At 39.2% G+C, this 110,696-nt stretch overlaps 3 protein-coding genes across 4 annotated transcripts; 2 read left to right on the forward strand and 1 right to left on the reverse strand.

Annotated features, from left to right (window-relative positions):
* The first annotated feature begins 6,339 nt into the window (after window positions 1-6,339).
* On the forward strand, window positions 6,340-19,361 carry nelfb (negative elongation factor complex member B). Of its 2 annotated transcripts, XR_009241181.1 has the most exons (14): window positions 6,340-6,600; window positions 6,909-7,069; window positions 7,158-7,257; window positions 8,885-9,115; window positions 9,216-9,401; window positions 9,923-10,035; window positions 10,121-10,223; window positions 10,382-10,477; window positions 12,355-12,497; window positions 14,346-14,452; window positions 14,884-15,025; window positions 16,891-16,999; window positions 18,931-19,212; window positions 19,274-19,361. XR_009241181.1 is itself a non-coding variant. In XM_058636993.1 (13 exons), exons 1-13 carry the CDS (start codon window positions 6,499-6,501, stop codon window positions 19,096-19,098), a joined length of 1,761 nt encoding a protein of 586 aa, XP_058492976.1. In that variant the 5' UTR covers window positions 6,340-6,498; the 3' UTR covers window positions 19,099-19,240. The 2 variants fall into 2 exon arrangements, 1 of the variants encoding a protein (XP_058492976.1); XM_058636993.1 differs by lacking the exon at window positions 19,274-19,361 and having other exon boundaries at window positions 18,931-19,240.
* A 4,560-nt stretch (window positions 19,362-23,921) lies between these two features.
* arrdc1a (arrestin domain containing 1a) lies at window positions 23,922-38,431 on the forward strand. Its single transcript, XM_058636975.1, has 8 exons — window positions 23,922-24,112; window positions 28,982-29,092; window positions 29,427-29,477; window positions 32,426-32,580; window positions 33,710-33,892; window positions 33,979-34,155; window positions 35,809-36,325; window positions 37,429-38,431. The coding sequence occupies exons 1-8, from the start codon at window positions 23,995-23,997 to the stop codon at window positions 37,464-37,466; spliced, it is 1,350 nt and encodes a 449-aa protein (XP_058492958.1). The 5' UTR covers window positions 23,922-23,994; the 3' UTR covers window positions 37,467-38,431.
* Window positions 38,432-39,590: 1,159 nt separating this feature from the next.
* LOC131463752 (protein Niban 2-like) lies at window positions 39,591-93,653 on the reverse strand. The gene is made up of 14 exons (XM_058635752.1): window positions 93,410-93,653; window positions 79,470-79,600; window positions 78,201-78,329; window positions 77,999-78,104; window positions 75,280-75,447; window positions 72,504-72,619; window positions 68,377-68,481; window positions 66,501-66,663; window positions 58,235-58,422; window positions 47,782-47,937; window positions 47,264-47,377; window positions 45,361-45,468; window positions 44,317-44,428; window positions 39,591-41,062 (listed from the first exon to the last, which is right to left on the reverse strand). Exons 1-14 carry the CDS (start codon window positions 93,462-93,464, stop codon window positions 40,275-40,277), a joined length of 2,439 nt encoding a protein of 812 aa, XP_058491735.1. The 5' UTR covers window positions 93,465-93,653; the 3' UTR covers window positions 39,591-40,274.
* Between the last annotated feature and the right edge of the window lie 17,043 nt (window positions 93,654-110,696).

The raw sequence follows: 110,696 nt of genomic DNA on the forward strand, positions 1-110,696 counted from the left end.
GGTGGGGCACATATTGATGATGTGATTTGTTTCTACATCTACTACATCAGTTTAATCTATGAGAGGACATGCCATTTGTATTTGGACTTGTTCATAGTATGAGGCAAAAAAGATTGTTGCACATTCTCACAGTACATCTGCCCTTTTAATCCCTCTTTATTTCAGTGTCTTACTACACCCTGAAGAAGGCGCAAGCTGATATATTTCTGTGTATATTTTAATTTCTTTAGCCCTATGAATTTAATTTAAGGCCTTCCTGAGTGCCTGGACCTGGATTATTTTACCACAACATTTTTGTCTTCCTCCCTTTTTCGAATTTTTACCCTCAATGAGCACCAGAGTTTTAAGGGATACAGTTGCTGCCTTGATTTTATTATTTTTTGTTTGTTTTTAACCGACAAAATTTGTTTTATTACGTTAGCAATTAATCTGATACACAAACACGATGCAGATTAATTATGTCAGCAATTAATCTGCATCGTGTTTGTGAATCACCAAAGCAAACATATATAATGCCAAACAAAAAGAGTTTGGTTTGATAAAAATGCCAAGCAAAGGAGTTTCAAACTAAGTGATAAAGTGCTGATGTTGTGCCATAGTATTGATTCAGTACTGCAGGCACACTATAGTGGCCCCTATGTCATTTAACAAAAAGTGAATGACTGTGGCTACATAGTTGACACTCACAATCGTAAGTAGTGACATAGTTTATGTCATATTAACACAGTGAACCCTTATTTAGAAGAGTGGTCAGTTCATCTGTCTCCTGTCAATGATGAATGGCCATGCAGAAACTGTCCAGTGCTGAAGTCATTAATGAGGCTCAGGTTGATGTGACGCTGTCCAGTGCTGAACCTGCTGGAACAGAGACCCCTTCAACGTTATTTAAGGAGGATGTTTCTGGTCCTTCCAGCGCTGTTATTCAGATTTAAAGTTCTTGTTCAACACTCCACAGTCCTGTGCTGCGCTTGCGTCACTGACAACTAGACGGGTATAAACATCGGTTGTTAAAATCGGCCCAGGTTTACTCATCAGATCGATGCCGATGTGTTAAAAAATTACAAACATCGGCCGATACCGATATTAATGCCGATATATCGTGCATCCCTACTCACAACCTAACTGATATTAGTGTTGGGAAGACTCTTTTTACTGACTCTGAACTTTTACTCTCGGACAGTAAATTGAATGAATCTTTTTTTGAGTCATTTCGTTCATTTTTACAGCGGGTGGCGCTGTAGCCCTCGTGTGGGCGTTGTAATAACACTGAAGGCAACATGGTTTGATTGACCTGACAAAGTACAATAAACAAAATGCCACAAGCAATTCAAACTATATGAAAACCTAGGAAAGCAAATACACACCACAATAAAGTGACTTGTGTCCTGTATCCTCCCTGCCATTGTTGTTTAACAGCAAGACGGTGACTAGGTAGCTGTCACGTGACAAATGAGGACCTGAGGACGGACGCACAGTTGAGTGAGTCGTGAACTAATCATTTCTGTTTCCTGTTCTGCTGACTGAGCTTATGCAGCTGCCTGTAATGTGGCGAAGGAAGTTACTGCATGTAAATGAACGAATCACTCACTGAGACGACTCATTACTCCTGAGTATACAAAAGATTAGTTCACAAACGACACATCACTAAATCAAGGAAGCTAACAAAACAAAGGTTTAAGTATTGACAGGAAAGTAAAAGGGGTTTAAACATCATACCAAAGAGGCTTATCAATGAATTTGAAAGCCAGTTCAAACAACTCTCCTGGAGGGAGATCCACAGATTGGAATGATGGTGCTTCTAAGAGTTTAATGACCATGATAGATTAAAAATTAAAAGTGAATTCAGTAAAAATATCACTCACTCCAGAAAAAAGCTAAACTTGCCCTGGCTTAATGAACAAGTATGGGCCTTAATGAAGCAGAGGGATTATGCATTAAAAACTGCAGTTAAATCGGGTTTAGCCCATGATAGGAGAACTTTCCAACAACTACGTAATAAAGTTGTAAGGGAATTGAGAAAGCAATATCATCAATGATTCCAAAGGTCACAGCAGAAGAATTTGGAAAAACATTAACAGGGCCTTAAAAAAGGATAATAATAATAGAGGTAAAGGGTTTGAACTACAAGCGCAGGGGACCTTAACTCAGGATATAGTTAAGATCTCTTTAATACTTATTTTATTGATCGTGTTCAAGACTTGGCAAAAGCTTTGGTCCTAGAGAGAAGAGCATTACAGACACCAAATGATAATCTTCCACTTTTTAACATCTCTGAGGTGACAGAACCATCTAGTTAAAACCAGAAGACAGTTTAAGAACACTAAGGCTAAAGATACGTTTGATTATGACAGGGCCTTTGTGAGGAAGTATAAAAACATCATCTCTACTCCAATTACACATCTGGTTAATCTGTCGATTAAACATAGTTTTTTTGCTATTGCCTGGAAGTCAGCAGTGATAACTCCAGTTTTAAAAGCTGCTGATATAACTGACATTACTAACTACAGACCCATCAGTATACTTCCTATATTCTCCAAAGTAACTGAAAGGATTGTGTGTGACCAGTTGATAGCCCACTTAAGTCAAGGCCATTTCCCACTGCATTCTATGCAATTTCGATTCAGGAAAAATCATTCAACAGAGACAGCAAACTGCTATTTTATTGAACAAATTAAATCCAGCCTTGATAATTGAGGTGTTGTTGGTGCCTTGATTTAAAAAAAGCTTTTGACACTGTAAATCATAATGTTCTGTTGTCTAAGTTGTCCAAGTTTAACTTTTCATCTAAAGCTCTAACATGGATGGAATCTTATTTAGATTCAAGAAAGCAGCGGAATTAATGATACATGCTGTTCTTTTGCTAATAGCACCATTGGAGTCCCACAGGGATCAATTTCAGGACCAATTTTATTTAGCTTGACCTGCCTCTGATTTGCCCAGAAGTGCAGATACAAATGTATGCTGACGACAGGTATCTACACACATGCTAAGGATAGAGATCAGGCTGCATCAAAACTCAATGCAGTATACTACATAAAGTATCAGACTGGCTAATTAGCAGCTGTCTGACTCTCAATGTCAGGAAAAACAGTTGGCATGTATTTCTCCAACAAAAGAAATGCACAGCAACAACCTGATATTTTTGTCAAAGGAGAGGGGATTAAAATTGTTGACAACTTCAAATACCTGGGCATAATCATTGACTCTAATTCAACTTTTAAAAAGCATATTAAAATGATAACCAGAAATGTTAGAGCTAGTTTAATTAATTTTAGACATATTATTCATCAATTACCTATGCATGCTGCTAAATTGTTTATGCATTCAATGATCTTCTCACATCTGTTATATTGCGCTACAAGCTACACCCTTTACAGGCTGTGAAAGTTCTTGATCAAAAACCAAGACACTACCATCACTGAACCATTATAAAAAAGCATAACCTGTTGACCTTAAACAGTTTTCTGTTCTTTGATAGCATGTGCTTGATGTACAAATTGATTCATGACCAGGGCATCCAGGGCCTCAATGTGAGGTGATTGTTGCACCAAATTTAGGAAGACCTCTTTTCCAAGCAACTGGAAAATGGAACTCAATCCCACTCCATATTAGAGACTGTGCAACTTTTAACAGTTTTAAACTTTCTCTGAAGACATAACTGAAAGAGAGTCAACTGTATATAGTATATAGAACATCAAATGTATTCTGTGTTTTGTATGATGTTTTTTTTTCTGTAATGTTGTTGTTGCTGTTTTCTTGTTACTGATATTGTCTGTTTAGTATGTCTTTTACTGTCCTTTATCTCCCTGCCACAGATGCAAAATTTGCTATTCAGCTAACTCTCAAATATACTAATAAATTAAACTAAACAACCCTGTTTTAGCTGATTTTTGTAGCAATTATAACTTAGATCCATTGCACCTTCAATAACCAAACATCAAACAGTATTCCTGGTTCAACCCAAATAATACAGCAAAATCCTGAAATGATTTCTGGTTGATATCCTTTTCTATGTTGCAGTTTGTCTCAGATTGCTGTATGTCAGCAGCCCCTCACACTGGGTTTTTAAGTTGTGTTGTTTAAAACACAACTTACCCGCAAAAACACAGGGTACTGGAAATTTAATTCAAGCTTACTAAGGTGTCTAAATGTTTGATGAATCTATAACATCATATGTTTCTAAATGGGAATTCTTAAAGTTGCTGACTACACGACCATCTTTATGAAACAGCTGACTGAGGTCCAAAGCCTCTGGTCTGAACCTTAATTGGATTAAGTGCAAGTTAATGCCAATTCATCAATGTAATTTTACTGTGGCGTATAATATTGCCATTTAATCTACTGTCAAATACTTGGGCATAATATCTCTAAGGGCTCTTTTGAAATAGATAATAAAAATGTGTGGAAGACTATAGGCCAGACCTGGGCATGATACTGACCACATGTAATGTAGTGTTGAGCGCAGTGTTTTTTTTGATTGACAGGTAAGTGGCAGGTTCGACTCAGAATTCCATGGGAGATGTGCTTGATTCCTCCCAGTTCCATGGCGAATTTTTGTGAAATTAAAATCCCTCACAAAACAATACCCCATAGTTACAGAAATTCAATTACCCAAGTTTTTTCCAAGGATACTAACCATTCATTACAATCTAAATATTTGAAATTTCTCTTAAATTCCAAAGCCAAAGAAGTTCGCTTTAAAATTTCAAATGGGATATAGCTATCCAGTGATTTGTTACAATTGCGATTTGGTTTTAAAACCAATAAATGTGCAATTTGTGAGGATACTGCAAACTTCATCTGTTTTTCCAATGTATGTTCTCTGATGCTCTATGCATTGATGTACATGACTGGCTCCACACAAAGATTCAACTTAAACCGTTCTCTCATCAAGACATGGTCTTGTTACGAACAATAACTAAGTAACTAACAACATTCTCATCCTTGGAAAATTCTATATACACAAATGCAAATTTATGAAAATGATTCCCAGGTTGTTGTGCTGTGTGTTTCACAATGATTTATTTCATTCAAAAAGCCCTTACCTCATGAAAAACAAAAATGCACTGTGTAATTTGTTAATTAATTAATTAATTAATTAACAAAATCAATTTGTCTTGCTTGTTGTTCTATGCCATCAATGCACCTGATCCCTTCTGGATCCTTTGTTAAGATGCCATGAATGTCTGTACATGACAATGTATTCCAATAATAATAACAATAATAATAATAATAATAACAACACTAGTATGATTATTATTATTATTATTATGATTATTATTAATAATCATAATAATAATCATAATAATAACAATAATAATAATAATTTGCATCCCAAAGGAACAGGAAATATGTCACTTGACCGTTCACTGGCTGTAAACGAGTGAAAACTGAACTGGACAAAAAGGCTTTTAAATTTTCTGCCCCGTCTACCTGGAACGATGTGCAGAAGGACTAGAAATTGACAAATCTCTTGGCTCTGGGGGAATTCAAGACAATCATAAAAAAATAAGCTCAATTGGTTCTTGTGATTGCACTGTATCCTGTAGTGTGTGATTGTATTTTACTTGTGTCTTGTGTGTTTGGTGTAACCATTCTGTGTACTGCTGTCTTGGCCAGGTCACTCTTGGAAAATCTCAATGAGATTTTTACCTGGTTAAATAAAGGAAAAATAATAAATGCAGATTACACACTGAACTCATTTCATTACGTCATGTGATTCCTAGTGACGGATTGGTTGTAGCTTCTAGAAAAAGAAAATATTGGTCTAGAAATACTTTTTAAAAAAAATCAATAAGCAGACTCCAGTGAAAATCCTTTCCTTCCGTCACATTCCTTCCTGATTTTTTAATTGTGTTCAAGAAAAGGTTAGAATATTCTACCCAATAAGATGAGCTGTACACATTTTGAAAGAATACACTTACCTTATTTACAGTCATTGATTCCATAAGTCATTCGGGGGTTTCCATAAGGTTACATTAAGACATAGTGTTGTTACCAGGAGTGTGAGAGATGTAATGCTGCCCTTCACAGTTTGAAAATCTGTTTAAAGATAAATTATCTTTGGATAAATTCTTCAGCACAGTAGCTCAAAGCCTTCTACCGCAGACCAACGTCATTGTAAAAGCGTTTATGTCGCTTCATATAGACCAGTTGAATAAAGAAATGTCAATAATGGCTGCTGATTAAATATTGGAGGAATGTTTCTTCACTTAATTCGTATTTTTGAAGAATATTGCGTAGATTGAACAACCATTTTTGCCCTGCAGAGGGGAGCATTAGTCTGCCGACGAGGAAATACGGAACTCCTTTCGTGGCTGCTATTGTTTCCGACGGACTGTTTACAAAGTAGCAACACCGGAAGTTTGTTTTGACAGTGAAAAGTGTAATGTGTTGCTATGTGTTGTAGCTAGCTACTGTTTATTACTAACACATCCATACATTAGAAATACCTCTTCATTCTTAAGTGCTCACATTGATGATTAAACCGACACGACAATGTTCGCGGGGCTACCTGAGCTCGGAATATCTAACGGAGAAGATCTTAAAGAAACTCTCACCAACTGCACTGAGCCTCTGAAAGCCATTGACCAGTTTCAGGTAACGCTACATAGAACATTACACGATAGCTGCTAGTCAAAAAGGTTAGTATTTTTAAGCACACTGTCTATCTCTTCAAGACAAGCAGGTTTGCGACAGTTGGTGCCGTTAGCCGCCCGCCTCTGCTGTGTGTTCTGTGTCATTTTAGCGTTGTTGTATCAAAAACTAAGGGAATGTTTTGTGTTCTTTTGACGTATACACATTTACCACAGTCTGTTAATAATAGTGGTGATATTGTGGAGATTATGAAGTGATGCTTGGTGGACTTTAAACCAAGTGTGTATTAAATGATCTTAATCTGACTGCAGATGGAAAATGGCATCCTGCTGCCTACGCTTCAGTCGGCGCTTCCATTCCTAGACCTCCACGGAACACCCCGTCTTGAGTTCCATCAGTCTGTCTTTGACGAGCTTCGAGAAAAGCTGATGGAGCGAGTTGCCCTCATTGCAGAGGGCAAAGAGGAGGACAGGTGTGACATTATTTGTTTTTGGCTTTGAGTTATGTCCCTTGTAAGAACCAAGTTGAATATTATTGTGTTTGTTTCAATCTAATTTCAGATATGGGAAGCTTGAAGAGCTGCTGGAGAAGAGTTTTCCTCTTGTCAAAATGCCATCCATCCAGCCAGTGGTAATGCAGGTGTTGAAGCATCTTCCAAAGGCAAGTGTTCTTTCCTTTCATACCCACAGTAGCTTGTTGTTCTGAAACCAGGGTTGTTTCTCGCCTGGAACGGTTCTAATGGGCTTGTATAAACACAGAAATCCCACACCGTTCCGGCGCAAATCATCGTAGCCTAGTTGCTTGCTCAAATTGGAAATGTTCATATAATAAACACTGGTACAGTACTGTGAAAAAGTATTTTGCCTCCTTCCTGATTTCTTATTTTTCTTCATGTTTGTCACACATGGATTATCATCCAAATTTAAATATTACACAAAGATAACCCAAGTAAAAACAAAATGCAGTTTTTAAGTGATGATTTTATTTATTAAGTGAAAATAAACTCCAAACCTACATGGCCCTATGTGAAAAAGTAAACCTAACAACTGGTTGCGCCACCGTTAGCAGCAGCAACAACTCAGTTAAGTGTTTGCGATAACTGCCAATGAGTCTTTCACATCGCTGTGGAGGAATTCCAGCCCACTTGTCTTTGCAGAATTCTTTTAATTCAGCCGTATTGGAGGCATCTCAATTGGGCATCTCAATTGGATAAAAGTCCGGACTTTGCCTAGGCCACTCCAAAACCTTCTCCTTATTATTATTTTTTTAAGCCATTCAGAGGTGGACTTGCTGGTGTGTTTTGGATCATTGTCCTGCTGCAGAACCCAAGTGTGCTTCAGCTTAAGGTCACAAACTGATGGGCGCACATTGTCCTTCAGGATTTTTGTTAGAAAGCTGAATTCATAGTTCCATCAATCACAGCAAGTCATCCAACACTGGAGACATGGAGCTGCCAGGAGGGAAGTAAAGAGGAAGAACACAGAAGGTTCACGGATGTTGTGAAGGAAGACATGAGGACAGTTGGTGTAACAGAAAAGCACACAGATGAAGGCAGATGATCCCCTGTGGCAAAAATGTAAATCCTCTTTTCTCGTCTTGATGACTCAAAGCTGCTTTACACTACAGTGTGGTGACCTCTTAACTGAAAGAAGTAAATCTAAAGTGATCATAATCCCTGATCCCTGAACATACCTTAAAATAATACCTCAAATCATGACTTCTCATGTGCACTGGATGAGCTTGCAGATGTAAACAGGAAGCAGATTTTCATGTCTTCCGTTGTTTGCTTTGTTTCAGAAAATACTACTTAGGAGAAACAATGAAAATATTTCTCAGATGTGTAACGAAAATCTAGTAGTGTGGATGTTTTAGGGGCCATTCACTTCTTATACATGTGCTAATACATTATTTAAAATGGAGAAACATCTGTTCTCTGTCCACTCTAAAATATTCTTTAAACCTCCATTATCCAGATTATGTTTCTGCACATCATAAACTCCAGGGGAGAGGCATCTGAAACATACATGTATAGATTTGTGATATATAAATAAAGTAATAAAGTATTTATATACAATTATTCTTTTTCTGAGATGGGTGTGATACAAACATTTTATGAATCACACATGAATGTTGTCACACAATGATGTCTGCGTCCAGATCGGCTGTATTACATTTTTATAAATGAGAGCAAATGCAGATCATATTATTTAATCACACCTCGCAATTGTCATTTCCAAAGACTTTTGAAGAACTTTTCATAATATTTAGCACATTCTCCCTCATGCAGGTGCCAGAGAAGAAACTGAAAATGGTCATGGCTGACAAGGAGCTATACAAAGTGTGTGCTGTAGAGGTGAAAAGGCAGATCTGGCAGGACAACCAAGCTCTCTTTGGAGATGAAGTCTCCCCCCTCCTAAAGCAGTACATTGTGGAAAAGGAAGCAGCTCTGTTCAGCAGTGACCTCTCTATCCTTCACAATTTCTTCAGCCCTTCACCCAAAACACGGCGCCAAGGCGAGGTATATGGCCCCATCTTTTTTCTTTTTTTTTTTCAAGAAGCATCAGCCAAAGTGATTGATTCCCATTGTGCTGTAATCAACTGTTCTGTGTGCACTGTAGGTGGTCCTCAAGCTGACCCAGATGATCGGAAAGAATGTGAAGTTGTATGACATGGTGCTGCAGTTTTTGCGAACATTATTCCTGCGAACACGCAACGTCCATTACTGCACACTGAGAGCAGAGCTGCTGATGTCTCTGCATGAACTGGACATCAGTGAGATCTGTTCTGTGGACCCTTGCCATAAGGTATGAACAGCCCCAAACTCACAAAGGCCCTGTGTTTATAAATGGTGTTTACATGAATAGTAAGTTTCATAATTGGTCCAGTAGATCACCTCGGATGGCAGCCGTGACAGACAGCAATAGCTTCAGTGTAATCTAATGGGGCAATAGCGCCATTCTGAGTTATATGAATAAAAGCTGCTTATTTAAAGTCAAGTTATAATGACTTATTTCTGTATGTTTTTATTATGTTTTTTATTATTCATTATGAACACTTCTTTATTGTGAACTACATACATTCCATATTAAACTGTATCCTGAAATTCTATGAAATATCACAAATATTGTAACTGTGATATCATGATGGAATATCTTGATATACTATAATTCTGAGCACATATAACCTCCAGTGAACAGTTGCGTTTTCTTCAAGCAGTTGGACTTTTTTTCCGTTGACACTCGGTGGCCCCCAGGTCATTTTTTCATTTTGTAACCCCTGTGTTACAGGATTATCTAATTTGTGTTTCTGTTGTGTGCTGCCACAGTTCACTTGGTGTTTGGATGCCTGCATCCGTGAGAAGTTTGTGGATGGCAAACGAGCTAGAGAGCTGCAAGGTTTCCTGGACGGAGTGAAGAAGGGACAAGAGCAAGTCCTCGGGTAACAGGAATGGGAGGGCTTGCATTTTTGAAATGGAGCAGCTGTGTCTATGTTGATTGGTTGAATTAATCTGTATGTGTTCTAGTGACCTGTCCATGATCCTATGTGACCCATTTGCCTGTAACACCCTGGTTCTGAGTATCATGAGGAACCTGCAGGAGCTGCTGAGCCAGGAAGGTTTACCCAGGGTGAGTGCAGTATACTGAGCTCAAGGACACAGACAAGGGTTTCGTAGTGCTAATTGACAGCTAGGAGGTAGTGATGTGTGAGAAATGCTGCCAGCAAAGAGGAGGAAGACTACTAGCAAGCAAGGTAAAATGTGTGTGTGCGTGTGTGTGTTGAACAGGAAAGTTCGGACCTGATGTTGCTGTTGAGGATGCTGTCACTGGGTCAGGGAGCATGGGACATGATTGACAGCCAGGTCTTTAAGGAGCCTCGTTTGGTATGTACCACCACCTCACATACATCTGTACATCACCTCATTCAATCAATACATCTGTGTTTGTCTCAAAGAGGGAGACAGGAATGAAAGTGAGCTTTGCCACAATGCAGCAGCGATGCACCTGCTGTTTTAATAAACCTGCACTGATTTTGTGCATGTTGTCATATATGTATTGATTTTCCTCTAGTGTTGGTCAAGGTTACTCCTGCACTTGCTTATTATTTATTCATTTATTTATTTAGATTAGATAGATTTTTATTCTTGCCACATTTATTTTTATTCTAGTATTGGTCAGGTGGTTCTGTTATTATTTATCATACAGTATATTTTAAGTTTTGTTGAGTGGAGTCTGGAGCCATTTAATCTCACCTATTTTTGCTATGTTTTATAATTTTTGTAATGTCTGCAATAGAGATGTAACGATATGAAAATTTCATATCACGGTTATTGTGACCAAAATTATCACGGTTATCAATACTATCACGGTATTGTTAGATGTGTTCAAAATGTTCCAAAAGTACTGAACACACACACTGAAATCTTTTAACCAAGTTTTATTTAAAAAAAGATATTTTATATTATATGATTATTATTATTATTATCATTATTATTATTATTATCATTAATAATTATCATCTGACTGACTGACACACACACACACACAGGTCCTCACTCTGTGTCGGATAATAATTAAGTAGCAGCGGTCGTACACAGCATAAAAATTAAATAAAAAAAACACAGAAACAAACACATTTTGGTCTGCTACGGTATGTGTCGTCTGCACACTACTCGCTTTCGCGAGACAAACCATGACGTTTCCCACTATTCCGAAATCCCGTTATTGTTGACTTACTCGCTGAAAAGTTGTGTGTGGTGGTCACGGAGATGGCTCATCATATTGGAAGTGGCTTCGCGGAGATTTTTTTTTTGCATTTTCTGCACAAGGATTGATTGTCTTCAATTATTTTACCCTCAACATCCTTTAAAAATACAAAATATGCCCAGACTTCTGATCTTACGGGGGGGGGGGGGGTAATCTCTGGAGCGCAGGTGGCTTCAGCCGTGTTGTCGCTGGACAGACAGTGCAAACTGCGCATGCGCGCCCGCTTGAGCGAGTGCCGTTCAGGTGCTGCTGCTTCTCGATGAGCAGTATCACTGTGAGTTTTTCGGTAATCAGTTGCGGTAATCAATCACGGTTTTAACGATAATTAAAATTTGAAACGGTATGATAACCGTCGGGAATTTTACCGCGGTTTATCGTCATACCGGTAATCGTTACATCCCTAGTCTGCAAGGTATTTGTCAAAGGATGACAAATGTCTTAAAACTTCAAAATCAATCTACTTATGGGTGCATGAAAAGGAACTTGAATTGATTTTCAGATTTAGGACTGAACCACAAATTGTTCCACATTCATAGTAATTCATAGAATTTATGAAATATAAATAATACAGGGTGAGTTACTCCCAGATATGTTGACTGTGTCTGCAACCATTAATTTAAATTAGGCTAGTAAAGCAAAACTGGAATTTAAGGGCAAACTGGAGCATTATTTGACAATAACCACAGACACTAAACAAGCAAACCTTATAGGATGTGGATGGAACCTTTTCTCCACTAAATTGTTCACTGTTGTCTGATGCAACCTCATTTATGAATTTGAGGGAACTGGTCCTGCACAGTCTTTGAAAAGACCTTGAACTTGATGTCAACCAGGTGTGGGAGCCCTGCATTTACCATAAATACAAAGACTGAGTCTGTTTTTTCATTCTGTACAAGTACAAGCCAGATGGTAATCATTGCATGAAATCATAATTTAAGAAAACAGAGATGGTAATTTGGTAAAATTCATTTGGTTTATGTGTACCTGCCTTTAGGATTCCGAGGTGGTCACTCGCTTTCTGCCTGCCATGATGTCAGTGTATGTCGATGATCACATATTTGCCATCGACCAGAAGCTTCCCAGTGAGGAGAAGACCGCACTGTCATACCCTGCTACCCTGCCAGACAACTTCAACAGGTAAAACATGCCTATATGCCTACATATATATATAATATTTAGAGTTTGCAAGAACAAAGAAGTTAAATTAAATTATACAATTTTCATCATTTGTTTGAATTTGAAAAACCAAATCAATAATACAATGTTGCAGATGTGGAATATTCAGGTGTGTAAAACCATTCATAATGAAGAAAAAAAACACAAATAGTCTGTTAAGTCAGCTTCCAGATTTAAAGATATAGTATATTTGTAGCTGGGAAAATTACCACTCCATCCTATGGCCTCTTTTATGGGTAGTTATCATGATGATGCCCTCCGATAGTATTGGAACAGTGAGGCCAATTCCTTTATTTTTGCCACAGACTGAAAACATTTGGGTTTGACATCAAAAGATGAATACGAGACAAAAGATAAACATTACAGCTTTTACCTCCAGGTATTTACATCTGGATCTGATACAAAACTTAGAACGATAGAACCTTTTGTTTGAAGCCACCCATTTTTCATGTGAGCATAAATATTGGAACATGTCACTGATAGGTGTGTTGTGTTGCCCAGGTGTGTCCTATGACATTGTTTATTCAAACAATAAATAGCACTCAATGTCTACGCTCAGTTTCAGATTGGGTAGGATAGGTTATGCATGTGCAGACTCCAGAAGTCGAACCATGAAAACCAGAGAGCTGTCTATGAGTGAAAAACAAGCAATTGTGAATTTGAGAGAAGATGGGAAATCAATCAGAGCCATTGTACAAACATTGGCCATAGCCAGTATAAACATTCGGAACGTCCTGAAGAAGAAAGTTACGTCTGGTGTACTAAGCAACAGATGTCCAACAGTTAGATCGAAGAAAATATCAGCAGTTGATGACAGAAACATTGTGAGAGCTGTAAAGACCCTAAAACAACTGTTTGTGACATCAGCAACAACATCCAGAGGGCAGGAGTGAAGGTATCACGATCTACTGTTCACAAAAGACTTCATGAACAAACATACAGAGGCTACACCAGAAGATGCAAACCACTCATTAGCAAGAAGAATAGGGAGGCCAGGCTGCAATTTGCCAGAGTACAGAGACGAGCCTCAAAAATTCTGGCACAAAGTTTAATGGACAAGTGAGACAAAGATGAAGTTTTACCAAAGTGATGGAAAGGCTAAAGTTTGGAGAAAGAAACGATCTGCTCATGATCCCAATCATACAAGCTCATCTGTGAAACGCGGTGGAGGTCATGTCATGGCTTGGACTTGCATGGCTTTTTCTGGGATGGGCTCATTCATTTTCATTGATGATGTAAGTTGTGCCATGCTGATTGACCCCCACCCAAAAAGACTGAGTGCTGAAATCAAAAGATGCTTTGACAAAGTATTGGTTTATGGGTGTGCACCATAAACGAGTTGTACAGGTTATCGGTCACATTAAAGGTGGAAAAGGTCTGAAATTATTTATCTTGGTCTCATTTCAACATCACAAAAACCTGGCTTTTTAACAGGGGTGTGTAAACTTTTTATATCCACTGTAAATGTATGTTTATTTGTCCCAAACCATTCGGTACAGGACGTTCTGGATAAATACACACGTACACCAAAGAAATTCCCAGTATATGTTCAAAATATGTCGAGCGGTAACCATGCAATGCAGAGGAGAATTTAATCACATATCCCCCAATGACATCACACTATCACCAAGTCTTGCATGTTGTCGTTGAGCCATTAAAGCAACTGACTTCAGCATCAGTTTAACATCTATTGTTAGCACAGACAAGCCTTGAGAATGCAAGTGAGAAGCCAGAGCTTGTGGAGCCACCGATCTCTGTGACTGTGCAACAGTTGCCTCAGCTGTGCTATTGTGTTGCTCTGTTTCTCAGATACCTGCAGGAGAACAGAGTAGCCTGTGAGATGGGTCTGTACTATGTTCTCCACATTGCCAAACTGAGGAACAAGAATGCCTTACAGAGGTTACTGCCTGCCCTGGGTGAGTGTTGCTCCCTCTCTCTGACTTACTGTGTGTGTTAGATAAAACAAATATTTTTGTTAAGTTTGACTTAATTTTATTTATTGGTGCTGCAATGTATTTTTATGTATGAAACTAACTTTACATCCACATCAGTGTAAGCTACCTTTATATAAACTGCATGTGTTACACAGGATGAAGACATTTCTGGCAGAGGTCAAAGCGGCTAAGTACCCCACTGTGCTTAAGTCTTAGGCCACCATTACATTTGTTACGGCAATGCTTTAATAACCTTACACCACAGTATAATTATTTATCAATCCATATACATATATATATATATATATATATATATATATATATATATATTCATTTTATTTTAAGTTTTGCTTCTATGGGTTAAAGTATTTCCTTACTCCATAATATCTCATATCTGTGCTGTTAACCCACAGTGGATACCTACAATGACATGGCCTTCAGTGACATCTTCCTCCACCTGCTAACCGCACACCTCACCCTGCTCTCTGATGAGTTTGGTTCAGAGGAGTTCTGTTCAGTCATCTTCGATGGCTTCCTCCTCACTTCTTTCTCCAGGTGGGTAGATGGTTGCAGATGCTGTTGTATCATTGCTAAAAGCATTGCTAGTTTCACTCATTTTCAGTACAGCCTGATGGCCTCTCCCTCAGGGTGCGATGTACACGGTCTAGCACAGGTGTCCTCTCCAGTCCCAGCGACTCCTTCAGTAGCTGCGCCACATATTCCGTGATACTTTTTCCCTCCTCCCATCTCTCATTAACACCAATTATCCGCAGATTGCATGTTCGGGATCTTGCTTCCAAATTTCTGCTCGGAGATAGCAACCTCCTGTTTCAGCTGGGCCATTTCTTGCTGTAGGGTAGTGGTGACATCAGCTTGGCCGCTCTCCGCCTCCTCCAGGGAGCCCACCCGGGCCTCCAAAGCCTTGACCGTGGTGCCTACTTGCTCTATTGCTTTTTTTAAATTCTTCCCTCAGCTGTTCCCCTTGCTTTCTGATTTCACTGGCATGGGTCTCCGTTTCTCATCAATTTTCAGCAGAAGCTCTGTTTTTAATTTTCGTATTTCATGGAGAATAGCCCCTTCGCCTCTGCTAACTAAGCCCCGCAGCCATGCTACCTGTTGCTCCGCTAGCCTTCTGCATTTTCTTACGTGTATCAGGCATATTAGAGTTACTGCGTGGCAGGCTCGTTTCTGAAAGTGTTGCTGATGTCCAAACTCGGACGAGGTTGTGAGATAAGTGACTGTACACGTCTTCACATGGTGCTGCCTCATCCGGAAGAGTTTATTAAAAACTCTTAATAAAGCTGACTCTGTGCTTTGGACATCATCAGGACATCATGCTCATCCAGAAATGACCTAAACTCAGCATGAACAACTTTCTCCAGGATTTTTGAGATAAAAGGCCAACACACCATGATCAAGTCCAGGTTTCTTAAGCAGGGGTTGCACCACAGCATGTTTTTAAAACTTTGGGGGACAACACCAGAAGACAGATTGCTGTTAATAATGGCCAGAACCGACTGCCCTATACTAGGAAAAACCTCTTTAAGATAGTGAAGCGGGACAGCGTCACAACGAGAACTTGATGGCTTAATCTGGTCAACCACATCTTCTAAAGCCATCAGAGACACAGGCTCGAACAAATAAAACACAGCTGAGCAAGGAACAGGGTCAGAGGGGTCAGATGCAGAGTAGAGATGAGAGCCCTTGCAGTAGCAACCTTATCAATGAAAAAGTACAGGAAGCTATTGCCCATTACCAGGGATTCCTCTCTGCAGACAGGCTGAGGGGGATTAAGAACAGATTCAGTCATTTTCAGTAACACAATTTGCTTTAATAAGGTTTGACAGGTGTTCTATTTTGGCCTCTTTAACAGTACTCTGGTAGCAGCGCCAACAGTCCTTTAGGATTTGGTAAGAGACCTACAGCTTGTCTTACTTACTAGAAATACACTAGATACCTGATCAGGTGACAACTGTATTTCAAGTATGTTATACAGATCATAAACAGCTAAAATAACTAAATTACTGTTTTTAGGGTAGATCTTTTATTTTACTTAACTATACAAAGCACTTTTAATGGTAATTGGTCTGCATTTATATATCGCTTTTCTAATCTTGATGACCACTCAAAGTTGCTTTATACTATATCAGGAGCAACTTGGGGATAACTGTATTGCCCAAGGACATATCAGCATGTAGACTAGCAAAGCTGGGAATCGAAACCTCAACCACTTCCACTTCTCGCTCTCAACTGGCTCTACCACTGATCCACCATTGCTCAGAGAAACAGCCCATGTGCAACCATATATAGAGGCATATCTGGTATATTGGTATTCGGGACATAACCTAAAAATGATTTATTAGCCAAATGACCAAACTCTAACTCATGCTATCCAAACATTTGTTTGCTTCTGTTTCCAGTAAAGAGAACGTCCACAGACATACTCTTCGAATGTTGCTGCACCTGCACCCCAAAGTTCTGCCATCGTTCATGGAAATCTTGATGAAAACCCTTAAAACTCCCAAACAGGTTGGTTTCTTGTTTACATTTAGCTTGTGCTTTGAAAACCACAGGTGATGTATAAGAATAAGAAGTAAGAAGTACTGTCCGATATAGAACATCCCTTATGTGGAATACCTTATCCAGTCACATTACAAAACCCAGGGGTTTTTCATATATATCACACATACAGAATGAGGAAATACAGGAGGTCTGTGATTCCAAATTCTTAGGATTGATTTTAGATTTTAGATGGTCTGTAGATATAAGATAAGATATTTTTGGCTTAATTTTTATCAAATTCTCTTTTCTTAAGTTAGTGTTAGTGTCTTGCCCCAGAATCCCTCTCCTGATTTATTTAAAGATGAGACAATAAGAGAGTAAGTAGGAGCACAGTGAATGGTAACAGTAAAACACTGCATTGTCGCATGTTTAGACAATTAGCTTTTTCTCTAAAAGGCTGTTACTTTAAAGGTTAAATGTTAGCGAAAATGAAATCAGACCTGTTTTTGGTAAACTTGTTCTAATTGTTGTGTGTGTGTGTGTGTGTGTGTGCTGTCTGTCCTGCTCTGATGCATTTCATTGTGTTGAATTTTCAAGTATTTGTATTTTTTATAATGTATTTTACATACAAAGATCAAATTAAATTATTATCAAATTATTTGCTATAAACTGTGCATCACATCAGATGCATGCTCTGTCATTAGTCTATGTTAAATTCCATTGTCCCAATTAAATAAATAAATGAATGAATGAATAAACACATTAATTAATTCATTCATTTATTTATTTATTTATTTAATTGAGACTGGATCTGTGTTGTCTGTGTCACCTTCACACTGGACGTATGCCTATGCTGCTTGAATTTGCAGGTTCTGCTAATGTTTCACAACAATAATAATAATGATAATGGATTCAGAAAGTGTTGTGTTTGTGACATATTCTTGAACTGACATCCTGAACCAGTGGCCTTCAGAAAACGCATCCAATCCAACTTTATTTGTAAAGCACTTTAAAACAACCACAGTAGGGGGGCGCTAGTGAGCCACAATGGAGTAAGACACACTTTTGTGAGCTCCTGCAGAATCTTGACTAATAACATATATTATATGACATCTACGCTCAAAATCATAAACTAAATGTGGTAACTGTGTAATTAACACCACTCTGCGAGGTCAGTTGGTTTCAGAATCAACGTTGATGGCAGCAAAAATACAAATACAAAGTTCGGTTCTGGAGTAAGTACAAGTATGGACACCACAACAATCAAAGCTGACATCCTCTCTTCAATGAGAAAAGATATATCGTCAATTATCAGAGAACTGAAGATTGGCTAACGGAAGACTTTGAATAGCTGAAGAATGAAATGAAAGACGTGAAAACTGAGATAACAACAACAACCCAACCGCTATCTGTACGGAGGTTGAGAATGTGAAAGCTAATGTGAAGGCTGTCGAGGTCGGACTGTCAGCGTGGTCAGATGAAGTTGTATTGGTACAAACTACAGTAAAGGACCTCAAGAAGCAAGTCGAAGATTTAAAAGAAAAGTGTATACATGTATATGGGTGATATAAAGAGAGGGGGCAATGGGCCAACTGCCTGTGTCAGTCAGTGTGTGTGGCACAGCTCTGTCAGAGCTGAGGCAGAGCTCATCGCTGGCTCACCTCACCATTCACCCGTGTATTTGAACAGGAAATGTGTAAATTCAGCTATTTTTACCATAGAAATGTTGAAATCATACAGAAAACGAATTTTGCAGAACAGTCAAGTGGGCAAATTGATTTTCTTTTATCATTGTTAGTATTTTACTTGTCATTGATGATAGAGGAGGCTCTGCCCCCCCCTGACCGCATATCACTAGTATAATAGTGTACATGAGATAAATTATTTGCCACAAACATTGTGATCTGTGAATCATTCCTGTAACTGACACAGTATATCGCTGTATCTGCCAACCACAGTGCAGTGAGCCGCTGAAGGAGCTCTACACCCAGCTGACGGATAAGCTGGAGGCCCAGAAGAAGAGCCCTCCACCACCAGAAGAAGCACCATCCCTGGACCTAGGACTCCACCCAGTGACTGTCCCCACCACCGCCGCCGCCGCCGCCACACCAACCACTCCTCTCTGAGATTGGGATGCAGCACAGGTCTTTACCAGACAGCTCGATATGAAAAGACTGTACGTTTCACATTATTCTTTATTGTTTTTTTTTTATTTGTCATTAATTAGTTTCTTAAGATGTTTGTGGATGTGAGGGGTCATTACATTTGTAAACTTAGTGCTGTTACCTCGTGGTTCAAATATACAGTATTTTCATATGTACCTGGTCTATCAGTATGTTCCATTTTAATTGTCAATGCCAGAAAATGTGTAAATAAATGATTATTAGAAATTCAAAGCAGTGTTTACTGTGACTCGATCAGGGTGTGACATGTCGCTTGTCCTAACCATCTGAGGTTGGTTCAGATGAAATCAATGATATCTTAAGATTTTTTTAACTATTTTCTATCAAGAAAGTTTGTCACTCTGTGAAGCTCTCACTACACGTTACTCCCATCATGCCTCTGGCTGTTCATAATACACTGTTCATAAGTCGGCATTATGGGAGTAACATTACTGCACATGCTCTATGGGCCACATAACCTGGAAATAAACCCAGAAGTCAGAAACTTTACAAATATGAAACTCCATGAATTAAAAAAATAGAATATAAAGATCTATAAAAGCCTACGTACATAGACTGCAGACAGAGGTAGAGTCACGCCCCCTCACAGTCTAGACATGCCTACTCAACACTGATTGGGTCAAAGAAGAGGTCGCGTCTGAAATGTGATGTTTACGTTGACGAAGAAGAAGGATGAAGAGAGAGCAGTCGATAGTTTGAAAACAACACAAAACAACATATGACACAATGACGGAGGAAAGGGTAAGAATGGATAAAGAATTTTGATATTGAACACTGTATGAACAGTCATTATTTGTATTTTTTTTAGCCTTTATTTATGCAGGTTATTGAGACAGGGGGTCTCATTTTCAACCAAGAAACATAACATCAACTACATGTTCTTTATTTCGTTTTTTTATCTCTTTTTCAATCTTTAAATGACTGAGAAGTTGCATTCAGCTTTGCTCATTTGAAAACGTGTTAAGATAAAAGATTTGATGATGAATAAAATATTTCATGTTTAGAAATAAAAGGTTCTGTTGAATCACAGTCAACAGTTTTTTTTCCGTCACTTTAAAACCTGCTGCAAGACACCAACCACAAATATTACTGCAACATGGCGTCCATGGTGACTCCAGTGTCCACTCCAGCGTTCACAGTGACTCCACCGATGAAATCCAGCATCCATTGTGACGAGATGTGTTCTCTCTCAGTCATGTTTATCTGTGTATCCATTTAGGGCAGTGATGTGTTATATAATGATATCTAACCCTCTGGGTGGGCAAATTCTAGAAGAGATCTTTTTATACCTATACATCCCTAGTTTACGGTATGTTTTGATCTCTCAGGCCTACATTTTTTTTGAATGTCTTATTAGTCTGTAGTTTGACATGTTATTAAACTGGACAGAATAATGATTAGAACTATAAAAGTCTACTTGTTCTGTTTTACACCACCATGAGGTTCAATTACTGAGCAAAATCACCCAACAAAGTTTTCTACAAAATAAACAATAAACTAAACTATCCCAGCAAGTTGGTAAAATGAGACTCTGTGAAATATGAAGGATGACTGAGATTTACTGTTAGCAGTTAAATGTATTGTCATAATGTTCGTCATGATACAAATAACATTGCTGTCACCTGTGAACTATTTAGCACTATAATTAGCAAAATACTTTCAACTGCAGACAAAACAGCATCTATTTTGTGCATAGCTCCCCTTTGCATCTCCTCAGCTCAGGGCCTGCTCCATCGATAAAAGTAATGTTGCTCTATGAGAGAATTTTAAATGATGATGATAATTCATCATCAAATGTTTTATCTTAACAATTGCAGAACTGAGGTTTTCAAGTTAGCAAAGCTGTGTGCAACTTCTCAGAGTCATTTAAAGATTAAAAAACAGATACAAACTAAATAGAAATAAATAAAGAGCATGTTATTTATCTTATACGTTTCTTGGTTGAAAATGAGACCCCCTGTCTCAATGTTACAACCTGTATATGAATAAATAAATAAATAAATAAATGAATAAATATATAAGTAAGTAAATAAATAAATAAATAAATAAAAACCAAACAAACCGCTGCGTCTTGCTTGCTGTTACAATCTATGTCGTTACAGCATGCAGACATCACTGGTTAGTAAACCAAATGTAATTGATTAAATGTATACAAATAATGAGTATTCGTACAGTGTTCAATATTAAAATGCGTTTTTTATCCATTCTTACCTTTTCCTCCGTCATTGTGTAAGTATAACACGTTGTTTAGTGATATTTCGTGATGTTTTAAAACTTCTTCGCAGGCGTAAACGTCATCACGTTTCAGACGCAGTCTCTTCTGTGACCCAATCAGAGTTGAGTAGGCGTGTCGTGCAGTGTGAGGGGTGTGTCGTGTAGTGGGGGTGTGTGTCGTCATGGGTCTGCGGATCTGCAGCCTAGACCCTTCTTACAGTTATAGGATGCTTTTTGACTTCATCTGGAAGAAACGTACACATTATATCAGAAAAAGTGTTATTATGAATAATTATGAATCTGGTGGGCTTAACTTTTTGGACTTTAATACACTAAACAATACTTTTAAGATAAATTGGGCCAAGCATTTCCTTAAAAACCCTGTCTCAATTTGGAACTTTATTCCCCACTATATATTCTCTCGCTTTGGTGGTCTGAGCTTTATTTTGAACTGCAATTACAATGTGGACAAACTCCCTGTTAAACTGTCCAATTTTCATAAGCAGGTCCTCTTAGCATGGTCTCTCATTTACAAACACAATTTCTCACCTCACAGGTATCTGATTTGGAATAACAGAGATATTTTATATAAAAACAAGTCACTTTTCTTTGAGAACTGGGTACAGAATCAAATTCTGCTGGTGTGCCAGCTTTTTAATGGAGAGGGGCGGCTTTTGTCTTATAGAGAGTTTCTTTTAACACACAATATTCCAGTTACGCCTCGAGAATTTGCAATCGTATTTGATGCCATTCCATCAGGCACTTTAATGCTTTTCAGAGATACTGGAAGAACTCCTCCTACTACTGTCTCCCTCCCTGCTGTGGCTGAATCACCTGTTGGAAAGATCTGTTTTTCTAGACTTCCCCGAAATAATAAAAACATTCGTGCCTTGTTTCAAAAAGAAATTGTTTCTATTCCAAACATTGTTTTTTACTGGAACAGATTTGTGAACAACATTGATTGGAAAAAAATTTGGTTGATTCCTAACAAATACTTGATAGTAAACAAGGTGAAAGAAGTGTCGTTCAAAATAATTCACAGATATTACCCTGCTAATCATTATATGACAAAATTTAAAAGAGACATAAATACAAACTGTTCCTTTTGTGAAAATCACCCAGAAACTGTTTTACACCTCTTTTGGTATTGTTCACACACCAGATCATTCTGGCAAAACTTCAGCAGATTCGTCATCGACAATATTTATCAAGACTTTATTTTATTATGGGAGAATGTGGTATTTTGCTTTTATAGAACTCAAAATAGAGAGAATGTGTACTTTGTTATAAACCTATTGATTCTGTTGGCAAAATTCCATATCCATAAATGTAAATTCAGTGGTAAAAAACCTAATTTTGTCCCTTTTACCCATGAAGTTGTACATTATATTTCTTTGATTTCTGGCTCTAATAACAAAAAAGCAATTAAGACTGTCAATGTTTGGTCCTCCTTTTCTTTCTCTTTTTAATAACTCATCAGCTACCCTGGCAAAGTTTTATTTCTCCTGTTTTTGCTCTGTTTGTTCACTAATGTAATATGTTTCTTTCTTCACTTTTGTAATGTAACTGTATTTCAATAAAGTTGTAAAAAAAAAAAGACCCTTCTTACAGTTTCAGCCGGGCACACGTTTTCTTAACAGCGCCACCTAACGACTTGGATGACCAGAGACTGCAGTTTCTAACTTTTTTTTGTCATTTCTAGTACAATACAACATATGACAATTTTAACATACAGCTATAACTAAACTAAAAACACGGAAAAAAACAAATAAATATATACAAAAATGAATGTGCATGTAGGCAATCTTTTTTTTTCTTCTTTTTTTTAACAAAGCTTTATTTAACTTTTCCAGCACACATATACAAAATTACCTATTTTATTTTTGATAATAGAGTGACCCTCACTCTATTATCAAAAATAAAATAAAATCTACAAGGCTTTGTTGGGAATAAATAAATACAACAAATCAAGGCATCCTCTCTAAATGAGACTCCTCTACATCCAACACTTCAATCAGCCCACAAATTCCTTCATATTCATCTGCCAATAAACCTCAGGCTTCGAAGTACTTGTTCAACTCATTTTTATGCACATGGGCAATCAGTGTAATAAGAACAATTAGCTCAGTATCAGCTAAAATGTAGATGGAATCATAGGCTATGAAATGTGCAATTACTAGATCTCAACTAGACATTTAAACAGTTGAAGAGAGGAAAGGCACATGTGTTTCTATTATATAATAATGTCTTAAGCAATCCAACAGTTCCCTTAACATTGGGAGTGATGGTGCTGCACTGAGCCTAGGCATTCTATCGATTCTTGTAATTGTAAATGCACAACTGTGGATTTTTTTTTTTTGTTTTTTTTAAGTTGTAACTTTTTCCTACGTGAGGATTTTTTTTTTTTTTTTTATGTCGTAACGTTTTGAATCGTATTCTCACGGTTGTCAATTCGTATTCATGTTGAATAAATCACAACCGAGTATGTGCGCATCTTTTTAACATTTATCTTACCCCATATGTTTCCCCTTTGAGATAACAGTGACGTCAGACGAAGGGGCGGGATCGAGGTTAGTGTTTGTTAGCACAGGTGATGTGATCTTCGGTCCGTGGCTCCAAGGAAACATGGGGAAACTTCAGGAGTTTGAGATTACATTCGACAAAAATAAAGTGGTGTACAGTCCAGGAGAGTCAATAACCGGCGCAGTGACCATCAAAGTGGCTCAGTCACTGCCGTGCAAAGGTAAAAGGCTTTGTTATTCAGCACTTAAACTTCAGTGTTTGCACCAGGTGAGGCGAATGTCGCCGTCGCCAAACAAGGAAGTGATGTATTTAGTCCAGTCTCTGAGATGTTCAAAGTAAATTCCATTTTTGTGTGTTTCTGTAACAAGAAAAAGAAGAAATTCTATGGCTGGGACATTGAGACAGTCATTTCCTCCAGTACTATTTGAAGACAACGTTGCTGGAAGTCTTTAGCACAGAGAAAATGACGTAACTTGGAGGTTATGAGTCCAAGTCCCAGGAATCATGTTTATCCAGCAAGTCACGTAGTTTGTCACTTTTTACAAACAAACAAACAAACACGAACCTTTTCTTGAGTTATGATAAGGCCCTGTCTTCTTTCGAACATATCCTAACTGATCCCATCTCTGGTGTCAGTTCAGGTATGAACACAGACAAAACAGAAGTGTCCTCTCTTTTGTTTTTTAAGAAAATGTGTCCTTGGTTTCAACTTACAAGCAATTTCATATTCGACTCATCTGTTAATTATTTTATATTTTAATAACCACTTGGTAGTTTGAACTATAAAATGTGGGGAATCAATATTTCCCAAACCTCAGAATGGTGACGTTTTGAAATGTGTTACATTTTTGTCAAACTGGTTTACAGTCATGAAGGAGGAAAGAAACTCAAACCAATTAATTCAATATCAAAATAGTTGATGATCAATATAGTTATTGCCATACACACATTTTCACCTCTTTTTAACTACGTAAAAACAAGTGTGACCTTGGTGACTTTTTCTGACTTGATATTGTTTCATAACAAAGAAGAAAAAAAAACTTGCAGCGATTAATTTACACAATATTAACAATGATCACCACTAGAGGTGTGAATCTTTCAGAAAGTCAATATTCGATTGAAAATCAATTTTCATTTTTAAATAATCTTTTATTCAGAATTGATTCCGTTGTGTGCTGTCGTCATTATGGAACTCTTATATTTGGAGAAAGGCAACATAAACACAGGAAAATAATTTAAGCTAAACTTGCACAAGTATCTTGGGCATAACCTGATCAATAATCAACATAGAATATTTGAGGATTTACATTAATAGATTTTTTGAATCATCATCAATCATTTTTTGACACCTTGAATCATCACAAATAAAAAATAACAAAACAGGCATACACATCTGCATGGTCATAAAACATATTATTTTTTGTGTTTATTTAGTGAAGTAGTTCCTCTCAGTTCCTCTCTTTCTAATAATACTATAGATTACATGTAGCATAATTTTATAATGGAAATCAAAAAGGTTTTCACATTTCAACATGTGTCTACTGAAGGCTCTGTGATACTGGAGTCAAAGACAGTGTTGCGTAAATGTATCTGCCCCATTTATCAAAGTCAAACTGTTATTTTCCTTGATCACTGGGTGTGTGTTTGCACTCCTATTAACTATCTGTTAAATATCTTTTTGTCATAAACAATGACCTTGTCAGGACCAGTGGAGCATAGAGACCAAAACCTGGTGCACGTTTCAGAAAGCAGGTTCAACAAACTCTGAGTTAAAACCTTAACTCTAGGTTAACCAACTCTGAGCTGTCAAACTCTGAGTATGTTCACTCTGAGTTAAGCGTGTGCATTAGGAATGAAAAAAGCCATCATCAATGGAGCTCTGATACTACGATTCATCATGGCAACGGGTAAACAAAGAGCACAGCCTCCATTTTAATCCAGTTGAGCAGAAATATTACCACATGCCATTGACCATGACCTTTATGTTCAAAAACATGAAGAGAGGAGTCAATAAATGAACACTATTACATTTTATACAGACTTTAATTTCATTAATAGATGTTGAAATCCTGCAATCCTACCATTATGTTACATTTGATTTGATATTTATTCAGCTGTAGGACAAATGCATGAGAGAGAAACTGAAGATGAGAATATGGATCAAACTGATAAAACATAGTTTACTTATGGACCTATCATTATAAAGTCCAACTGAAGTGTCCAAGTTCAAACTGACTTACTTTTTGACTCCATTTTACATTAAAACATTTTGCTCAACGCTATTTCATGACTATATTTCCATGTGTAAATATAAACGCAGTCACTGAAATGCTGTCAAACATTAAGATTTCGTCTGCAGCCAGATTCAAAAAGTCACTTCTAAACGACAGTGAAGTTAAAGTGTTTCCAGCTCCATCAGAAATATTCACATCACCTATAATCTCCATCATGATGTGATCTATGATCGGAACATTTAACAACCTGACACATGAGGACTACAGTACCAGAGAGTGTCTACAGTGATTATTAGCCTACAGTAACACATGGTAAAACAATCTGACAGAGTCTTAATGTGCACAGAGTTGGTGCGAACTACTGGGGAGCCAGCCCTCTCACCCCCCCCCCCCCCCCATGAGACATGAGCTCCCCTGGAAACATGATTTGTGACATTTTGGGGGCGTCTCTAAAATATTGGCTAAGTATTGATTTGATATGTGCTGACTTAAGGCAAGTAGACGTACAGGCTTGTAATAATGGATGTGTTGAGTTGAGTACTTTTTTTGTAGTGGAGTTGCAACCTAAACCGTGTCGTGCCGTGCCGAGGTGAGTCAAGCCGGTGGAAATATGCCACAAGTCCTCGCTTTGAGGCACACGCAAGCGTCCGTCCCGCAACCCCCCACCCAATATATATGACCCACGGTATAGTTCGCACACTGAAATTAACATCTGATTGGGATTTCGATGTTTTGAAAGACGTAAATTTCATTGATTTGGCAGGTGAATGCGCTCTGATATGTATTTTGATATGGACTGTATGAATGAGGAAACGATACTTCAGACAGTGTGAGACAGCTGCTTCAGGCTCAGCACGAGGAGACAGAGAGAAACTCAGGGTTTGTTGAAGAAAACCTGCCAGCGAGCAGGTTAGGTTCATGGAGTATGTTGCCAGGGTAACTGACTCGGCGTTAAGCTGAACTGGCTTTGTGAAACCGAAAAACCAGAGTTTCCCTCATCTCAGGGTTAACTCACTCAGAGTTTTCACTAAATCTGCTTTCTGAAACGGGCCCCTGGTGTGTGTGTGTGTATGTGTTTGTGTCGCGTGTGCTGATAAAGGCTTCAGTGTATGTTGGTTTCAGTTTGAATGCTTGTGGATCCTCCAGCTTGTTTACATTCCTAATCAGGTAGAGCCGGTCAGACTGTGCCACCAGCAAACCAGCTTTCTTTCCATGCAATTTGAATCACTGATGGATTAGAAGTGGCTTAGGCATTGAGATAAGAGACATAGCTAATAGACAAATATTGACCCTGCATTGAAAATCACATGCGTTTTGGTTTGACACTGACAACTTTAGTACATTAGTTGAAGTAAATAAACGACTGTTGCTCATTGTTTGTTTGTACTTTGCAGAATTAGCTTTTACCCATTCCTGTTTTAACCTAACTGTGACAGGGATGTTTCAATGAGATTTTGGGGCCTAGAGTGAAAGCAACCTGAGAGGCCCTGCATTAAAAACCAACCCGTCCTGTGTCCCTGTGAACTAAAAAGACACATTTTCTCTATGGGCTGTTGTGAGGGAGAGTAAGCGGTTTACAAACTTCACTAGTTAGTGGAACATGGTTGAGCTTTATTCTCCAAGCTTTCTTTCACATTACATTTCACAAGAAAAACACACTTTGGAACTGTGCTGAAGCTGTCCCGATGTGTAACCACTAGGGATGGAAGCATTATGCTTTGGCGGTGTTTCTCTGGTAAGGGAAAGATAAATTGGGCCTTGCGCCGTGAAATCCTGGGTGACAAACTCCTTCTCTCAGCCAGGAAACATAAAATGGGTCGTGGATGGCTCTTCCAGCAAAATATACAGCCACGGCATAACAAAGGGGTGGCTTAAGATGAAGCACATTAAGGTCATGGAGAGGCCTAGCCAGTATCCAGACCTAAATTCTATAGAAAATCTGTGGAGGGAGCTGAAGCTTCGAGTTGCCAAGCGACAGCCTCAAAACCTTAAGAATTTGGAAAGGATCTGCAAAGAGGAGTGGTCCAAAATTCCTCCTGAGTTTCTCCACCAAGAACTTCGTAATGTATTGATAGGGAGTTAAATACTTATTTCACTCAATGAATTGCAAAATAATTTAAATCTTTAGTTTTATGTGATTTTCTGGATTTTCTTTTTGATATTCTGTCTCTCCCTGTTAAAATAAACCAACAATTAAAGGTATAGACCGTTAGCTTGTTTGTCAGTGGGTGAACTTACAAAAACAGTGAGGGATCAAATACTTGTTTCCCCTACTGTATAAGTTTGGAATGGGGACCTGTCCAGGGTGTACCCCGTTTCTCTCCCTATGTCAGCTGGGATTGGCTCCAGCTCCCCCATGACATACAGTACATGTGGAGGATAAAGCGATACACAATGAGGGAGTAAATTAAACCCGATCAAAATCATCTAGATACACAAAAGACGAATGAATTGATGAAATAAAATGAATTGAATAGTCCAGACACTGCTCTGATTCTGTGTCGTTTAACACCAGCCATGATGGCTCCATCTATAAACATTCACCCTCTTATCTTTATTAAAACTGTTCCCTCACTGATGATTGAAAGTCTCCATGCTCCCTATAGATTTCTTTTCTTTTCACAGCAGCTATGTGTTCAGCATGAATTGCTATGAATTACTTGACAAAATAGTTGCTGATGAGTGTTGAGATTGATTAATGGATGAATCCTTGCAGCCCAATGAGATACAGGTGATCTAGATGTATTGTGTATCTCTCTCTCTCTCTGTGTCTCTCTCGCTCTTGGCCTCAGTCTACAACATTTGTTTTCTCCTCTGTGGCTAAAATGACATTATGTGCTTGTTCCTATCTGCAGCCATCAAAGTGAACTGTCATGGCTTTTGTGGCATTACTAACAAGGTGAATGACACAGCCTGGATGATGGAGGAACAGTATTTCAACAGCACTGTCTCTGTTGCAGACAAAGGTGAGTAGCTGACGCATGATAATGAGCTGATAACTTCCCTGTACTCAATACCAAGATACTTGACCTCCTTAGGAAGTTTCGCAGATTACGCACCTGAACTGGCTTTGAATACAGTCCAGTGTCACAGGAAATACACAGTGATGACAGTGACCACACCCTCAAATGTAGTCAGAACAAACATCATGGATAAAAACTGTACTGGTAGAAAAAAAGAGGTGAATGGTGTTGACATGATGTGCAACTCTGAGGCATATCAGTATCCTGAGGAACAGCAGAGTGATTGTCACATTTCTCTCTCTCTCTCACACACTCTTGTTCTCTCCATCCCCTGCAGGAACCCTGAAACAGGGAGAACACACATTTCCCTTCAAGTTTCTCATACCAGGTAGGCCTCAGGAGTGATGGGATGATGAACACTTGTCATCGTGTGTGTGAGTGTGTGAGTGACTGAGTGACTGAGTGAATGACTGACTGACTGACTGACTGACTGACTGACTGACAGACAGGCCCTGATATGATGATTGTGTTTACTTTAATCCTGTTATGGTTCTGCAGTGCTGAGAAGTATGACAATGTTATCCCATCATTCACTTGGGCTTATGTGTTCTGTGTTAAACACTACACTGATTTCCAGTCTTTGTTGGAACCAGCTAAGACTGTTACTAAGACCGGGGCCACAATTGATGTGCGCGCGGCACATATTCTGCAAAATGGCCTGTTTTTCATATAGTCGCTCATGTTTAGGGCTGTAATTTATGATAATTTTCATAACTGATCAAACTGTAGATTAGTTGACTTGATTAATCATCTGGTCCTTAAAATTTTTAAAAAAAATGGCGCTTGGGGTTTCCCATAGAATTAATGATTTCTTTTTTTAAATGGAGCAAAGAAACCAAACAATATTCACATTTATGAAGCCAAAAATATAATAAATAAAAAATATATAATAATAAATGTATTTTATGGAAATGATTGCAGTAATTGCAGTTTTAAAAGATTGACTAATTTAAAGTCACAGGAGTTTAGCATATTAACTCTTAATGGTTAATAATCAATTACTTGATGAATCATTACAGCCCTACCCATGATCCCATGATCATTCTCCTTTCTTTTCTTCAAAGTAACAGGGCTTTTACTTTGAAATCAACAGATGCATGGTTTTAATATTGGAGAGTCACAGCACTGATTAAGTACAGTGGTGTATTAAAATAATAATATTTATGCCAAATGTAAGTCAAACCCTATGTAAAACATACAAACTGGTACAAACTGCAGTATATAGAAACAGTGTTTCCTTGTTCCTCAAATGTTATTAAATTAAAAGTATGCATGTTCACAAGCTGCAGACCTTCCAGGGCAGGGGTTGTCAATTAAGATTGCGAACAGTCCAGAGTGTGTGTTAAATCCAATATACTACATACCACTGGTGCACATAACGTTTTCATTTAGGTGCACCAGCACAAAACTACAGTGCATCCACATTTTTCAAAGCGCTACCTTCAGTGCCACAATTTTACAAAACAAAAAGGGTTGCCTTTTTGTCATTTCCCATATACATTTATACTTGTTAATGATTGCAAACATGAATGTGCTTAAATGTTTGTCTTCATTAGAAGGGCAAACATCATGTATACACACACGCACCCCTGATGCACCCCATCACCACCACACCACACCTGCTGTGCAAGAAGGGTCAGACAAATCAGCTCTTAGGCCACATCCAGACGTAAACGGCACCAAACATAAACAATCTTTTTCTTTGCCGTTTTCAAAAAGTTCCCCGCAAAGACGGCATCGTTTCAGGAAATCTCTCCATCCACAACGACTCAAAACGCTGTAGTACATATGACAGGACAGTGATATTGGCTTGCTGAGAGATGGCTTGGCAAAGTCCATCAAGCACTGGTCCTTGCTGCTCTTTAATGTCCATTTCTGAATAGAAAGGGAGGAGAGGAGAGAAAGTGAGATAGTTGTGGATAGTTTTCCGGTTTTAGTTAGTTTTTCATTATTCATTCATTCGTTTTTATTAGTTTTTTGCAGTGAAGGTTAGTCGCAGCAAGACAGAATATATGTGTGTGAATGAGAGGAACCCAAGTGGAACCATGAGGCTACAGGGAGTGGAGATGAAGAAGGTGGAGGATTTTAAGTATTTAGGGTCAACAGTCCATAGCAGTGGAGATTGTGGAAAAGAGGTGAAGAAACGTGTTCAAGCTGGTTGGAATGGGTGGAGAAAAGTGTCAGGGGGTAATGTGTGATAAAAGAGTATCAGCCAGAATGAAAGGAAAGATATACAAGACAGTGGTGAGACCAGCGATGATGTATGGTCTAGAGACAGTGGCACTGAGGAAAAGACAGGAAGCAGAGCTGGAGGTAGCAGAGATGAAGATGTTGAGGTTCTCTTTGGGAGTGACGAAGATGGATAGGATCAGGAATGAGTCAATCAGAGGAACAGCACATGTTAGATGTTTTGGAGATAAGGTCAGAGAGGCCAGAATGAGATGGTTTGGTCATGTACAGAGGAGGGATAGTGAGTATATTGGTAGAAGGATGCTGGGGTTGGAACTGCCAGGCAGGAGGTCTAGAGGAAGACCAAAGAGAAGGTTTATGGATGTAGTGAAAGAGAACATGAGGTTAGTTGGTGTGAGACAGGGGGATACAGACAACAGAGTGAGATGGAGGAGGTTGATTCGCTGTGGCGACCCCTGAAGGGAGCAGCCGAAAGGAAAAAAAAAAGAAGAAGTAAAACACCAGTTAAACAAGTTAAACACCAAGTAAATGATAATCTAAGAACAGGCTGTACTGAGATGAATTGTTGCTTTCAAACTTAAGTCTTTCTTTTTGTCCACATAATGTTGCCATGGATTATTCTGATGGTCTCTCACACATTGCATTTCAGGCTTTGTCAGCCAATTACCTGCTGTGACGTATTCTTCCACATAAAGCTCTCTCCACAGTGAGAGGAAGAACTTCACAGAAACTCAAAACCTGCCCAACCAGTCTTTTTGCTGTTGTTGATCTAAATGTGTCATTGGAAACGCCTGTGTGCTTCCACCTGCCTGCAGATTCTTCAGGACACTGTTGAGCACACTTGTTTTCATATTTGAATTAAAACTCATGAGATTGTTGATTTTAAAGGGTTGTTTTTGTGACTTTTGTGTGTTTTTGTCTTACACACTGTGTAAATTAATGTTATAAATGCAACTGAATTTCTCTTACACAATTACAAAACATCCAGTCACAGAAATAAAGAGGAAAATAGACTGTTCTTTTTCTGAAATCTCATTCTGTATGTGATGAAACTAATATATAATATCTGTGGCTTATCTCCTACAGCCACTGCTCCAACGTCTTTTGAAGGCAACTATGGCAAAATAATTTACAGAGTGAGGGCTTTTATTGACACACCACGATTCGCCAAGAATTACAGCACAGAGAAGGCTTTCTACCTGCTGAGTCTCCTAAACCTGAATAAGGTGGCAGATATTTGGGTGAGACATGCGACGTGTGTCTGTACACTTTTTGTTTCTTCTTTGGACTTTTTCTGAACTGTGATGTGGTCTATAGGAATGAACAGCAGTGTATATACCTCAGTTCAATGTTTTTAGTAGGAAAAGAAAATCCTTTATTATCTGTCCTTACCTTTTTCATGATTACTTGGTATCATCATTTTAACATCAGGGACAAAGACCATCTGAATTACTGTATGTGATCTATGAATGGTCCTCTGCAAGGCTAGGACTATATTAAACAGCTCTGTCTCGTCCATTCACTCATTTAAACTCTTCCCTGAGGACAGAGACTCTGAATACCTCAGTATTCAGAGTAGCAAAGAGAGACAAAAAAAAATCCTGCTTTAATTGTACAAGAACTCTATAGCGTTTGAGATTTTTATTTGTCTTTTTTCCCCAATAGAATAACAGTTGTAGGCCATTTCCCATGAGTTGCAGCATCCAAGTGCTGCAGGTCCTGGTTCAGGAGCAGGATATTGAGCAATTTACCAAGTTTGTTGTTTTATATAACCTCCACCAAGGAGGTGATGTTTAGTCACATTTGATCAAAGTCTGACCAGCATAACTCAAGAAGTAAAGGACAGAATATGAGGAGATTTCCCTAGGATAAGTCATTTGGATCAAGGAAGAAATTATTAGATTTGGATTTGTGATTTCTTTAAAAACATTAATAACTTGACCAATGCAGGCACTGTGGGAAACTGAGCAGCCTTGGTAGAGGTTTGAGTGTTTATATTTGTGTGAATGTGATTTGCTGATGTTTTCAGAATCAGAATAATTTTATTATCCTGAAGGACATTGTTTTGTTACAGTTGCTCCATATCAGACTCAGTAAGTACCAGAAGAAGAAAAAGCACACAAGTTAAAAGTTTAAATTAAATTTAAATAAAAATAGCACAAAGCCCTTCTTTAAAACAAAAATGACAAAATGTACACTCTGTACAGAATAGACATTATCAATATGATAATTAATAAATGAACCGAATACATCTACAAATGGTAGTGTGTGTGTATATATATATATATATATATATATATATATAAGTTTCATGTAAGTCAGTGTCAATCTTAAGCCAGTGTTTTTTTGACACATCCCCTCTCCTCACAGGGAACTTCTTCATCTGCAGTGACACAGCAGTTCACCTACATGCTGGTGAAAACAGGCACAGTGGTCCTGAAGGCCCAGACTGACATGAAGGGTTACACACCAGGCCAGATCATCCAAGTGACCACCAACATCCACAACCAGTCTGGCAAGAGCACAGGCACTATGGTGGCCAGTCTGATGCAGGTAAACAAACCTAGAAGCTTGGCTTATGTTTTCTTATCATGGGAATTGTTGTCAATTAATATTAATGAACTCCATGTGTTTTTTAGAGGGTGACCTATGAGATGAAGAGACCCACCCATGATATGAAGGCCGTAGTGGAGGTGGAGGGTGGTGTGGTAAAGCCTGGCAAGGAGGTGGAGTGGAAGGAGCAGATCATCGTTCCTCCTCTTCCTCAGTCCTCGTTGGTCGGCTGTGAACTCATCAAGATTGAATACTATGTTAAAGTAAGATATGGTCATTATCATCACAATCAGTGTTACTGTTGCCTTCCTGTCCTTTTCAACCAGTCATTTTCCTCTGACGTGATTACTGACGTGCTGCGATAACGTATTGTCTCATTTCCTGATTCCACTAATGTTGTGTTTACTCCTGCTCTGTACAACTGGACTAAGTCTGCTATTATTTAGCTACTATTGCAAACAATCCACTGGACAGACACATTTAGTGTAATTGGTTATTTGTTAGTGACACTTTCACATATTAACTTACAAAGTGTTTCACATAGTTAGCTTAGCACACTCTCCTGCTCTCTCGTGTGCTGTGTGTCACATGTTGAGTTATTCCCCTGCCTTCTTTAGTGATAACGGTAAAGCCTGTTTGTCCTGGCTGTGGGGCTCAATGATTTGGAAACTGCTCATCAGCATGGAGTCTAATTTGGTAACTACATCAGTTAGTCAGTCCCTTGTAGCCGGTTCGAGCTGAACAATGGTTGCTCTTTGCATATATATACTGTATGTATGTGTATATATATATATATATATATATATATATATATACATATACATATACATATATATACGGAACCGGGAGGAATCAAACGCGTCTCCCACGGAGTTCTGAGTCGCCTGCCACTTACCTGTCAATCAAAAATGAAAGAAAAGCAGTGCTCACTTTAGCAGATACTCCACCCTGTGGCCAAAAGGACAAACCACACGTCACTGTATGTGCTACTTCTCATCACTGAAGCTGCTCCAGCTCCAAAATAGTATCAGTGCTCCACTGATACTATTTTGAGAGCTACACTGCAACACAGACAAACAAATATATATAGGAAGGGGTGTGGCTTATTCTGTTATCATTTCTTGTCCTTACACTTCTGCCAAACAAAACAAACTTATACTTTTATATTTATATATATACAGTATATATGTATACAATTTTGCTTAGAAATGCTATACTGTATGTCTCAGACCCTTTTGTCATTGTTGTTACCTCTAACAAGGAGGTGGTGTATTTGACTATGTTTGTCTATTTTGTGTAAATAACCAGTGGATGTACCTATAAGGGGAGCTCCCTTACCAGCTCCCGAACAGCAGGGACACCAGCAGGGTTGTTGTTAGCAGTAAGAGGCATAGCTCTAATCAGAAAACTCTTGTTCACCTCTGTTTCACATCTCCAGCAAGTTTCCCCCATAGAAACCAGTTCTGGTAGGTAGAGGAAATATCTTTGATTTGAAATTTGAGAAAGCACTTAAATAAGCTCACATGACATGGCAGTCATGTTGCCATGGTGTGGGTGCATGATCTTACCTCAGGGGGGCGACCGGTGGCCTAAAAGAAAAAAAAAACCCTCTTATTTTATTTAGTGGTGAAATTAAGAAAAATAAACAAAATGTTGTTGTTGTTTTTTAAAATGTCTGTCTTGCAAAAATGAAATGAATAATTACAAATAAATAAATAAAAGAAAATGAAAGAAACTACATTTCAAAGTAAGCAGAGTAATAATGACAACATTACCTATGTTTTGTGTAGTGTTACATTAGTTAAGCTAATTAAATGGCAGGGGCATTTATTTAAATAACAGGATAATGTTTTGGTTGTAATGTGTTTAACTTCTGGAAACATAACATGCTTCTTTTTTTCCCTCTGATTAAACAGGTCAGTTTAAAATCTCCAGATGTCATGTTGACATTACCCATCCACATTGGAAATGTCTCACTTGACAAAACACTACACCCATCCAGAAACGCTGATGCAGCTTCCCCCGCTGTAGCTGAGGAAACGCCAGCGTCTGCCTCTGACACCACTCCCACACCAACCCCTCGCCCGGCCCCAAAGCCTGCTCCTCGTCCCACAGCACGCACCAGAGTGTCCTCCCATAATTCTCCCAGTGCTCCTCCAGCAGAGTTTCGTCAGGGAGTGGAAGGTGGAGCTCCAGTGAACGACAGCTTCTCCAGCAAGCGTCAGTCTCAGCTGGTGTCACCCAATGCTTTCAGCTATGCTCCTGGCCTTTCCTTCCCTCAGAACCAGCAGCCCACTGCTCCAGGTGCTGTGTCTGGTGGCTTCAGTGGGTCCACAGGGGCCTCGGCACCATACCCTCCTGAGAGTGCTCCTGGATTAGTAGCAACGCCACTTATTCTCCCTCCGGACTATGGCACCTCATCTTATCCACAAGGTATGTTGGTGTATACTCATGTACATGTATTTTCAAGGCTAATAGAAGCCATTATAACAAGCAGCTAGCTACTCATAAGAAATATGTATATAAAAAAACACAAAACACCTGCTTATGGACTGAAGCATCTCAACAAAGAGGTTTAGACCCTGATATGAGCTGCAGTTCACAGATGAGCAGCTTCTAAACCATCTTATCAGAATGTTCCATATGCTAAACGATTACAACATGATTGTTTGTGCACATATTTTATTCATATTTATTTTCCTCTGACATTCACTTAACTCACTTCTTACCCAAACAGTATTTCACAAACATAATGTCTAACCTTTACCCTTAAAACCAAAGAAAAACCTCACTTGGTGTCACACACACCTCCAGCTCTTGGCCTGGGCCACACGTCTCTTTTCATTTCATTGATATTATCGGATCAGAGCAGCCACACAGCCTATGGTGCTCTTCTTTAGAATAGAGCTATCCTATTTTTTTCCTGCAATATAATTTTCATCTGTATCAATATGACAAGTTTCATTATACTGTATTTTATATTGATGTTATGTTTATGAGCTATTTAAATACTTATAATTCTTAAGTCTGACATTTTATCACAATGAAAAATGATACTTTTTATTGCATGTGTAAGAGAGTCAGGGTCATGCTGTTGTTGAAGTGTAGATCACACTAGAACGTGACACCATGTTTTTTTAACTGCATACATGTTTTGCATATTTTATTGACGTGTTCCAATAAGGTGATTAAGAAATAATTACACTATATGCATGGTCAGTATAGCATTGCTAAAACAACAAATAGACTTTAGCACAGCACTGTAGATAACCTTTAATGTTAGACTCCTGGCTCCTCCAGTAATTTAATATTTAGTTTTTTAACTTAACCACTTAAAATCTGTTTATGTTAGTTTCCCTGAAGCACAAATAGTCCTAATTCTTTTAACAGCTTGCATGAGTAGAGCTGGGAAGTTATTCACCAGCAATAATTATTGTTATACAATTTTCTTCAGTGAGAATATAGCAAAGAATATGACAATCACCTTTCCCATTATGTGAAAGTTTGTGTTAACCAGCTGGTTTATACCGTTACAGAGGCCCCGCCTTCTTATGATGAGAGCTGCAACACATGAAGTGGATGGAGACCCAGGAATCTCGCACCAGAAGGACTATGACATCGCTGTCATGTGAAACTTAAACTGCAAATCATGACACTGAATTTCCAAAACAAGAGCCACGTGGTTTTTAACAGTACAAACTATCATGGACCAAATGATTGTTAGACAGAACAAACCTACATATTTTAGGCCTCAACCCTCTATTTGAGATTCAGGATGAATGTAAATTGGCCTCGGACTCTGCTGAACCTCTACTGTAAACCAGCCGTCCAAACAGTCTTTTTTTTTAAAAGCAATGGTTTTTTTTTTGTATTATTATTTGTTTTAAGCACTTTAAATGAAAGAGGAATTTTATTTTCCATTCTCTATACTGTAACAGGAGTCATGTTTTTAGTGGTAGATACAGATGTGGACGTTTCAGAGGTACGCCGATGGAAAAGAAATCACCTAGGATTCAGTCTAATATTGTTTTTCAAGAGCCAAATAAGAAAAAAACAAAGGATAGGATAGGTAGGATATTTTAATTGGTTGAATTTTGGGGCCTCTGTAAAGTACAACCCTTTTTTAAATTACATTTTAAAAGACTTTTTCTCTGGCTAAAATCACCCCGTCATACATTTATACAAGTTTTGTTAATAAACTCATATTAACATACATTGGACCTTTATGTTTCCTGTTGTTTAATTGTGTTGCATTCACTGGCTCTTTAGAAATTGTGATTTGTGTGTATATAAATATATATGTTCCTGTTGGATATGTGCTGGTTTAGTTTTTTCAGATTTTTTAAAAATAATGCAGCGTCACGGCGATTGAAGCTTTCACTTCGCCGTTCTTAATATAATTCACACCAAATATTTCAATCATACATTTTTGTGAAGTGTATTTGAATATTACTTCAAGTTAAAACCATCAAACATACAAGACAAAAGTTTGTTTATTGTTTAATATGTATATGGATTCTAATAAATCTGTTCAAACGATTTGTGTTGGTTTCTCTGGATGTTTCTCTTATTTTATAAAACCAACAGTTTGGTGTTTTTTTTAAAACACCAAACACACTCTTCCCTATAAGAAAATGAACTGGACACAGCTTTTCCAGACAATGTGTAAAATTCAATTTGTCAAAGATGTTTTTATAGGTTGATTGATTGATTTGTTTAAGTGTCATCCCCGTAATAGTGCCCAGCCCATTGGAACTTACAAGACACTAACAAAAAAGATACAAAGATGACTACCTAACATCTAGCAAAATAAACATTCACAATTTCATAATGATAGTTCTCCATGACGAAACACAAACAAGAAAATAGGTAATTCATTTGGATGCAATATTCTCTTATTCTGCATTTTCTATAAATATGGCTGAGGCAGAATTCTCATTATTAAACAACCAAAGTAACATATCAATAGCCATAGAAGAAAGTGTTTGACAGATGATGTCTGGGCCTCATGACCAGTGATCTTTCTGTAAGGACAATATCTCCAAAGTTTGACACCAATCTCCAACATTGTTTTTAAAGAGAAACACTAAACTACACATTTTTCTGCACCGAAAACACATACACATAAATAGCCTGTGATATCACTGGTGGGCGTCATACAAATACCACTGATAAATATGTATATACAACTAGAAAAGACAACAAATGAGGTAAAACGTGTGTAGGCAAGAGAAACTTAAAGTATATTGTATTTACAACATACATAAACAAGCTGAAATAGACTGAAATGAACCTACATATTATTTCACATAGAATTTAAAGCGTTAATTAATTATTTTTGCGCATATACCAATTAGTGACAATGAATTTGACCTCTGCATTAAACCCATCCTTATTACACACCAATAGTGAACACACACAAACCTGAAGCCTGGCAACTCTCCAGTTACAAGACTCTTAGCCACGGGCTGACTAAATATGAGTGCTATGGAGATCCTAATTATTCAATGCTCTACACTGTATATTGATATAATTCAATTTCATAATGTTGTTTATATGATCAAAAATGTTAAGCTGTAGACTGTGTCAGTGTTGTTAGTTAACTTATACCACGGTCAGTGCAGTGTTCTAACAAGCAAACCTGTGTGAATGTAAATGTGAGATATACCTACTCAGATAGAACAAAAAAGACCATGAATACAAAAAGATAATATTTATTGGAGAATGATTTATTATCAATAACAGTCATTTGTAAACAAGAGTAAAATAAATCTAAAAGAAAACAGGTCCAAAAAGACAGGGAGGTGCAAAATAATAAATTAAAACAGGGGGTCAGTGAAGGCACTGCTGAAATGATATAAAATTATGTAAAAAGACAGATTGGTCATTTATGAAAGCTATCTTTGTTAGGACAAACACATCTTGGTTCCAGATGCCCATCACCTCAGTGAAATTACTTTAGTACAGACAACACTGACACAAAACACATGTCAATAAATCTTACTGAAGGCCACACAAGACAGTCACCAACAGTATTTCTATCAGAACCATTGGAGACTTGTCGTCCACCACAGTCCACACAGTCGTACCAGGTGAGAAGAAAAAAATAGAACTTATGATGAATGAAAGTTCAGGATTAACTGTCACATCCAAATAGTGTTAAGATTTCAAACAGTAACAAAAAAACAGTAAGAAAAAAATTAAAATAAGATGACGACAGCACCTGAGCCCTGCTCAGTGAAATTAATTGGCTGAGAGAGGTCAGAACTAGAAAATGAAAAGTGATGTGGTTCAAACAATATGAAGCATCTTTGAATGTTTGTTGATTTTGAGCTGAACTAAATCCTGCTGTGTTCTTTAACCTTAATTAAACAAAGTTTTATCACTCAGAGTCCACAATTTTGGTGTTAGCTTCTGCTGCAGAATCAGTACTAATCTCCTCCACATGCTCCACTGCAAGGGGCAGGGCAACTTCCTCCTCCATCCCTTTACTGGTGAGAGACTGGAACCCACTGTCATTATGTGGAGGTGGGAGGAAGTCAACTGTTGCCTCTGAAGCTGGAATTTCCTCAGGAGGAGGAGCTAGGGGCAGCGTCTCCTCTGATGCCTCGTGGTTGGAGGGTGGTTGTTTCTCAAGTGCTGGCTGGCTGTCTCCATCTTTATCTTTCTTCTCTAATGCTGAAGAATTGTCTGTAGCAGATTCAATGGAGAGTGGCATTTCTTTAACCCGCTCCTCTGGTTTTGGTTCCTCCTCCTTCGACACAGAACAATTTAACAACACTGGAACATATTCTGGAGCTTTGGGACTTACAGATCCACTTTGGTCAGGGGAAGCTTGAGCATCTGACTTCTCTTCTCTATCTCCATCCTTCTCTGCTGCTTCCCCCTCATTCCTCTCTGGGATCTTGATGTCACCTGGCACCTCCATGCACGACTCCAACACAAGCAGGGGTTCTTCCACCTGAATCATGGACACCACTTGCTTCATCCTCCTTGTCCTTTGCGACTCCCTACCTTCCCCTTCAGTTTCCTCCTGGGCTCCTCCGTGCTCTTTGGCCCAGTCGATAGAGTGGTTCTCTCCCAGGAGTTGAAGACTTGGGTCACTGCAGCTGAGGACAATGCTGTCCCTGTACAGGTTGTGTCTCCTCTGGACTGCTGCCTCCTTCACAGCTACAGGCAGAGAGAAGACATAATATATGCTTTGGGGCAGTTCAAATACATTATTTTCTTTCAGGCATGTGCACAAACAAGAGCTACAGTGTCATACTTATATTTACTTAATAATTAGTTTAGAGGGGTTCTTCTTGAGGGTCACTTGAGTGCCTTGGTTGAAGAGGGCTGGTACCGTAATTGTAATTTTTACAAGATGCTGATGCTTTATTTATTTTATCTGTCCAATTCATTATTATAGCCCAGAATAATAATTTCCCAGGGTGTACTGTGTGGTTTTCACCCATTCTTACAGGAGTCTAGTGTTTTTAGTGAGAGAGTGAGAAAGAGTTTTTATTTTTTTATTGTTAAATAATAACAATATCTAGTGGAAATTTCACTTGTGTTTACTTTCAAAATGAACTAAATATTCAAATAATTAGATGTTGTGAACATCCAATCCATCCATCTTTATTTGTAAAGCACTTTAAAACAACCACAGTGAACCAAAGTGCTGTACATAAGAATAAATAAAACACACAATAAATATATACATATATATATAAACAACCCACAGGCCCTCACGGACCACACGGTAACGACAGCAATGGAAACTGACAACAAGATGAACACCAGAACTCCAGATCGTCTGGAAGTGTGGATGCGGTTGGGAAAAAGTTACCATGTTCTGTGCCTCAGCAGGTGAGACAAGAGGGAACGAAAGCCAGGTTGAAAACCACAGAGCCGATGGACCCAACACGTTGCAGAAGGCAAAGACGTCACAGAGGAAGAAGGCCTACTGGTGGAGGGAGAGCCCCCACGTGAGTACCAAGAACCAGTTGCCACCAACTCATACAGGACAGAGCAAAAAGCAGGGACCACGAAACCAACAAGAAATGACAAGCTCAAATGGCCAAAGGCAAGCGAGACAGAGGCATGGAACCCTGGACACTGACCTGGTCAAGATACTGGAAGGATCTTTGCAAGGAGGGGCGGAATCCAAGCTCAACCAGATTCTGCACATCCTATACCAAGCCTGCAAGAACAGGTTTGGCGAGGTGACCTACAACCAGAGGACCGCTCAAAGAAAGAAGGGAAGGAGGGACCGTCAACTACGGAAGAACTGGAGGAAGGCAACTCTGCCAGAGAAAGACGGTCTGAAAGCCTTGTGGGAGGAGGTCAGGCAAAGACTGTCCAGGCTTCGCAGAACTGAACGTATCCGAAAGCGAAAAAGAACGAGCCAGCTTCTTCAAGCATGCTAGACAGCTGCTGGAGGAGAAGAAGAGTGAGAAGCTCGAAACCACCAGGGAGCAACTGGAACAGCACGTTAGACAACAGTACAGCGACCCAGCAAGGAATGTCCCATTAGGAACACCAGGGTACGTGCCTAAGCCTGCACCTCCAACTGCTTTTTTCAACATCATGCCCCCCAAGCTCAGCGAAGTCAGGCAAGTTGTGGAAAAGGCAAGATCTTCATCAGCTCCAGGCCCAAATGGAATCCCCTACAAGCTCTACAAGAACTGCCCCAAGGCACTTAAGCTGCTATGGTACCTCATGAGAACTGCCTGGAAAAAGCAACTTATCCCATCTGAGTGGCAAAGAGCCGTAGCGGTCTTCATCCCCAAGGAAGCGAACTCCAAGGATATCAGTCAGTTCAGAAACATCGCCCTGCTGAACGCAACCCATTAAAAGCATGTGGAGGCAGTTCACAGCAGAACTCAAGGACAAAGCCAACTCCCAGGGAAGTACAAGGTCTGGTGCTACCAATTTACACTTTACAGGAGGGTGATGTGGCCGCTGAAAATGAGTGAGAAGCCCTCATCCACCGCAAGTAAGATGGAAAAGCCAGCACATTCATCCGAAAGTGGTTGGGGCTGCCACATTGCCTCTCCAAAACGGGCCTCTGCGGAAGGAACACCCTCCAGCTGCTGCTTCAATACATCAGTCTGGGTTACAAGCAGGAAAATATCAGGTGTTGTTCTCGAGTTGAGAGAGTCCGCTGACCAGGCTGTAAGGAACGCAAACCCCAAGGTTCGACCAAGCTGTCAGTCATCTGCAACACCAACAGATTGTCAGGGAGAAGCACCACGGTTCTGGTCCAAGGCCAACCGCAAAGAAAGGAAGGAGATGGTGGTGGCGGAGGTGACAAGAATAGAGGAAGAGTGTTTCTCTGTTCTACAAGATCAAGGCCGTGTCGCAGGGCCGACAGGGAAGCTGGACAACCTGGGAGGGAGTTGTCAACCGAAACATCACCTGGTCAGACCTGTGGAAGATTCCACAGGCAAGGCTCAGCTTCCTCGTGCACTCAACCTACGACACGCTACCCTGCCACCAGTGGTTCGGAAGTGAGGAATGCTGCACACTGTGCAATACCCCTAGCGCAAGCCTCCAGCACATCTTAGCAGGCTGTAAGATTGCGCTCTCCCATGGATGCTACAGATGGCGCCACGACCAAGTCCTGAGAAAAGGACAGTAAAGGGGCACCATCAGCAGAGAACCACAACCACGCCAGCTTCATCACAGAATAAAGAGAAGGAGAATCAGGCCAAGAGAAACACCTAGGCCGTTTTTCCCTTACCAGGAGTGGAACATGAGAGTTGACCTTGACAGTCAACTCCAGTTCCCGGTCGAGATCACTGCAACATCTCTCCACCCCGACATAGTGTTGTGGTCCACAGAGGCAAAATCCGCGTTCCTCATTGAGCTCACAATACCAGCCGAAGGGGGATGGAAGCTGCCTATGAACGCAAGAAGGCCAAGTACTCAAAGCGGGCTGCTGAGTGCCGGGAGGCTGGCTGAAGGACCACGATCTACCCAGTGGAGGTTGGATGCCGAGGCTACATGGGGCTGTCAACCATACGCCTACTGAGGGACGCAGGAGTGACCGGAGGGAACCTGAAGAAGGTCACTAAAGAGCTAGCGGAGGAGGCCAAGAAGGGGAGCTTCTGGCTCTGGCTGAGGAGGACAGACAAGAGCAGGGGAAAAAACAACTAACCCCGGCAACAGCTGCAGAGAGAAACACCCATCAGCTGCAGGGAGTGACAGGGAGACATCCCTGTCACTGCTCTGCCACCAGGAGACGTTCCAGGATTCACCATCGGTGAATGGTGGTTCCTGGCTGATGACCCTGCAGCTGACCCGTGGGGACCGGAGGAGGTGTGACTGGCAGCAATGCCTAGCAGGTGTTCCACCTACCTGTACATTTCACTATATAAACAATAAAATTAAACTTCAGAGATGATGAAATATGTCAATATAGAAGAAGAATGACTGACCCATCATTATATCCTTCATCACTGAGTGCAGCACCACTTCTTCAAAGATGTTCTCCACCAGTATGAAGTGGGAAAAATCCTCGAAGATCAACTCCTGGAAATGTTTCAGCTCCTAATTGTTACAATAAAAACAACAATATTTAGAATTGTTTAAAATATTTGTTTTTATAGCTACATATCTTTCCATCAGGAATGTTCTTATTATTATTATTATTATTATTATTATTATTATTACTACTACTACTACTAATAATAATAATAATACTAATAATAATGTTAATAACCTGGAAATGATAAAAAAATAACTTTTAATTATTGAAAAAACAGCACTCAAACCTTTAAATCAATTATGAAAATAGTTGACAATGAATTCAGTAATCAATTATTATTTAAGTCATTCATTCATTTCTACTGCATATTAAGTTAATAAACATTTGTTGCAGAGTCAGGCATGTCTAACATAACCACTAACAGCATCCCTGTGTTATCTGTTGCTAAATTGGGGTGCCACAAAGATGGCAGACATTTACTGAGCCTCTAACATGCAGTGTTACAGTTCAGACTTCATAATGTAATGATAATAGAATGGTGATGAGCAGAGCAGACGAGCAGACAGGTGAAATTCAGTACTACACTGATAAAGCTCTCTCTCAACAACATAAATGTGTCCTTGTTACAGGTGTATTACTGTTCAATGGTCACAGTTGTAAATTCTATTAAACAAGAGAAAGGGCTGATATATTTATTATTATTATTATTATTGTTATCATATTACTATTATTATAATATTAATATTAATATGATTATGTGAGTGACTTGAACTATCTAGTTCAACATGCAGTTATTTTCAAGTGCCACAAGGGGGAGACTGCATCCTTTCAGTCACCCCAACTCCTGTCAAAACAGCTGAAGGCTTGACTTGTTTATTTACTAGATCCTCCACATCATTGCCATCACAGATACAGTATAATCCTCATTTACTCAAGCATGAATGAAGGGACATGTTTCTTCAGATGTTAGAGGTTTTTGGTGACAGACACTCACTGTGCCACAGGCAGGGCTGAGCTGCTTCAGCATGTAAGGGATGAAGATCTGAAGCAGAGCCTCGCGAAAGAAACGCTTCCTTACTGAGCTGCTGTCGTAGTCAAATTTCTGTAGAGTTAAGAGAAGACTTCATTAACATACACCAATTTCAAATGCTTCACATCTGCCTTTTAAATGTTCGATGACACTTAACCAAGATAAATTAAATATAACAAATATGATGATTATCAACGCAACAGCCTGATACCCGATCACGATATGACGATATCCAAAATCTAACATCATATCTTGTCTCATGTCAAGATATAGATATAATATTGCCCAACACTACCTCATCATATTTGACATTTCATTTGTCAGAGAGAAAATATGAAAAAATGGTTGATTTAGTTTGAGTTGAGTTTAGCATGTTGGGCAACACCATGTTAGTTTTTGAAGAGAAGGGGTGGAGACTGAAAGCTTGTCCACTACACATGCACCAATAACTGCAACTATGCAACTATAAAATGCAGAGCTGTCAATCACACACAGTATCCATGCCCTCCAACACATGCTCTGTATCCTGGTCTATTTGACTTTAAATGTGAAATTAAATTTACATTGTGGACATGCTGCTCTACTGAAGAGGAACTAAGACCATAAACCCTTTAGAACAATGTTTGCAGGGCACCTGACTAACTTTTTAGGAGCATAGTAACTGAACATTTTAGAAAATGAACACCTTAAATTGACTTGCAAAGCAAATATTCACATTTCCTCTCATTTTCACTGTATTATTGATAAATATTTTGACAATAATTGCAGACATTGCAATGTGCTGTTTTAAATTCAGGAGACAGGAGACCAGAAACCCAGAGACCAGAGCCTCTGTGTCGGACACGGTAACGAGCAACAAGCCGCTGGTGTGTTTTAAGTCCACTTGGAGCCGAATTCTGCAGATAACAGCTGAGCGGCTAACAGCTGGTGCCGCTAAAAACAACTAATGACAACAAACAGGCATTACGTCACTAACTCAACTTTTATTTTGTAGTAATGAGTAATGAAGATGGTTAAAGGAAATGTATTGAAGTAAAAGTAAAAGTTGTCAGAAATATAAATAACGAAGTAAAGTACAGATATGTGAAAATTCTACTTATGTACAGTAACAAAGTATTTGTTACATTACAACACTGGTCCAGAGTAATCATTTCTGCACTATGTGACGTTCACCCGTTTTCGCAAAAGTCTAGGGTTTATTTCTAGTGTTTAGAGTTTTTATTTTCTATCTGGAAGATGATCCGATGTGGCGACCCCTAAAGGAAGAAGTTGATTCTTGCCACATTTGTGTCATGGAGGAACAGCATAATAACAGGTGTATATAACAGGACTGTGTTTCAATAATTGTTGGAAATCATAAAGACAATCTAAATAAACAAATTGTCAAAATGTGAAACATAATTCCAGTTTTAAAAAGAGACTTATATAGAAAGATTTTTTTTAATTAATCGCATTGCAATTAACGCACTAACTATGACAGCCCTAGTTGACACCATACCGAATTTAACTTAACGACATCAATGCTCTTGCAAATCCAGCATTCTCTTTTTGTTCTCAAGTCGGTCAGTGAAACATCCGGTTCTTGTAGTTTTTGAATTATTGTGTGAAATCCTTGTGTCGCGGCTCCAGCTCTCCAGCTAAAATGTTTTAGTATGGAGCCTGCAACAGTAGCTCAGTGGTCGTCTTTCAACTCAAAGGTTGTGGGTTCCTGACTACACAATTGTAGGCTTGCCAGCAGCGTGTGAATAGGTATGACAGATGAGTGATAGAAAAATGTGCTGCACTGACCAAAAGTTTCACTCCCAGGGCTGGAATATGCAAGATGTAATATTATTAGATATTAAAGTGGATGTTCTTTGTGTTTTACCTTAATGACTCTTTCCTGGCAGCGCTGGATGATCTTACACAGCTCCTCTGTACCCTGAGACTCAAGACTCTGATGAAGGATATGCTCAAATGTATACACAGCATTGTCCATTTGCTGTGGGCACACAGACACATGCACACAAAAGTGTCTTATTATGCCAAAATGTTGCAAAAATGAACAAGCTAAAGTAAAACACAATTTGTAACTAACTTAACTAGGTAACTAACATACATGCATGTAACACCAGACAAACTAGACAATCAGGACCTCATCATTCAACTATTTGACAAACTCTGGTCAAACAGAAGCTACAGAGATCATCTTTCTACAGAAAGATGATCAAGAAATTAAATGAGAGTCAATAAAATGATTAACTCTCATAAAATAGAAACTTCCCATTGTGTTCTAACATAGACTAACCAGCATATTAAGCCATTTCAATCAGAACTAAATGATTCCCTGAAGTATAATTCAATGAAACATCAAGAGACCAGTGAGGTCAGTAGTTGAGGTTTCACCTCTCTCATAAGGATCTGGGCCCTTTGGACAAACACTGATGGGCTGGACACGTCAAACCGCTGCTGCAGACCCTCAAGGCTCAGGTTCTCCACCTTCTCATAGCAGCTATGCATCTTGACTGGATGGAAAGCCAGCATGGAGATCTTCTCCATGTGCTGAGGAGGAGGACAAGAAGGGAGAGGAAGAGAGGGATGAGGAATGGACAGATTAGAGAACATTTTCAACCTTCACATAGTGTCTCTTAGCAGGGATGGGAAGTATTTCTGATACATGTATTTAAAATACATATTTCAAATACAAAATATCATGTTCTTTTGTTGAGATGATGAAAATACCTTCATATTTTGTATCAATATATTTCGATTATGTGTACTTTTTGAAATACTGTAACATACCTTCTTTGAAAAAAGTGTTGACATAAGAAGACAACGATTGGACGTCATGGTGCTTGTGCCTACTTTAATTTGCCTGGACTTGTTAAGATCACACATATCAACACGAGTCACAAGCTTTCATCACAACACTTGAGTTTACCTTTTATTCTTTCCATTTAGTTATGGGAGTTGTTCTTTGAATTTGTGAAGTTCTCAATCCTTGGTTTAGTGCTATGGTGTGAACAACTTCACATGGTCATGTCCTGCCTCAAAGTATTTAATTGTATTTTAAATGAGAACATATTGATCGTTTCACTGGATGTACTGGATGGTAATGTTGCATTTAAATAAGACTACCTGATTTTGTTTTGTTGTTGTATTGACATCAATAGAGGTTGTGCAGACACCAATGACAGTTTACGCTGTTGATTAAATTATGCTACTGGACTGTGATGAAAAATATCATTAACAGGGCTTCAGAATAACTTTTTTCTTTATGAGCACAATAGCCCCAAACTGAATTACTTATACTTATAATAAATGTAGAAATTACAATGTGCTGTTTTGAAAAAGCAACATAAACATAAAAGACAGAGTATAAAGCACTATCACTACTATCATTACAGTACTTGTAAACAAAGCAATAAAAGAGGTGTGGCAATACTGACACTACAAAACTCAACTAATTTTGAATGTCTCAATCAAGGATAAAGAACGAAGATACATAATAGTGAAGGGGAAACTACAGGGAGAGATGGTTACGTTGATTAATGCATATGCTCCTCTGGAGAGTACTAAACAATTCTTTAAATCATCATTCTCAGTTATGGCCTTAGAATCTAAAGATATAGTGATATGTTCTGGTGATTTTAACATGATAATGGACCATCGGGTAGACACAATAAGTATAAAAAGAAATAAAACACATATTTGTAAACATGTCTGGACATGGACTGGTTGAGACTGAATGTAAGCATACTGAATAGCAAGACAACAATAGAACAAATTAGACATGAAATAAAGAAAAGCATTGAGAAATAAGAAATCAACCCAACTATCTTGTGGGACACATTGAAGGCGGTGATAAGAGGGAAATTAATAGCCATCATATCAAAACAAAAAAAGCTTAAGCAGGCAAAGTATCTCTGAGGTAAATCTTGAGGTAAAAAGGCAAACTACTTGTACAGACAACTCCAACAAGAAATAAAGTTCATTCAAGGGGAAATAGATAGTATATTAGGGAGCGAAATAGAGAAAAAAAAACTTAGATTTCTGAAACATTATTATGAAGGAGGCCCTAAAGCCACTAGGCTTCTGGCAAGGAGAATTAGGAAACAAGTGATTAACACAATATATAAGATCAGAGACTCTTCCACAGAGCATCTGTTGAATCCAAATAGTTGATTTTGTGATTTATTGGATATTTTGCATTTGTTTAACAATTTTGAGTTGTTTGTTGGTTATTTATTATTTAAATGATTTATTATTTAATGCCGAGTGGTTGAGGAAAGGACAGTGATACAACCTCTGCCCCACAATAGAACAGCTAGTGCAGCTGCTAATGAATATCAGTTGTGCTCAGTCTGGGTCAGAAACTGGGTTCCCAGCAGTCTCACTGTTTTTAAACCGCAGCAAAGCAGCCACAAAATCGATACAGAAGAATCGATCGCCTATCTATCGCCAGGTAACGCACCAGCTTGTCTTTACTCCACCCCGGTAAGAAAAGAATGCTAAAATTGTCTGATTAAGAAGAAGAATAAACAACCTTAAAATAAAGGAAAAGTTGTGGTTAATTGAGCGCGTCTAGCAGCGCATATCCTGGAAAACTAATGGAAAAGTAGTGCACTTTTATCATCTAAGACGAATGAAGAATATTACGAAAAATTATACTCTGAACCACCCTCATCAGACGAAGATGCAAAAAGACAGTTTCTTGGTTCACTTGATCTGCCATCTATTGGAGAAAAGCAAAACAACACTTTTACAGCACCTATAACTCCTGAAGAAATATCTAAGGGAATATCCAGGTTTAAGGCAAATAAATCACCAGGAGGTTACGGATTTCCATCCGAGTGGTACCAAACCTTTAGAGAAGAACTATCGCCTCACCTTGTCTTATCCTTTAACTGTACCCTTAAGGTAGATTGCCACCCTCATGGAATGAAGCAATCATATCTGTAATCCCCAAGGAAGGTACAGAAGAACTACAGACCCATTTCTATACTCAATTTGGACTACAAGATATAAACATCCATTATAGCAAGGAGATATCATTTATGAAAGAATTAATTGATGAGGACCAAACTGGATTTATTACAGGACGAAACATTAGATAACATAAGAAGGACCCTGAAAATAGTAAACTCCATACAAATTAATGAGACTAAGGCTATATTGCTGAGTCTTGATGCTGAAAAGGCTTTTGTGTAAATTGGACATTTTTTTATATTAAACATTAGAATGTTTTGGATTTAACAAAGAAGCCATTAAATGCATCAATACAATCTACCAGAATCTGATAGCTTAAATAAAAATTAATGGTAGTGTAACAAAAATCATAAAGCTACTGAGGGGCCAAGGATGCCAAGGATGTTGCCTGTCCCCTCTCCTCTTTGCCATATACATTGAACCTCTGGCACAAGCTATAAGAAAGAGTGAGGACATAAAGGGAATACATATTAAAGAACAAAAACATGTAATAAGCCTGTTTGCAGACAACGTAATAATATATTTTGAAAGTCCTGATACAAGCCTTACACATTTGCTGTAACTTATAAATATATACGGAGAAAACTCAGGATATAAAATAAATGTTAACAAAATTAATTATACCCCTTCCCAAGAAATTACAAAAGCTTATAAATGGAAATGGAACTCAGAAAACATAAAATATCTTTGGGTAACCCTAACAAAACAGATAAGCCATCTTCAGAAGATAAATTATGATCAGATGAATCTACCAATTAAGAGGGATATTGAGAGATGGTCGACCATATCACTGGACTTCAGTTCAAGAATTGACATTGTCAAAATGAACATTTTCCCTAGGCTGCTGTATTTCTTCCAATCCCTCCCTGTCAAGATACCATTAGATAGATTCAAAACCTGGGACAAGATGATATCGAGGTTCATTTGGTAAAAAAACGAGAGTAAAATATAACATGCTACAACTACCTCAGAATTGGGAGGGTAAGGCACTCCCACATGGAAAGAGATTGAGATGAGGATGACTAACAAACCAGTGCAATATCTTTTGGGCAACATTACATAGATAAAGCACTAAAAGGTCCAATAGATCCAATAACCTCCCACACACTGACTATCTGGGCTGATTTAATGAAACGGCATAGATTGGAAAAGGAAGTGAGATGTTGAGCTGGATTGCATATGATGAACGATTCAAGCCAAACTTCAGTGACCTGACATACAGAAACTGGGAGAGGAAGGGAATCACTGCCATGTGCACAATACTAAAGAATGGAAACATAATGTCTTTAAAGGACCTTAGGGAAAGGTATGGATTAAAAAATGTGTTTGTTTTTTTTTACAGCTAAGGGATTATTTTACAAAGGAAATAGGGAGCTCAAAAATATTAAACGGTGTGACAGATGTACTAATGCTAGTGTATAATGGGTCAAACAGCAAGGTGGTATCTGTGTTATGTCAAAACCTCAGAGACTGTGCATTACATTACATTAGGGCTAGATGGGAGAGGGAAGTGGCATCTGCATCACCCCTGTGTAGTGGCTTGATATGACGATTGATGATGGGCCCTTGCTGAAAATGCCTATACAAAAACTGTAAATTTCGAAAACAGCGCCTCCTGGTGGCAACAGAAAATACAACAAATTCACAATTTCGGTAATAACTTTTACAGAGTTCATCGTATCAAACTCAAAATTGGTGAAAACACTCAAAACAGATGGTAGATGATGCGTGCTGAATATGATAACAAATCGTTCAACGGTGTTGCCATGGCAAAACTGCAAAGTCAGATATTTGCGACAAAAAACAAAGTGCTACAACTTTGCGAATGCTACTCCAATCTGAACCAAACTTGCTAGGATGGATGATAGTCCATCCCTGAAGACGCCTATATGAAAATATTCACTTTCAAAAACAGCGACTCCTGGTGGTAACAGAAAATACAACAAATTCACAATTATGCTTCTAACTTTTACAGAGTTCATCGTATCAAACTCAAAATTAGTGAAAACAATCAAAACAACACTGCAAAGTATTCACTCAACTGAGTGGTTCGTTCGTTCATTTTCATGCAGTACCTTTTTTCGCCACATGATGGAGGCACCTGCATACAAATCTATATGAAAGTCAGTCAGTCATCATCTACCGCTTTATCCTGTGCCAGAGGGTCGCGGGGGGGGGGGGGGGGGGGGGGCTGTGCCAATCTCAGCTACATCGGGCGATAGGCGGGGTACACCCTGGACAGTTCGCCAGTCCATCGCAGGGCCACACACAGATAGAGACAAACAACCATTCACTCTCACACTCACTCCTATGGTCAATTTGGAGTGTCCAATTTACCTATCCCCACATTGCATGTTTTTGGACTGTGGGAGGAAGCCGGAGTACCCGGAGAGAACCCACGCACACACGGGGAGAACATGCAAACTCCTCTATATGAAAGTATTCCATGTAAAAATCAGCACCCCCTGGTGACGGCAGACGAAATTACATTTACAGTTTTTTATGCTGCTCTAACAGGGATTGTTGTATCCACTTGAAACTTGATATGTGAGACCTCAGACCCGTCCAGAACATGTCTGTAAAGGATGACCTCCCTACAGGAAGTAGAACTCCCAAACAGGAAGTAAAGTCTAACATTGTCCGATCTTCACGAAACTTGATATGTGAGGTAAGGGACTGTCCTTGAACACGTTTACAGACACACCTTTCACCCAACAGGAAGTTGGCCATTTTAAACAGGAAGATCCCTCTAACATACCACAGGGACGCTGAAAATAGTCCGAACTGAAAATAACTAGGACTGAAAATAACGGGAGATGAGCTAGAGGACTCGCACGGCGTTGTGGGCACACAGAGACTCGCGAGCCCTCGAGCTCGAACCCGTTCATTACCGCTTGCGGTACGAGTTTATTATTATTATTTCAGTCTGTTTTTTTTAAATACAGGACAAGAACAAACACAGGTTTGCACAGTGACAGTATGTTACAGCATTAACAACAAAAGTAAGCCAATAACACCATTTTTGAATCACATGGCTACAATTGTGAGTTACTTGGTGGGTGGAAACATCATAGAATGCTGTCTTTTTTTAAGGGTGGCAAATCAGTCTATCACTCTGTTGTGACTCAGATGCTGAAGCGTGTCTTTTTCAATTGACATGACTGTAAGACTATGAAGTCTTTTCTGACCCATTATTTGACGCAGCCAGGAGTGCAGCCGACAAAAGGACCTTTCACATGAACAGCTGCTATGCTATATGTGACTAAAATGGTTGTAATTTCAAACCCTGAAAAATATTACTTAATTACTTAAATTAAAGTAATATTAAGATACTATATAAATATTTGGGTCAGGCTAATCTGGCTTTTATATAAATATCTTGGCTTTCTCCACTTTCTAATCATTACTCTCCTCAATGAAAGCTCAAGTTGAATAAGTCTTATGTGGTGCACCTTGACTGAAATGTTTTATATTTCATATTCATATTGAGATCCATGAAATTCAATAAACAACCAGGGCCGTCACAATGCAGTCAGACTAACTAGCTAGCTAAGTAGCAGTGTTCTTTTAGAGCTGGAAGGTAACTTTTGACCGCAAAACAACAAAGGTAAGACGTGTGCAGAGATTGTCTATAGTGTGCAAGCTAGGTTTTTATTTTTCAAACAGGGAGCATGAATACTTACTTTCTTGAAAAACTTCCTGATATCCATTCTTCCTTCACGTTATTCTGCTAATGCTGCTATATTCGCTCTGTGTGCTTCAAGGTGCACACACGTTGCAGGAGTGCAAGCAAGGTCGCAGGGAAAACGTGGACTGGATTTTCAGATAACGACCAACTGAAGGGGCTCTGAGAAACTGACAGATTTATGATCATAATGCTGCCTTCAAATCCGGTGAAGCGGTGGCACTCAGAACAGCGAGGGCCAATCTGAACCGGGCCATCAAGGCAGTAAAACGTGCCCACAGTCAGAAGATCCAAGGTTTCTTCCATGACCCCAGCAACACCAGACAACTGTGGCAGGGCATCAAGACCGTCACAGACTACAAAGCCACACCCTCACCCTGCTGAGACGACATCAGCTTCCTCAATGAGCTCAACAACTTCTTTGGGAGATTTGAAACTCTGAATAACACCTCCGCGAGGAAAGCCACCTCCCACCCCGATGAACAGGCACTCAGGCTCGAAACCACTGCTGTAGAGCCATGAGAAAAGTTAACGCACAGAAAGCATCTGGCCCTGATAACATCCCAGGACGGCTGATCCAGGAGTGCGCAGACCAGCTGGCTCACGTGCTCACAGACATTTTCAACACGTCACTGATCCAGGCCATTGTACCCCTGTGCTTTAAGTCTGCCACAATCATCCCAGTGCCCAAGAAACCAACCATCGCCCTGTTGCCCCAACAACGACCATCATGAAGTGCTTGAGTGAGTGGTTAAGGACCACATCATTTCCATACTGCCTCCATCATACGACCCGCTCCAGTTTGCGCACCAACCTAACCGCTCCACTGAGGACACCATCTCCACTGCTCTCCACCTGAGCCTGGAGCACCTGGAGGACAAGAACACCCACGTGCGGATGCTGTTTCTGGACTTCAGCTCAGCATTCAACACGATCATCCCCCAGGACCTGGTACACAAACTGGGCCCCCTGGGCCTCAACACCCTCCTGTGCAACTGGCTGCTGGACTTCCTCACTGACAGAACCCAGTCTGTCCGTGTGGGTAACAATACCTCAAGTGTCATCTCCCTGAGCACCGGTTCCCCACAGGGTTCCGCCCTGAGACCCCTGCTGTTCACCCTGATGACCCACGACTGTCGTCCCAGGTACAACACCAACAACATCCTGAAATATGCGGACGACACAAAAGTTGTTGGCCTCATTCAGGACAACAACGAACTGGCTACAGAGAGGAAGTGCGACATCTGGTGGACTGGATGTTGACAAGACAAAAGAGGTCATCGTCGACTTCAGAAGATCCCGACCCAGCCACACACCACTCATCATCAATGGCACAACGGTGGAGGTCGTCAGCAGTACCAAGTTCCTGGGGGTGCACATCACAGACAACCTCAGCTGGACACTTCACACCACCTCCCTGGTGAAGAAAGCCCAGCAGCGCCTATACTTCCTGGGACGGATGAGAAGGGTGTCTCTCCCCCTCCCATCCTCTCCACCTTCTACAGAGGGACCATCGAGATCCTCACTGACCACAGTCACCCCCTCCATGGACTGTTCTCCCTGCTGGCGTCTGGCAGGATGTTCCGCAGCATCCACTGCAGAACAAACAGACTCAGGAATAGTTACTTTCCGCTGGCCATCAGACTGCTAAATTCCAAATAACAACCCCCCCCCCCCCCACTACTTTTATATATATATTTATATACATACACACTTACTTATTTATTTTTTCTTAGTCATAGTATACAATAATCTACCTCATAATTCAATGCTGTGTGTTGGTTTTTATCCGCTTGCCAAGCAACAAAATTTCGTTGCCAGTTTTCACTGCTGTGTTTTCTGTGCAATGACAATAAAAGGAAGTCTAAGTAAATAAAATACAGCAATAAAATAACTAAAATCAAAGTCTCTCCTGACTCTGTTCAGATTAAGTGTATTTTCACCTGTTTAGCAGGAGATGAGCCGTCAGAGTATTGGATGTGGTAGCCGCAGCGCTCTTGTCAGTGGGGGGATCCGGGGGTTTCTAAATGAGCTTCACATTCCTGTGCCCACTTGTTTACCACTGACCTCGCACCGCTCATACGTGACTGTCATGAGACAGTCTCACAAACAACATGACGGTTTAGTAACGCAGTAACGCAGCCTGCTTGCGGGAAAGTAATCTATTTACTGTTTTTGCAATTGTAATCCCTTACTTTACGCGTTACTTGAAAAAAGTAATCAGATTATAGTAACAATTACTGCCCATCAGTGGTTATGACTCAAAACGTCTTATTTGGCACTGCTGGAGAATGTGACATAGGGAAGGCTTCGGAGAAAGATAATTTTTAGAGACAGATCTACTGGCCAGCAATGATGGCTTATGAATTGGTTCTGACTTCCACACACTATCCTGCTGGATCTCTGTGCCATACTGGGCCCAGTGTTAAAGAGATGCAAGCACAGAAATCTGGCTTTATCTGTCCCCATTCAAGTGATGACAACACTGGGGTTTCTGGCAATGGGAACCTTCCATAGGCACTAAATTTTCAGGGGAATCCTGCGCAGTTTTAAAAAAATGAGTGTTTATTTATTTATATGTTTATTTCGGTCATGTCAGTTAGATCACTCATCACACATCATCATAGTGTAGTTCACACAATACACATAACCGAAAGGGAAAGCGGGAGAAGCAAAAGCTTATCTAGTCCCGCCCCCATTATCCACAGAATACATATTTTCATCATACAATACATAATTATTCTTTTTCTTATGACATTTTGACAAAACCTGTTTCAGCATCAGGTAGCACTCAGAGATGTAGTAGTCTAGCTCTAGACAGTCAATCAGACTCCCAACCGTCCCGATTGTAGCCAGCCATGAAGGTCCCATCTGGGCAACTAGGTTCACCAGACCCTGCACTTCTTGTTGAGAACACTTTTTCGATCGCATTCAGTGACCAGCTTAGCAGTTCCATCTTGGATCAATTGATTCACCATTGACTCGATTCACAGGGTCAGCTAAGTGTATGCTAAGCTATGTGTTGACATTTGTGCTTATCAATGTCAGCTGTTGTTTGGGTATATTCGCTTCTTGTTTTTGTTTGGTTACATTTGCTTCCACTGCAGTCTCCACATGCCGTCTGTCATACTTTCCTCCTGCGTCATTCTGTATCGATTAATAGTCATCTCTACATACTTCTTTTTAAATACACTCCGTTTTGCTGATTTTTTTCATCTCCTCATCCAGATTATTCCACTGTCTGACACCCGTGACCGATAAGGTAAAGGATTTTAATGTAGTTCTTACCCTTCTCCGCCTGAACATCATGTTCCCTCTTAGATTGTGTCCCTCCCCTCTGGTCAGGAATAATATCTGTAGATTGTGAGGGAGGCTTTTGTTGGCAGCCCTGTACATCATCTGTACTGTGGGGTATTTTATTAACTCATATCATTTGAGTATTTTTGATTTGATAAATAGTTGATTTGTATGTTCTCTGTAACTGGCATAGTGTAGAATTATCAAGGCTCTTTTTTGGAGTATAAACAGGGGATAAGTAGTGGTTTTGTAAGTGTGTGCCCAGACCTCTGTACAGTATTGCAGGTGTGGAGAGACTATTGCGCAAGTATAGTGCCATCTGGTTTAATAGTTTTTGTGCCCTCAAAAGTATGGACACACTCCTGGCCAGCTTACCTTTTAAGTGTCTGGTGTGTGGCTTCCAACTTAACATGTCATCAATAATCACTCCCAGCACTTTGTACTCACTAACCCTTTCAATGTCCACTCCATTAACTTGTATGTTAATACTTTTCTTACGGCCTTTTTTCCCATGTATTTAGTTTTCTCTAAATTTAGTGATAGATTATTTATATTAAACCACACATGCAGCTTCGCCATTTCATTATTGACTGTTCCCACTAATTGGTTTAAGTCATCCCCTGAACAGAAAATATTAGTGTCATCTGCAAATAGTATTAATTTCAGAATATTGGATACCTTGCATATGTCATTAATGTATAGTATAAACAGTTTTGGACCCAGTACTGACCCTTGTGGGACCCCACAAACTATGTCCAAGCAAGTCGATGTGCTATCTCCCATCCTAGTGTACTGAGCCTCTAATACCATATCTCTCCAGTTCTCAATGATGTCACAGAGAACACTCAGCCCACACTAGATGCTTCTTCCTAATTTCCTTCTCCTCACCTGTGCCATGGTTTCCCTGCTGCCGTCATTGAAGGTGTTCTTGCTCATGTCCACTAGCTCTCTAAAGAAGACATCGCGGACCTCAGCGAAGCCTCGGCTGGTTGGCTCCATCAAGGCATCCAGTATGGAGCTGATGTAAGGCTGAATGCTTACCTTCAACAGCTTCTCGGCTTTTGGTAACACCACCACTGTGGAGAAGAGAGGGGAAAAGGAGATTTATTGATCGGGTCATGGCCTCTATCTACAGACTCTGACAATATCATAGTGGTGAATAGTGTGTACATGTATTGAGCAAATGAAATGTATAATTCATGATAAAGTCCTCTGCCTGCACAGATATTTTAATTAAAAAAGAAGACTGCTCAATGTTGAATCTCAATATTTAACAGAGGAGTGTGGTGTATTTAGCGACAGCACTGCTGATCGCGACTGACATCACAAACCCTGCCACTGTATTTCAGTCCATTGACTGTGTCAGACGGAGTCTGTGCTCCAGTCATGGACAAGTACTGAACAATTACAAATAACTGCTTTACAAGTCACTGGTCACTCGTCTGTGAGTGTGTGTTGAGTGTAAAACGAAGTCTCCACAGTTTCACGCAGGTGTGCAGTGATGACTCCGCCCATGTTGAGTAGGTCCTTTTTTTGTAGTGGAGATGCAACCTAAACCATGCTGTGTTGTGCTGTGCCACGGTGAGGTGAGCCGGGTTTATAGTGGAAAAGGGCCATTAGAGTAATGTGTTCTGTTTCCTTGTGTTGAATGTGTCTGACCGCAAACCCACACATTTGTGTAACTCTCACTCTCTCTCATTCAGACCTCACTCACAGACACCATCTTGCGCCGAACATGTGTGCCTACAGCCTCACTGCTGTGCATGTGTACCAGCCTGAGATATGCGGCTACATTGTGTTTAAGGTGTATTTGTCATCATCTTGTGTGGAGGCGTTGGCCTACAGTCACTGCCTATTGCATGCACACCCGCCATTTTGTTCCAAAAGTGGCATTGCTCAGTTACCACTATCCAAGCTCATTTTCAGACTTCTGTTGAAAAGGGTGGAACTTTCATAATAACCCTGACACAAACATGTAAATGCAACCCTCAAAGTTAAGGGCAAACCAAAATTGACTGAACAGGAACACTGAAAAATGCGTCAACAAATAAAAATAAAAATAAATAAAAAGTTTTGAGGAATTTGTTTTGAGGAATTTGTGACAAAATTGTGTGTATCCCATGACAAAAATACACACACTCACACCACTTTTTATATGCTGTACATAGTTTCTGTGATATCAGTTGTAGTGAGCAACATTTGTTAATTCAAATTACTCGATTTTGATTGTGCTTTTGATATTTATTGATCTAGATCACTTCATTGACTGCTATTTAGCTTCATCAATTTCAGTTGCTCAATTTATATTGTGTCATTTGAATAAATAAATTGTTAGTCTTTATTCACTTAACAGAACAGAACTCCTTTTGTGTATACTATGACAAATGGGGGTTGAGAGTGTCTTCGAAACTGTTCATCTTTTACTTTATCTTTTGATAATAATTCAATTACAGTGACAGTGTATACTGATTTTAAAGGCATAGATTGATTGTGTTTTCCGTTTTCAGGGTGGTGCCTCGATTTAATCAAATGTATATTTAATAAGTAATTATTAATCATAATTATTTAATTATTTTTAACAATCAAATTATTGACATTAACTGTTGTCCCCTGACATGAATGGTGCCCCGTGTGAGGCTCTCAAATATACCAACTATGTCACAAAACGCCAGATAGAGTGCCTGGCCTCATCCAAAAGAAAAATCACCTGAGGGGATACAATGTGGACCGTTGTGAAGCAATCCTCAAAGACCTCCTCGAGACCCTCATCGACCCACTATACCAAACCTACTCAGACAACTGCTTCTGGTGCAGCAGCACAAGGCTTTGCAGTGAACTGAGGAGCACCAGAACCTGCTTGTGGTGATGCAAGACAGCATCAACGCTATGTAGCAAAACCACTGATGCTTGGCCAGAGAAGCTGATCGTCTCCAGGCCGAGAGAGATCGAGGCCTGGAAAAAGAGCGCCAGAGTTCAGGAGGTCAACCACCTCCTGGTGATCCAGCTCTGGGGAGCTCCACCTACCCCCAGGGGGAAACCCTTGAAATGCCTGTGGACCAAGTGGATGACTCCACCAGCAACAGTAACACTGAAGCACCACCATCAATCCCTCAACTGGGAAAGTACCAGCAGGTCCCTGTTTTGCAGGTGGAAACTGTGACCTCCCGTTCAGAACTTTGCTGTCAGGGAACCTGAGGAGCTTGGGACAATTCAGCAAGATACTGTAGGCTCTGTTCCTCTACCAAGGTGTCTGAGCCCCATAAGCCATTTTCCCCGTCTGAAAGGGGGGAGCAGATTCTGGCAACCTGTATCAAAGCTCTCTCCCACCCTCAAGAATGGGAAGAAGCATCACATTGACCTAACCACTCACATGGTTGCATGCCTCCACCCTGGTTTCTTGAGAGCAGCCACTTTGCAATTCACGACTAACAAAGTGCTGGCTGGGTCTAGGGGCTAAGGCATGGCTATCTGAACTAAGATGTGACTTAGTCAGCAGTCCAAAAGCAGAGACAGCCATTGAGGAGGTCCTGACAGATGAGCAAAGGCTTTGTGTCAAAAAACATATAAATGGGTGCACCAAGGTCAACCACTGAAGACTTGACCTACGTGCTTGGAGTTAGGAATCTTGTGCATGACTTGAAGTCGGAGAAGTCAGCTCTTCTGTCAGTGACTTAAGTAATGGTAAATCCCTAAATATTCAGTCCCACTTGACCTGATCGAATAAATCCTCACCTCTGTCACCACTTTGGTTGTTCAGTCCTCTCAGATACACCTCACATACAGTCTCAGCAGTGAAATTCCTATCTATATCAACCCTACAGGTTTAGAGGTGGGATCTTTACTGAACCTTTCAATCATTTTGCATGTTTATTGTAGTTTGTGGTGCTGAGCGCACCACTGTTGTATGTCTGCTTTGCTGTGTCCAGTGAGCCGACAGATCACGTGGAGATGGTGGCTGTGTAAACTTTAGATTCACAGGCTGACGCAGGTGAAACCGAGTAAGTCTGTGGTTTAAAGTGCCATTGGCTGCATTGTCGTAATTTTCAGGTCCATTGAGGACTCTAAGCTATACACACCTTGATCTAAAGAATGATTGATCTACTACTGCCTCCAGTTAGTTCAAATATGTAACTTTTATGTTACGTTTGAAATCCAAGATTTAGATTTATTGAGTGAGACAAACAGCAGTCGTAAACTTGTAGCTCTTGTGTCGCATGAGCCAACATTTTCTCTACAGACTTTGGTTCAGGAAGTGGGGAGTTTACAAACTTAAGAAGATACTTAAGCCCAGACTTAAACAGGCAGATTTTATCAAGTGAGCATTTCATCCATTGCTTAAAGTGCAGGGCCGCTGCTAAGCTTTTAGGGGGCCCTAAGCATAATTGGTCATAATTGGAGTTTTGGAGGTTTACTGACAAATATTAGCTTGTTTTTATGGTCAAAAACCTCAAAGTTCCTGCAGAAAGAGAATGTCAACTTTTCCTCTCAGTTTGCTTCTGCTCATCCATGCAGTTTTCTGTCTTGATTAGTCAGCTACTGAGAGCATTCCTATTGGCCAAACCGGAGGCATGTCAGAAATGACCCTCCCCCTCCCAGAGCACTCAGTTCACACTGAACAAGGCGCTAGTAGTTAGCTGCAACTAGCAGCTAGTAGCTTTGTCGCAGTCCCTCGTCGTTTCACCTTACATTTTAATCCAGAGTCACAAGAAACAGCAACAACTGAAAACCTCCTCCACCATCAAGACTGTTAGTAAATTACTGTAAAAATACTTTTTTTCATTATTCGGATTTTATTATTAAATGTAGTTTCTGCACTACTTTGTCCCTTTGTTGTTCTTTTTACACATCTTCATAGCTAGCTGGTGGGACTGTAAAGTAAAACTGAAAAGTTTCATTTAATTTAATTTGCCTTTATGAGGAAAGGACAAGTAAAAATCTTGGATCTATGAAATGTGTAACACAACTCTCTCTGTGAGAACTTTTCTGATGTCACTGCACACAGGTGAGAAACATATGCTGCACAGAAGTACTGAAAAAGTACCTAACATTTTGCCCACTAGTAGTAAAAAAAATCCTACATTTGTTGGAAAGATTGATAATTCCATACATAATGGACAGTATCTTGAAGTCTGTAAGTAATCATTTTGAATTATAGCAAATCAGTCTACTCAAATATAGCTTCATTTTGTCAACTCCTGCTGTAACTAAAGTTTTACAGTAATAAGATCAGAGAAATATATACAGACTATGGGCCTTTGAGAGGCAGAACATTACACAAGTCAATTCTTAATCACATCTAATTAAGTACATTAGTGAAATCTAAACATTAGAGTCCTATTAACAATCTTACATTTTAAAAAAATATTTACAAAAACTTACACAGCAACAACAGCATTTAACTGTTACACAATATTGTCTGATTCTCTTCTCAGGTGTTATCACAGCTTTGTGTGCTGCTGTTGGCATCCAACTGTGTTATACATCGATTTTCGTCCTCTCTGTGACTGAAGCAGGACACATCAGGCAACCACTTCCTCCTGTGATGACAGGCTCTCTGGGATGGATCTCTTCTGCAACTCTTCAGCAAAAGATTCTGGGTCCTTCATGACGTCAAACACTAGCCTCATCAGATCAGCCACGTAGTCTAAAAAATATTAGATATTATTACTATTTTACCAAGTTTTCTTTGTAAATAAATATTTCTCATTCTTTTTTGTTATAACAATGACTTTTATTTGACATTGGGTATGAAACCATGAAACCATGTTGGTCTGCAGCTGTTGTCTGCTTGCAGCTTGTACTTTTAATTTTGACACATGGTCACAAGCTACAACCTATGTAAACATGATACAGTGATACATGATACTGTTTGATACTGAGTTGATTATTCTGTATTTGTTCATTCAACATGCACTTTATCCTATTGTGTATTTGTACATTCACACAAATATATACATGTACTTTTTTCTTGCTATATATTTCTTAGCTCTTCTTGTATTTTATATGTATACCTATAATGTTATTGTTTTGCACGGTAAAATATGTGGTCCCTATTTAATGTAACTGCTGCTGTATACAATGAATATGACAATGAGTCTAGAATCTTGATTATAAGGTGCATCACCTGTATAACATTCCACTGTAGGAGCAAAACACAGGACCAAGCTGTCGAAGTGACAATTACTTCAGAAACTAAATATACTACACTCATGTTTCATGATGTCTCTTAAATCTGCTCCAATGTTATTGTCAGCTAATGAACATACTTCACACACAATGAGCTGTTAGCCTGCTAACATTGTGCTAACAGGGAGAAGACACACACACACACACACACACACAAATATGCACACACATGTATAATTAATGTTTGAAATACTTATCTCTGCCATCAAGAAATCCACCATGGATGACACTGCTCCTTCCTTTTAGATTGAGTTTGGTGCCGAGTCCTTAAGAAGATGTTTAGGAGCAGTTGACGTAGCTCCAGAGCAGGAGGAGCTGCTGTTCAGAGGAGTGGTCTGAACTTCTGGTTACGTCACTAGCAAACACTTTACAGATCCGCTTGGGAGTGCTCAGGAAAACAATAAAATCGTGCCTTCCCAGCAGTTGCTGAACCACTGTTGCCAACTCCTCAGTAAGCAAAGTCACTATTGGCTGTCCTAAAAGACACTAGAATTCGCTAAATGACGTCATCGTCGAATTTGCATAATTGACTAATATAACTGCATGTGCGCCGTGACACAGTACAGATATCACATATCAGACATAACACATACAGTGGGATACGGAAAGTATTCAGACCCCTTTAAATTTTTCACTCTTTGTTTCTTTGCAGCCATTTTCGAAAAATCCAAAGAGTTCATTTTATTTCTCATTAATGTACACTCAGCACCCCATCTTGACAGAAATTTTTTTGCAAATTTATTAAAAAAGAAAAACTGAAATATCACATGGTCATAAGTATTCAGACCCTTTGCTCAGTATTGAGTAGAAGCACCCTTTTGAGCTAGTACAGCCATGAGTCTTCTTGGGAAAGATGCAACAAGTTTTTCACACCTGGATTTGGGGATCCTCTGCCATTCTTCCTTGCAGATCCTCTCCAGTTCTGTCAGGTTGGATGGTGAACGTTGGTGGACAGCCATTTTCAGGTCTCTCCAGAGATGCTCAATTGGGTTTAGGTCAGGGCTCTGGCTGGGCCAGTCAAGAATGGTCACAGAGTTGTTCCAAAGCAAATCCTTCGTTATTTTAGCTGTGTGCTTAGGGTCATTGTCTTGTTGGAAGGTGAACCTTCGGCCCAGTCTGAGGTCCTGAGCACTCTGGAAGAGGTTTTCTTCCAGCATATCTCTTGACTTGGTCGCATTCATCTTTCCTTCAATTGCAACCAGTCGTCCTGTCCCTGCAGCTGAAAAACACCCCCATAGCATGATGCTGCCATCCCCATGATCCCTTTTGGGATTGTATTGGGCAGGAGATGAGCAGTGCCTGGTTTTCTCCACACATACCGCTTAGAATTAACGCCAAAAAGTTCAATCTTGGTCTCATCAGACCAGAGAATCTTATTTCTCATAGTCTGGGAGTCCTTCATGTGTTTTTTGGCAAACTCTATGTGGGCTTTCATATGTCTTGCACTCAGGAGAGGCTTCTGTCGGGCCACTCTGCCATAAAGCCCCGACTGGTGGAGGGCTGCAGTGATAGTTGACTTTGTGGAACTTTCTCCCATCTCCCTACTGCATCTCTGGAGCTCAGCCACAGTGATCTTTGGGTTCTTCTTTACCTCTCTCACCAAGGCTCTTCTCCCACGATTGCTCAGTTTGGCTGGACGGCCAGGTCCAGGAAGAGTTCTGGTCGTCCCAAACTTCTTCCATTTAAGGATTATGGAGGCCACTGTGCTCTTAGGAACCTTGAGTGCTGCAGAAATTCTTTTGTAACCTTGGCCAGATCTGTGCCTTGCCACAATTCTGTCTCTGAGCTCCTTGGGCAGTTCCTTCGACCTCATGATTCTCATTTGCACTGTGAGCTGTAAGGTCTTATATAGACAGGTGTGTGCCTTTCCTAATCAAGTCCAATCAGTTTAATTAAACACAGCTGGACTCCAATGAAGGAGCAGAACCATCTCAAGGACAATCAGAAGAAATGGACAGCATGTGAGTTAAATATGAGTGTCACAGCAAAGGGTCTGAATACTTATGACCATGTAATATTTCAGTTTTTCTTTTTTAATATATTTGCAAAAATGTCTACATTTCTGTTTTTTTTCTGTCAAGATGGGGTGCTGAGTGTACATTAATGATAAATAAAATGAACTTTTTGGATTTTAGAAAATGGCTGCAAAGAAACAGAGAGTGAAAAATTTAAAGGGGTCTGAATACTTTCCGTACCCACTGTATGTTATGTCTGATATGTGTCAGATGCAGTGATTTATTTTTGTGTGAGACTGAGTGAAGGAACATTTACGTTTAAACAGAGGTGGCCATGCGCATGCGTGATTCATTAGCAGCCTGGACGCGGAGGGGTGAGGGTCTCCTCTCTGCTCTGACCACAGGCTGGGACTGCTGCGGACGCTACTGTGAGACTAACCCCCTGTGAGTGCTTTGGGAGGGGATCCCGGCAGCACCCGCTGCTTGTTGAGCACAGTAACTGCAGAGTGATACATGCTTTCACACAAGAGTCTGCAAACACCACAAAAGTCTCTAATAACACCAGAAAAAGTCGCTAGATTTGTCGCTAGTCACTTTTGATAAAAAGAAGTCGCTAGGAAGTGTTGGAAAGTCGCCAGATTTAGCGACAAAGTCGCCAAGTTGGCAACACTGGGCTGAACTCTTTCCGGTCTATGGCTGCTTTAAGTGGCTAAATTCCAATGACAGATGTGTTTTCACACAGAGTGCATGTCCATATTCAGGGTGGTTTTTGGTGTTAGACACACACGGGGCATGCAGAGCAGTCCCCAAAATCAAAGAACCTGAACTATCACTTAAAGCAGAACAAAACCCTGAGCAGCAACATAAGCTCTGACTGACTTAAGCACACAACAGCAGCAAAGTTTCTGGTGGCTTCACCAACAGATTTCATTAAGCAGTAAAGATTAACTTAGCAAGTTTGAGTAGAAAAAGTCTGTATCAAATGTGTCAAAGGCATCAGCTCTGTCATTAACCTTTGATCTTGCTGGTCACATGCTCCTTGGACGCGATGATCTGGTCCATGTCTGTTCGTATGGAAGCCTCCAGAGAAGAGCGGGCTGCCTCACACTTTTGCAGCATGGCCTCATACTGTCTCTGACACTGGCCCTGCACCAGGCTGTATACTGCACCACTGATCTGCACACAGCAACACACACTTTAAGCTATCGTACATGTATTAGGTATTATGGCAAAAGACTGACTAAAAATTACTTAGTGTGAAACTAGTATATACATTTCTTGATGAGCAAAAAACCAAAACTTGTTAAACTGAAAAACATTTTAACATTTTTGTGTTACAATTTTGGTTTAAGAGCTTCTGTATGCAGAAGCTCTTAAACCAAAATTCTACTTTTAATGCTAAAATATAATTAGAATTGTTAACCATGAATTTGACTGTTTACAAAAAACTGAAAAATAGTAAAGCACATTATTTATTATTATTATTATTATTATTATTATTATTATTATTAATAATAATATTATTAATAATAATAATAATATTATTATTATTATTAACAGCAACAACACTAATAATAATATTGTTATTATTACTATTATTATTGTTATTATAATAATAATAATAATAATACTAACTATAACTATAATAATTATTAATTGGTTGAAGTTTTCTTTGATAATTAAAACAAGCAAACAAACATCGATGAAAATTTTATGGACCAAACAACAAATCAAATTTGAACGCCTTTTCTGACAACCATGCCTTTTTCTCCGGGGTTGGGACAGGCACAAGCAGTACAATAGATGTGAAAATTAGCAATTTTAGATCACAACACACAGGAGTTGTTGATCCATCGCTCCCATAAGTAAGTTAAAATGTTGTTGTTTTGTGACAAATACTGAACCAATTACCAAACTTCAGTTATTTTATTCTTAAAATACCATAGCTTCAAATGGTCTATATTAATATAGTGTTTTTCTAGTCTTGATGACCACTCAAAGCTGCTTTACACTACAGTTTTTGCTATTCACCCATTCACATTCACTCACAGCTGCGCATATATGTGCTGCGCATTTTCTATCAATCATCTTTCATACCTATTCACACAGCAATGTGGGGTTAAGTGCCTTGCCCAAGGACACATTAGCATGTAGACTAGCGGATTAGCGGAGTCGAACCCATAACCTTTGAGTTGAAAGAAAACATGTTCTACCTCTGAGCTACCATTGCCCACAGATTTAAACAGGATTACGTTTTTATTGGAAGAGCTTTTTAAACCTGTTGGGCTCTAGGTGCAGATTGCACAAACTGTGTGTCAATCCCTCATACAACTACACTTCAAAAACACCTGATCTATCATTTTAAAGAGGAACTAAACTTGGTTTAACTTATTTGAATGTACACAAATGTGCATTCAAATAAGTTCATAAATATATTATTTAAAATATAAAAGCTACCATAATTGATATCCTAAATATTAGAGACAATACAGTTACAATTAATATGCATTTATATGATTTACACTGGCTTTATTTTGAGATGACATATGGCATATACCTATGGTCAAAAACTGAACTGGTCAGAAGAAAAGTAAAAGTATAGTGTTTTTGTTCAATTTTGTTGTATTGAAAATTTAAAAAAAAAAAAAAAAAGTTTAACTAAATCAAAGGATACATATAAATATAGTTTTTGTGTTGAGGATAAGGGCAAAATGTTGAGAATTAACATTAACATTTGACCAGCTCTATAAAGTACTCGTGTAGATAAACCGGTATTAACATAACATTCAAATATATTAAAAATGTATAATCTTTATCTTTTGAGTTATGAAAACATGTATTCACTGGTATTGCCCTAAACCTGTGCTGTGCATGGTGTCAGTTTCTCACCAGCATCCAGTTCCTCTGCCTGTCATGCAGTTTGCCTTTGAGGCGGGGGGATATGAGCTCCCTCAGATCAGGAAGCAGGCCCTCCATTACCAGGTTAGACAGAATCTGCACATAAAGCATGACAATGCTCAATTTTAAAGATAAAATTCACAAAATCACAAACATCAAAATCAACTAATTCAATTTCTTTTTTTACCTTGTAGTCACAGTTTCTCTTCACAAATGAATGCATTACAACTATTACAATAGATGTACACTACCCCACAAAAAAGATATAGAACTATACTGAAAAATTGGACCATGGGTCTTTAAGTATATGATACCTTTTACCATGAGATACACAGATATTACACATGTTGTTTATATCGCATTTGCTTTTCATTACTATGTCTACTTGTAATATTCTGACAGATGTTTGAATGTGGAGTGAAAGAAGCCATATACATTAACCCGGAGAAAACATCACTCGACAGAGAAGAACTAAGACACCAAACATAAACTGAGCTTTCTTCCAAAAAGATCAACACTCAGAAAAAAAACTCAACACACAGGTGACCTCCAACACTCATATGTTATAATTATGTCATTATTATATTATTATAATATATTATAATATATATATATATATATATATATATATATATATATATATATGTATGAATATATATACATACATATAAATAAACATGTATATACATATATACATACATACATATTTACATATTATATAATATAATATTCAATATTTAATTTATTATTATATATTATATAATAATAAAACAATCTGATTTCTAAAGCACTTTTCTGGACACTCAAAGATGCTAAACAAAAAACAATAAATTAAATAATGACTCTTGAAGCAATGAGAATGTCAGTTTGAAGAGGTGGCTCGTGATCTGTGATTTAAAAGTCTTATGAGTTTCTGATGTGTTGCGGGAGGGAATTCGAGAGGATATGGGGCAGCAGCGACGAAGGCTCGGCACAGCTCCACTAGCACAGGGAGCCAGTGGAGCCGTTGGAGGATGGGGGTAATGTGGTCTCTGGAACAAGTGGTGGTGAGTAACTGGGCAGCTGAATTTTTTATGTATTGTAGTTCTGGGATGTCAGTAGAGGGAAGGCCAGGAAGGCAGAGATAAGTATTTCTGCAGTGAAGAGAAGGAGGTGCGGAGTCAATGTTTCATGGAAGAATGATGTCCTGGGAGAGGGGGAAGGGAGTGACATTACGACCATCAACGGGAGGGGGAGAATTCCTGTGCAGAGGGTAGAAGAGCTTTGAGTCTAATGATGAGTTCTGTTTTATTGCCATGGAGTTTCAGAAAGTTATTGTCAATCCAGATTTTGATGTCAGTCAGGCAGTTTGTGATGGTTGAGAGAATGACGTGGGTGATGGATTTGGTGGAGATGTAGAGTTGTGTGTCATTGGCGTAATAGAGAATATGAAGTTCATGGTGGTGTATGATGTGTACAAGGAATAAAAATTATTTTTTCTTAGAGCAGGGGTAGAATGGAAACTTAAACTTATATTGCTTTTGGGTGTTTCTTTTTTCTTTCCCTGTACAAGTATAATACAGAAGCAATGAAATTCAAATGTGACCACACCTCTTACTGTGCAAAACAATAACAATATGGTATAAAATATAAGATCTAAGAAAAAAGTATGTATATATGTACAAATACACACAAGGATAAAGTATGTTGAATGAATAAATACACAGTAATCAACTCTGTAACAGAATTTGACAAAGTAACTTATGTAAGATAAGAGTTTTATTTGTCACATAAGCAATCATACACAGTACAATGTGCAGTGAAATGTCTTGTTCCTGCATGTGGCATCATAACCTTTAGAACCATAAGAAGTACTGGCTCATTGATCTGTATCTTCATGTATACATAGGGTGTACCTTGTGACCATGCATCACAATAAAAATACAACAGCTGTTGGCCAACCTGCTTCATGGTGTCAGATCATAGTCTCACCAAAAAAAATGTTTTGCTAAGAAATATTACAAACATTACAAAGAATGTTTTTTAAAATCTTGGTAAACAAACAAATAAATAAATAAATAAAGTGACTGAATTCATTTGTGACTGAATATTTGTTTTGAATGTAATATTGTATAGACTATGTGGCTGATCTGATGAGGCTGGTGTTTGAGGAGGTTATGAATCTTTTGTTGCGAGTTGTAGAAGAGCCAGCCTGTCATCCCAGGAGGAAGTGGTCGCCTGTCAAACTCCTGGGTGGACAAAAGCCGACTGTGGCAGTGGGGTGTGGTTAGAGCAGCGGCTGCTGGAAGAGAGGGAGGAGTGCATCAGCCGGTGATAAGACAGCTGGACGGAATCAGGTAATCAGTCAGTTATATAAGCACGCTCGTAACCTGGTTCTGGTCTCTTGCAGTAGGCTGGGTCCAGTGAGAGAGAAGCAGAGCGGAGACGGCTGCCGATCCGGACCCCAGTCGGGGCTTGTCTCCGCCCGTTGCCCTACAACGAATGACCACGGAGGATGATCCAGAGGCGTACCTGGATATTTTCAAGAGCGAGGCGTGTGGCTGGCGGGAGGAGGAGTTGGTGGTCTGGCTTCTTCCCCTGCTCACCGGCGCAAACTTCGCCCAGCTGAGGAGAGCCATCATGGATCGGCTCGGCAGTACGCCGGAGGAACGCTGGCGGTGGTTCAGGGGGCTCTCTTTTGAAGAAGCCGGCCACGAGGTGCTGGCTCCAGCCGGGGACCCACTCCGCTGAGGACGTCATTGGGCAGGTGGAGCAGTTAATCGCAGGGTTACCCTCGTCCACAGCCAATTGGGTCCAGTGCCACCGCCCCCCAAACATCGAATCAGCGATCATCCTTGCAGAGGAGCATGAGGGAGGAGGCCAGGCCAGCGGCGATTCCTGCGGCCCGTCCCACTCCAGCCCCGAGGAAGAGATTCCCAGCGAAAGCCACATAGGCGCCTGCACCACACACACACACTCACACTGTGAGCATGCACTGCTCCGGCCCTTTAATAACCCTATGCCTTCTGTTCCACAGGGCCCAGCCTAGGTGTCTGATCACCGAGCACCCCGGGGGGCTCCTAAGACGCCAGGGCAGGTGTGCTGGTGGTGTGGGCAGCCAGGTTCACCCTAACACAGCACTCACTCACCCCTACTTTGCTGTCATTAGGGACAGGTTATACAGAGCGAGTCGTGACGCTCGGCCAGGAGAAAAGCTCATTCAATTGTTGTTACCGAAAAGCCATTGGGAAACAATTTTCCAGGCGGCTCATCACAACCCCATGGCGGGTCACCTGGGATATGATAAAACACTGAACCGGATCATGGCCCGATTTTACTGGCCGGGCATTCGGGCGGATGTAAGTCAGCGTGTGCATCCTGCTGCGAATGTCAGTTAGTCGTTTCCTCCAGCCACCCCAAAAGCACCGTTACCACTAAAAGCAAACTAAGCAAAACAGTTTTTGACTCTAATAGAGGATAAAGGTGAGGGAGAGGGAAGCTTTAGAGGTTGTCAGAGTGTTTTTTCAAACACTTTTGTGAGCCGGTTCAGACTTCCACGCACTGTCTGGCTTATACATATGGCGATTACTGAATGCACAAATCAAATGTGAACAACCCACTGTCTAACAATGTCTAACCCCTTGAACCGGATACCTATAACAACGGTGGATAGCCTACTCGCTATTTTCCCCTGAGGAGCAAGACTTAAGTGACATTCTGTCACTCTAAAACATCTTTTCTGACATTAGTGATGATGACACAGTACAAAATATTTTTTATGCTTTGATTTCTGATTGTGTGAACTTCCTCTGCTTTCCTCTGTTTGCCATGATTTTCCAGTCACTTCCCATCAATGAATATTAATCTGGGGAATTTTTCTGACTATTTATGGTCAGTTATGGGTGTTACCTAAAGCCCACAAAAGCTGCACCACATTACGAGTTAATTGTGATTTATAAAGATAAACTAGAGTGGGATGTGCATGGTTTTATAATTCCGAATATTTATTTTTGCAAGCACTTTCTTTATTTCGTACATATGCCAACAAATATACCTATGCACAGTTTTATAAATAAGGCCCCTGATCCTAAAGGGTAGATCCCAGGAGACTGATGACATCTCGCTCTTTCCTTGCTCACCTGTGATGGTACGCCACACATCATTTCCCAGGTGCCATAGTGGCCTTGAGCTTGGCGGTAGAGTCGTACAGCATCAGTGAAGGCCGGTGTTTGGACTTTATTCTCCTCTGCCAAACCTGAGATGAATACATTAGAAGGGGTCAGCAGTTAGCATCTCAATACAAAAAGAAACTTCAAAATCAAAATATTACAAACATGTCAATGCCAGTGTCAGATAATATTTCTGATATAATATACTTAAAAATAATGATGGCTTCATCCCATGTAGCTGCTTTAGTTTTAGTCTCAAAGAGTTCTTCACACTGGTTCACAGTCACACTCTCACGGCTTAAATATGCCAGAGATATAATTGCTGATAGCTACTCATATAGGGCCATATATATGATCTATAAAGGTGCAGGAGTTTTGTTATGGGCACCCTAGAGGAATACTCCAGTAATATGCACAAGACAGAATGAACACCTGCACTTATTTCTGGGTGCATATGAGAATATGTAGCCAAGCAGCAAATATATCACTGGCCTTAGACCGATGCGATCTCATGTGAAAGCAGGTGCAAACTAGGGCTACATAACAGACCAAGGGCAGTTCATACTATTATTAAATTAATTACACAAAATTACAGTGTGTATTCTCACAAGAAGACACTGCTATGATGAGAAATACAGAGTCATGTTGAGCTGACATGCTTAATCTGCTTTATTTGAACTTATTTGACAATGGTTGCAACACTAAACTTTTGTATATTTGGGGCATTGAAAAATAAAACTTTCCATTGTTATGGATGTGAGTGTCTTTTCAATTCACTTTTTATTACTATGACTAAGTTAACCACACTGGATGCAGCGTATCTGTATCACTGAACATCTTACCTCATTCCAGGTTGGGACATATGATTACAGAAGCCACACTAAGTGAACCACACTAGTTTTCTCTGACTCTGACTTGCAACCATAGCTGCACTTTCATTCATGACAAAAATTAAATTCCCTTTTTTTAGTCTTCAAAACAGGATGACTAAGCAGAGGCGTGTGTGCTGTATTCTGATGGCTAAACCGCAAACGTGCATGTATTCATGTGTATTTGCATGTATGAATTAATTTAAGTAGGTATGCATCCTTTATGCTCAGGAACAGACATTTAAAAAAAATCTTAGCTTTACTTGATAATGTGCTGTGCGTAAAACCATTAAACATATACAAAGCAGAAATTCCAGAAAAGTTAGGAGACACTATCAATAACTGCATTTTTTTTTCAAACCAATTTTGTGTGTCCAAAAGTCTTTCTCACACAGAGGGTTCAGTCAGAGTATAATGATGCACACCTTCACAATTATTATCCACCCCCTCTGAAAATGTCATTGTTTTAAAAGTATTTCCCAAGTGGCGTTAGCCTTTTCAAACATCCTAGTTTTATTTTGGATGCTTCCATTATTTGACTTTGCACAAATCAATTAAATTATCCACAAAAAACAAAAACTACCAGGGTCAAAATTATTGCCCCCCCCTGATGCTAATAGGCAATTGTGTCTCTTGTTAGCTGGATAACAGCCTGTAGACATTTGTTATAGTTTAACAAGTCTCTGACACGTCTCCTGATGAATTCTCCTTTGGCAAATCTCTCAGTTAAGCTCCTCCAGATCTGATGGCCTTCTGGCATGGACCTTCTTCTTCAGGTCTTCTGGAGGTAGTTCTTCACCAGGAGTGACGTATGTTTTGCCCCGCTGTCGTGTTGGAAGACAAAGAGATGACCCAAATCCAGTTTTGTTGCAGAATTCTGGAGGTTTTCGTTCAAGGTTTTCTTTGTATGCACCCCTGCAGTCCATTTCTGTGCAGAGCTCTAGTAATTGTCTTCTTGGACTACAATTCCTGACTTGGCTAAGTCATTCACTAGTGTCTAGGCAATTGTTCTGGGCTCTTTAGACACATCTCTCACCAGTTTTCTTTCCAGTCCTCTGCCAGGCTTGTTCTGTAATGTATGGCTCTCTTTGAATTTCATGATGATGCTTCTCACTCCAGTTCTTGACACTTAGAAACGCTGTGATATCTCTGTATATCATTCTCCTGCTTTGTGAGCATCAACAATCCTCTTTCTCAAGTCTAAACTGATTTGATTTTAAAGGTTTTGAGCATTACAAAGTTAAGCACATCATTGCACGACAGTGGTTTGTGCTATGGCTCAATAAGAAGGTCAGTTCTTAAGGGGGCTAATCATTTTGACCCTGGTAGTTTTGGTTTGTGTGAAATAATGTAATTTCTGTGTGCAAAGTCAAGTAATGGAAACATCCAAAATAAAACTAGGATGTTTGAGAAAGCTGTGTTAAAAATGATTTGCTCAGATTAACAGCACAATGCTTTTAAAACAATAAAATTTTCATGGGGGGCTAATAACTTCGTCCTCAAGTGCAATGCAAGACCAAGTTCAACAACTTGGGGGCCCTGTGGCATCATGAAAATGTAAACCCTCATACAGTTTTATATTTGAAATCGTTAAATAAAGTAGGAGGCCATACCAATTTTGTGTACAGACAACAAAAGTATCAAAAGTGTATCAACAAAAGGTAAAAATCTTGTTTGTCACACAAGACACACACTTTCTGCATTATAAATTATTTATAATGTTATATTACTTGTAATATTTTTTATTACTATTTTGCAGAGCATTGTGAGCAAGTCGTGAATGTGTTTTGTTTTTTTGCAATTTCTTTCAGAATGAGGCTCAGTTCATCTATTATTCAGGAGTAAATTTTTATGGTCGGTAAGCGGGAGGGACTCACCATCATTAGCATGCCTGACACAGTCCTGAAGAACAGCATGCCACTTCTCGTGCTCCTTCTCTGTGGCCATACAGAAGTAGTAGTGACGGGCATAAGGATGCCACAGGATCAGTGGGAAGCGACTGGCTAACTTCAGGAAAGGAGAACTTCCTTCCTTAGCTTTTACATCTGGGAAAAAAGATACATGCAGTATAGTTAGAATGTCTTTGTGCATTTGAATAGGGCTACAATGATTAATTGATTAATAATTAATTGATTGTGATACATTTTCAACAAATCTATTAATTGGTATGATTTTTTTTATAATTAAAACAAGATCTCAGATATTTTTAGCTACTTAAAAGTAAATATTTATTTGCCTTCACTTTCTTTCCTTCATAAAACAAGACTGAATAAGCTTGGTTTGTGAACAAAAACAATGCATTTGAAAACATCATTTCAAGGTTAAAAGGTGAACACTTCAATACTTTCTGACATTTTAAGGACTAAATGATTACTTGAATAATTGAAATAATAATCAACAGATAAATAAATTATGAAAATAATCGTTAGTTAAGGTAAATTTAGTCTTCGGCAGTTACTTGTTGAAAGATGAAACCCAAACAACATCCTGAAGAGCAGTCAAGGTCAATTAGTTTTAATGGCTATAAAAAATATAGACATTAAATACATACAGAAATAAGCAGAAATAAAAGTCCAACACTTCCTGTTCAGTTTCAAAGTAAAAGAGCTCTACCATTTCAGTTCTCTGAAAGCCATTCATTTAAGAAAAAAAAGTGAAATACTTGCACAACCGATTAATGTGCAGCTTCATACTGAAGAGCTCTGGTATTTTGTTGATTACAGAGCAGTATAAAAGTTGCACTCATACTGACATGCCTCATTTTTACTTGCAAATTCCAATTAACCACGGCCCACAATAAAAAACACAAAATGTAAAGAAAAAAAACCAAAACAAAGTGCTCACAAAATACTATAACAAATGCTGATGTCTGGTGTGGCTGCTCAGGCCCAAGGCATTGTAGAAGAGCCGGGGACATTTCGAGCAGGGCAGGGTGGTCACATGTAACGGTCACATGTGCGCTTTTTATAGGTTTCAGGTTGGGGTGCCTTGATCCCACTCCGCCTGGATGCAGTTTAATGTCATACCCAGGACAGACCGCACCAGTATTCCACATTCATTGCACATAGCAATGCAATAGAGCCGTGCAGTGAGCGCGCAAGCTGTCATTTTTTCCCTTTGTTGATGCTGGCGACATTTGACTTTCAAAATAAAAGTAACTTTGACTTGATAAGAGTGATTTATTTTATAATGCACATTTGTTTTATTATGAAAAACGAATATATTTTTTGACCACCTACTGCCTGCCTGCTATTAGTTAATTTTCACACCTGCCCACACCCGTGAATTTATTATGTACACTACCAGTCAAAAACTGGCCAGAGTTTTCCTCATTCAAGTAAATGGAAAGGTGTGTCCAAACTTTTGACTGGTTTTTATACCAAGAACCTCCTGAGAAAATATTGAGCTCTCGAAGGAACACCATTATCACCTAAGTTTAAATACAGTGGTTTAAATAGGCCGAGCAAAGTCTCACAGTATCAGAATGAGAAACAGGTTTATTGCCACGTACTGTATGCTTGAATTGATACAGCACATTTGCTGTGGTGAAATTGGTGCCAAAAATACAATTAAAAAAAGAAATATATAAATTGCACACTATATTAAATTAAATTAAATTAAATTAAATTAAATTAAATTAAATTAAATTAAATTAAATTAAATTAAATTAAATTAAATTAAATTAAAACAATATTAAATACAATATTAATACAGTACAGTACACTGTACAATGGCAGTCCAGTGGTCAGCATTAATGTAATGCATTGACAGGGATTGTATGTTGTGGGTATGTTAATGTACCGTAGCATGCATTGTCTTTGGAGAGGGGGGGATTCCTAGTGTCTGAGTTGGGGGGGCTAAAGTGGAGATTTTAAACTCAGAATTTCTGACTTTATTCTCAAAATTCTGACTTTATTCTAAGGTAATTAAAGTCAGAATTCTGAGTTTAAAGAACTTAAAAACGTTTTTCCTGTGTGGCCCTAATACTCTTCCGTACAAATGAGCCAATCATATCGATTGTTTACTGAAGAGAGATGTAGGAATGAGAAGACGTGGTTAACTCGAAAGTAAAGAGAGTTGATACAAAAAAAGGGCGTTTAAAAGTGAAAGGACGGACCAATATATGTTTATTCTTCCAACAGTAAGTACCAAACCTGTGTGCGAAACATGGTCTATTACCATTTTGTGGTATTGATCAAAAGTGGGAATGTTAAGCTTCAGTACGAGACCAAACACGGATCCTTTGAGGAAACATATCCACAGCAGTCCCAAGTGAAAGGACAGTATGGCAGATCTACCAGACTCATGTATGACGTTGTTGTGTTCATTGTGTTGGAAATGTGAAGAGAAAGGGAATTGCTGAAAGCTCTGTTTTTTGTTTTGTTTTTGTTTGTTTTTTAAAAAAAGAGGCAGTTTTTATTTATTTTATTCATTGAGAATTATTAATTTGGTCCCATTTTCTTTTACTTGCAATGTAGAAATTTTAGTTGAATACTCCTGCTTTTGGACATGAAAAAAGTAAAATAGATAAATGGTATGTATTTATCAGCATGAAATGATTCTGCAGACTCTGCACCCTCTCTCCCCCCTCCTCACCAGGCAGGCTGTTGTTAATCAGATCCAGGTACTGCTCCATGGATGTCAACACTTTGTAGCCAGCACAGTTGATGGTTCCTTTGGGACTGATGCCTTTGTCGTGGGACTGGTTTTTAAGACAGAGGTAAAATGTGCAGCAGCAAATCAATTTAACTTCATATTTAAAAATAAAAAAGAAAGCAAGAACAGCATTTCCTCTCACCAATTTGTTGTCATAAAATTTGATGATGTAGGAGTCTGGGATAAAAAGAAAACGGTTCCTCCATTTCTTGTTCTCCTCGAGGTAATGAAAGAGTGAGCCAGAGAAGATGGATTTGTTTTCCAGAGGGATCTGTGGAACACAAAACATTTCAGATTTAGTGACAATTTTCTAAGCAAAGCCAGAGCTTTGCTTACCTTGAAATAGATATTTCATGAAAGACTAGAGAATCAAATGTTTTTCATTTAATAACACACAGACCATTTCAGAACTACCTACCTATCATTGTGTTTACTTAGACACTAGAGATACTACTGAACACCTGTTGGGATATTAAGTATTATATATTTTTTTAATTTCAAGGCCAAGTGCTTTAGCCAAATTAGTTAAAAAGTTGAGAAGTAAGATAACACTAACATTAAACAGCAAGTCACACAAGCATAGAGAGAGCAGTCAGAGTCAGAAAAGGGGCAAAAGACATATTGAGCAAGTAAAAGCATAGTGTCTTTATCAAACTGATTCCTAATATTACAAGATTGTCCACTGATCACTTCATAGTGCATTTAGTAGTATTTAATACAGTGGTTCTTGTGTCAATGTAGGGCTTGAGAATGCGACCAAAACTCTTTTGAGTGCGACTACATTACCTTGGACTTTGATCTTCACTAATGTCTGTCTACAAAGCCTGTGCTCTCTATTCGCACTTGCTTGAACCAACACTCAAGGAAGAATGACATTGTGGTCAAAACCAATCAAAGAAACAAGGGGCAGGTCTACGCCTCTGGCTCTAATCCAGATATTCCTGTACACAGCAGCAGTATAGCAGTGGTGTAGTCTAGGTGACTACAAATGACTACTAGGTGACTACAAAAGGGCCATATATATATACACACACATGTATATATATATATATATATATATATACACACATATATATATATACACACATGTATATATATATACACACACATATATATACTGTATATGTATATAATCTTTGAAATTCTGCCACGTTTTCACTGAACATGATTCTGCCTCTCCCATGCAGGCTCTAAGCTGTATGGAAAACACCAACTAGTTAACACCAACTGCTAGCACCGCCCCCCCTTAAAAAAAACACTTTAAAAAGCCTAAACAATTGCTTTAAGTCTTAACTTGTCCAATATCTTAAAGTCAGCATGTTTTACTCTACTCCCAGCATTTTGTACTTTGACAATTTACTTCTTTGTGGCAGTAATGGGTTACCAATGTATCCTGCTGGTAATGCTTTACCTTGCGATGTAGTAGCTGGGGCTGCGGGCCTCCTCCTCCTTCTATGTCAAAGCGAATTTTGTTGAAGAGAGCCACTGAATACTGCTGCGCATGCAGACACTCAAACTCTCTTATAACTGCCCCAGTACGAGCTGTAACACAAACAATCACAGAGACACAGAGAGAGTTGAGAATGTAGTTACAAAAACAATCCAGAAATGGTTCACAAAGTTATATTAAGCACTTTTCATATTCAATCATTGTATCCAATAAGTGGACAGTGTTTGTAAATCTTAAAGTCTAAAAGTCTAAATCTGAAGTCCCTGTAAAGCAAGAGCAGAGTTTCGCCTCGTCACACATTATTCTTTATGTTAGACAATTATAAATGTTTTTTTCTTGTTCGCTTGTGTACATGTTTGTTGGACAGAAAGTTTAATACTGGTGCATTTATTGTATGTTTATATTCTGTACAAACACAAAGTTTGTGGACTTTCATCACCACAAACGTGAGTAGACCAGTAGTAGTGTGAGAGTGTGTGCAGCAGCTCCAGTGGACCCAAGCATCTCAGAGCAGAAAATGTTGCTGAACGTTACAGGATTTGAAACATTATTTTACAACACTAGGTGACAGAGTGAAAAAGACTAAAACGGCTCAAACAAACAAAGTCGTAGCATTTATGGACCTTGTTGACCAAAACTAATATATAGTACTTTTCACAAACTTAAGACAAATAGTCGTCATCATTTAGTCTGATTTGTTTTCCACAAAAAGTTATGCAGATGTGTAAATCAAAAGTTAGAAACCCAGTCAGTGAGACCCAGGCCCTTTCTCAATACTCAAGGATGTACTTGCGTACTTGGGAAGTACGCACTTGAAAAGTACTTCTGGAGTACAAAGTATGATTCTTCAATTGGAACAGCAGCGTACTTCCTTGTTCTACTGTTTGAATTGCGGGTGGCACCAAGTGCTTAAGCCTCATTACTGCCACCTACAATGTTGATAAATGAACATATGAAATACTTTTAATAAATGCATATATATTATTATTTTCACATACACGACTTTAATATAAATCTAAAATTCAAAGTTAAAATAAATAAAACATTAATAATATAGAAACTTTCAAACTGTCAGGTCAAACATTTACATTAAAAACAACACGTCAACCACAAATCTATGGATCACACCAAGCATCTAATGACAGACGTCTGAGCCAGCGGATCATTTCATCAGGACAGGCCGAAGTAACGCTGCTCTGCGCCGGGCACTGTGAGCAGCGAGCGTCCACAGAGGAGGAGCTGATCACCTCCGACTGCCAAACTATAAATACGTCATATCTTATCACACAAACCACAGGTTTGAATTCTAAATGACTAATTTCCCACCTTAAATGATCTTAAAACTGCGTTCCGGGACAGAGAAAAATATTTATTTCAGGTTGTATTATCTGCTGCTATGTTCTGCCGAAATGCATTGTGGGATACATGGCTTTCCCAAGTATGCATAAGTCACCACCTGATGCATACTTGGTAAAACGGGTGGAGCGAGAACACTTCCAGGTTTAAGAACCATACTTGCTGCTCACATACTTACATAACAGAATTCGGACTGAGGCAGATGTCGTTTTCACAAGTACGGGAGTACGCAAGTACGGACAAGTACGCACAAGTATGGATACTGAGAAACGGCCCCAGTCTCCCAGTCAGTGGTTGTCAAGGAGACTCCTCTTCCACTTCCTTTTCCCCCCTCCTTCTTCATGTTTACATTCCCAACTTCCTGTTTCCCACGCTGTCACTAGCTGACAGGTACACACCCACTCACACAAACACACACACCCCCACACATATACACACACACCTAGGTGCCCGTTTGTGTAGGTAGAGAAGTTAAGAGTGTTGTTATTGATTTTTAGTATTAATTATGAATTACTTATTGTAAGTCGCTTTGGATAAAAGCGTCTGCTAAATGACATGTAATGTAATGTAATGTAATGATGGTTAAATCCAGACCCTGTTGTGTCTAAAGTGCTATTCTCTGTGTCGTTTGTGCTTGTTTGATTGTGACAGGGGTCGCTATTTACAAAGCGAATAGCGACAAATCTATCAATTTTCTGTCATAAACCCAAATAATAATAATAACAACAACAATAATAACAATAAGAAGAATAACAATAATAATTTGAGACTGATCTGAAAGGTTGTGATGTGATGGTTCATTCAGAACTGATTGGGAGGAGTGGTGCCCCACTTTAATTTTGATTAAAAAAATAGAAATACTTATTCCAAAATTAATCATCAATATTAAAATTTCATAACCAATTACATTGTTTCCCCTAACACCAGGGTTTTCCACCAATGAATAAGATTACATGTCTGATGCTCCACATTTTTGCTCCAAATGACAGAAGAGTTACCAACAGAGTTAATCTGTAAAGTAACCAACCATTATACATTATACAGTAAAATAGCATAAATGGATATACATTAGAAACAAATGATTCCCTTCTCAAAAGGTTGAAAGAACATACAGTAGATGAGTGTGAGCTGCTGTTGCTGCTGTTAGTCTAGCTGACTTTGTTGTGCTTCAGCTGGCAACCAGACTAATTATCCAGATTCTGCAGTGCTGAGGCAAGCTATCAGTCCTAATAACTACATGGTGCTGTCTTACACTGCTGTGCTACTGATGCAGCTATTCGTTTATATGGCAGCTTGCATGGATGTCACTTTACCAGTTTCAGCACGTCTTGATCATAGAGGGCGCAAACCAAGAACAGACTGCCGTTTAATAGACCAGCTACAGACAGCCCCCATCCCCCACTACAGACACAGACACACACACACACACACACACACACACACACACACACGAATGCATACACCCACTGTGCCTTAACAAAAACATTCCACTGAGATGGACCCATTAGGTGACTCACAAATTTACACGGTGTTCCCATCACAGCTGAGGCAAGAGGGGCAGCCATCAGCATTTGAGTGAAGGACCTGGAGTAATACTCAGAGAACAAATTTAGTTAGATGTAAACTTAGCTAAATTAGAGGCAGGGCAGGATTTTTAGTTCCAACATTGGTCAAACAACATTGTGTGTGCAAATAAGAATACAGGGAAGTTTAGTGCTCTGCCTCAGGCTTTTCAAATGGACCACCAGTGCTGTGCAGTGCAGTATATGAACAATCCCCACAATTCTGCCAAATTTGCACATCTGTTTCAATACGCTAATGACATTACATGTCATTTAGCAGACGCTTTTATCCAAAGCAACATGATGTTTTTCGCACACAGGGTACCGGTCTTAACCACTGAGCCACTCCACAGTGTGGTTCAGTGTAATTCAGTGTTGGGGGCCCAGCTATTATGAACTGCTGAGGCCTTGCTGAGGCCTTACTGTAGGGCCGTGTGTAAGACTATGATCAAACAAGCCTGACCACATGGTACAGGAGGACAAAGGAAATACCTATCCCACCAGAGGGTCTAAGGTATTAGGACTCCTCTCCCAAAAGCCACTGCAATACATGACATCAGCAGAAGGCAACACTTCACACGAACTGCGGGAACGGGACACTCCACCCACCGGCCGAGACAATATAAACCTTGGAAACACATCAGAACACCCCTTCCACACCTAACCACTAAGGTATAAGGAGGTACCAGCACCCACGGCGTATCAATCTCATTCTCACTGGCCAAGTTGAAGATTTTTCCCTTGTTGTTCCTGTTATTCTTTGTCGTCGTTTTTGTGGAACCACTAGAGAAAACTCGTGGCCAGAGTTACTCTAACGTTCCTGTAGAAAAGGAAGTGGGGGATCGAAAGCACTCCTACCCCAGTCAACTCAGCTGTGTCCCGCTGCAAGCCACACAGCCACCACCTGCAAACTCAGAAGGAAATCCCTATCCATCCACTTGCTCCCCTTTGTTTAGAGACAGACTTTCCTGGGGCCTGTTTCAGAAAGCAGGTTCAACAAACTCTGAGTTAAAACCTTAACTCTAGGTTGGCCAACTGTGAGCTGTCAAACTCTGAGTTTTCAGTTTCAGAACAGCTGATCAGCTTTAGTTCAATCAACTTACTCAGAGTAAGTTCCACTTCCTTATCCCCCTTACTTCTTAAGGTTTACATTTCCAACTTCCTGTTTCCCACGCTGTCACTAGCTGACACACACACACACACACACACGTGCATGCATGCCTGTTTGTGTAGATACATTCGTTTAGAAGGTCAGTGTTGTTAATGATTTGTCTTTGGTGTCTTAAGTGCTATTCTCTGTGTCTTTAGTGCTTGTTTGATTTCAAAAAGCCAGTGTACGAGTTTACAACTTCAAACCCAAATTTACAAAATGTATATTTTACAAAGCAAAAGGCGACAAATCGACCGACTTTCTGTCATAAACAATAATACTTTCTGAGAAGGAAATGCACAATTCTGCCTTATGTGTGAGATCCACAGAGAGAGAGAGAGAGAGCGCAGTGCAGAGCCGACTGTGGTGTGGAACAATCATTGATCTGTTTTGTTTATTCAAGTAAAAACAGGTTTGTATTCTCCTCTTTATTTTACAATTCAACACTTTTTTTCCAGCAATCTTGTTTGTTCACAGATGAGCTCTTTTATTTAACAGTATGACATGTTAGATCATTGACTTTGGTGACTCAAACCTAATTCTTTCCAAATCGAGCTATTCAAGTCATCTGGTTAGAATTCAATTTTTTTTCCATATCACAATATGCATCGCAAAAAAATTAAATTGCAATGTCAGTTTTTTCCAAATATTGTGCAGCCCGTTCAACATCACTGAAACTTTACTCCCGGCTCAACAACGATCCAACAAACAAACACTCAGCAACGAGCTCTCAATGTAGTGGAGCAACAACTAGAGCAAAGAGTTAGTTAAAATTAGGACTAAAGCTGAATTACTGGGCATGACATGAACAGTAACAAAATCCCAAATGAAATCCAAAAGTACTTGACATATTTACAACTGACAGCAATAGTGATATCAACTTTACCAATAACACATGTAGAATTGACGCAGCATATACTGATCAGCCACAATATTAAAGGTGCACTATGCAAAACAGTAATGATTGTGTGTGCTTGCTTACAGCAAATGAAAAAAGATATGTAACTTAATGTACAGTATATATTAAAATTCTGAGTAGAGGACAAGGGATTTCTTTCTAAAACCGGAGGGCTGCTTTTAGCTGGACACAGCTGAAAATTAAAATTATATTATTATGTTATTATATCATGTGTATGTATATCAGCTGTGTATCTGAGAGCTGGCCTATCTATTACGTATTACTGTCACTTCCAGGTACCTGGCCAATCGCAGGACAGTGGGAAAGCTCTCGTTGGCTGGCCAATCACAACACAGTCCACATTCTGGGGGTGTGGTTTTGGTCTGAAACAGCGCGGCTGACGAGAGCGTCAGTGAGGAGATATTTTGATCGGCTCGTTTGCAGCGATTATGAGGTTTTTAACCGTGAAAACAAGTTAATATATGTAAGTAGACCTCCATAACTAACATATATGTGTGATACAAGCATTCTATGTCGCCTTTAATGTCAGACAATATTTGCACGGACCAGCCTTTAATGTCTGGTGGATAAATACAACAAAATAAAATGATACCGGCATAAAAACTGGTATTTTCTAAATAATAATAAACGTGAAGCGTCCTCGTAACATCGCGCCAACGATACTGCACAGGGCGCAGCCGTGCGTCAACGGCATGCGCACCAGTTGGGGGAAAAAATGGCCAAGTCCATCAAACAGTTGTGGATGCTGCCCGCTGAGCAAAGGACACGTGTACAAATGTGAAGTCCCGCCTGTTAATTGAGCAGCAGCCAGTAACGGAGGACCCAGATGACGCGAGCCAGGAGTAAGTTATGTATTCTTTCTGTGCGGCCCGGTACCAATTGACCAGGGGGTTGGCCCGGGGGTTGGGGACCACTGCTTTACAGCGCAGCATCACTTTCTATCACGAGATGGGCATTTTCTATATAGCACTGAATATCATTTCCTCTGAGGACACCCTTTGAGGCATAGTCATGTAGTGTAGGGAACTTTATAATTGCACCCATTTTGATTGGAAGGGCACCCATAGGAAACAAAGTTGCAAGGACATCTTACAGGTTACAGGTCTTTCTAGTGTTACTCGTCAAGAAATGCAAATAAACTGTTTTGTTGCCCCTAAACATGCGTCGGACCCTGCAGTCAATATTTCTGCCATTTGAACCAAGAAGTGTGAGTCAGTGCCACAGCCCAGCAAACCCCAGAGAGTGAAATCCACCTCACACATTTGGCATTGCCAGGATGAAAACACTCCATATTAGGATTTCCTGTTTACTGGTCACTTGCACACTGACTAAATGTAGGAGCAACAACGTTGTGTATTCAGGGTCCTCAGTTGAAAAATTATAATTATAGCACATAAACCTCACAACACTTTTTGTTCCTTATTTTACTTGGGAGGAAGGTTTCCCTTGTTAACAATAGATATCAGTCATAATGACTAATAGGTGTATTACTCAGTAAAAAAAGACAATAAGCTCTGTTCTGCAACTTCTCTGCTTTTGTCAAGCTGAATACTGGTTAACACAACACATTTTTCCAACTGTCCCAGAAGATTACCATATGTAATAGCTCAGTTTCTCTTTAAATAAGGATAAAAAGAAACAGTGGTGCTGATAAAGTCCTCATGTTAAGTCTAGGCATTCATATGTCAGCCTTTAACCTTTTATCTTGTATTTAATGAAACAAAACATGAATATTAAAAAAGAAAAATCCTGAGAAATGTGACTGCAAGAAAATTATAAATAATTTAAATACTTGCTTACTTTTGTGGTTCTTTTGAAGTATTTTATTTCTGTAAAGCAGATATTCAAATGTGCTTTCCTCAAAGTGGCCTGCTGTCTAAAAAAGCTAGCTAAACCTTTTTGGTGACCATACACATTTTGCAGCTTTTGTACTCCTATATTTAGGTGTCATTCACTGGACTTGAACTGGGGCACACAGATGCACTCGTAGCCGTTTCCAAAGAGGAAGTGAGAGGTTAATCATGTGATCTTGGTCAATTCTCATTTGTACCACAAGTCCACATCTCCCCTAAAACATGACTTCATGCTGAAGGTTGTGAGGAATGTGTAACAGGGTCAGTTACTATAGTATATTTGTAAGGAATTATGATATTTATTTTATTTTGCCTTTTTGTGTTATAATTACACAAAATGTATGTTAAGTTTTTATTTTTATATTTTACCCGGACACAGGAGGTCAAGTTGTCATGTGGAACCTTTGTGATTTTCTGTCCCCCATGTTCACTTTTGGGGTGCCCACCTGGTATTTAAGGGTGTGTCTGGCCCTCCTCTCCCCTTCTGCTGCTGCATACTGTGGGAGAGGTACGTGATGTGTTCTTGTGTGATTTGCGTATTGTTTAGCGTTGTCATTATGCATATATGGAGATTATCATGCTAAATTTGCTGTACATGTTTATTTTATGGAGGGCACATTTCCCTGTGTTTCACATGCTGATGGGAGATTTCCTTTACTTGCCTCATGTCATGTATGTCGCTACATGTTGCCTTTTAATTTAATAATTACCTCTCGCCCTTCTGCATACTGTGGGAGAGTGGGCACATTTCCATGTGTTTCACATGCTGATGGGAGTTTTCTTTTACTTGCCTTGTGTCAGAAACAAACAAAGACTACAACACAGACCGCAAAACTACACCGGTTACACATGCTCATAGCATTGCTTGGAGACTAACAGTTCTCTTATCAACAATCAATGTAAGGTTTTTTGCCTGCCTGTTAGATGACAGCATGATAGCTGTGAATTGTTTCTTTTAACAGACGGTCAAATCAGTTATCTGTGAATCAGTGGGGAACCGGAAGGGCTTTCTACGCCTTCAGAGAAGGCCCAGCATTAATTCTGGACTAAAAAATATTAGTATATTATAAGTATTAAATTATATATATATATATATATATATATATATATATATAAAATACAATACATTTAATACAATACTGTCACGTTCCCACCAGCAATGAAAGGGTTACTGTCCTGAAACATGTTATCCAATCAGAATCGTCCGTCTCTATTAGGCCCGGTTAGCTGGCTCATTCATTGGTTCGGACTTCTGGAATCCCGGAGAAGTCCTAGCTATATGTTTGGTTGGAGAGTGATGGGCAAATTGACCAATCATGGTTTGATTTTAAGTGGGTGCGCCAAAAACAAAAGATCCTCTGCCTTCGTGAAGTCCGAACACCGCAGGTCTAACTGCAGACCACAGACACACGACACACCTCCCAGAGTGCTGAGAGAGGTTGAGAGAGCGATGTTGTGGCTAGCTTGATAGTATCGCCTTTGTCAAGGCGGCCTTTCACAGAAAAACTTCAAGTAATAAAAAATGGAAGTCCAACTCCAGGACTGGAATTAAGAGAAAAGGTTATGAAAGTGGAAAGACATTTCAAGACCGAAAATTCGTATTAGTTGGAGACGTGCGCATAGCGTACAGGAAGCTGCACAGTGAAAGCTACGGGCTGCACTCCACAAAACTGAGAATGTTCAGAAGGATCCCCTCGCAGGTCCTCTCCCCGGCCGCCGGTGCGCCACACAGCTAAAGTGGGGGCCGACACGCGCCAGCCGAGGTGGGATCCCGGAGGGGCCAGGCGCAACGCACTTCATTGTACCTTAAAAAATAGTTTTTGTATTACCAGCTTGTGCGTTTGAAATTGTATTGTAGTTTGAGGATGCTCATGAATTTATTTGTCAATGTGTGGTTAGTTGTGCGCCGTGATTTCATAGTGTTGTCCATGGTGATGAAATGAGCCTCGGTGTCAGCAGCGTCACGGGGTGACCTCATTTTATATTTCCAGATTTTGGCTATGTTTGCACTGAGTATGTTTATTTAATTTCAACTATGTAGCCATAATGGTCTCCAGTTTTATGAAGTTAATGTTGAGAATGTATCTTGTTGCGGGGAATGTTAGTGATGTTATGGTCTATTTGTTTACATCCTTGTCATCGTTAATTAAATGAATTCTTTTCTCTCTGGCCGATTTTCAATATCCATACTTGCGTACTCCCATACTTGTCATCTTGTCATCAGCCTCAGTCCAAGTTTTGTTGCAATTCTCAGGTACGTGAGCGCGGTTCACATACTCCGCCCGTTTTACCAAGAATTCATCAGGTGGTGACTTGAGCGTACTTGGGAAAGCCATGTATCCCAGAATGCATTTCGCCAGAACATAGCGACAGAGAAAACAAATATAAACCTGAAATAAAAAAAAATCTGTGTCCCAGAACGCAGTTTTAAGTAGAGCTGAAACAATTAATCAATAAATCGATTATTAATCGATTACTAAATCAATCGCTCTATCATCATTTCCAGGTGTGACGAATACCGATCAACATTTTTTAAGGTTTTCTGATATTTTATAAACCAAACGATTAATCAATTAATCGAGATAATAATCGACAGATTAATTGATTATGAAAATATCCGTTAGTTGCAGCTCTAGTTTTAAGATCATTTGACGCAAGAAATTAGTTATTTGGAATTCAAAAATGTGGTTTGTGTATTAAGATATGATGTATTTTAGAGCTGCAACTAACGATTACTTTCATAATCGATTAATCTGTGGCTTATTTTCTAGATTAATCAATTAATCGCTTGGTCCATAACATATCAGAAAACCTTAAAAAATGTTGATCGGTGTTCGTCAAATATCATTATTTTGTTTGTGAACGTTTTTACCTGACAGTTTGAAAGTGTTTCGTTTTTTTTAATTAGTTCTAACATTGAATTTTAGATTTATATTAAAGTTGCACTGTCATTGTATATGTATTTAAATATTGTATATACACACACACACACACACACACACACATACAGGGGGCATCCCTCATGACTGAAGGCCATCGTCTGTGTGGTAATGACCAGGTTTTTCAACAGGACAACGCTGCAGTCCACAATTGTGGTAACCATGACCCTTGGAGTTGGTCAAATTATCTAAATGCATGAACGCAAGAAGCGTCACTGGTCCTTTTGAAATCTCAAAATTACTTTTGTAATATGATCAGGGGTTTTTCTACAGCGGGGAACAAGGGCGCGGCGCCCCCATGTAATCGGTGACCACCCCCTTGTCCAGGTGCCGATTGAACCCCAAGTCACACTATCAAATACATCATAATACGGTTATATTGTTCTCATTCACTAAATATAAAATAAAGATTTTATATTTAAAATAAAGATTTTATATTTAAAATAAAGATTTTATATTTACGGTCGCTAAATTTGCTCTTGCTAAATTTTCCTAGAAAAAATCCTGATGATCAAAGTTTATAAACATATTCAGTTTACTTAGTCATCTCTTTTGTGTTGCTATATTGTGTGCCTTTAACCATTTGTTATTATTAGTTTGACTTTAAAGACACTGACAATCATGCATGGAAGGTCCATGTATCATCCATTCCTTAAATTTTTTATTTCAGCCTGTCAAACAAAAAAAACGAAAAAAATGAGCGAAATTTTGTTTAACCAAATATCAGTAAAGGCCGTTCCTTTTCAATGAAAATAGAATTTTAGTTAAACATCTACCAGGTCATGTGACATAGTCTAATGACTCAGAATCACTCCTCATATTTTACATCAATGTTCAATGAGAACTTTAGTTAAACATCTACCAGGTCATGTGACATAGGCTAATGACTCACAACCAGGGTTTAATCATACTGACACGTCTCTTTTTTACAACCTTCTTATAACCCACATTTTATTTTGAAAAACCGAAGGTTCGTCCACACTGTAGTATTCTAACGCTAACTTTCTCAGCTATCTCTGTGTATTCACTGTTCATGCACGATGGTGGCATGGAGCAGTAGACGTGATAAAAGAAAATGAAGTAAAATAAAGAACGTAAGATTAACTGGTTATTTAGTTTTTGTTTCCTTGCATATTTGATTTTTCCTTTCAAACTGATGGTGGAAAAACAAACGGCCTTTTCTGATATTCTGTTGAAACAGAAAAACAAAATAAACAAAATTTCTACTTGTTTTTTTGTTCTTTAGTTTGCAGGGATGGAATAAATAATTGAATGAACTGATGATACAAGTGCCGGGAGTGCACAAAGATAAAAAGATGATGTTTTAAAATCAACATATGTGAAACTTCAGACTTCAGATTTTAAGTCAGATATTTCATCTTTTCTCTTAAAATAATTAGGATTCACATTAATAATGAAATAGGACAATGGTGGATGGACAGAAAGCGCACTACTATTCATACTATTCTTAATATGATAACCATTGTATGATGGTGGCCAACATTCCTACTGTATATTTACTTCCACTCAAAACCTGACAATTGAGTGATATTATCACCGCTTTGTCCACACGCTATAGTCAACCAGGCATGTCCAAAGTCCAGCCCGCAGGCCAAAGGCAAAATGCCGGTAGTCCCAAGTAGTCCGGCTGTTTACTTCTTCTCTTTTTCTCTTATTGATGCACACAAATGAACACAAACACGAAAAAGGACAACAAATGGAACGGGCGAAGGCGAATGCAGTGGGTCCATATCGAGAGAAATTAAACGCGACGGAAAAGGCGCGGTATTTGCTGAAGATAGAACATAGGAGTCTGTTGTTAAGTTCACGCATAGTAGTAAGTAAATATAAAATGAGGGCAGATTTTTCTCTTACTGAATGTCATTCCCAGTCCAACACTGTTGTTGTTGTTGTTGCTGCTGCTGCGTTAAGCACTCTGCCGAGTGTGCAGTGGTGACTTGCTGTAACGTTGATGAATGACTGTTAATGTCCTTTCTTATCCAGTTGTTACTAGTCACTGTGATGAATGTTACTGGAGCAGTTGTAAAATAACATTTTAACCAGTCCATCATGGGAGAGCCGCGTATAGCTGTGTATTATTAACTACATTATTTACTGTTCAATATACTATTGTATCTTCTGCAATGGAGGTACATGTTCTGTACTTTTAAAAACAGTTTGTCGTGTGAACAGGCCCGAGAGGCAAAGTATGTACTTCTTGTGGAATTGATGCGCCTTACTCATCCCCTACCGCAAGGTAATTTTATTGCTATATTGTACATTTAATAACTGTGTGAATTCAGTTTTGCAGAGTGAACACGGTCTGTTCTTTCAGTGCTATATTGTGCAATTTTTCTTTGCAACGTATTTTTACAAAAAGCCAAAAAATTAATTTATTTGCATATAACGGGTACAAATCATTACATGTATGAAGGTGAAAAGCATGACATAAAAGGATAATATGGTGATTAAGATATATATATATATATATATATGTATATATATACATATATATATATATTTACAAGTCAGTCAAGGTTTACATTGTAAAATGATGGCTTCAGAACAACACCTATTGCACATATTGGTCAGAGCACAGCATATAACAACAATCTTATCAAGTAAAGTCTTCCTCGCCTTTATATTTGACCACGACACCAGGCACATGGTCCCATTTAATGTTAAACTTGATGCACATACAACCAATAACTCGCTCCACGTTGATCCTGGCGTGAGCTCGTTTCCTGGTCTGTTCCACATCTTTTGCATCCAGCCGATCCCTGGTGAATACAGGGATTTCCAGTGGGTCACCCTGCTGTCCACCTGTGTTGTCCACTGGAGCAGCATCCTCCTGACATGTCTGACGACCTGGTTTCCATCTCAGCTACAGATGAAGTGTTGTCTGAGAATAAGAAATATTCTTGTTATACAAGATCATTTGAAATCCAAAAAAATTACAAGGTGCTGTAATATTTATCATACAGATGGATTGATCAGTGAATTATCATATCAATTAATTCAGAGATAACAAAAGTACCAAAATATTTACCTGAAGAGACAGCATTGTCCTCATCATTCGCTTGTCCTGCTGATGCTGTTTCCACCCAGGTGAGAGATTGTTGTTGTGATCTTTCCGAACGGGTCAAATGTATACTATATTGAAATTGCCGTTTTGTTATCATTATTATCATCATCATTAGCGTTAACGATAGAAGTCTATTCCTTTGTTCTTTTCGTTCGCTCCTCACCATCTCTTAGTATACCGCAGACAAAGTATGCTATACAACAATAACTTTACGCACCACTCCCGCCGAAGATATATGTCATGATATATGTCCGGGTGAAGAAGCCTTCCGTACCCAGAATGCATTGTGTCATTACATCACGTTGGCGAGCTCTATAGGAAACTGGCTACAGTCACGTGTCATCCAAATTTGCTCATTCGGTAAGTAGTCACACTTTTGAAACCAAAATCAGGGCTTTGCAACCCAGCTGTGACAGACAGATACATCCATTCACTTGTTATTATATTTTTATGATATCTGACTCCAGATGTGATAGAAAGGCAGAATTAAAAAAAAATAAAAATCACTCCTGCCCTTAGATTTGGTGACATTGGCATTTAAAAAATTGTAACTGTGACAATGAAAATAAAATTGTAAAACAGAGCATTTGTATACAACATTTAGTGTGGACCCCGGAAATCTTAACATTATAAAATCTGGTTCTCAAAAAGTTTGGACACCTCTGACGTAACGAAAAAAAAACCAGGAACAACACAGAGCATCTAGTCCATCTTTAAAAAATTATAGATTCACTAAACCTACGTCTCATTATCACTAAGTATGGGTTGGATGTAGTTGGAATCTGGATTGTTTTTGCCAAAGTTCTAATGAAGTAATCATCTTTCTTGATCTCGAGAAGTTTTCCAGTGAGGTCAAAGACTAGACGGTATCGGAAAGAGGAAAATAACATGGGATGGGGCGGACAATCAGACCGCACCCTCGCTCTTGTTTCTCTCCAAATACGTTCATAGTTACAGCTGCGTAAAAACGCACGTGTGCCAACAATCGGCACTCGGCACCAACACACAGAGCTCAGCAGAGTAGAGCAGCTGCTCACCTGAGACAATCTCCCGCTTGGTTTCATCCAGATGATTGGAAATCACGTCTCCCATGGTGATTAAACGTCAGAGTGACTCCGCGTGGCTCCGCTGCACGTCAACAAGCAGCGTGTCTCAGAAGGAGGGCGCTGGTATTCACAGAGAGAAGCGAAGACGCGAAGACGCGAAGATACGGAGTGTTGAGAAACTCCACCAACCCGAACACCACAGCTCCACAACTCGAAGAGAGGACGGGCGGTGGCAAAATGCTCTGCTCTTCTTTCTTTCTTTTTTGAGGTTTTATGGCGTATTAACAACGATTTGGTGCATTACCGCCACCATCTGGTATGGAGTGTGGATCAAAATGTGGCTCGAACTGAACTCTTACTTAAAGTTATAACAATATGTATGTATGTACAGATATAAATAAATAAAATAATAATAATATACATATACATATATATGCATACACTACCATTCAAAAGTTTGGACACACCTCATTTAATAGTTTTTCTTTATTTTCATGACTATTTAAATTGTAGATTCTCACTGAAGGCATCAACAAAAAAGTGTGAAATAAAGCAAAACATGTTTTCTATTTTAGATTCTTCCAAATACCCACCCTTTGCTTTGAATACTGCTTTGCACACTCTTGGCATTCTCTTGATGAGCTTCATAATGTAAGCAGCTGTTTGACCATAAAGGCCGGATTCTGAACAGTTGATGTAGAGATGTGTCTGCTACTAGAACTCTGTGTGGCATTCATCTGGACTCTAATCTGAGGTGCTGTTAACTTGCAATTTCTGAGGCTGGTGACTCGGATGAACTTATCCTCAGCAGCAGAGGTGACTCTTGAGCCGTTTCTCAATATCCATACTCGTGCGTAAATTAATACATGAAGTTAAATATTGAAAATGTGAAAATAATAACTATATATATATGCATTTATTAAAAGTATTTCATATGTTCATTTATCAACACTGTAGGTGAGCCTTAAGCACTTGGCGCGTGTGTGTTGTTTAATCCTGTATGACCAAATCTGATCCTTGATATGATACTTTCCTCTTTCCTGCTTCTTTCCGTGCACCTAACCTCTCCCACTTTTCTTTTGGATTTTGAAAAACCATCTTCCTTTTCTCCCCTCCTCCCATTGCTTTTGCCACCTCTCCTTTAGTTTTTGTTTAATGATGCTCTTTCAATTTTCCATTTTGCTTAATTGTATTGCTAAGTCTATGTTAGTATGTCCTAATGCTTCTTTTGCCACCTTATCTACTATTTTGTTTCCTTCATCAATGTGTGCTGGTATCCACAAAAATGTAACTGTGAGTCCCATCATTTGAATTCTGTACAGTGTAAGCTTGTGAGGGATGAACTTGAGTCTGAGCAGATAATTGTTCGTAGTGGTCGTATTTCCTCCACCCACTGGACTGTTAATAAAATTGCATTAAGTTCTCCTGTGTATACTGACACTTTATTACTTAACCGTTTCTGTTTTATAATTTGAAATTCTACCTATTTTTTGGGAAAGGTTTTTTGATGCATCTGTGTATACTTGAATATAACTATGGTATCTGTCTATATAGGCTTTTATTGAATGGGGCTTATGGTTCAACATTACTTGTTTTTCAGCAAATGGTCTATGGTAGCATTGTACTTTCTTCTCTCTCTCAGTTTGTCTTCATCTCTGAGTTTGTTTTTCTCCCCTCTCTCAGTTTGTCTTCATCTCTGAGTTTGTTTTTTCTCCTCTCTCTCAGTTTGTCTTCATCTCTGAACTTTTTTCTCTTCTCTCTCTCAGTTTGTCTTCATCTCTGAGCTTTTTCTCCCTGTTTGTCTTCAACTCTGAGCTTTTCTCTCCTCTCTCTCAGTTTGTCTTAATCTCTGAGCTTATTTTTCTCCTCTATCTCAGTGTGTTATCTCTGATCTTGTTTCTCCTCTCTTTCTGATTGTCTTCATCTCTGAGCTTTTTCCCCTCTCCCTCTCTGTTTTGTCTTCATCAGTTTGTGAGTTTCCTTGGCACCAGCAAATCTTGCTATGACATATTTCATGTCTAACAATGTTCTAATTTCCTGCTTAATCGAAAGAACAGCAAGGGAAGACAGCCTTTCCTGTGTCATGGCTGTTTGCAGGTATATTTTTATGAGTTTGATAAGCTTCTGTTTGATAAGCTTCTGTCACGGACCTTGGCTGTGACGCCCTGCCACAAGTGTTTGTCATGTGTTAAGTATGCAGAAGACGTGTGCCAGCCCTTGCTCCTGATTGGTGGCTCTGGTTCCTGCCTGGTCTTCCTCCACCAATTCACCTGCCTGCCTCGGCCTGCCTGCTCTCCTGCACTGTGATTGGGTCACCCTGCTCCAGCTTCACCTACCCAATCCTGCCTCAGCTCGTTTACAGTCACACCTGTTAAGAATCAGCAGCAGAGAGTCACTCGGGGGCACTGTGCTTTAATGTGAGCAGTTGGCCCCTTTGTCGCTCTGTTTTGTAGCAGCTTTTGAGCATTCACTTTGAGTGAAAAGTTTTGACTGTTGTGAGTACTAGGTTGTTTGTTAGCCACTTTAGCCAACAAATAGCCACAAAGTCTAGTTTAGACTTTGAGTTAAAATATTCCTTTTGGTTTTAAGTCTGTGCTCTACGTTGAAGGCCCTGATCCTGTATTTTGTTTAGTTTCCAAACTCTGTCCTTGTTACATCGGACTTAAGGGTGCTATTCTCAGTTTGGTGTTTTGGTTTGTTTTTGTATTTTCATTTTGGAAATAGCCGCCTCCTCCCTTGGTTTATTGTGACTGATTTATGTTAAATTTACCTTCAGTATTAATAAAACAAACACATTTCTGCTAAACCAATTCCAACTGGTTATTTATGTTATTTCCCCTTCCCCAACGAGTTAGGGTTGTAACAGCTTCTCTCACCTGAAGCTACAGTAACTGGGAGAGTAAGAAGGAACCTGAGTACAATACTTAAATTTGGATACAACTATGTTCTCCTTTTATAGATGTGATTTAGCATCTCTGATGGTATTGAGATGTCTGTGGGGAAGGACTGAACTGCCCCCTGTACCTCCACCCTCAGGTCCTGTACTTCCATCTTCTGTGGCCTGCTCCAATTTATGGCAGCATTCCCCTAGCCTTCTTGCCTCCTTTGTGCTTTTCATCAGGTCCTTGGAGTACAGAAATCCATAAAGCTGGAAAAATGTTTCCATATGGGAAAACCTTTTTTCAGAAGCTTGCTGACTTTGTTCATCTGGTACAAAACGTTGTACCATACAATGGTGCTTACCAGAAAAGGCCATGTCTGCAACTCCTTGAAGATCCCTTTAGCTGACGAGGCAACTTCTGCATCCCACTTTTCCATGGTCCTCTAGTGCAGTCAACGCCTTTAGGATGTCAGGCAACTGATACCGAACAGCTTTGACAGCTTCAATTCGAATTTATGGTGAAGGTCTTCACATGGTCCTTGAGGATGGTCCAGCGGTGTACTGAGGAGCTGAAGAGAGAGAGTAGAGACGCTGCAACAGACCAAAGAAACTGACTGATGCCACAGATGACTTGGCTGCGTCACCAGCAACAAGGCTCAGTGTGTGACTTCCACAGGGAACACATAAGGCCTTGCTGTTGAGATCTAACACTCTCTTCTGGACCAGCTGGTTCTTGCCCAGCATATCGCTGCCATTGTCCTATGACTGGCCACGACAGTTGGCAAGGTCCAAATCTAGTTTTTCGAGGTGCCCTAAAAATATCTCAAACAGGCCTTTGCCTGTGGTATCATGGGCTAGGAGAAATCCAACAAAATGTTTGAACTACAATGCCTTTTTTTTTTTTTAAATCACAATTTACTCTTCACAGCGCAACTGAGAGCTGCTCGTTGTGACTCAAATCGGGTATACAGTCCATTATTACCAAATAATATTTGGCTATTTTTACATTCATTCCCAAACTCATCCCCTTGATGACAATCTTTTAAAGGTGAGGAGGAGATGGAAGGGCAATGTGTATACAGCACCATTCTCATCCCAATCTAGAGGGGTCATGACACTAATACACAAGTCAATTCCCTTTCAAATTAAAAAACATCATTAAAGACAAAAGGGATTCTCCAGGGCACTCTTTTTTCTGAATTTCTAAATTTAACAATTTATATACAGATTTATTTGGATGACAGTACCTTTTACAATGATCTTTTCTTTACTCTTTCTACTCTTCAGGGTTCTCATATAAATGGGGGAGATTTTAACTGTGTGCTAAACCCGAAATTGGACAGATCAAGTGGAATGGATGTTTATACGGTTTATATAATAATAGGAGATCACGACTCCATCTGTCTTTGCTATACCTCCCATATGACCATGGAGGCCTGAAATGCCCAAATCTACAATTGTATTATTGGGCTGCACAGTTGAGATCTTTGATGTTTTATTACACAAATCATTCTCCACGTTGGGTAATTTTGGAAAGCCAAGGGTTAAGTTTAGAACTCCCTACATACTTGTATTCAAATACGATTACGAAATTGTTGAAACAGACGAAAATCCAATACTTTAATCATACTAAAAATATGATTAAAGTATGTAGAGATGTAAAAAAAATATTTATCTCAATTTAGTCCAATATGGGGTAACCAATTGTTTCTACCTGGGAGAGCTGATGCAATATTTCACATATGGAGAACCAAAGTACTGAGAAGGATTCAAGATTTGTATTTGCCCAAATCAGACAAGTTAATGTGCTTTCAGGAGTTGCAAGACAGATTCTATATAGCTAAAAAAAACATTTCTTTAAATTTCTTCAACTCAGAAGCTTTATACAGAATAACCAGAGCAATGTAATGACAAAACCGACTCAATCGATTCTAGAGGAAATGATGACAAGAGATAGTCGAGGAAAAGGTGCAATATCACATATTTATAATGTTATGATGTCTAACATGCCAGAAGATTCATACAGTAAACTTAAAGCTTGGAATGGAGATTTGTCGTTAGAATTATCAGAGGATGATTGGAGTTATGCATGCAAATTGGCACATATCAGATCTATTAACATACGCCTCAGATTGATCCAGTTCAAATGGTTAATGCGGATTTACGTGACGCCACTAGATCTCAATAGATATAGTGTGTATTGAATGTAGAGGAACATTGGTTCATTGCATGTGGTACTGTAGGAAAATGATATTGTTCTGGGAAGGAATAAGAGGTGCAATTGAAAAAATAATTTCTAAAAAGTTTTTACTAGACCGAAGACTGTTCCTGTTTGGCCTATATCCAGAGGAGCCTACATATACGAAGAGTGAAAAAGTGTTTATAGATATAGGCCTACTGAATGTGAAGAGGTGTATTTCATTGTGTTGGAAGAATGTCCATGGGCCTGGTATGGGTCAGTGGAGGCAACAGATGTTGTCTACCCTCCAGCTGGAAAGGATCACCTATGTGTTGAAGGGCAAGCACAATTTCTTTGAAAGTGTATGGGGGCCATTTATGTCATATGTCAAGGATCATGAGCTGTGAGAAATTATACGGGGGGTTGCTTTGCTCCTGTCTCTTTTTTTTTCATTAAACTTGCACTGTTTTGTTTGTTTTGTTTATGGTTGTGTGTTATGTATGTCATGTTTTCAAAAATAAATAAAACATATTTTGGGAAAAAAATTAAATCTTAAGAAAGGCTATAAAAATGAGTAGGGGAGCTGGACCAAGTAAAAAGACAAAAACTTTTCACTTTCATACGGAATGGGAAGAGGACTTTTTTTTCACAATGACATTTTCGAAGTGCGTTTGATGATCATTTTGAAGTGTGTTTGAGGCTGGCTGTCAACAGCTACTGTCCAGACTATGCATCCTTGGCTGATTTCATTCAGTGCAAGTCATCAGAGCAAAGTCAGGTAATGACAAAACATGTACATGGTTAATTGTGTTGTGTTGTGCAATATGGGCTCATGTGGTTATGCAAGGTACATCAACATACATTGTACATATAAAGAATTCTATTTATAAAGAAATTTATCAGAAATATATTTATAAATAAATATATGTTTTGCATTTTTGTTGTAGGTAGATCATTTTGACTAGGTCATTTTATAAGTAGCTTGCATGATGAAAAAGTGTGAGCAGCCCTGCATTACACTGTAAATAACATTATAAACTTATAAAATATAAAGTGTAGAAGTTAAACAGTTTTCGTCATCTAGTGCTTGTCAGCACCTTTTAAGCACTGCTTCTATAAATGCTGCTTACGGGCCTTGGCTAGTGCAAATACTGACATAAAGTCTTCCAGATCCAAAGACCTTCGCACAGTGTGCTCTATTGAAATCACCAGAAGGTGGAGTGGCCACTATTCCACTGAAGGTGGAATAGGATGCTGCTGGAATGACAAAAAACAAATCAAAACAATGTATATTGTCATAAAGAATCTTGCATGGTATTTGTTATCAATTAAAGTGGAATATTGGACTTACAATTTTTATTTGTGGTGACAAATTTAAGTAATGATCCAGAGGAGAGATAAGAGACAGATTTGTAATTGTTCTCCTTGGACATAGTTTTAATTATTCATTGCTATCATAGCATTCATAGCTTAACACTGCCTATTAACTCTTACACAACTTTAGTTACAGAAAAAGCTGTTTTTCCTTCCAAATCACTGCAATACATTTAGTACCTTTACAATAAATACTGCATAAGAAGTTAAAAACAAGTTAAAAGTCAATAAAAACTATTGCATATAAATAGCTGTTAAGGGTGCTTCAATGCAGATATTACAATAATACTCCATCTCCGTCAGGGTGCCACATTCGCGTATGTTAGCGTCAACTAGTGTTCTGACGCTAATGTTAGCTGCTGTTCAAGTCTGTGTCCCCGTTAGACAAAGTAACAGTTCAATAACAGCAGTCATTTACTGTTAATGTTATGATCATTATCTGCGCCAGCAGCGCCACTTACCACTGTCTTTTTTTCTTCGTCCTCTTTTTTCTTCTTTCTCTTCTCACTACCTGACTGATAGTTCCTCTTCATTTTACTTCAGCTTCATTCAAACTTGCAGAACAATAACTTCACACAGGTCAACGTGAGGTGGGATGATGGGATTGAGGTGGGGCCCCTTTAGGGAGGTTTCCTACTGAGTCGTCATTGCAAATCACCCATTGTTGTTTAAGGGGGACGGGGATACGGCTGGTCACTGCACATTTTTGATACATTTCGGTAAAAACAGCCTTCAGTCTCCGAGTATCGGGGGCCTGCCTTGCCTGTTCACAAGCTGCGCGTCTGCCCTTATCGTCTCCAGAGCTGGGCCAAACAGACCTTTGGTGGGGTCGTACGTGGCATCCATCACATCCGCCTTCTGTGCGTCACTCAAGCTTGAGTGGTTCAACCACAGGGCCCTTTCTCCTGAGACAGCGAGGCTCATAACTTGGCCACTGCCTTGCACTGCTGCGTGAGGAGCACAAGATGAGGTCATTCACCACACAGATCCCCCAGCAGTCTAGGTCTATAGCAGCATAACTAAAAGATGGTCCAGGTTTCCCTGAACCACTTCTAACTATAAGCTTTATCAAAAAGGAAAGTTTTAAGTCTAACTTTAAATACAGAGAGAGGCTCCGCCTCCCGAACTGTCATTGGAAGCTGGGTCTGTTTGAATTAACTGAAGGGTTCTAACAGACTTGTTGGAACATCCTGATAATAAGGAGTTACAGTAATCTAATCTAGATGTAACAAAAGCATGAACTAGTTTTTCAGTCTCCTGTAAGGACAGAATGTTTCAAATTTTCATAATGTTCTGCAGGTGGAAGAAGGCTGTTCTGGAAATTAGTTTTATGTGTGAATCAAATGACATTTCCTGGTCAAAAGTAACTCCAAGGTTCCTCACAGTGGAACTGGAAGCCAAGGAGATGTCATCTAAAGTGACGATGTAATCAGAAAGTTTTTCTCTGAGGTGTTTAGGGCCGAGTATAATGACCTCAGTTTTTTCTGAGTTTAAAAGTAGAAAGTTACAGGTCATCCAGGACTTAATGTCTCTGAGACATTCCTGGAGTTGAACAACCTGATTTATTTCATCCGGCCTCATTGATAAATATAGCTGTGTCATCTGCATAACAATGGAAGTGTATGTTGTGCTTCCTAATAATGTTCCATGGGGGAAGCATATATAAGGTAAAAAGTATAGGCCCAAGCACTGAGCCTTGTGGAACTCCACAATTAACTTTTGTTTGTAGTGAGGCTTTATCATTAACATGAACAAACTGGAATCTATCAGATAAGTGTCACTCCGGCAGTTTGCCCCGCCCCCTCCTCCCCCGGCCTGCCGGTCCTGATTACACACACCTGCTCACAATTAAGTCATGTGAACTTTTAAAAACTCTCTGTTTTCTTGTTTCAGTGCCAGTGTGTTTCGTCCATGCCAGATCACCAGAGCTCCTCGTCACAGCCACAGTTTTGTCAAGGAATCCACAAGCTTTCGATGCTCTTAGTGAGCGACGTTTTTGTTTGTAAGTTTTCTTATCGTAGCCTTTCTGCTGATACCTTAGGTAAGATTTATAGCCCTTTTGTTTTCCTCCTTGGGAGAGATTTGTGTTTATAAATTTTCACAGCCATTTTAGGAACTCCAATCACTAGGACTGTGATTTATTTTTTATTTGATAGATTGATTAGATCCAATCATTTAGATTGCGTTTTGTTTTCGAGCTCGTTCTCGGTTAGTTAAAAATCGCCAATCAATAGGATTGTGCTTTTGAGTTAGATTCCGTTTTGAAGTGTTTAGAGCTTTGTTTTCCTCCGTTTGGAGAGTTTTCTGCTTTGAGTTTTAGGTGTTAACCATAGTCTGAGTTAGTTTCCTCTTCGGAGTGATTTTTTGTTTCCCATTCATAGTTCCGCAGCGTCTCTTTTGAAGAGCGCTGCATTCCCCATTTGTTATAGTCTTTCATAGCCTTGCTTTGTTTTCCCTCAGTAAGATGATCTTTGTCTTGTTTTTTGCTAAAGAGTGCTAATAAAGACTGTTAAAAGGCCTCTGCGTCTGAGTCCTCTCTGAACCAGCCTGTCAATAAGTATGATTTAAACCAGCAGAGGGCAGCCCCTGTGATACCAAGAGTCTGCTCCAATCTCTGCAGTAGAATTTTATGATCAATGGTGTCAAATGCAGCACTAAGATCTAACAGGACAAATAAATAAACTAGACCATTCTTTGACGCCAAGAGAAATTATTTGTAAATTTTATTTTTCAAGATTTTTATACATAAAAGCGCACACAATACATAAAACAAAAAAGATAGACAGACATTCAAAACAAAACAAATAATGAAAACAAAAAAAAACACATACAGCCAGCACATTATATAATGTATTTATACATGTCGATCCACTGAACAGATGTCCCAGGAAGACCACTCACACAGATTGAGTCAAGGAGGCCGGAGTCGGAGGGGAGTGGCAAAGTCTCAGTATGGAGTACATTTAGGTCCCAGTTTGTGGTCTATCCTTCCTGATGTATTCTATGAAAGGGCCCCAAATCTTCTTAAACTTATCTTGGGAGCTAGACATAGAAAATCGAACTTCTTCAAGGTATAAACAAGAAACCATATCCTTTAGCCACCTCTTGAAGCAGGGAGGGGAAGCTGACTTCCATTCCTTTAGGATGACCCGTTTTGCAATGACCATACCAAACATGAGAGCTTGTTGTAAAGCAGATGGAAGAACCAAAGAACTGTTGGAGCAGCCCAGTATTACTAAGAGACAGTCAGGAACCAGTTGTCTATTATAAACAGCACTGTACAAACTAAAAATGTCAACCCAGAACCTTGTGAGCTTAGAGCAGGACCAGAAAAGATGCCCAAGAGTTCCATCAGCTGATTTGCATTTGTCACAAGTGGGGGAGACAGAAGGAAAAATTCTGTTCAGTCTGGTCTTGGAGTAGTGTAACCTATGAACTACCTTAAACTGAATGAGCTGAAGTCAAGCATTAATAGAGCATGCTTTTATCCTATTTAACCCTTTTGCCCATAGCTCATCAGAGATTACTTCACTGGTGTCCTTGATCCACTCCTCTTTAATATGGAGAGAGGGGGTTGCCATAACGAAGAGGTTAACAAACTGAGAGATCAAATATTTAGAGGTAAGAGGTCTGGTCACAATATTCTAAAAGTCATGTTGTATGGGGGTCTCATCTAGGTGGGAAAAGATTGCTTGACAAAATTCCTAATTTGTAGATAACGAAAAAATTGATTACTAGGGCGTTTGAATTTAGCCTGAAGCTGGGCAAAAGATGCAAAATGATTATCAATGTACACTGTAAAAAATGTCTGTCGAAATTACGGTAAAAAACTGTCAAATAGCAACGGTAAAATCAAAAATAGTATATCACTGTAGTAAATACATTGAATTACCGTAAATCAAGAAACAGTAAGTAACTTAAATTTTATGTTCTTAATACGGAATTTTACTGTGAATGTTATAAAAAGTTTGCTAAATACACGGTAAAATACCGTAATGTCACACCTACCCTAATTACCCTAAAATGACCCACAGTTAAGATTCAAGATTCAAGATTCAAGATTTCTTTATTGTCATTCCAACACACATTAAGACATGAGGTCAGAACAAAATTTCAGTCTCTCCACAACCCGGTCAGCCCAGCAATAAAAAGAAAGAAAGAAAAAAAAAAAACAAGAAAGAACCAACAGTTTAACTTAAAAATATACATTTTAAAAAGATTTAAAACTTTAAAACCTCTGGAGGTAAGGTGCTGTGTGATTAAGAGGGTGGTAGTGTGCAAAAGGTGGAGTACAGTACGGGGGGGTTGTGCAAACAGTTTAGACAGATGTTCTAAGTGAGATTAGTGATGGTCAGATCAGAACTGGAATCTTCTAAGGCTGCTGCCTCTCATAATTGGTGATAGAGTGAAAGATACAGCAGATGATGTGTGGCAGTTGACTCTACAGCTGAAATACATTTTGGACCTGATATGTGCTCAGAAAATCTCTGTGTCTAGATATTCTCATTCAAGAATATTTAGAGTCAAGAAAGGCTCTATTTCCAGAAAGCAACTTGAAACCCAAGCACCATTTCTTCGTCATTACCCAGCACTGGGTTAGGATTCTGAAATTTGGTCCCTTGATCAGAGTGTGGACAATGTGCTTTGAAAGTAAGCACAGTTATTTCAAGAGATGTGCAAGAAATTTGAAGAATTTTCAAAAACCTTACACTCTCTGGAGACTTTCCTAACCAGTGTCGAAAAAAAGGGAAAACGGCTTCTGGGCTTCATGCAAACCATTTGTGCGGACAAGATCAAACAAGTTCTGCAGGCTGTCATAAAGCTGAAAATTCTGAGAGGACAGTTGGAAGGATGCTCAGAAGACATGAAAGATATGGTGCTCCTTCTTCTCTCCTACTTCAATGAAAAAGAGGAGAACCTCTCCACTATGTGGAGGACACATATCTGGCAGAAGAAGTACAAGTGATTGTACTAATCCACATACAAATCATTGTATGTGGTAAGTTGATTTTCAGTTTTGTGTAAGAACCTAACATTATAAGGAAATATTACATAAAATGCACTTGTGTAGTCATGATACCAACATTACCAAGTTTTAGTTTTAGTTTTATCATGATACTCGATACCAAAACAATACTTGAAACTGAAACAATACTGAAACGATACTCGATACCTAATAGATCAGAAATAGAATGTCAGATGCATTGCTGGACTTGTTTCTTTTTGAAATGTCCGTGGGTGTTCAAGTTAAAACACCACAATATTAAACTGACAAAATACTAAAATGACTGAAAATACTTAAGTTACTCAAATACCAAAGCTTTATGAATAATTAATAATCTACCAACATGCCATTTTCACTTCAATGTTATTACACAGGGCTGTATGATCACTTTCTTAGGTGGTAGCACTGGTGCTAACAAGCTCAAGATTTCAGCAGCACAAAGGTAATGTAGTAGCACAGGTGCACGGTTAGACAAGTTTTATTGGTCTAAAATTCATTTAATTACTGTTTACACAGTTTGATACTCAATTCAGTTTGGCCAATAAATATAAACCTGAGTGACACCTCTCACTAATAGACAAGCTTTGTGTTTCTCCTACTATTCTATATACTAGTCTTTATTTTATTGACACAATAATTCTTATAATAGGTAATTCATGGAGTAAGTAATTAATGAATTTAGTTAAAAAGAGTAAAATATTTACAAAAGAGTAATTTATTTATTTTTGGTAATTAGTGAGACTGAGATTTTGGCTCTTTCACACATGCCATACTAATAAACTCCACCTAAGTGGTCATAACTGTCACGAAGCGGCGGTTATGTTAGTGTAGTTGGTGTGGGCAGTTAGGTTTTTCGGTTTTGTTATGTCACTTCCAGTTTTATTTTGGTGATGGGTTTCCTCTGTCTGTGTTCACTGTCTCTGTCTTCACTATGCCCCGTTGATTAGTAATCACTTGCACCTGGTGATAATTACCCCTGCACATTTAAAAGCTTCACTATCCCCTTGTCAGTGCGTCACAGATGAGTATTCAGAGAAGACCAAGTTATCGGGTCAAGCAGTTGTATCTCTTAGTTTCCCCGTTCATGGTAGTATTGCAGCAAGGCTGTTGTTTTGATTTCAGTTTTTCGTAGCAAGTCTGTAGTTTTATTCTCTAGTTTTCGCAGCTTGGCTGTAGATTTCTTTTCTGTGTTTTTTTGAGGAGTTTTTGAGCCTGTTTGCTCCCTCCCTGAGTTTTGTTTTGACCTCAACTTTTCATTTTTTGCTGATCCAAGCAAATAAACCTTTTTGAAACCTGCTTCTGTTCTCCTGCAATTGAGTCCAAGATCTTGACTCCCGCCCTGACAATAACTCAAACATAAATTGCCCAATCAGTTCCAAATTTCACAGGACTGATAAGAGTCCCGTCCTGAATACGTCTATACTCAATAGATATAGGGAAGTGGCAAAATAGCTCAATGGCGCCCCCTAGAAGATTTCAAACAAGCAGCCCCCTCCGTACGTTTGACCTAGATTTATGAAATTGAATCCACATGTGTAACTCATCAAGACCTACAGAAAAGCCTCTTGGTGACGTGCTGAATTCAAAAGGAAGTCTGCAAACACCCCCAACTGCTGCGAACTGTCTCACTCTCAAAATTTCCTGCGGGGGGGATTTTCTAGTTAAAATATTGTGAACAGTGACTCATACAGGCCACAAGGTGGAAAAAAACAAGTGAGCTGGAAGTAAGAAGTTGTTAGCAGAGTTAGCACAAGATGATGTATGAAAACATTGCCATGTCATGCATTTTCCTCTGTAAGTTTGGTAAAGGTTGTTGAGGTACCGAACAATGGGAAATTCTAATAGTATCTATTAGAGATAGAATACTAAGAAGTATCTTAATTTCTGTATATCATGCAACACTTCGGAATGGGAATGACTAATGTGCTGTTAATTCTTTTCTGCTTTTACAGGAACCTCTTGCTATGCTCAAGGCGGTTCATGCTTGCCGTAGACACCTTCATCACTGCCGTCTGCCTCATGATCGGAAGCTGTTACTGCTTCAACATTCACTATCCCGTGGATCTGGGCTCCACACTTGAGTTCCTTCAGAGGTAAAGAAATATTTTTTTTTTATTTCCTCCTTTAGAACAAATCACTGTATATAGTTGTTGATTATGAATTTTTGTGTTCGCAAAGGTGTTTCTTCAACATCAACCCGGAGAAGGGCACCAAGGTGGAATCAAAAAAACACAAGAGTCAGTCAACCCGAGAGTCACCCTCACCCTCATCGCTGATCTCTCTGATCATAAATGGAGAGAGACATGTTAGACAAGGACTTTTCAGAGCTAACTGACAGAGTTCTGAATGTCAGTGTTAAAGTTTAAGTACAGCAAAGCATGTACTGTTCAATATAACAAGTGCAGAGTGAGATTAGTTTTAACGGGATAGTTAATTTTTTTTTTTAAGTGGGGTTGCATGGGGTACAAATGTCCACCAAGTATATTAGTTAGTAGTATATTCTTTTAAATTTATGTGAACATTTTGTATTCATGCATTCAAGTTAATAAAACTGAAGAACATTTGAGTTTCAGTGCATTTGTGACACTACAGAGTAGGTTGAAGGCTGGTGACATTGTTACTAAGATTCTCCTTTACAGTAGGTAAACTGAAGACATCCAATACATCTTTTAACATGGTAAGAGCAAATTCTCTTAATTATCTGTACACTTGTATAAATTAGCTTGTCTCTTGAACAAGTGTTAATATTTAAATATTATGCTACTGTCACCTTTCAGGCATTGCATCCAAAGTTCTATGACTGGTTTTGGACTTAGAGGGAACAACTTAAAGGCTTTGTGTCAGCCAGGAAAATGGTGAGTCTCTAATCCATGTAAATGCCAAAAACAAGCTGTTTTTGTTTTTAATGATAATGATGAGATGATATGTAGCATGGCCCAAGCCACAATTGAACCTTGGCCACTGTGATATTAAAAATATTCGTTACATGGTCTTTGGCTGGCCCAGCTGCTCATGTTTTTGAGTCATTTGATTGTAATTTGCAACCTGTGTGTTGGAAAGAGTGAAAGAGTTGATGATTTCATATTTCACTTGAGGGGATGTATATCCTGTCTTCTTATATCTCCTTACACTTTCTTTCAGGTAGTCTACTAGTGGTTGTACTTGACATGGACTCATCAACTTCTTTGCTGGCCTACTAATCTACCCTTGTGATCAGATACCAGTCTTGTCAACGATAAATAGTGATAAGTGATCGCACAGTTGACCATGCATTAATTTAACAATAGAAGGCTTTATGTTAATCTCTTTTTACAAGCACTGGTTGCCGCCCAGAAGGAGACCGGCCACACATCAAAACAATGGCTTATGGCTGAGTCTGAGGAGAAAAACATACCACCACACTCTTCTAGTGGGTCATGAGTGATGATTGAGAGGATTTATGTTTGTACAGGTCCATATGTTGTTTTTTTGAAAATTCTGCATACCTTTAAGCACAGCATAAATCTAGGCCTTTCATAATCTAATTGTGATGGAAATAATGGAGAAACTGGTTTACTCTTAATAAAAGATGATACAAGGAGACTTGGATGTATTACGAAGGAAACATTTATTGACACTTGATCTAGGCAAATTCAAAGATAACATAAGTGTGTTAGAGACCTAATATCAGGAATTTTGCTTGACGACTTTTATTTTTTGTTCAATGTGGATTACAGCGTGACAATAAATTGCTGCACTTTCTTTTATGTCTGCCTCGTTTCCTTCTTGGATTTTCTTGGAGTTTATTGCCTCACGAATAGCACGAGTACAGAAACTTTACGTCCTGCAAGAGCGGCAAATAGGTTGCCACTTCAAAGTGAGAATGATCCCTTTAACACCTTAGACATACAATTTTTTTTTATTTTTTTTTAATTGAGCATCAACAATATTGTACATAAATACACATACAGAGGAATCACAATGCTCCTATTTATATAACATAACCCATCCCCCCCGAACATATTGGACACCAGTCCATAAAAAAAAAACAAATACATGGGTTTGCCAATGTGAGCTTCCCCACTCACAGCTCGTTCAAAGGAAGGGAAAAAGCCTGGGTGGTGGTGGAAAATAATCTTTTAATTGAGTCCAACAGAAAAAGTCCACCAACCATACAGAAATAAAATGTTGTTGTCGCTCTCCTTCTCTGTCCTCGCTCCTGCTTCCTCCTTCCGGACCCAGCCTACTTCAAGAGACCAGAACCAGGTTACAAGTGTGCTTATATAGCTGACTGATTACCTGATTCTGTCCAGCTGTCTGATCACCGGCTGAGCCACTCCTCCCTCTCCTCCAGCAGCCGCCGCTCTAACCATACCCCACTGCCACAGCCAACACTGAGGCTGTGCACAAAACCAGAAGGTTCACATGGAAACGATCACAATCACAAATACAAGATGGCTGCTAAATGGTCATTAAGTGGGCACAGTTTTAAGTTTCCCTAAATGCTTCAACACCGGATCCCAGACAAAAAAGAATTTGTCCCTAGATCCCCTGAGAGTATATTTTATCATTTCTAATTGTATAAATTGTGTCAGGTCACTAAACCACACTGTATTTCCAATGTAATAATACTCTTCTATGTGCAAGCAATGTCATAAAAGCAATTATGTTTTTATAACTTTTCTTTAATGTTGTATGTCCTCTATCTGTGGTACCAAATATGGCCATAGCTACGTTGGGTTGAAGATCAATATTCAATGCTTCTGACAACGTTTTAAAGATGGTAGACCAGTAGGTAGCCAGGGCTGGACATGACCAAAACATATGTAATAAATCAGCAGGAGTGTTTCGACACCTGTCGCAGTTTGCATCTGTGTTCAGATATATTTTGGCCAGTCTTGCTTTGGAGTAGTGGATGCGATGCAAAATCTTGAATTGTATGATGTTTAGTTTGGCACAGGAGGTACACTGTAAAAATGAAAAAGGTGAGAAAACTCAAAATTTCAAGGCAACTTACTGCAATCAATTAATTTTTGAGTTTTGAGCCCAACAAAAGATCTTGAGTTTCAAAAAAGTTCCATCAACTAATATTATTTTGTTATCTTGTTTCTTCTTAAGACAAACTTGAAAGTCAGAGTTGTGCCAACTTAAAATTATGTTTTCAAACAGTTTGGCTAACTAGTAATCTTTTGTTCAGATAATTTACTTTCCTACTAGCATCCTGGCCTCTGATTTTATTTTGTTAACTTTGTAACCTGATATTTCCCCAAATTCCGCTAGACAGGAAGGGTTCAATGCTAATAGCAAATAGTAAGGGCGAAAGGGGACATCCCTGTCTGGTCCCTCTTTTCAAACCAAAGTTCTTTCACCCGCACTTTTGAGATGGGTCCTGAATATAACACACTGATCCAATTAATGAAATCTGGATGAAATCCCATTTTTCCCAATGTGTGTTCCAAATATTGCCAATGCACCCTATCAAATGCTTTCTCAGCATCTAAGCTGAGGAGCATTGAGGGTTCCAGTTTATGTTTCGCCACTGAAATCACGTTGAGAGCTCTCCTAATGTTGTTTATCCCATGACGACCCGGTATAAACCCAGTTTGATTTGGTTTAATTAGTGTATGTATACACTTTTGAATTCGTTTTGACAATATTGTGGTTAAAATCTTCACGTCACAGCAGAGCAAACTAATTGGTCTATAAGGGGAACAGTTTGTAGGATCTTTACCTTCTTTGGGGATTATGGAAATTATTGCTTCAGACCAAGATTTCGGGGGGTCGTTCTTCGCAAGGGCATAATTGAATACTCTTTGTAACAGAGGCGTAACCTCATCTTGAAAATGTTTATAAAATTCAC

The sequence above is a fragment of the Solea solea genome, chromosome 8, assembly GCF_958295425.1.
Source record: "Solea solea chromosome 8, fSolSol10.1, whole genome shotgun sequence".
NCBI lineage: Eukaryota > Metazoa > Chordata > Actinopteri > Pleuronectiformes > Soleidae > Solea > Solea solea.

Excerpts from the sequence above, each read along its gene's own strand:
- nelfb (XM_058636993.1), top strand. The coding sequence starts at position 6,499 with ATGTTCGCGGGGCTACCTGAGCTCGGAATATCTAACGGAGAAGATCTT. Across the intron at positions 12,498-14,345 it reads CTGCCAGACAACTTCAACAG|ATACCTGCAGGAGAACAGAG; the intron begins GTAAAACATGCC and ends TCTGTTTCTCAG. Across the intron at positions 15,026-16,890 it reads CTCCTCACTTCTTTCTCCAG|TAAAGAGAACGTCCACAGAC; the intron begins GTGGGTAGATGG and ends TTCTGTTTCCAG.
- arrdc1a (XM_058636975.1), top strand. The coding sequence starts at position 23,995 with ATGGGGAAACTTCAGGAGTTTGAGATTACATTCGACAAAAATAAAGTG. Across the intron at positions 29,093-29,426 it reads TGTCTCTGTTGCAGACAAAG|GAACCCTGAAACAGGGAGAA; the intron begins GTGAGTAGCTGA and ends CATCCCCTGCAG. Across the intron at positions 33,893-33,978 it reads TGGTGGCCAGTCTGATGCAG|AGGGTGACCTATGAGATGAA; the intron begins GTAAACAAACCT and ends TGTGTTTTTTAG.
- LOC131463752 (XM_058635752.1), bottom strand. The coding sequence starts at position 93,464 with ATGGGAGACGTGATTTCCAATCATCTGGATGAAACCAAGCGGGAGATT. Across the intron at positions 68,482-72,503 it reads TGTGTGGCGTACCATCACAG|ATTCTGTCTAACCTGGTAAT; the intron begins GTGAGCAAGGAA and ends CTTTATGTGCAG. Across the intron at positions 66,664-68,376 it reads GGCAGAGGAACTGGATGCTG|ATCAGTGGTGCAGTATACAG; the intron begins GTGAGAAACTGA and ends TGCTGTGTGCAG.